At 45.6% G+C, this 138,915-nt stretch overlaps 1 protein-coding gene, 1 long non-coding RNA gene, 15 other non-coding genes and 2 pseudogenes across 17 annotated transcripts; 17 read left to right on the plus strand and 2 right to left on the minus strand.

Moving 5' to 3' along the window:
* Nucleotides 1-64,742: 64,742 nt before the first annotated feature.
* On the minus strand, nucleotides 64,743-64,881 carry LOC120973002 (small nucleolar RNA Z247). The gene has a single exon (XR_005767131.1). It is a non-coding gene; the product is annotated as a small nucleolar RNA Z247 (small nucleolar RNA).
* Nucleotides 64,882-90,231: 25,350 nt separating this feature from the next.
* LOC109774637 (uncharacterized) lies at nucleotides 90,232-93,421 on the minus strand. The gene has a single exon (XM_020333384.4). It carries the CDS (start codon nucleotides 93,112-93,114, stop codon nucleotides 90,580-90,582), a length of 2,535 nt encoding a protein of 844 aa, XP_020188973.1. The 5' UTR covers nucleotides 93,115-93,421; the 3' UTR covers nucleotides 90,232-90,579.
* Nucleotides 93,422-104,104: 10,683 nt separating this feature from the next.
* LOC141039231 (uncharacterized) lies at nucleotides 104,105-113,125 on the plus strand. Its single transcript, XR_012200157.1, has 2 exons — nucleotides 104,105-104,522; nucleotides 107,757-113,125. It is a non-coding gene; the product is annotated as an uncharacterized lncRNA (long non-coding RNA).
* LOC120973069 (small nucleolar RNA U83) lies at nucleotides 104,786-104,863 on the plus strand. Its single transcript, XR_005767191.1, has one exon. It is a non-coding gene; the product is annotated as a small nucleolar RNA U83 (small nucleolar RNA).
* On the plus strand, nucleotides 104,932-105,025 carry LOC120972984 (small nucleolar RNA snR60/Z15/Z230/Z193/J17). Its single transcript, XR_005767112.1, has one exon. It is a non-coding gene; the product is annotated as a small nucleolar RNA snR60/Z15/Z230/Z193/J17 (small nucleolar RNA).
* Nucleotides 105,726-105,812, plus strand: LOC120973091 (small nucleolar RNA U31b). Its single transcript, XR_005767211.1, has one exon. It is a non-coding gene; the product is annotated as a small nucleolar RNA U31b (small nucleolar RNA).
* Nucleotides 105,871-105,973, plus strand: LOC120973056 (small nucleolar RNA Z107/R87). Its single transcript, XR_005767179.1, has one exon. It is a non-coding gene; the product is annotated as a small nucleolar RNA Z107/R87 (small nucleolar RNA).
* On the plus strand, nucleotides 106,076-106,170 carry LOC120972936 (small nucleolar RNA R30/Z108). The gene has a single exon (XR_005767069.1). It is a non-coding gene; the product is annotated as a small nucleolar RNA R30/Z108 (small nucleolar RNA).
* LOC120973100 (small nucleolar RNA snoR31) lies at nucleotides 106,225-106,317 on the plus strand. Its single transcript, XR_005767220.1, has one exon. It is a non-coding gene; the product is annotated as a small nucleolar RNA snoR31 (small nucleolar RNA).
* LOC120973034 (small nucleolar RNA Z112) lies at nucleotides 106,501-106,682 on the plus strand. Its single transcript, XR_005767160.1, has one exon. It is a non-coding gene; the product is annotated as a small nucleolar RNA Z112 (small nucleolar RNA).
* LOC120973076 (small nucleolar RNA snoR77) lies at nucleotides 107,036-107,171 on the plus strand. The gene has a single exon (XR_005767198.1). It is a non-coding gene; the product is annotated as a small nucleolar RNA snoR77 (small nucleolar RNA).
* LOC120973052 (small nucleolar RNA R44/J54/Z268 family) lies at nucleotides 107,392-107,485 on the plus strand. The gene has a single exon (XR_005767175.1). It is a non-coding gene; the product is annotated as a small nucleolar RNA R44/J54/Z268 family (small nucleolar RNA).
* LOC120972972 (small nucleolar RNA Z159/U59) lies at nucleotides 108,091-108,186 on the plus strand. The gene has a single exon (XR_005767104.1). It is a non-coding gene; the product is annotated as a small nucleolar RNA Z159/U59 (small nucleolar RNA).
* LOC120973113 (small nucleolar RNA snoR137) lies at nucleotides 108,277-108,423 on the plus strand. Its single transcript, XR_005767231.1, has one exon. It is a non-coding gene; the product is annotated as a small nucleolar RNA snoR137 (small nucleolar RNA).
* LOC120973083 (small nucleolar RNA snoR77) lies at nucleotides 109,995-110,133 on the plus strand. Its single transcript, XR_005767204.1, has one exon. It is a non-coding gene; the product is annotated as a small nucleolar RNA snoR77 (small nucleolar RNA).
* LOC120973082 (small nucleolar RNA snoR77) lies at nucleotides 110,301-110,438 on the plus strand. The gene has a single exon (XR_005767203.1). It is a non-coding gene; the product is annotated as a small nucleolar RNA snoR77 (small nucleolar RNA).
* On the plus strand, nucleotides 110,583-110,676 carry LOC120973050 (small nucleolar RNA R44/J54/Z268 family). The gene has a single exon (XR_005767173.1). It is a non-coding gene; the product is annotated as a small nucleolar RNA R44/J54/Z268 family (small nucleolar RNA).
* On the plus strand, nucleotides 111,751-111,858 carry LOC120973037 (small nucleolar RNA Z112; annotated as a pseudogene).
* Nucleotides 111,911-112,023, plus strand: LOC120972919 (small nucleolar RNA SNORD14; annotated as a pseudogene).
* Nucleotides 113,126-138,915: the final 25,790 nt, after the last annotated feature.

The raw sequence follows: 138,915 nt of genomic DNA on the forward strand, positions 1-138,915 counted from the left end.
AGTACCAGAAATATGGTGAATGTTCAGATTACTACAGACTGTCCTGTTTAAGACAGATTCTGTTTTTGATGCATAATTTTCTTGTTTTGATGAAACTATCAATTTCTATCAGTGGATTAAGCCAGGGAAAAGTTATATTACAGTAGCTACAATGCAAAAACAAAGTATGAATTGGTTTGCAACAGTACTTAGAGTAGTTATTTGCTTTATTATACTAACGGATCTTACCGAACTTTCTCTTGAGTTTTGTGTGGATGAAGTGCTCGAAGATCGAGGATGTCACGATATGAGGATAAGGAGGAGAGGCAAGAGCTCAAGCTTGGGGATGCCCAAGGCACCCCAAGTAAATATTCAAGGAGACTCAAGCGTCTAAGCTTGGGGATGCCCCGGAAGGCATCCCATCTTTCTTCAACAAGTATCGGTATGTTTTCGGATTCGATTCGTTCATATGATACGTGCAAATCTTGGAGCGTATTTTGCATTTAGTTTTCACTTTTCTTTTATGCACCATGCTGGTATGAGATAGTCGTTGGTTGATTTATAGAATGCTCTTTGCACTTCACTCATATCTTTTGAGTATGGCTTTATAGAATGCTTCTTGTGCTTCACTTATATCATTTGAAGTTTGGATTGCCTGTTTCTCTTCACATAGAAAACCGCCATTTGTAGAATGCTCTTTTGCTTCACTTATATTTGTTAGAGCGTGGCATATCTTTTGTAGAAAGAATTAAACTCTCTTGCTTCACTTATATCTATTTAGAGAGGTGACAGGAATTGGTCATTCACATGGTTAGTCATAAAATCCTACATAAAACCTATAGATCACTGAATATGATATGTTTGATTCCTTGCAATTGTTTCGCGATATAGAGATGATAATATGTGGGAGGTACTAATAAATGTTTGTGTTTAGTAAGAATATTGGTGTTAAGGTTTGTGATTCCAGAAGCATGCATGTATAGTCTCTTATTATGCTATGAAGTTGGAGCTTTATTTATTATTGATTGTCCTCCTTATGAGTGGCGGTCGGGGACGAGCGATGGTCTTTTCCTACCAATCTATCCCCCTAGGGCATGCGTAGTAGTACTTTACTTCGAGGGCAAATAAACTTTTGCAATAATTAAGTATATGAGTTCTTTATGACTAAAGTGAGTCCATGGATTATATGCACTCTTACCATTTCGCAATTTGCTAGCCTCTACGGTACCCTGCATTGCCCTTTCTCACCTCAAGAGTTGGTGCGAACTTTGCCAGTCCATCCAAACCCCGTGATATGATACGCTCTATAACACATAAGCCTCCTTATATATTCCTCAAAACAGCCACCATACGTACCTATTATGGCATTTCCATAGCCATTCCGAGATATATTGCCATGCAACTTCCATCATCTTCATATACATGACTTGAGCATCATTGTCATATTGCTTTGCATGATCGTAAGATAGCTAGCATGATGTTTTCATGGCTTGTCCGTTTTTTGATATCTTTGCTATGCTAGATCATTGCACATCCTGGTACACTGCCAGAGGCATTCATATAGAATCATACTTTGTTTTAGACATTGAGTTCTAATATTGAGTTGTAAGTAAATAAAAGTGTGATGATCATCATTGTTAGAGCATTGCCCCAGTGAGGAAAGGATGATGAAGGCTATGATTCCCCCACGAGTCGGGATGAGACTCCGGACTTTAAAAAAATAAAAGAGGCCAAAGAAGCCCAAATAAAAAAAGAGGCCAAAGAAGCCCACCAAAAAAACAAAAAAATGAGAGAAAAAGAGAGAAGGGGCAATGCTACTATCCTTTTACCACACTTGTGCTTCAAATTAGCACCATGTTCTTCATATAGAGAGTCTCTTGAGTTATCACTTTCATATACTTGTGGGAATTTTCATTATAGAACTTGGCTTGTATATTTCGATGATGGGCTTCCTCAAATGCCCGAGGTCTTCATGAGCAAGCAAGTTGGATGCACACCCACTTAGTTTCCAGTTTGAGCTTTCATACACTTATAGCTCTTAGTGCATTCGTTGCATGGCAATCCCTACTCCTCACATTGATATCGATTGATGGGCATCTCCATAGCCCGTTGGTTAGCCGCATCGGTGTGAGACTTTCTTACTTTTTGTCTTCTTTATATTTACCCCTATCATCATACTCTATTCCACCTGTAGTGCATATCCATTGCTTGCGCTCATGTATTGCGTGAGGGTTGAAAAATCTGAAGCACGTTTAAAAGTATGAACCAATTGCTTGGCTTGTCATCGGGGTTGTGCATGATAAATACTTTGTGTTAAGAAGACAGAGCATGACAAGATTATATGATTTTATAGGGATAGCTTTCTTTACCATTGATATTTTTAAAGACATGATTGTTTGTTGGGATGCCTGAGTATTGATGTCTTTATGTCAAATTATAGACTATTGCTTTGAATCACTTATGTCTTAATATTCATGCCATGATTAGATATATGATCAAGTTTATGATAGGTAGCATTCCACATCAAAAATTATCTTTTTTATCATTTACCTACTCGAGGACGAGCAGGAATTAAGCTTGGGGATGCTGATACATCTCCCTCGTATCTATAATTTTTGATTATTCCATGTTAATATTCTACAACTTTTACATACTTTTGGCAACTTTTTATACTGTTTTTCGGACTAACATATTGATCCAGTGCCCAGTGCCAGTTCCTGTTTGTTGCTTTTTTTTGTTTCGCAGAAAATTCATATCAAACAGAGTCCAAACGGGATAAAAACTGACAGAGATTTTTTTTGGAATATATGTGAATTTTGGGATGTGGAATCAACGCGAGACAATGCCCGAGGGGCCCACGAGGGTGAGGGGCTCACCCCAGGGGGTCAGGCGCGCCCTGGGCCCTCGTGGCCACCCCATAAGGCGGTTGGTGCCCTTCTTTCGCCGCAAGAAAGCCAATATCCGGATAAAAATCGTGTCCAAATTTCAGCCCAATCGGAGTTACGGATCTCTGGGAATATAAGAAACGGTGAAAGGGCAGAATCAGGAACGCAGAAACAGAGAGAGACAGAGAGACTGATCCAATCTCAGAGGGTCTCTCGCCCCTCCGCCGCCATGGAGGCCATGGACCAGAGGGGAAACCCTTCTCCCATCTAGGGAGAAGGTCAAGGAAGAAGAAGAAGAAGAAGGGAGGCTCTCTCCCCCTCTCTCCCGGTGGCGCCGGAACGCCGTCGGGGCCATCATCATCACCGCAATCTACACCAACACCTCCGTCATCTTCACCAACATCTTCATCACCTTCCCCGATCTATCTACAGCGGTTCACCCTCCCGCAACCCGATGTACCCTCTACTTGAACATGGTGCTTTATGCTTCGTATTATTATCCAATGATGTGTGCCATCCTATGATGTCTGAGTAGATTTTCGTTTTCCTATCGGTAATTGGTGAATTGCTATGATTGGTTTAATTTACTTGTGGTTATGTTGTTGTCCTTTGGTGCCCATTATATGAGTGCGCGCGTGGATCACACCATAGGGTTAGTTGTATGTTGATAGGACTATGTATTGGAGGGCAAGAGTGACAGAAGCTTCAACCTAGCATAGAAATTGATGCATACGGGATTGAAAGGGGACCAATATATCTTAATGCTATGGTTGCATTTTTCCTTAATGAACGTTAGTAGTTGCGGATTCTTGCTAATAGTTCCAATCATAAGTGCATAGAATTCCAAGTCAGGGATGACATGCTAGCAGTGGCCTCTCCCACATAAAACTTACTATCGGTCTAGTAAAGTAGTCAATTGCTTAGGGACAATTTCGCAACTCCTACCACCACTTTTCCACACTCGCTATACTAACTTTATTGCTTCTTTACCTAAAACAGCCCCTAGTTTTTATTTATGTGCTCTTTATATTCTTGCAAACCTATCCCGTTACACCTACAAAGTACTTCTAGTTTTATACTTGTTCTAGGTAAAGCGAACGTCAAGCGTGCGTAGAGTTGTATCATTGGTCGATAGAACTTGAGGGAATATTTGTTCTACCTTTAGCTCCTCGTTGGGTTCGACACTCTTAATTATCGAAAGAGGCTACAATTAATCCCCTATACTTGTGGGTTATCATGGGCCAATCGTTGATGGCTACAAACAGCAACGCGTGCAGGTTAAATTCCTCCTATTTGTGCTCATCCCACGCACGTACACTGTTTCCATTCCACAGCTATAAAAGTTCTTCAACTAATGGCCTTAGGTACACATCAATGTCGTTGCCGGGTTGCTTAGGGCCTTGGATGAGAACTGGCATCATAATGAACTTCCGCTTCATGCACATCCAAGGAGGAAGGTTATGCATACATAGAGTCACGGGCCAGGTGTTGTGATTGCTGCTCTGCTCCCCGAAAGGATTAATGCCATCCGCGCTTAAAACAAACCATACGTTCCTTGGGTCACCTGCAAACTCAGCCCGGTAATTTCTCTCAATTTTTCTCCACTGCGACCCGTCAGCGTGTGCTCTCAACTTCCCGTCTTTCTTACGTTCCTCTCTGTGCCATCGCATCAACTTGGCATGCTCTTCGTTTCTGAACAGATGTTTCAACCGTGGTATTATAGGAGCATACCACATCACCTTCGCAGGAACCCTCTTCCTGGGGGGCTCGCCGTCAACATCACCAGGGTCATCTCGTCTGATCTTATACCGCAATGCACCGCATACCGGGCATGCGTTCAAATCCTCGTACGCACCGCGGTAGAGGATGCAGTCATTAGGGCATGCATGTATCTTCTGCACCTCCAATCCAAGAGGGCATACGACCTTCTTTGCTGCGTACGTACTGCCGGGCAATTTGTTATCCTTTGGAAGCTTCTTCTTCAATATTTTCAGTAGCTTCTCAAATCCTTTGTCAGGCACAGCATTCTCTGCCTTCCACTACAGCAATTCCAATACAGTACCGAGCTTTGTATTGCCATCTTTGCAATTGGGGTACAACCCTTTTATGTGATCCTCTAACATGCGATCGAACTTCAGCTTCTCCTTTTGACTTTCGCATTGTCTCCTTGCATCAACAATGACCCGGCGGAGATCATCATCGGGCACAATATCGTTTGGTTCCTCTTGATCTTCAGCAGCTTCCCCCTGTTGCAGCATCACCGTATTCCAGGGGCACATAGTTGTCATCGTCCTCTTCTTCTTCACTGTCTTCCATCATAACCCCTATTTCTCCGTGCCTGGTCCAAACATTATAGTGTGGCATGAAACCCTTATAAAGCATGTGGCTGTGAAGGATTTTACGGTCAGAGTAAGACTTCGTATTCCCACATATAGGGCATGGACAGCACATAAAACCATTCTGCTTGTTTGCCTCAGCCACTTTGAGAAACTTATGCACGCCCTTAACGTACTCGGAGGTGTGTCTGTCACCGTACATCCATTGCCGGTTCATCTGCGTGCATTATATATAATTAAGTGTGCCAAAAACCATTACAGAACATCATGGATAGATAAGTGACCAAATTAATAGAAGTTCATCATCACATTAAAACCAAAGTACATACATAGTTCCCATTGAACAACATATAGCTCTCCAGAGCATCTAATTAAACCATACATTGAAACTATGTAAAACATTTCAATGCAACAACAAATGCGATCATAGTCGCAACCAAGGTAACAATTGATCCAACGGCATAATGATACCAAGCCTCAGTATGAATGGCATATTTTCTAATCTTTCTAATCTTCAAGCGCATTGCATCCATCTTGATCTTGTGATCATCAACGACATCCGCAACATGCAACACCAATATCATCTTCTCCTCCTCAATTTTTTTTATTTATTCCTTCACGTAACTGTTTTCTTCTTCAACTAAATTTAGCCTCTCGACAATAGGGTCGGTTGGAATTTCCGGTTCACATACCTCCTAGATAAATAAAATCTATGTCACGTTGGTCGGCATAATTGTCATAAACAATAAATGAACCAAATAGTTATAAAAGATAATATATACCACATCCAAATCATAGACAAGACGAGGGCCGACGGGGGCGGATACCAAAACCATCGCACTATATAATAACAAGCAATAATAAAAGTAAGAAAAATTAGACAAGTGTATATCTAAATAAAGAATTTTTTTCTTTCAGAAAGAAGATAAGAATAAGAGGCTCACCACGGTGGTGCCGGCGACAAGATCGGCGCGGGTGATCGAAGGCGGTGAAGACGGGGACGGGACATGACGGACTGCTAAACCTAGACAAATCTCGAGGAAAATGGAGCTTTGAGGTCGAGCTTCGAGAGGAGAAAGCTTAACTATTGTGGCTCGGGCATTTCATCGAACACCTCATGTGCATAGGAGGTGAGCTAGAGCACCACAAAGCTCTCCCCTCGCCGGCCAGAAAAAACAGAGTAGTGTGGAGTGCTCTGCCCACCGGCGAGGGGGTATATATAGCCACCTCATTGGTCCCGGTTCGTGGCTGGAACCGGGACTAAAGGCCCCCCTTCTGTCCCGGTTCTAGCCATGAACCGGGACCAATGGCTGTGGGCCAGGAGCGAGGACCATTGGTCCCGGTTCGTGCCTGGAACCGGGACAAATGGGTCCATCCGAACCGGGAAAATTCCCCACGAGACCCGGCCGGCCCCCTGGGCGCACGAACCGGGACGTATGCCCCCATGGGTCCTGGTTCGTGACTGAACCGGGACTAATGGGCTGGCCAGGCCCCAAGCAAAGACTTGTTTTCTACTAGTGATAGCTTGTGATGTAGCTCCCCGTTTATTTTGATATGTTCCTAGAGAAAAATAAGTTGAAAGATGATAGTAGCAATGATGCGGACTGGGTCTGTGATCTTAGGATTATTCTCATTGCTGCACAGAAGAATTATGTCCTTGATGCACCGCTAGGTGACGGACCTATTGCAGGAGCAGATGCAGACGTTATGAATGTTTGGCAAACTCGGTATGATGACTACTTGATAGTTTAGTGCGCCATGCTTTACGGCTTAGAACCGGGACTTCAAAAACGTTTTGAAATGCTACGGAGTATATAAGATGTTCCAAGAGCTGAAATTGGTGTTTCAGACTCATGCCCGAGTCGAGAGGTATGAGACCTCTGACAAGTACTTTGCCTACAAGATGGAGGAGAATAGCTCAACTAGTGAGCATGTGCTCAGAATGTCTGGGTACTACAATCGCTTGTATCAAGTGGGAGTTTATCTTCCAGATAAGATAGTGATTCACAGAGTTCTCTAGTCACTATCACCAAGTTACTAGAACTTCGTGATGAACTATAATATGCAAGGGATAACGTAAACGATTCCCGAGCTCTTCGTGATGCTGAAATCGGCGAAGGTAGAAATTGATAACCCACAAGTATAGGGGATCGCAACAGTCTTCGAGGGTAGAGTATTCAACCCAAATTTATAGATTCGGCACAAGGGGAGCCAAAGAATATTTGAAGGTATTAGCAGCTGAGTTGTCAATTCAACCACACCTGGAGATTAATTATCTACAGCAGAGTGATCAGTAGCAAAGTAATATGATAGTTTTGATAGTAGCAGTGCTACCACATGGAATAAAACATATAACCAATCGGTGGCGTAATAAGCACCAGGATTTTCTTAGTTCTCATGACATTCGTTTGAGGACAATAACGATGGAAGGATACACATCCAACCAGGCAAACAGAAGCTTTGTCACATTCTTCCTGTTGAATGCGAGGTTACTATTGTCCATGAGGCTTAAGTTTTACCGCATGAGATTTCTCACGGACGGACACGTTGGACAGCAAAAAAGAAGTTTCAGGTGGACAAATCGGCTTCTAAATGTGCTCGGCTTCTATTTACAACAAGTTGTAGTCATCCTGAAATAATTTTTTTTGCACAGGATGTTGATTTTATGGATCAGACCGATCCATTTGTTTGTGACTGCGAAAAAGAGTGGTTGGGTTAGATGTTACTGCCATGTTCAATCTGGGTTTTGTCTAAAAATTTGATGAACAATTAATCCTTGGGCTTTTTGTACCGTTTGTAAGCTTGAGTTGCATGTTGTTACCCTCGTACTCCCCTCCACCTGCCACTACACTGTCGCATCTTCCACGACTGTTGTTCGTTCCCGTCCGAGGCCTCGCCGTCGTTCTCCGCCTTGGTTCGCTCGCTGTGCCCACCGCCGTCTGGCATTGTCAACATGGTCAACAACCTCCCCGCAAAAAAACATGGTCAACAACCAAGAGGAATTAGGAGATGACTGTACGTGGAGAGGCTGACAGTAGGGACCCACCAGGGCCATTGCATTACGCAAGCAGGTGCCTCGTTATTACAAGCCAAAAAATTACTTCCTCCTAATTCCTCACTGCTAGAAAATCACTTAAATGTCTTAAAAGGTCAAATGACCCCTGAAATTTTCCAAAATTTGACATGACTGTTGTATTAGTACTACAAAATTTCTCGTTCATTTAAAACGCCATCCGTTGCCACTTTACTCCAAATTCGTCTTTCACAGCTAATAAAAAATATGTACAACATCACACACAGTTGTTTTCTAGGAACCGTTTGCGATGAAAATATCTGGGTCTATTTAAGTCTCCCTCCTTAAGCTTAGCCGGCTCGTCTGCTCCAGTGCCGGCAACCCCCGAATCCACGAATCCCAATCCCCATTCCCGCACCCCCTTCTTGCAAAGATGACGCCGTGGAAACGCTTCGTGAAGGCCCGTATGATGGCCGTGTTCCCCCCCCCCCCCCCGAGCGTCGTCGCCTGCGCCGAGAGCGTCGCCGCCTACGCCGAGAGTGTTGCCGCATCCGCATTGAGCGCGGCTGCTTCCGCCGAGAGGGCATTTGCGGCAGCCGATAGGGCAGCCGCGGCAGCCCAGACGGCTGGAGCTGCTGCTGCGACGGCGGCTGCAAACGCTGAGAGCACTCGAGCTGCCGTCCGTGCCGCCGATGTCGCCCTGGCCCGGGTCGAGGCCATCGACGCCAAGTTCGAGGATGCACACGCCAAGATATTCCAGGCCACCTCGGACTCCAGCATGCAACCCACGTCTGAAAAGGCGGCGGTGGCCATGGAGCACTTGCTTGCTCATGAGGTCGCTGAGCGGGAGCTGGAGATGCAGGAGGCGGCGGAGATCGAGGAGCGTCGGGAGGAGGAGTTGCGCGTGGCCGAGGTCGAGGTAGAGAAGAGTCTGTCCGTTGAGGAATCAGCGGTGGAGTACCAACGCAAGCTCTGGCGCAGCCACTACAACGAGTACTACAACCTTGAGGGCGGTGCCGACGACGAGGACGAGGACGCGGTCGACTTCAGCAAGGGGGGCGCGGAGTCCACCAACGGCGGCATGTCACCAGGACAAGTCATCGACGTCTCATCTCACACCGGCGATGCATAGGCCGGCGCGGCGGCGGATTTGTTAAAATTACAAAACGAGCGGATAACACCAGGGACCCAGCAGCTCACCCAGTTGTTTTTTTAGTTTCAGAGACGGAGCTCAACTGCGTGCTGTGCGGGGGCTGTGGCCCGTCTAGCCCACACTTACGCTTTTATTTAAGCACATGACGAGCCCAGTTGATATCTTTTTTCTTTCTGAAAATGGCTAGCCCAGTTCTTTTTTTTGGAGAACACCAAAAGCGAGGCCTACTTGTTTTTCTCAGCCCTGCTAGGCAGTAAATCTTTCAAGACGAGGAGGGAGGGATGTAAAGTAGTAAGAAATGGGCTTCCCAGAAAATGGGCTATAAGTTGTAAGAAATGGGCTGCAAATTTTTAAACCAAAGCCAACCGGCAATTACATTAAAATATCATTTTTTCTGGATTTCTCTACTCTCTACTCTTATAAAAACCAAAGCCAACTGGCAATTACATTAAAAGATCGTCTTTTCTCCCACAAGATAAACTACTCATACAAATGCATCTTCATGTTCCGTGCAATGCACGGGGATCTTACTAGTTAAGATTTTAAATTTCATTCATTTTTTGCGGAGAATTTTTTTTTTGAATTTTATTTTGATATAATTTTTTAAAAATTATTTTTAATGCGACTCCAAATTTCGTGATTAAAAGAGTTCGGACCCTACCGAAATATGAAAAATTTCTTGCATTTTTTAGCAGTGCCCAGAATATATGATCTGTAATGCTAATAAAAAGAATATGGGCTTCAAATATCCTTAAGAATTAGCAAATGGGCTGTAAATTATTGAAAATAATGGCAAATGGGTTGTATGTTGTTTTCCACAGATTTGGAGGCTGACTTCTGGGCCTACTAGGTTGACGATGACGCTGTCTAAAAAAAATTTTGACGCGTATGCAAGGCTTTGTCAACTTAGTCAACACAGAGCAGTGACTATTGGATGTCCATCCAACGGCTTCCGTTCTTCTTCAATCTCTGATCTTCCTGCTCCAGCCGCCCAAACCAGCGCCGGCGGGACTGCCTGCTCCCTCCCCTCGTGGCTGGCTGTGCTGCCGCCAGGCTATCCCTCTACACACCCGCACATCCTGTTATTTTCCGGCGACGTCAGCCTCACCCTGCAGCCGACTAGTCAGCGCTCGTACACCCCTCAGCGTGGGCATCCGCTGCGGTGGCTTGCTGGCTCCGGGTCGTTCCCTTCCTGGGCCTCGCCCTCGTCCATCGTGTTTGTGCTCTCGGCATGGCGAGGTCAACATGGTCAACAAACAACAGCCATCGGAAGAGGCTGACAGTAGGGGTCCACATAAGGAAATGCCTCCTTATTACGCGTAAAATAATGATTCCTCCACCTGACAGCTGGGACCCATCGGAAGGGCCTCTGTATTTCTTGAAAAATACGTTCCCCCTGCTGTCAGCTCGGACCCACCAGCTATATCTTCGCACACAAGGAAGTGCCTCCTTATTATGCACAAAAAATGAATATTCCCCTGCTAGCTGGGACCCACCATTGTGGGACGCTGACTTGTGGGCCTACTAAGATGACTGGAATGGAGGGCTTTGTCAACTTAGTCAATATGAACGATTCTAGCTCCAGTGGCCGTACGATGTCCATCCAACAGCTGTAGTGCTTCTTCAACCTCTGGTCTTGTTGCTCCAGCCGCCCAAAGCAGCGCCGGTCGTGCCGCCTGCTCCTGCCTCCCATGGCCGGCTGTGCTGCCGCGGAGGCCTCACCGCCCCCTACTACTCCCACCGCTGGCCAGGCCATCCCTCCACTCACCCACACCCCCTGTTATTCTGGGGCGACGGCAGCCTCACACCGAAGCCGAACCAGTGAACCCTCGTACTCCTCTCCGCGTGGGAATCCACTGCCGCGTCTTCTCCGGCTCCGCGTCGTCCCCTTCCCAGGCCTCGCCATCGTCCACCGCCCTAGTGCTCTCGGCGCGGCATGGTCAACGTGGTCAAGGAACGACTTCCATCGGAAGAGTACTGTACGTGGAGAGGCTGACAGCTAGGTCCACGGCCGCAGCAAGCAAGTGCCTCCTTATTACGCGGAAAATAATGATACCTCCACCTGACAGCAGGGACCCATCGGACGGGCCACCGTATTTCACAAAAAAAATGTTTCCCCCCTGACTGTTGGGACCCACCAGCTACATCTTCGCACGAAAGGAAGTGCGTCCATATTACGGGCAAAAAAATGATTCGCCCCACTGACTACCGGGACCCACCAGCTACATCTTCGCACGCAAGGAAGTTCCTGACAGTCGGGACCCACTAATACATCTCCGTCGTATCTATAATTTTTTATTGTTCCATGCCAATATTATACAACTTTCATATACTTTTGGCAACTTTTTATACTATTTTTGGGACTAACATATTGATCCAGTGCCCAGTGCCAGTTCCTGTTTGTTGCATGTTTTTTGTTTCACGGAAAATCCATATCAAACGGAGTACAAACGGGATAAAAACTGACGGAGATTTTTTTTTGGAATATATGTGATTTTGGGAAGAAGAATCAACGTGATACGATGCCTGAGGGGGCCACGAGGCAGGGGGGCGCCCCAGGGGGTCAGGCGCGCCCTGGATCCTCGTGGCCACCCCGTAAGGCGGTTGGAGCCCTTCTTTCACCGCAAGAAAGCTAATTTCTGGATAGAGATCGTGTCCAAAATTCAGCCCAATCGGAGTTACGGATCTCCGGTTATAAAAGAAACGGTGAAAGGCCAGATCTGAGAACGCAGAAACGGAGAGAGACAGAGAGACAGATCCAATCTCGGAGGGGCTCTCGCCCCTCCCATGCCATGGAGGCCAAGTACCAGAGGGTAAACCCTTCTCCCATCTAGGGAGGAGGTCAAGGAGGAAGAAGAAGAAGGGGGCCCCTCTCCCCCTCTCTTCCGGTGGCGCCGGAACGCTGTCGTGGCCACCATCATCATCACCGCGATCTTCACCAACACCTCCGCCATCTTCACCAACATCTCCATCACCTTCCCCCTCTATCTACAGCGGTCCACTCTCCCGCAACCCGCTGTACCCTCTACTTGAACATGGTGCTTTATGCTTCATATTATTGTCCAATGATGTGTTGCCATCCTATGATGTCTGAGTAGATTTTCGTTGTCCTACCGGTGGTTGATGAATTGCTATGATTGATTTAATTTTCTTGTGGTTATGTTGCTGTCCTTTGGTGCCCATCATATGAGTGCGCGCGTGGATCACACCATAGGGTTAGTTGTATGTTGATAGGACTATGTATTGGAGGGCAAGAATGACAGAAGCTTCAACCTAGCATAGAAATTGATGCATACGGGATTGAAGGGGGACCAATATAACATAATGCTATGGTTGGGTTTTACCTTAATGAACGTTAGTAGTTGCGGATGCTTGCTAATAGTTCCAATCATAAGTGCATAGAATTCCAAGTCAAGGATGACATGCTAGCAGTGGCCTCTCCCACATAAAACTTGCTATCGGTCTAGTAAAGTAGTCAATTGCTTAGGGACAATTTCGCAACTCCTACCACCACTTTTCCACACTTTCTATATTTACTTTATTGTGTCTAAACAGCCCCTAGTCTTTATTTATGCACTCTTTATTATCTTGCAAACCTATCCAAAAACACCTACAAAGTACTTCTAGTTTCATACTTGTTCTAGGTAAAGCGAACGTTAAGCGTGCGTAGAGTTGTATCGGTGGTCGATAGAACTTGAGGTAATATTTGTTCTACCTTTAGCTCCTCGTTGGATTCGACACTCTTACTTATCGAAAGAGGCTACAATTGATCCCCTATACTTGTGGGTTATCAAGACCTTTTTCTGGCGCCGTTGCCGGGGAGCAATAGCGTGGGGTGAATATTCTCGTGTGTGCTTGTTTGCTTTATCACTAAGTAATTTCTATTTGCTGTTCTTAGTTGTTCTTTATCTTTAGTTATGGATATGGAACATGAAATACCAAAAAAAAATTAGGTGTACTTGCTACTCATGGAGATGGGGAACCTCCTAAAACCCTCGATCATAATTATGTGCAAAATACTTTGTACCACTTTGATAATCTTGAGAAAACCTCATTCAATTATGTAATGGGAGACACGTTGGACCAACGTGAATACTTTAGGGATTATCGCTTGACTCAAAAAGGGAAACTATTGTGGGATCAAATTTATATGTTGAAGTGGTATGCTCGGCAAGTATGCTTGAGATATGATTATACTTGTTGCTCTAGGATGAAGGCTCCACACCTTCCCTTTTCATGCAAATTTAATGATAATGAAACCTTGGCTTCTTATGCTAGAGGTATATATGATTACTATGATGTGGAGCAAATAGAAGAATTTGTTGCTTTTATGGGTGCTTATGAAATTGAATCTATGTTCAAAGAGTTTGAAAATCTTTATGATGCTGTTTATAGACCTGAAAATTTAGCTATCCTTAAATATTGCTATGCCAATTATGAATTCAATTCCAATATTGATGCATTTATTGAGAAAGTCTCCGCTGTCCAAGAAGAGACTAATATTTTGCAGGAATCTATGGAAGAAGAAATTGATGAAACTATGAGCTCATTCGATGAAAAAGATGAGGAGGAGAGCGAAGAACAAAAGGAGGAAGAGCGGATTAGCTACCCGTGCCCACCTTCTAATGAGGGTAACTCTTCAACTCATTCATTGTTTAGTTTCCCTTCGTGCTTACTGAAGGATGATTGCTATGATGATTGTTATGATCCCGTTGATTCTTTTGAAATATCCCTTTTTGATGATGCTTGCTATGCTTGTGGCCATGATGCCAATATGAATGATGCTTATGGAGATGAACTTGCTATAGTTCCTTATGTTAAAAATGAAATTGTTGCTATTGCACCCACACATGATAGTCCTATTATCTTTTTGAATTCTCCAAACTACACTATATCGGAGAAGTTTGCTCTTATTAAGGATTATATTGATGGGTTGCCTTTTACCATTGCACATGATGATTTTGATGAATATAATATGCATGTGCTTGCTGCTCCTACTTGCAATTATTATGAGAGATGAACTACATCTCCACCTCTCTATGTTTCCAACACGATAAAATTGCAAGAAACTGTTTATACTATGCATTGGCCTTTACTTTGTGTGCATGAATTGTTCTTTTATGACATGCCGATGCATAGGAAGAGAGTTAGACTTCGTCATTGCTTGATATCTGTTGCCTTGTGCTCACTACTAAATGCCAAATCATTGCTAATTAAAATTGGCTTTGATATACCTTGGGATCCGGGTGGATTCACTACTTGAGCACTATATGCCTAGCTTAATGGCTTTAAAGAAAGCGCTGCCAGGAAGACAACCCGGAAGTTTTAGAGAGTCATTTATTTCTGTCGTGTGCTTTTATATAGTTTAAAAACAAAAAAATAAAGAGGGCAACCCAAAACTTTTCAAAAAGAAAAGTGAAAGTGAGATAGATGAGCATTGTGAAAGTGGGGGACGTCCTTAAACTTTGTTCATGTCCATGGAAACTTTGTGAATCTTAATTACAGAAAATTTTCAACAAAAATAATTATCCCCGTGTACAATTCCATTGTATTATAGAAATAATGTGCCAAGGTTTGCCTTTAGGATGTTTACAATGCTTGTTGGTTTGTGCGGTGCAGGACAGAAACTTTGGCTGTAGTGCGCGATTTTACATTTTTTACTGGAACGTCAAATGGTTCTGAAACTTTTTGCACTGTCTTTCTATACAAATTGCTTATTTTTCCTAATTTTGGAAGAATTTTTGAAGTACCATAAGTATGGTTAATGTTCAGATTGTTACAGACTGTTCTGTTTTAGACAGATTCTGTTTTTGATGCATAGTTTGCTTGTTTTGATGAAACTATCGATTTATATCAGTGGATTAAGCCATAAAAAAGTTATACTACAGTAGCTATAATGCAAAAACAAAATATGAATTGGTTTGCAACAGTACTTAGAGTAGTGATTTTCTTTATTATACTAACGGATCTTACCGAGTTTTCTGTTGAAGTTTTGTGTGGATGAAGTGTTCGATGATCGAGAAGGTCTCGATGTGAGGAGAAGGAAGAGAGGCAAGAGCTCAAGCTTAGGGATGCCCAAGGCACCCCAAGTAAATATTCAAGGAGACTCAAGCGTCTAAGCTTGGGGATGCCCCGGAAGGCATCCCCTCTTTCTTCAACAAGTATCGGTATGTTTTCGGATTCGTTTCGTTCATGCGATATGTGCAATCTTGGAGCGTCTTTTGCATTTAGTTTTCATTTTCCTTTTGTGCACCATGCTGGTATGAGATAGTCCTTGGTTGATTTATAGAATGTTCATTGCAGTTCACTTATATCTTTTGAGTATGGCTTTATAGAATGCTTCATGTGCTTCACTTGTATCATTTGAAGTTTGGATTGCCTGTTTCTTTTTACATAGAAAACCGCCATTTGTAGAATGCTCTTTTGCTTCACTTAAATTTGTTAGAGCGTGGGCATATATTTTGTAGAAAGAATTAAACTCTCTTGCTTCACTTATATCTATTTAGAGAGATGACAGGAACTGGTCATTCACATGGTTAGTCATAAAATCCTACATAAAACTTGTAGATCACTGAATATGATACGTTTGATTCCTTGTAATAGTTTTGCGATATAAAGGTGGTGATATTAGAGTCGTGCTAGTTGAGTAATTGTGAAATTGAGGAATACTTGTGTTGAGGTTTGCAAGTCCCGTAGCATGCACGTATGGTGAACCGTTATGTAACGAAGTCGGAGCATGAGGTGTTCTTTCATTGCTTTCCTTGTGAGTGGCGGTCGGGGACGAGCGATGGTCTTTTCCTACCAATCTATCCCCCTAGGGGCATGCGTAGTAGTACATTGCTTCGAGGGCTAATAAACTTTTGCAATAAGTATATGAGTTCTTTATGACTAATGTGAGTCCATGGATTATACGCACTCTCACCCTTCCATCATTGCTAGCCTCTTCGGTACCGTGCATTGCCCTTTCTCACCTCAAGAGTTGGTGCAAACTTCGCTGGTGCATCCAAACCCCGTGATACGATACGCTCTATCACACATAAACCTCCTTATATCTTCCTCAAAACAGCCACCATACCTACTTATGATGGCATTTCCATAGCCATTCCGAGATATATTGCCATGCAACTTCCATCATCATCATATACATGACTTGAGCATTTATTGTCATATTGCTTTGCATGATCGTAAGATAGCTAGCATGATGCTTTCATGGCTTGTCCGTTTTTTGATGTCATTGCTACGCTAGATCATTGCACATCCCGGTACACCGCCAGAGGCATTCATATAGAGTCATATCTTTGTTCTAGTATCGAGTTGTAATATTGAGTTGTAAGTAAATAAAAGTGTGATGATCATCATTATTAGAGCATTGCCCCAGTGAGGAAAGGATGATGGAGACTATGATTCCCCCACAAGTCGGGATGAGACTTCGGACTTTAAAAATAAATAAAAGAGGCCAAAGAAGCCCAAATAAAAAAAAGAGGCCAAAGAAGCCAACCAAAACAAAAAAAAAGAGAAAAAAATAAAAAAATAAAAAAATGAGAGAAAAAGAGAGAAGGGGCAATGTTACTATCCTTTTACCACACTTGTGCTTCAGAGTAGCACCATGTTCTTCATATAGAGAGTCTCTTGAGTTATCACTTTCATATACTAGTGGGAATTTTCATTATAGAACTTGGCTTGTATATTCCGATGATGGGCTTCCTCAAATGCCCGAGGTCTTCATGAGCAAGCAAGTTGGATGCACACCCACTTAGTTTCCAGTTTGAGCTTTCATACACTTATAGCTCTTAGTGCATCCGTTGCATGGCAATCCCTACTCCTCACATTGACATCAATTGATGGGCATCTCCATAGCCCGTTGATTAGCCGCGTCAATGTGAGACTTTCTCCTTTTTTGTCTTCTCCACACAACCTCCATCATCATATGCTATTCCACCTATAGTGCTATGTCCATGGCTTGCGCTCATGTATTGCGTGAAGGTTGAAAAGGCTGAAGCGCGTTAAAAAGTATGAACCAATTGCTCGTCTTGTCATCGGGGTTGTGCATGATTTGAATGCTTTATGTGGTGAAGATGGAGCATAGCCAGACTATATGATTTTGTAGGGATGAGCTTTCTTTGGCTATGTTATTTCGATAAGACATAATTGCTTGGTTGGTATGCTTGAAGTATTATTGTTTTTATGTCAAATGATAGACTATTGCCTTGAATCACTCGTGTCTTAATATTCATGCCATGATTAGATTATGTGATCAAGATTATGCTAGGTAGCATTCCACATCAAAAATTATCTTTTTTATCATTTACCTACTCGAGGACGAGCAGGAATTAAGCTTGGGGATGCTGATACGTCTCCGTTGTATCTATAATTTTTGATTGTTCCATGCCAATATTATACAACTTTCATATACTTTTGGCAACTTTTTATACTATTTTTGGGACTAACATATTGATCCAGTGCCTAGTGTCAGTTCCTGTTTGTTGCATGTTTTTTGTTTCGCAGAAAATCCATATCAAACGGAGTCCAAACGGGATAAAAACTGACAGAGATTTTTTTTGGAATATATGTGTTTTTTTGGAAGAAGAATAGACGCGATACGATGCCCGAGGCGGCCACGAGCTAGGGGGCGCGCCCCAGGGGGTCAGGCGCGCCCTGGACCCTCATGGCCACCCCGTAAGGCGGTTGGAGCCCTTCTTTCGCCGCAAGAAAGCTAATTTCCGGATAGAGATCGTGTCCAAAATTCAGCCCAATCGGAGTAACGGATCTCCGGTTATAAAAGAAACAGTGAAAGGCCAGATCTGAGAACGTAGAAACAGAAAGATACAGAGAGACAGATCCAATCTCGGAGGGGCTCTCGCCCCTCCCATGCCATGGAGGCCAAGGACCAGAGGGGAAACCCTTCTCCCATCTAGGGAGGAGGTCAAGGAGGAAGAAGAAGAAGGGGGCCCCTCTCCCCCTCTCTTCCGGTGGCGCCGGAACGCTGCCGTGGCCACCATCATCATCACCGCGATCTTCACCAACACCTCCGTCATCTTCACCAACATCTCCATCACCTTCCCCCCTCTATCTACAGCTGTCCACTCTCCCGGAACCCGCTGTACCCTCTACTTGAACATGGTGCTTTATGCTTCATATTATTGTCCAATGATGTGTTGCCATCCTATGATGTCTGAGTAGATTTTCGTTGTCCTACCGGTGGTTGATGAATTGCTATGATTGATTTAATTTGCTTGTGGTTATGTTGATGTCCTTTGGTGCCCATCATATGAGCGTGCGCGTGGATCACACCATAGGGTTAGTTGTATGTTGATAGGACTATGTATTGGAGGGCAAGAGTGACAGAAGCTTCAACCTAGCATAGAAATTGATGCATACGGGATTGAAGGGGGACCAATATAACTTAATGCTATGGTTGGGTTTTAACTTAATGAACGTTAGTAGTTGTGGATGCTTGCTAATAGTTCCAATCATAAGTGCATAGAATTCCAAGTCAGGGATGACATGCTAGCAGTGGCCTCTCCCACATAAAACTTGCTATCGGTCTAGTAAAGTAGTCAATTGCTTAGGGACAATTTCGCAACTCCTACCACTACTTTTCTACACTCGCTATATTTACTTTATTGTGTCTAAACAGCCCCTAGACTTTATTTACGCGCTCTTTATTATCTTGCAAACCTATCCAAATACACCTACAAAGTACTTCTAGTTTCATACTTGTTCTAGGTAAAGCGAACGTTAAGCGTGCGTAGAGTTGTATCGGTGGTCGATAGAACTTGAGGGAATATTTGTTCTACCCTTAGCTCCTCGTTGGATTCGACACTCTTACTTATCGAAAGAGGCTACAATTGATCCCCTATACTTGTGGGTTATCAAGACCTTTTTCTGGCGCCGTTGCCGGGGAGCAATAGCGTGGGGTGAATATTCTCGTGTGTGCTTGTTTGCTTTATCACTAAGTAATTTTTATTTGCTGTTCTTAATGCTCCGTTGCAACACCGATGATGCTCCGGCGGCCCGACAAATGCCCATTGCAACACCGATGATGCTCTGATGGCCTCGCGGCACTCACTCCATTGCAGCACCTGCGAGGTTCCGGTGGGCCGACCATGCTGCGTTACAGCACCCACGAGGTTTCGGTGGGCCAACAATGCTCGATGCTCCGTTGCAGCATAGGTCGTCCGTTGTCCCAGCATTGCCGGACATCAACACGGCATAGCACCGAGACGACCTTGTAGCACCGTTGCTTGCTGGCCGGCTTGCAGCAACGCTGTTGAAGTGCAGTCTCCGCAACAGCATTCAGTAGACGTCCACGACCCTCACTCGGAGCACCGGCTCGCGGCGTGTCGGCGCCTGGTCTCGCAGCACCCGGCGGCCAGCTCCTAGCACTCCAATGCCGCACGAACAATGGTACAAGTAGCTGGTCGCAGCATCAACCATCGGCGCCCCAGCCGACGACGCCTTATGCGAGTAGTAGTTTAAGTGTAGCAAGCCAGCAAACACTAGCAAATCATGTGGAAAAGAAACAAAGCCAAAAGAATGACGATCGCTTTGTTGGGACCCACCACATGCAAAGACGCACCTCCTAGTTTGCGTCGTTTCACTGTTTGGCTTGTATCAGACTACTAGACCTGAACTTCCGCTTCGGCTTGATTTCTCTAATGAAAATCGAAGGGGAAACCCTCTTTTACTCAAAAAAAAACATGCAAAGACGCACAGCGTGCTCCTGCACTCTGTACCACGCACGGCTGAACGAGTTGATCTGCTAATCGGATGGCGCAGCAGGCGGTTTACGCGTCGTGAGAAATCAGTCGGGAAAAAATAAACGTTTCCCATTCTATAATCACACCGGCGCAGCAGACGTGCTGGCCATCCGAACCATTACATCATTTGGAAGTCCCTCAAGCCATATCCTGACGATGCGCCCCCAAACGATGCTAATGCGTTGGCAAGCTTATTTTATTTTAATTTTGAGGATTGGCAAGCTTATTACAAGTTCTAGGAGCAAAACAAAATGAAACAGTGGTACTAAAATTTAGACGAGCAAAGAGACGGCTATCTCTGTAGATGATTCCTTCTGGGGCTTTGTCGTAGTTCGTACTATGTACCGTCTGCACATATGTCTGTGAGTCTGTTTCCACCTGAATATTTCTCGGTTAGTTTTCTTTCTTGAAAAGCGATCTCCATAGCGCTAGCCGTCAGGGGGAGTCCATCCGTCACCGTTTCCTCCAGCGGCTCCCATCTGCCAATGAGCTCCGTCGTTGGTGGAGAGGGAAGTCGCCGGATCCATATGCATGGATCATTTTAGGCTCTCGTAGTCTAGGGTTTTAGATTGTTCATCGTCTTGACTTCGACAGTGAGGATGCCGGCGCTGAATAAAGATTTTTCATATCCTTCCCCGACGACGCAATCAGTCCTGTGATTGGGGCTAAAATTGGAAACCAGTCAGTTTAAGTAAGGATGGGTGCGTACTTGGCTGGTTGGACTATGTGGTTAATTAGATTGATTTTCTAGAATTCCTGTAGATACATTGTTCACTATACAGAGGTAAGATAGAAAGCTTTCAGATGTTGTCCAGATTGCACAGCACATGCATGGCAGCATGTATGGTCCTGCGTATAATAACTTTCTTCATGTAAGTGTATTTGATAGAGTTTATCAAAGGACATCGCTATCCTCCTCCACGAGAAAAGCTCTTGGCGCAGCCGCCGGTCCGTCCCATCTTCGATGGCCTCTAGGCCATGGAGTTGCGAGGATCTCGGCCCCCCGCTGACGGGAGGGATCCCGTTCTCGTTCTTGTTAGATTCAGCTTCTTGGTTCGGCTGTGTGGCAGCGGCGATGTCCCTTATTAGGAATAATGTCTCCCACATTCTATCCCCGTCCCGATGGTGTGTCTAGCATCGTCGGAGGGCGTGTGGAGGTTTGTCTTCGTCAGATCTTGCGGGATTCGGTCGGTGCTGGTCTTTGATGGATCTATTTGGATCCGATCTTCGTTCGTCTTCGTTTAGGTGTTTACGGGTTTGATTCTTCTGATCTACTCTACGGGTCCTATGGGGTCTTAGCACGAGGACTTCCCGACTGTATTCTACAACAAGGTTTGCCAGGCTCCAGTGAGGGAGGGGAGATGACGGCGGCGCGCCTTCGACCCGCTCCAGTGCTTGTAGTCGTTGCTAGGTGGTCCACGGACATGGTTGTAATTTTATTACCTCTATTGTTCTTTGTACTTCCATGATTGAAAATGAATAGATTGGAAGTTTCTCGCAAAAAAACTGAGCATAAAAATAAGGATGCAGCTACGCGTCTTCCAGCAGATGTATTATAAATATCCGCCGCATGGAGCACCATTGGATGAGCGCCCTGACAGCCGTCTGATCTAACCATCGCACGCGCATGACCACCTCCCTACTTCCCGCAACAGCCGCTCAGCTTCGGAAACAGAATCCCCATCCGTCGTCCTGCCACAGCTCCGCCCAGTGCGGCGGCAGTCGCCACCACCGTAAAATTGCTGCCGCCGGCATGCCGGTGAACTAGTCCTTGCCGTGCTCGCCAGAGTAGTTGCTCCTCCTCTGTATCAGCCCTGCGAGCAGCTGCTAGCTCCAATCGAGCACGCCGGTGGCGACCTCTCACGCCCGACGCTTCTTCGGTGTTTTCTGCAACCGAAGCTATGTTTCTAAAACATGGCTCATGTTGCAATGTCTGACCACTCACTCTCTAACGTCGGGCGCTCCTGCGGCGTTTTCTGCAACTGAAGCTATGTTTCTAAAACATGCCTCATGTTGCAATGTCTGACCACTCACTCTCTAACGTCGGGCGCTCCTGCGGCGCTGCAACTCGGGCTATGTTTTTGAAACAAGACCCTTGTTGCAGAAAAAAACCTTCACAACTGAAACATTTCTTTTCTTTCTGAAACAAAAGATATGTTGCAGAAATGTTTTGAAATAAGACCCCAGTTGTAGAAAAAAAACCTTCACCACCGAATCGTTTTTTCTTTCTTTCTGAAACTAGTCCTATGTTGCAGAAATCCACTGAAACAAGACCCTTATTGCAAGAAAACGACTCGTCGCACGGGACTGCCTTGTGGCCAGCGTGACTGCTTGATCAGGATTGATCTAACGGCTACGCAAGCGACGGACGGTCGCGCGCGCATCAGCCGGTTGAAGGTAAGCTTTTCCCTTATTTTTAGGGGGCTGCTACGTGTCAATCGGCGGATCTTTTTAAAAGATCCGCCGCCACGCGAGCCGTCGGATTTGACACAGATCTAGCGGGGTAACGTCTTTTCTATACTTTGCAACAAAGACCTTGTTGCAGAAAATTTTGTAAGAGAGGTTGTGTTGCGGGACTTTTGTGCAACAGAGGTTATGTTGTGGATTTTTTTTTCCCAGAGAGGTTGTGTTGCAAATGTTTTTTGCAACAAGATCTTGTTGCGGATTTTTTTTTTTTTGCAATAGAGGTTTTGTTGTGATTTTTTTGCAACAGAGGTCTTGTTGTGGATTTTTTTTTTGCCACAGAAGTCTTGTTGCACATTTGTTTTTTGCAACAACACTAATGTTGCAGAAGTGGACGGCGCCCTGCATCGTTGGTGTTGAGTAGGTCGTCTTCTTCATCACCCGGTAGCAGCAGGGGGGCGCCGCCGATTGAGGAGAGGGAGGAGGCGAGAGGGTGGGTAGTGGTGGAGGCGGCCGAAGACCGCGACGGTGGAGCACGTGCTCGCCGGCGGAGAGGATGGACGATGGAACAACGGCGGACGTGTGGATACTTGAAAGAGGGAGAGAAGAAATCGATCCATGAAGAGGAGTAGTGAGCGGTGAATTTTGTGAGGATAAGGATCCGGACATGGTAGACACAGATATTTCTGGACACTGGTGGGCTCTTACGGCCAGAACACGTGACGTGCATTAGGCAAATGATCAAATCCAATCCAACGGCCACACGCCCGATCGATGCAGTGCTGTAATCCGCTGGTTGAGGGGAATCTTTTCCCTTATAAATATGAAATTTCAGGATAATATATTGTTTTGCATCAAACTGAAACGTGAACCTTGTTCCTTTTCATGTAGGAAAGATAGAAGTCTGAAGATGAGAAGCATAATATTTTCTTTGTCGTGTTGCTCTACCTCTGTAGTGTCAGATCGTAACTTTCTCCACATATACAATTTCTCCTTATGACATGGTACAATATTGATTGCAGTAGAAGGAGAAAAGGAGTGGACTCACATTATCGAGGCGAGACATGAGAGGTCCTGGTGGCCGTGTGTGGGAATAGAGAACTTTTGGTGTTTTACGCTACTTACTTCTATGTTGATATTATTGTTTGACGATTCTGGAAGGAGAAGAAAACGGCAAAATAATCCCTCGAAATTCATAGTGTGGATGAGGGAGGCTGGAGGGTTTTGAGCCGGATGCGTCACTAACGGTGGTGGTGAGCTTAGATTGGGAGGTAGTCGTGGCTGAAGAGAGCGAGGGAGAGGAGGACGACGAAAAAGATCGGTCGAGAAAAAAAATCAACAAATGTTGCTTATGTGCATGAGGATCTAAAGATAGATGTTTCACACGATTGTGGAAGGACCACTAGCATATTTATACCCCGTGGCAACGCACAGACAATTAATTATAGGATGCAACATTTGTGAAAAATGCCAATGGAGGTTGAGCTCCTCGGAGCTCATTTTTTAAATATCATTTTCTACATCGTGAATTTCTTTGGAATGTTTTGTCAACACACTACACATTTAGACCACATATGTCAAAAATTTATAAAATTATACTTTAAAACGTGGCGTACAAAAAAGTCCTTTTAAAATGGGCAGATTATTAGTGTTGTTGGTCCAGAATATTATTATTTTTGTACAAACAAATCACAATATTTTCAAACGAATTTTCACACGTTCATGCTAAACACATATAAGTTTTCATGGAAAAAATGTGATTTTTTTAACTTTCAATATTGTTTTGAGGTTTTTTAATAAAGACCGAGCTGTGCACACGCTTCACAAATTTACGGCCCATATAGGCCACGAGCCCATTGAACAAGAATGTTTTGCAGCCTAAGGCTAGCCTGCTTAGACACTGCATGCAAAGCTCTACCTGAAAACTAGCTATGGGTGCATCGTAAGTGTAAATAGTTAAATGAGATAGAAATGCTAGTATTTGCATAGAAGATCTAGTTAGCATGTCTACCCCTCCATGACGAGAAGACCTGATGTTAGCAAGAGTGGTTGCTACACATTTAACATTTTTCAAATGCTTGATTAACAACTTTAAATACTTGTTTAACATTTTTTAATACACGGTCAACATTTTTTCTATACACATTTAACATTTTTTAAATGCTTGGTTACTTTTTTAAAAATACATGTTTAACATTTTTTCAAATGCTTGATTAACATTTTTTAAATACATGATCAACTTTTTTACACACATTGCATATTTTTTTCATAAATTTTTCATATACATGAGAAAGATTTTGTCTATACACATTTAGCATTTTTCAAACACTTGGTTAACATTTTTACAAATGTTTATGTAAAGTGATTTTAGTAATATACTACCTCCGTCCAGAATTACTTCTCGCTCAAATGGGTGCATCTAGACGTATTTCAATCCTAGGTAGATCCATTTGAGCGACAAATAATTCTGGACGAGAGTATTTATTTAGAATGTTTGAAAGTATAAAACAAAAGTAAAAAATAAAGCAAAAATGCAAAAGCAAAACGTGAAAATAATAATAATAATAATAATAATAATAATAATAATAATAATAATAATAATAATAATAATAATAATAATAACAACAAGCTTGTCTCCTCCTGGGCGCCTGGACTGGCGCATCACGTGCTCGCCTTCAGGCGAAACTTCCCTATGTCTCGCGTCAGGCGAGACATAGGGGCGCCGCCTATTTTATCTATTTCTATTGTTTTAAGATTGCGCTAGTGGACCGGTTCGTTAGATGGGACGCTTCAGGCGAGAGCTTCTTTCATCTCGGTATAAGCGACCGATAGTTCTCACGCAAATGCAACCCAACAATCCTATTTATCGCGCGGGTTGTAGAACAGCCAGCAAACACCCCCCCACACCCACCCGCCTCCGGTTAAAGCCTATCTTTATTGTTCTCTGTGTTTTTTTATTTTGGTTTTTTAGGTTTTATTTCTTCTTCTTTTTTTTCCTTTATGTCTTCTTCTTTTTTTTGCTTCCCTTTTATTTATTTTTAATTGGGACTATTTTTTGAAATTCAAGTGAAAATGGAAATTCGAGCACAACGTTGTTTTTGGATTTTGGAAATAATTTCTGAAATTCATGAGTAATTTTTTATTTTCAGGAACAGTTGGTTAAAATTCGTGAACATTTTGAAAGGTTATGAACATTTTTGAATCAACAAGAAAAAACAGAAAACCTCCGGCCCAAAGGGGAAGTAGTGGCTGCACGTTTTTCTTTCTATTCCTCGAAAAGGTTTACAACATGGTACTCCAATTGTACGGACCGTGAGCTTCCGAGTAGTTAGGCAAGGAGAACTACTAGAAATCCGCACAGTATGGTCATCCAACTACGCCATACTTGTGACTGTAAAGACAGTACTACAAACAAGTTTACAGCCCATGGCAACAGAAGCACAATGTTAAGAGAGCACATCCTTCCCCGACGGAAACACTCGTGTCTGTGTGGTCAGCACATTTGTTGGGGTTGTGTCGAATATAATATACAAGGTAGGTTACAGTTGGACTATAAGTTGTATTATGTTTACATAGGATGTGGAGTCGTGTCCTAATAGGACACTTGTATCCTAGGCCTCTCATATATAGTGGGGTAGACACACGATATAACTTACGCCAACATAATAGCACAGGCGCACAAGGGGGAGCCGGCGGCGGTGCCGGCGCCCGGGTGGCTGGGGTGCGGTATTGTGATGGTGTCACGGGGAGGAGCGCCCGTAGTCAAGCCCCGGGGATGTAGCCATATCGATGAACCTCGTTAACAGATCTCGGTGTCGTGACTCGTGTGATTGCTTGGTCCTCGGATGATCGACGGTATACCTCGAATTTATTCTAACAAGTGGTATCATGAGCTAGGTTATTTGAAGGCCACGGTTGTTGATCTAGTTATGATCAAAGGCATCGGTGTGGGCGAAGCGGTTGCGAGTTCGTTCGCAGATGCAATCGACGGCGATAACAACGGAATCCACGAGTTACAGCAGGCGTCAGATCAGCAGAAGGCGCATGTGCGCATGGCAGCAGGAGGCGAGACGTGCAGCGATCGATGGATCGGTCGGGCGAGAGTACAACACATCAGCGTGTACATGAAGCGACGAGGCAGGACGTGTAGCAAGCGAGTTTGGAGAGCAAGTAGTTAACGAGCGCTCCTTCGGGAGCTTCGCAACGATCAGCGCAACTTGGCACGCTCTCGGCCATTCGCCACATGTCGCGCTCTAGGCGCTCCCTTCGGATTTCTTTTATTTTTATTTTTCCGCACGCGTTTTCGGCTTTTTAAACGGGTTTTTTCGACGTTTTGGTTTTCCACCGGTCTTCCTTAGCTTTTCGATTAAAAAAATAAAAATAAAAATTCTGCATGAAAAAACGCGTTTTCTTTTTTTCTCGTTTTGCGAGAGTCACGGTTTTGCTTCCGCGAGAGTCACAGCCGTGCCTCTCGAAAACGAAAAAAACATGTTTTCTGTTTTTTTTTCCTTTCGCGAGAGTCACGGTTTTGCTTCCGCGAGAGGCACGCGTGTGCTTTCGCGAGGTCACGGCTGCCTCTCGGAAACGAAAAAAAATGCGTTTTCTGTTTTTTTTCGTGAGAGTCACGTTTTGCTTCCGCGAGAGGCACGGTTGTGCTTTCGCGAGAGTCACGGCCGTGCCTCTCGGAAACGGAAAAAATACGCGTTTTCTGTTTTTTTTCGCGAGAGTCACGGTTTTGCATCCACGAGAGGCACGGTTGTGCTTTCGTGAGAGTCACGGCCGTGCCTCCTCGGAAACGGAAAAAAACGTGTTTTCTCTTTTTTTCTGCGAGAATCACGGTTTTGCTTCCGCGAGAGGAACGGTTGTGATTTCGTGAGAGGCACGAGCGTGCCTCTTTCGGAAAGGAAAAACCCGTGCTCCCGTTTCGGTTTTTTCGTCCGGTTTTTTTTGTCTGGTTTTTTTCGTGCAAAAGAAGTTCGTCAAAACATATCAACATGAGATCTTGTTTTGAAGATCTCGAAGCGAGGAATCCAACGGTGAAAGCGGTTCGAGATTTGGACGCACGGTTGGAGAGATAAAACGTTTTGAATAAATTGATCTACGAAAAAAGGGAAAACTATCATGTTGCGACAAGTGGCGCGCCGCATGTGCGCCACTTATTGCAACCAGGAGAGTTGGAGTGATCTTTGCAACGAGTTCCTCAACTAATGATTTCGGCGAGTTTGTGACAAGATCGAATTGATCGGAATCGATCGATCAGCGCGCGGCTTTGCTACACACACGGAATAATACGGAGTTTTACGGGCCTGGACGCCCACCCCACCAGTTAAAATCAGGGGGGCGGTTAAGTAGGAGGAGAAGTTTACTTTTGCCAATTAAAACACGACAGGACAGGTCAGCGCGTCCGTAAAACTTGTGCGTGTGCGGCCCGTGTGTCTAGCATTTTTTATCTGCGCGTGGGGTGGGCAGGTCCAGCAGGCGAAGTGCAAACCGAAGCAAGCTGTAGGCCCAAGTTGTGGGCTGTGAGCAGTTGTGTGGTGACTGGGCGGTGCAGGCAGGCTGGCGGGCCAGGCCCAGGTGTGCCACTGCAGGGGCAAATTTGACAAATTTGACCTGTGGACAAAATCAAATCACAGAATGAACTGCCCGTGAAACTACTTCACGCGGCTGACCTTTTTGTGTGACGCCCGACACAAAGGCGCCACACTACACTGTGCAACGCCTCACAGATAGGCGCTACACGCCTGGCCAGCGTTGCACCCCAGACTGCCTAAAAATTGCTAAGTCATTGTGCAGAGCCTAAGAGCTAGGCGCTGCATTGTATAGTGTGGCGCCTAGCTCTCAGGCGCTGCACTAGTGGTTGCACTACAAAATGAAGCAACCACTAGTGCAACGCTTAGAAGCTAGGCGCTACACTGTATAGTGTGGCGCCTAGCTCTCAGGCGCTGCACACTGACTTAGTAATTTTCGGATCACACGGGTGCAACGCTGGCCATGCGTATAGCGCCTATCTGTGAGGCGTTACACAGTGTAGTGTGCCGCCTTCGTGTCGGGCGTCACACAAAAAGGTCAACCGCGTGAAATAGTTTTACGGGCAGTTCATTCTGTGATTTGATTTCGTCCACAGGTCAAATTTGCCTACTGCAGGTGCGTCGCGTACGAGGGAGCTGTCCAGGCCGTGATGTGCCTTAGTGCGTTGTGATGTGCCGAGGCAAAGTCTGAAGCACTAGAGATTTGTTTGAGATTAAAAAAAAAGAGGAAGCTACCAGGACCACGTGTGTGCATGAGAGCAGTTGGGTTGGATCAAGTTTGGTCCTTTTCTGCTAAGGTGCACGGAGAAGCTGCAACAACAAATAGAGACAAGAAAAATTGTGCGGGTCGCATGGAAGTTTTTCTGGGTCAGTTTGCTGAGAGGGCTTGGAACATGTGGACAAGCAGTGAAAGCGCGCTGACAAGCGTGTCATACGGGATCATGCATACACATCGCGTCTAAGACATGCACAAATGTGCGGGTGGACACGACGCAGGGTGGAGCATGGTTGCAGTCGGATATGTTCGGTTGGGTCGGACTGGACAGTCTGATGGATCAAGGCAAGTCGGTTGTTACAGAAGAAGGTTGTGGGATCAGCGACGATGATACAGGAGCGTGATGCTGATGGTGACCGACTTCTGGGGCATGAAAACACGTGGCGCAGGCCCGAGGGCTTGTGTGGCTTCGACAAGACTATGTCGCGGGGTTGATTCAAGACGGTGCACATGTGAGCTTGAAGTTGACGGGGAGCAAGGGTGGACTGATCATCTACCATGGAGTCATGTTAAAGGTGGAGCTGGAGTCTAAAAGACTTCACTTAGTGTTGATTAAGGGGCTACGGCGTAAGACGTCACAGAGTCGAAGCCTATTCAGTGAGAGGGAAAAAAGCGAGTGACACATAATTCGGACTGGAGCCCAGTGGTCTGATGAAAGCGTGAAACTCGTCATCGGTCGGCGATGATCAGTGGTACTCTGTATTAGGAGTTGAGTGGTGTGGGTTCGCGACCCTTGAGACTCGACCGGGACAGCAGATGCTCGATGCGGTAATAGCGGCGAGGCGTGCGGTATGCACGGGAGCATGGAGACTGGCCAGGGCTCTGGTGGTCGTAGATGTGGTGAGTCAACTGCAAATTTGACTCGGGATGACTACAAGCAATGGTGAAATTCCTTCAAGTTTCAGACAGGCGGTCAAGAAAGGAGCGGTGATGTTGAGTTTAGGTAACTCTTATGTATTACATCCAATATGTGAGTTGTTCACTTTCACGCAGGTAAGTGATCAGTGTGTGATGTCGTGGATGGATACTATATATGGAAGTTGGAGCACAAACTAGAGTAATAAGGAACTTAATTTTTCTCAAGTGTTGACTGTGGTCAAGAAAAAAAGGGACTATAAGTTGCAGGTGGAGTCATATGGAGTCTTTGGAGTAGCAGTGGTACTCATGGGATAAGCTCAAGTTCAATGTACATGGAAGTTTGACACATTGACGAATTCAAGGTGGTGGAGAATATACGCCAAGGTGAAGTGTGTGATGTCGAATATAGTGTATAAGGTAGGTTATAGTTGGACTATGAGTTATATTGTGTTTACATAGGATGTGGAGTCGTGTCCTAATAGGACACTTGTATCCTAGGCCTCTCATATATAGTAGGGGTAGACACACGATGTAACCATGCCAACATAATAGCACAGGAACGCAGGAGAAGCCGGCGGCATGTGCCGGCGTCCAGGGTGACCAGGTGCGGTATTGTAGCGGTGTCATTGGGAGGAGCGCCCATAGTCAGGCCCCGTGGATGTAGCCATATCGGTGAACCTCGTTAACAAATTTCGGTGTCGTGCTCGTGTGATTGGTTGGTCCTCGGATGATCGATGATATGTCTCGGATTTATTCTAACAACACTACTGCCTATTTTTCCAAAAAAATAAAAAAGAACTAAAGGGTAGGACAGTAAAGAGAGAACACTACTGCAAAAGAAGTTTTTTAGCCGTTTTTATTTTTTGGTAGCATTTCTAACAACGGTGTATGTTTTCCATCATGGCTAGACCTGAGGCCAAAAAGACTGGATTAGAGGGGCATCAGTAGTGGTACATTATCTCAGAAGCAGAGCTAAGCACATCCAAGCAGCCCATTTGGGAAACCGACGAGGTTAGCAGGACCCAAGCAAGCTAATCAAATCTGCAGCTGGTCAAACGTAACCTCACATGGGCGCCCCGATTATGGCCGGAAAAAGGTTAAAGAAATCACGCGCGTAGCGAATTTCCTAGTACGTACCGACAAGATGGGGATGCTTAACTAATTTGCTATCATAGTGTCAGTGACTCGGTGGCCCCGTACTCGTTCGTTTGTGTGGGAGATTAGTGTGTATAAGTACGGACTAGTGTTCTTTAGCTTTTTGGTTTTGCAGCGACAATTCTTCTCTAGCTTAAATCGAGTTATTAATTTGGATTAGAACAGGTGGGACTAATATATATGTATACTCTGTCGGGAATGATTGAGGGAGGCTCAACCAGAGCCTGCTAAAGCCATGACAAGCACGCCTAAATTCTCAAGCTCCTCTTTTATTTCGTCTTGCTTTGAAAAGTAAATTCATGTTCCTTTTCGGGATGGATTATACACGTCGGATCAGCGTGCTACGTAAGTCTATCTTTGAGAACCCAGCATCCCTGAGTGGCTGAGTCCAGGTTTTGATGGTGGTAGTATATACAATCCTAATGCGCAATCACCAGGGGTAAGTTTTGTTTGCAAAGCCTACTTACTTTGATCTACTAGGTCTATCTGATCCAGAACTTCGCTTGTAAGCGAGATGAAGGTTTGGGTTTGGATCGCTCTCCATGCTATGCCATCATGCATCCAAGATATCAAATCTCGGATGCTTCTTTTATCTATCTCCTTCATGCGTTTGCAGTGACCAGTACTAGTAGTACCACGCATGCATGCAGCTTAGGCATCTGAAATCCGCATGATTAACAACCCACGCTACCACACGCAGTAAGCATGATGACGCAGCCTTGATGATCCAGGCTTAATTAGTGGCACAAGTGAAGATTAGTCTCGAAAGCCTTTTTTCGGGTAGTCTCGAAAGCCTATAACAGAAAGATGGATCAAGTTCACGTTCTGGCCAGGCAGGCACACAGACCATGGATGCTGGCATTAGCAGCTGCTCCCAAGTTCCAATGGAATGAAATTTTGTTTGGATGGACGTGTTTGTTTGTGGAGTGGCGTCCTACTCCTTGTGCGAAACGTACGGTAGGCGGTCAAGTCCAAGTCCGACCGGATGGAGTAGATTTCTTGACGTACACTAGTGGTACGTACTACGTAGGCGGTCAAGTCCAAGTCCGACCGGAAAGAGGACCAACCGACGCCATCCAGACCAGGCTGTCTGCATGCAGCCTGCGGTGTCTGCACTCCACCTGCTCAGATCTAGCCAGCACAAATTCTCACATATTTTTTTAAAAAAAGAGCACAAACAATCACGCAGGGAAACATGGCGCGCCACGTGCACGGTGGACCGGCGCCGGAACCGGAGCCCAATCATGCACTACTCTTCGGCTTTCGCCATTGCCAACGCCCAACGACCGGTGCGTTGCAGTACTCGATCGAAAGGCTAGCTGGCTGCCGTTGTTCAAAGATGCTAGCTGCTGCAGTGAGCTATTGAGAGTGGACCATCCATCCTCCGGCGTACATCCAGCCACCAGCTCCATATCCTGCCCTAGCACATGTGCGGAGAACAAAAGCTAGCTGTTGGCGTGGTGCGTGCAAAGCGACCGCGGGTGGAGAAGCCAAAGAAAAAGAAAAGAAAAGCCCTTCCTCCTCTTCCTCACCTCACACCTCACTGGAGCTGCACCACCACCACACTGACTGGATCGCTGGAGCTGGAGCACCAGGCACGCACACACCAGCGGCTAGAGTGGAGGCAGAGCTAAAAAAGGGGGGCACTGCAGGGGACCAAAAATGACAATTGTGGTACTCTCAGTAAAAAGACAAAAACTAAAAGACAAAAACTCCTATATACAAAAAAAAATTATGTAGATCGTAGGTCGAACTGTATTCTCTTCGTAACGGATACATTCCTTGATATTTTTTCATGAAATTTCACACGGAACTAGATTGGGCACCCATGTTTAATATCCCAAAACTCCAGGGGTTTTTTTTCCTGGTTTTTTTGTCATTTGATATTCATATAGGTGGTCGAGCACCCAGGAGCTCGTGTGCATTTTCCCATATCATGCCATTAATGTGAGGTGCGGAGATCTGCTAGTTTATTATGGCTCGGACTAGTGGAATAGCCTTGCCCTGCCTGACCCCCACCACCACCATCCAATGTTTCCTCCACTGCCTTGATAGATCTTCTTGCCCTACCCCTCACGGTATCTTCCTTTTTCTCAAGACCCTCTTCCCCACATGATTGTGGATCTTCTTTCCCATCCAAGCAAACTTGAGACTAATTGATGCTATTTGGACACCCAGTGTCGTTTTAGTATAAAGTTGGGTCGTCTATTTTGGAACGGAGAAAGTACCTCATAATTCAGCCTTCATATCAACTGCAAACATTGTCAAAAAAGCATGCAGATGCATGATGCAGATTAGGAAAAACTTGTAGATGCATGATGCATGATGCAGATTAGCACCACTGCATAAACACAATCATGTTTTTAGGTAATGTGCTAGCATTTCCCATCGGGGGTAGCAGTGATCAAACGGTGCATCTGAGGGACCAAGCGCATCGAGCCAGCCCATTTGAGAAACCAACGAATCATCAGGACCCAAGCAAGCTAATCAAATCTGCAGTCAAGCAAATGATTCTGCACAAGAAGATTATGTTAGCTAGCTAGCCCTGTAACAACGGTGCAAAACTTTCCCATCATGACCAGACCCGTGACCACGACTAGGATAGGCCTAGCTAGGAGACTAATAGCATCTCCAGCCGTTGGCCCCCAGGACGGATAAAAATCGCCCCGGAGGCGAGCCGACGATACAATCGGCGCTGGGGGCGGTTTTGCGCCCGGTCATCGCCCCCAGCTCGGCACCAGGCGCCGAGATCGGCCCACTTTTCAGCCCCCTTTTGACGAATAAAGGGCCCATATGGGCGAGAATAGGCCCATATTCGGCGTGGTTCGCCGTGGCTCGGCGTTCAATTATCAACATAAATATTTTTTTATCACATATTTCATCACAGAAAAATCAAATACTTCAACAAAATAGTACAACAACAAATAGTTCAATACAAATTATATAGTTCAACAAATAAAACTCATATTTCATCACACGTCGCGCCCGGCGTCGCCCTTGAGCCTCCATAGGTGCTCCACCAGATCATGCTGCAGCTGATGATGCACCTGTGGGTCTCAGATCTCCTGACGCATACTGAGGTAGGCAGTCCAGGTTGCCGGTAGCTGATAATCAACTTCGGCTAGAGGACCCTGCCTGTAGTATGGTTCAGTGTCAAACACTGGGTCTTCTTGCTCGCTATTGATGATCATGTTGTGCAAGATGACACAGCAAGTCATGATCTCCCACATTTGATCTTTCGACCAGGTCTGAGTGGGGTACCGGACAACAGCAAATCGAGATTGGAGCACACCAAATGCCCGCTCGACATCCTTCCTGCAAGCCTCCTGAATCTTCGCAAACCAGGCGTTCTTGCCTCCTGGCACAGGGTTTGAGATCGTCTTCACAAATGTCGACCATCTCGGATAGATGCCATCAGCTAGATAGTACCCCTTGTTGTAGTGCCGCCCATTGATCTCGAAGTTCACCGGAGGAGAATGACCTTCAACAAGCTTGGCAAAGACAGGAGAGCACTGCAGCACGTTGATGTCATTGTGAGTTCCTGGCATACCAAAGAAGGAGTGCCAAATCCAGAGGTCCTGTGTGGCCACCGCCTCAAGTACCACACTGCAACCGCCTTTGGCGCCTTTGTACATCCCCTGCCAAGCAAATGGGCAATTCTTCCATTTTCAATGCATGCAGTCGATGCTTCCAAGCATCCCAGGAAATCCTCTTGCTGCATTCTATGCTAGGATCCGAGCAGTGTCTTCCGCATTGGGTGTTCTCAAGTATTGCGGTCCAAACACTGCCACCACTGCCCGACAGAACTTGTAGAAACACTCTATGCTGGTGGACTCGGCCATGCGCCCATAGTCGTCGAGTGAATCACCGGGAGCTCCGTATGCAAGCATCCTCATCGCTGTTGTGCACTTCTGGGTCGAGGTGAATTCAAGTTTGCCGGTGCAATCCATCTTGCACTTGAAGTAGTTGTCGAACTCCCGGATGGAATTCACAATCCTGAAGAAGAGCTTTCAGCTCATCCGATAACGGCGCCGAAATGTTTTGTTGCCGTGAAGTGGAGCATCGGCGAAGTAGTCGGAGTAGAGCATGCAGTAGCCTTCGAGACGATGCCGGTTCTTTGCTTTCACCCGCCCCGGCGCCGAGCCACCTCGCCGCCGCTTTTCATTGCTCGCCAGCAGCTGGGCGAGGGCGGCGAGCACCATGAGATGCTCTTCTTCCTGGACGTCGGCCTCGGCTTCCTCCTCCAGCAGCGCGGCGAGCGCTTCCTCGTCATCCTAGTCCATCGCCTAGGCAGGAAAATCGCCGAACACCTTGCGCCCGGTGGGCGTGCAACCGCCGCTAAACTGCCCCTCTGCAGCCGGAAACGCCCAGCTGCTGTTGTAGGGGCTGCCGCGCCGAACCTCTGCTATTTTTTGGGCGGGGAATGGCTATCTAGCGGTGAAGGGCGGCGGGCGGCGCTGGGATATAGCTAGTGGTGGCCGAGGACGCGGGGGGTGGGAGGCGAGTCGGGGAAGAAAATCTTGACTTTTACCTGACGGTGTGAGCCAGCCGCGCTTTTCCCTTGCGCTGGAGCCCCCGATCGCTCCCCAGTGCGCCGGGTTCGGCCTGCGGCCGCCGGGCGGAAAAAAGGGCCGAGCCGGCGCTTTTCGTCGTCCTGGAGGCGCGACTGGGGCGTTCTTTTGACGCCGGCGTTGAAAATGTGGCCTGAGGGGGCCTGTTGGGGGCGCGGCTGGAGATGCTCTAATAGCATTTCCGATCAGAGTAGTTACTGTATCATAGACCGTATCTGAGAGCAGAGCTAAGCGCATGCATCCAACCCATTTGAGAAACCAACGAGATCACCGGGACCCAAGCAAGCTAGTAATCGAATCTGCAGCTGGTCAAACTTAACCTCACATGTTTTCGCAAAAAAAAAATTAACCTCACATGGGCGCTCCAATTATGGCGGGAAAAGGCTAAACAAATGACGTCCTTGTAGCGTACCGACAAGATGGAGATGCTTAACTAATTTGCTATCATAGTGTCAGTGACTCACTGGTCCCGTACTCGTTTGTTTGTGTGGGAGATTTGTGTGGAACTGTGGATAAGTACGGATTAGACTTCTTTAGCTTTCTTCTTGTTGAGCAGGGACAATTCTTCTTTGGGTTAAACGGACTTATTAATTTGGACTAGGACAGATGGGACTAATTAGATCTATGTATACTCTGTCGGGTGAGCTAGGTTCGGCCTGCTGAAGCCACGACAAGGTCGACTAATAACAACTCAAACTCCTCTTTTACTCCCTCCATCGGGATTTATTAGGCCTAAAAGACCACTTCTCTTGGACCAAGGCACATAGTAATTTGCTCACATTAATTTTTTCATTTTTAAAAAGTAAATAATCAAGTTCCTTGTCGGGATCGATTTTACACGTAAGATAAGCGTGCCACGTAAGTCTATCTTTGAGAGCATGATATCTCGAGTCCAAGTTTTGTTGGTACGCTATTCAGGATGTCGAACTTGAATACAGTGTTGATGACTGACCACCACCTTTTACCTCAAGAGAAAGAAAAAATAAAACTACGAATAAGAGCGAGTAGGTAACCATTACCAATTGGAATGAATCTGTACCACGCATGGGCGCTGCTTATGCCTCTGAAATCCGGATGATTATCCTAGCTGTTGGCGTGGTGCGTGCAAAGTGACCAGCGTTGTAGACTTAACCTTCAAGCCTAGCCCGGAGAAGAAAAGAAAGAAAAGAAAAGCGCCTCCTCAGCTCATCTCCGGGACTGGATCAGGATACCACGCACACACACCAGCAGCAGCTAGATTGGAGGTAGTGCAGTGCAGGCGACCAAAAAGTCGAGATTGATCGATTTGAGCAGCGCGCTCCTCAGCAGTGGATGCATTTAATTAGGGTATATCAGATCCCTTAAGATGTGGTGATCTATTGGGCCGGCGTAGATTCAAACCATAGTGGAATCGCCTTAACCTGTGCCCCCCACCACCACCACCTTATGCTGCCACCCCTCACATTATCTTCCTTTTTCTCAAGACTGTGGATGTTCTTTCCATACACGCATGATTGAGATTATTTCTTCTTGTTTGGACAGCCAGTGTCGGCATTGCCAGAAACTCATAATTCAGTGCTCGTATAAGCTATACCAAACTAGCGACCTCACGGTACACTTGAGAGATCGTGATTAAAACAATCATAGGAGTACATCACAACCGCTGATACACATCGGGCAAAAAAGGCAGGCAACAGAACCAGTCAGTACCTTCTTCCTGAAGAGTAGTAGCCTTCATTCATAGCCTGACCAACTCGTGAGCAGGGGCAACAAAGAAAAAAAATACTCTCCCTCCGTTCCTAAATATAAGTCTTTCTAGATAGAGTATTTCACTAAGGACTACATACGGAGCAAAATGAGTAAATCTACACTCTAAAGTACGTCTATATACATCCGTATGTAGTTTGCATTCAAATCTTTAAAAAGACTTATATTTAAAAAGGGAGGGAGTACTCATGTAAAGCTGTTACAAACTAGTGCTAGGTTCAGTCAAAACGAGGGTGGTGCATGTTACTTTCACGGAGAGAAAGTTGACAAGAACATGCTGTCGTTCGATCAACACAAGGGTGCATGACTGCATGTTACCTCCACACATATTTAAGCTTAGAAAAAATTCAAGCTCTACTCTCTTATGTACACCACTAGGTTCAGTGCACTACACAGCCAAAAAACAAAAATAAGTTAACAAAACAAGCACCTCAGCAGCTTATTACCAGGTTTTAACAATAATAAAAACTCAATGCTAGGATGAGCGCCACACAAGCGGCACTTCCGGAAGTGCTGCTTGTGTGAACAATGTACAATTTCAGAGCACCAGAATATCCTACAATCAACCAAAACAATTGAGGTGTCAGTGTCATACACACACAAATAACCAAGGAAAAGATCATCTGGTTGCATGGTTTTTGCACCAGTCATTCAAAACCATTAACCTGATTGATTGCATATAGAACATGCTCACAAATTGCTTTCGAAGGAAAAGCGAAGGACCCAGTTTCTTGTCTTCAGGGGAAGGATAACCTTTCTTATGTGCAACATTATCAGAAAAGCATGCAGATGCAAGATGTAGATTTGGAAAAAAAAAACTTAAATATAGCGGCACTGCACAACCATAATCATGTTTTTAGGTGATGCACAAACATCATCAACAAGGGAAAAGGAAGAAATTAGCACCCCTAACAAAGCAAAGCAAACCTCTGAAGTGATCCGATATACCTCTGAAGTGATAGGCATTGGTATCTTGAGAGGAGCACAACTTACCTAGGAGTCACGGTTGTCCACAGAAGTTAGCGCCTTTTGGTCCAATCTTTACAATCATAATGTCTTACGCAGTTGATGCATGTATGTGATGGGAATTAGGACAACTGAGTTGTCTCGATAAGGCTCTGCTTGAGAGACAATGTCATGTGAGAGACAACCAACCATGAGTAGATTACCCTATCCTATAAATACGTGGCACTGACCATTTACTATCTTCTCTAGCAACCTACTCCCTCCGTCCGGTGAAGAGTGTACATCTAGAAATTTTAGGACAAATTATAGAGTTGAGTAAAAAATGCATTGGAAAGGTGCAAGCCACCATCACTCTCCTCATTAATTACCCAACCCCCAATGAGCTAAGTGCATGTAAAAGTTAAGAAGACCATGTGTAGATTGCTATTGGTTTTGATTATCGTGTGATGAGAGAGAAGTATTTTTTCCCCACTTTAAAGTGCATTGGGAAGATAGAAGTACACTCTTTTGTGTACAAAATTTGAAGCTAGATATACACTCTTCACCGGACGGAGGGAGTATAAGAGTAAACTATTTTCAAACTATGGTTCGGGCGCGAGCGTAGTTGCATGCATGACAGCATAGTGATCACCACAAAAATGTCTGAACTGTTCTATCCAAACATTTAAGAGTGATTTAGTTTTTCATGTTGGAGTTGATGACCTCAAATACTGTGATCATACGGTGTATCTAACAGTTGGAGTACATCCGAGCAAGCTAATCAAATCTGCAGTCTAACATACTGAGAGCAGAGCTAAGTACCTCACATGGGCAAAATGGAAGGTCCGGGTTTGGATCGGTCTCCATGCAGTGCTTGCCATCATCTAAGATACTATCAAATCTTGGGCTGTTTCTTTATCTCCTTCGATGTTTGCATGTCAGTGGACTTGTAACGGCGAGTAGGCAAGCATTACCCGTTGGAGCAAGTGCTAGTATATGCATGCATGCACCTTGGGCGTCTGAAATTCGCATGATTAACCTGGCTAGCAGTAGCACACGCAGCAATGATGATGATGGTCTATGCAGGGCGTGCATGCGTGCGCGCAGCCTTGTCGATCCATTCCAGGCTTTGTGGCACGAGGGAAGTTATATTGGTCTCAAAAGCCTCATGAAAAAAGGATGAATCAAATTCACATCTCGGGTACGCGGTCCACACAGACCGGGCATCATCGATCCTACTAGGACTAGCAGGCAGCCGCTGGTTGTATGTGTAAAGTTTGCGTTAAGTGAATGCTTGAGCAGGGACGCGTTGCATGTTACTTATAAGCACAAAATTACAGGATTTAGGTAGTTAGGTTGTTGTAGGATTGATCTCCAAGTCATAATCTATACAAAGGATAGAGATCAACCTAAACATATCCTAACTACCTGAGTACAAAACACACGCGCCCACACATGTATACGGTTTATACTTACACTGTATACATCCTAGGTACATACTTTAACACGCCCCCTCAATCACAACTTTATCAAGTTGAGATTGTTCTTGAACTCTTCCAACTTGCGCCATGACAAGGCTTTGGTGAAACCATCTGCAACTTGATCATTAATGGGAATAAAACGAATGTCCAATAGCTTCTTGGCTACTCTTTCACGAACAAAATGATAGTCCACTTCAATGTGTTTTGTTCTTGCATTGAACACTGGATTTGCTGACAGATAAGTAGCACCAATGTTGTCACACCATAATCGTGCAACCGAAGAATGATTTCTACCTAGTTCAGCAAGCAGGGTTTGAACCCATATCAACTCAGCCGTGGCATTTGCTAGAGCTTTGTATTCAGCCTCAGTGCTGGATCTAGACACAGTTGCTTGTTTTCGTGCACTCCAAGATATGAGGTTTGGTCCAAAGAAAACAACAAAGCCACCAGTTGACCTTCTATCATCAGGACAACCTACCCAATCTGCATCTGAAAAAGCACTTACCATAGTTGAGTTTGATCTTGTGAACTTTATGTTGGGGAACGTAGTAATTTCAAAAAAAATCCTACGAACACGCAAGATCATGGTGATGCATAGCAACGAGAGGCGAGAGTGTTGTCCACGTACCCTCGTAGACCGATAGCGGAAGCGTTAACACAACGCGGTTGATGTAGTCGTACGTCTTCACGATCCGACCGATCAAGTACCGAACGTACGGCACCTCCGAGTTCAGCACACGTTCAACTCGATGACGTCCCTCGAACTCCGATCCAGCCGAGTGTTGAGGGAGAGTTTCGTCAGCACGACGGCGTGGTGACGATGATGACGTTCTACCGACGCAGGGCTTCGCCTAAGCACCGCTACGATATTATCAAGGTGTAATATGGTGGAGGGGGGCACCGCACACGGCTAAGAGATCTCAAGGATCAATTGTTGTGTCTCTGAGGTGCCCCCTGCCCCCGTATATAAAGGAGCAAGGGGGGAGGCCGGCCGGCCCTTGTTGGCGCGCCAGGAGGAGGAGTCCTCCTCCTAGTAGGAGTAGGACTCCCCTCTTTCCTACTCCTACTAGGAGGGGGAAAGGAAGGGGGAGAGGGAGAAGGAAAGGGGGGCGCCGCCCCCCCCCCCCTCTCCTAGTCCAATTCGGACCAGAGGGGGAGGGGGCGTGCGGCCCCTCCTGGCTGCCCCTCTCTCTCTCCACTAAGGCCCATAAGGCCCATTACTTCTCCCGGGGGGTTCCGGTAACCCTCCGGCACTCCGGTTTTCTCCGAAATCACCCAGAACACTTCCGATGTCCGAATATAGTCGTCCAATATATCAATCTTTATGTCTCGACCATTTCGAGACTCCTCGTCATGTCCGTGATCACATCCGGGACTCCGAACAACCTTCGGTACATCAAAACATATAAACTCATAATATAACTGTCATCACAACGTTAAGCGTGCGGACCCTACGGGTTCGAGAACTATGTAGACATGACCGAGACACCTCTCCGGTCAATAACCAATAGCGGAACCTGGATGCTCATATTGGCTCCCACATATTCTACGAAGATCTTTATCGGTCAGACCGCATAACAACATACGTTGTTCCCTTTGTCATCGGTATGTTACTTGCCCGAGATTCGATCGTCGGTATCTCGATACCTAGTTCAATCTCGTTACCGGAAAGTCTCTTTACTCGTTCTGTAATACATCATCCCGCAACTAACTCATTAGTCACAATGCTTGCAAGGCTTATAGTGATGTGTGTTACTGAGCGAGCCCAGAGATACCTCTCCGACAATCGGAGTGACAAATCCTAATCTCGAAATACGCCAACCCAACAAGTACCTTTGGAAGCACCTGTAGAGCATCTTTATAATCACCCAGTTACGTTGTGACGTTTGGTAGCACACAAAGTGTTCCTCCGGTAAACGGGAGTTGCATAATCTCATAGTCATAGGAACATGTATAAGTCATGAAGAAAGCAATAGCAACATACTAAACGATCAAGTGCTAAGCTAACGGAATGGGTCAAGTCAATCACGTCATTCTCCTAATGAGGTGATCCCGTTAATCAAATGACAACTCATGTCTATGGCTAGGAAACACAACCATCTTTGATCAACGAGCTAGTCAAGTAGAGGCATACTAGTGACACTCTGTTTGTCTATGTATTCACACATGTATTATGTTTCCGGTTAATACAATTCTAGCATGAATAATAAACATTTATCATGATATAAGGAAATAAATAATAACTTTATTATTGCCTCTAGGGCATATTTCCTTCAGTCTCCCACTTGCACTAGAGTCAATAATCTAGATTACACAGTAATGATTCTTACACCCATGAAGTCTTGGTGCTGATCATGTTTTGCTCGTGGAAGAGGCTTAGTCAACAGGTCTGCAACATTCAGATCCGTATGTATCTTGCAAATTTCTATGTCTCCCACCTGGACTAAATCCCGGATGGAATTGAAGCGGCTTTTGATGTGCTTGGTTCTCTTGTGAAATCTGGATTCCTTTGCTAAAGCAATTGCACCAGTATTATCACAAAAGATTTTCATTGGTCCCGATGCACTAGGTATGACACCTAGATCGGATATGAACTCCTTCATCCAGACTCCTTCATTTGCTGCTTCCGAAGCAGCTATGTACTCCGCTTCACACGTAGATCCTGTTGGAAATATGCCCTAGAGGCAATAATAAATTGGTTATTATTATATTTCCTTGTTCATGATAATCGTTTATTATCCATGCTAGAATTGTATTGATAGGAAACTCAGATACATGTGTGGATACATAGACAACACCATGTCCCTAGTAAGCCTCTAGTTGACTAGCTCGTTGATCAATAGATGGTTACGGTTTCCTGACCATGGACATTGGATGTCGTTGATAACGGGATCACATCATTAGGAGAATGATGTGATGGACAAGACCCAATTCTAAGCCTAGCACAAGATCGTGTAGTTCGTTTGCTAAGAGCTTTTCTAATGTCAAGTATCATTTCCTTAGACCATGAGATTGTGCAACTCCCGGATACCGTAGGAATGCTTTGGGTGTACCAAACGTCACAACGTAACTGGGTGGCTATAAAGGTGCACTACAGGTATCTCCGAAAGTGTCTGTTGGGTTGGCACGAATCGAGACTGGGATTTGTCACTCCGTGTAAACGGAGAGGTATCTTTGGGCCCACTCGGTAGGACATCATCATAATGTGCACAATGTGACCAAGGAGTTGATCACGGGATGATGTGTTACGGAACGAGTAAAGAGACTTGCCGGTAACGAGATTGGACAAGGTATCGGGATACCGACGATCGAATCTCGGGCAAGTAACATACCGATTGACAAAGGGAATTGTATACGGGATTGATTGAATCCTCGACATCGTGGTTCATCCGATGAGATCATCGAGGAGCATGTGGGAGCCAACATGGGTATCCAGATCCCGCTGTTGGTTATTGACCGGAGAGTCGTCTCGGTCATGTCTGCGTGTCTCCCGAACCCGTAGGGTCTACACACTTAAGGTTCGGTGACGCTGGGGTTGTAGAGATATTAGTATGCGGTAACCCGAAAGTTGTTCGGAGTCCCGGATGAGATCCCGGACGTCACGAGGAGTTCCGGAATGGTCCGGAGGTAAAGATTTATATATAGGAAGTCTTATTTTGGTCGCCGGAAATGTTTCGCACTTTATCGGTATTGTACCGGGAGTGCCGAAAGGGGTCCGGGGGTCCACCAAGGGGGTCCACCAGCCCCGAGGGGCCACATGGGCTGTAGGGGTGTGCGCCTTGGCCTATATGGGCCAAGGGCACCAGCCCCAAGAGGCCCATGCGCCAAGAGATAAGGGAAAGGGAGAGTCCTAAAAGGGGAAGGCACCTCCGAGGTGCCTTGGGGAGGATGGACTCCTCCCAGGCCGCACCCTTCCTTGGAGGAAGGGCCAAGGCTGCGCCCCCCCCCCCTCTCCCTTGGCCTTATATATAGTGGGGGGAGGGAGGGCAGCAAGACCTAAGCCCTGGCGCCTCCCTCTCCCTCCCGTGACACATCTCCCTCCTCCCGCTTGCGCTTGGAGAAGCCCTGCCGGGATCCCGCTACTTCCACCACCACGCCGTCGTGCTGCTGGATCTCCATCAACCTCTCCTCCCCCCTTGCTGGATCAAGAAGGAGGAGACGTCCCCGCTCCGTACGTGTGTTGAACGCGGAGGTGCCGTCCGTTCGGCGCTAGGATCATCGGTGATTTGGATCACGACGAGTACGACTCCATCAACCCCGTTCTCTTGAACGCTTCCGCTCGCCATCTACAAGGGTATGTAGATGCACTCCCCTTCCCCTCGTTGCTAGATTCCTCCACAGATTGATCTTTGTGATGCGTAGAAAATTTTGAATTTCTGCTACGTTCCCCAACAGTGGCATCATGAGCTAGGTCTATGCGTAGTTTCTATGCACGAGTAGAACACAAAGTAGTTGTGGGCATCGATTTTGTCAATTTACTTGCCGTTACTAGTCTTATCTTGATTCGGCGGCATCGTGGGATGAAGCGGCCCGGACCGACCTTACACGTACACTTACGTGAGATAGGTTCCACCGACTGACATGCACTAGTTGCATAAGGTGGCTAGCGGGTGTCTGTCTCTCCCACTTTAGTCGGACCGGATTCGATGAAAAGGGTCCTTATGAAGGGTAAATAGAAATTGGCATATCACGTTGTGGCTTTTGCGTAGGTAAGAAACGTTCTTGCTAGAAACCCATAGCAGCCATGTAAAACATGCAACAACAATTAGAGGATGTCTAACTTGTTTTTGCAGGGTATGCTATGTGATGTGATATGGCCAAAAGGATGTGATGAATGATATATGTGATGTATGAGATTGATCATGTTCTTGTAATAGGAATCACGACTTGCATGTCGATGAGTATGACAACCGGCAGGAGCCATAGGAGTTGTCTTGATTTATTGTATGACCTGCGTGTCAATGGAAACGCCATGTAATTACTTTACTTTATTGCTAACCGTTAGCCATAGTAGTAGAAGTAATAGTTGGCGAGACAACTTCATGAAGACACAATGATGGAGATCATGATGATGGAGATCATAGTGTCATGCCGGTGACGAAGGTGATCATGTCGCGCCTCGAAGATGGAGATCAGAGGCGCAAGATGATATTGGCCATATCACGTCACTTTATGATTTGCATGTGATGTTTATCATGTTTACATCTTATTTGCTTAGAATGACGGTAGCATAAATAAGATGATCCCTCACTAAAATTTCAAGAGACGTGTTCCCCCTAACTGTGCACCGTTGCGAAGGTTCGTTGTTTCGAAGCACCACGTGATGATCGGGTGTGATAGATTCTAACGTTCGAATACAACGGGTGTTGACGAGCCTAGCATGTACAGACATGGCCTCGGAACACATGCGAAACACTTAGGTTGACTTGACGAGCCTAGCATGTACAGACATGGCCTCGGAACACAAGAGATCGAAAGGTCGAACATGAGTCGTATAGTAGATGCGATCAACATGGAGATGTTCACCGATGATGACTAGTCCGTCTCACGTGATGATCGGACACGGCCTAGTTTGACTCGGATCATGTATCACTTAGATGACTAGAGGGATGTCTATCTGAGTGGGAGTTCATTAATCAGATGAACTTAATTATCATGAACATAGTCAAAAGGTCTTTGCAAATTATGTCATAGCTTACGCTTTAGTTCTACTGTTTAAGATATGTTCCTAGAGAAAATTTAGTTGAAAGTTGGTAGTAGCAATTATGCGGACTGGGTCCGTGAACTGAGGATTGTCCTCATTGCTGCACAGAAGGCTTATGTCCTTAATGCACCGCTCGGTGTGCTGAACCTCGAGCGTCGTCTGTAGATGTTACGAAACATCTGACATACACGTTTTGATGACTACGTGATAGTTCAGTGCGTAATGCTAACGGTTTAGAATTGTGGCACCAAAGACGTTTTGAAACGTCGCAGAACATGTGAGATGTTCCGAAGACTGAAATTGGGATTTCAGACTAATGCCCACGTCAAGAGGTATGAGACCTCTGACAAGTTTCTTAAGCCTGCATACTAAGGGAGAAAAGCTCAATCGTTGAGCATGTGCTCAGATTGTCTGAGTACCACAATCGCTTGAATCGAGTGGGAGTTAATCTTCCAGATGAGATAGTGATGGTTCTCCATAGTCACTGCCACCAAGCTATTAGAGCTTCGTGATGAACTATAACATATCAGGGATAGACATGATGATCCTTGAGCAACTCGCGATGTTTGACACCGCAAAAGTAGAAATCAAGAAGGAGCATCAATTGTTGATGGTTAGTAAAACCACTAGTTTCTAGAAGGGCAAGGGCAAAAGGGATACTTCATGAAACAGCAAATCATTTGCTGCTCTAGTGAAGAATCCCAAGGTTGAACCCAAACCCGAGACTAAGTGCTTCTGTAATGAGGGGAACGGCCACTGAAGCAGAACTACCCTAGATACTTGGTAGATGAGAAGGCAGGCAAGGTCGACAGAAGTATATTGGATATACATTATATGAATGTGTACTTTACTAGTACTCCTAGCAGCACCAGGGTATTAGATACCGGTTCGGTTGCTAAGTGTTAGTAACTCGAAATAAAAGCTGCGGAATAAACGGAGACTAGCTAAAGGTGAGATGACGATATGTGTTGGAAGTGTTTCCAAGGTTGATGTGATCAAGCATCGCATGCTCCCTCTACCATCGAGATTGGTGTTAAACCTAAATAATTGTTATTTGGTGTTTGCGTTGAGCATAAACATGATTGGATTATGTTTATCGCAATACGGTTATTCGTTTAAGGAGAATAATGGTTACTCTGTTTATTCGAATAATACCTTCAATGGTCTTGCACCTAAAATGAATCTCGATCGCAGTAATACACATGTTCGTGCCAAAAGATATAAAATAGTAATGATAGTACCACATACTTGTGGCACTGCCATTTGAGTCATATTGGTATAGAACGCATGAAGAAGCTCCATGTAGATGGATCTTTGGACTCACTCGTTTTTGAAAAGATTGAGACATGCGAACCATGTCTATTGGTATATATGCATGAAGAAACTCCATGCAGATGGATCGTTTGGACTCACTTGATTTTGAATCACTTGAGACATGCAAATCATACCACATGGGCAAGATGACTGAAAGGCCTCGTTTTCAGTAAGATGGAACAAGAGAGCAACTTGGTTGAAGTAACACATTTGATGTGTGCAGTCCAATGAGTGCTGAGGCACGCAGTGGATATCACTATGTTCTTACTTCACAGATGATTTGAGTAGATGCTGGGTGTATTTACTTGATGAAACACAAGTCTGAATTATTGAAAGGTTCAAGTAATTTCAGAGTGAAGTTGAAGATCGTCGTGACAAGAGGATAAAATGTCTGTGATATAATCATAGAGATGAGTATCTGAGTTAAGAGTTTGGCACACGATTAAGACATTGTGAAAAGTGTTTCACAATTAATACCGCCTGGAACACCACAATACGATGGTGTGTCTGAACATCATAACTGCACCCTATTGGATATGGTGCATACCATGATGTCTCTTATCGAATTACCACTACCGTTTATGGGTTAGGCATTAGAGACAACCGCATTCACTTTAAATAGGGCACCACGCAATTCCGTTGAGACGACACCGTTTAGAAAAACCTAAGTTGTCGTTTCTTAAAAGTTTGGGGCTGCGATGCTTATGTGAAAAAGTTTCAGGCTAATAAGCTCGAACCCAAAGCAGATAAATGCATCTTCATAGAATACCCAAAACAGTTGGGTATACCTCCTATTTCAGATCTGGAAGCAAAAGTAATTGCTTCTAGAAACGAGTCCTTTCTCGAGGAAAAGTTTCTCTCGAAAGAATTGAGTGGGAGGATGGTGGAGACTTGATAAGGTTATTGAACCGTCACTTCAACTAGTGTGTAGCAGGGCACAGGAAGTTGTTCCTGTGGCACCTACACCAATTGAAGTGGAAGCTTATGATAGTGCTCATGAAACTTCGGATCAAGTCACTACCAAACCTCGTAGGACGACGAGGATGCGTACTACTTCAGAGTAGTACGTGATCCTGTCTTGGAAGTCATGTTGCTAGACAACAATGAACCTACGAGCTATGGAGAAGCAATGGTGGGCCCGGATTCCGACGAATGGCTCGAGGCCATGAAATCCGAGAGAGGATCCATGTATAAAAGCAAAGTATAGACTTTGGAAGAAATACTTGATAGTCGTAAGGCTGTTGGGTGTAAATGGATCTTTAAGAAGAAGACGGACATGGACGGTAATGTTACCGTCTATGAAGCTCGACTTGTGGCAAAGAGTATTTTCACAAGTTCAAGGAGTTGACTATGATGAGATTTTCTCATCCGTAGCGATGCTTAAGTCTGTCGGAATCATGTTAGCATTAGCTGCATTTATGAGATCTGGCATATGGATGTCAAAACAAGTTTCCTTACCAGTTTTCGTAAGGAAAGGTTGTATGTGATACAATCAGAAAGGTTTTGTCGATCCTAAGGATGCTAAAAGGTATGCTAGCTCCAGCGATCCATCCATGGATTAGAGCAAGCATCTCGGAGTCAGAATATACGCTTTGATGGAGTGATCAAAGTTTTTGGGTTTATACAAAGTTTGTTAGAAACTTGTATTTACAATAAAGTGAGTGGGAGCGCTACAACATTTCTGACAAGTATATGTGATTGACATATTGTTGATCCGAAATGATGTAAAATTTCTGGAAAGCATAAAGGGTTGTTTGAAAGGATTTTTTCAAAGGAAGACCTGGATAAAGCTGCTTACATATTGGGCATCAAGATTGGTTATTATTATATTTCCTTGTTCATGATAATCGTTTATTATCCATGCTAGAATTGTATTGATAGGAAACTCAGATACATGTGTGGATACATAGACAACACCATGTCCCTAGTAAGCCTCTAGTTGACTAGCTCGTTGATCAATAGATGGTTACGATTTCCTGACCATGGACATTGGATGTCGTTGATAACGGGATCACATCATTAGGAGAATGATGTGATGGACAAGACCCAATTCTAAGCCTAGCACAAGATCGTGTAGTTCGTTTGCTAAGAGCTTTTCTAATGTCAAGTATCATTTCCTTAGACCATGAGATTGTGCAACTCCCGGATACCGTAGGAATGCTTTGGGTGTACCAAACGTCACAACGTAACTGGGTGGCTATAAAGGTGCACTACAGGTATCTCCGAAAGTGTCTGTTGGGTTGGCACGAATCGAGACTGGGATTTGTCACTCCGTGTAAACGGAGAGGTATCTTTGGGCCCACTCGGTAGGACATCATCATAATGTGCACAATGTGACCAAGGAGTTGATCACGGGATGATGTGTTACGGAACGAGTAAAGAGACTTGCCGGTAACGAGATTGGACAAGGTATCGGGATACCGACGATCGAATCTCGGGCAAGTAACATACCGATTGACAAAGGGAATTGTATACGGGATTGATTGAATCCTCGACATCGTGGTTCATCCGATGAGATCATCGAGGAGCATGTGGGAGCCAACATGGGTATCCAGATCCCGCTGTTGGTTATTGACCGGAGAGTCGTCTCGGTCATGTCTGCGTGTCTCCCGAACCCGTAGGGTCTACACACTTAAGGTTCGGTGACGCTAGGGTTGTAGAGATATTAGTATGCGGTAACCCGAAAGTTGTTCGGAGTCCCGGATGAGATCCCGGACGTCACGAGGAGTTCTGGAATGGTCCGGAGGTAAAGATTTATATATAGGAAGTCTTATTTTGGTCGCCGGAAATGTTTCGCACTTTATCGGTATTGTACCGGGAGTGCCGAAAGGGGTCCGGGGGTCCACCAAGGGGGTCCACAAGCCCCGAGGGGCCACATGGGATGTAGGGGTGTGCGCCTTGGCCTATGTGGGCCAAGGGCACCAGCCCCAAGAGGCCCATGCGCCAAGAGATAAGGGAAAGGGAGAGTCCTAAAAGGGGAAGGCGCCTCCGAGGTGCCTTGGGGAGGATGGACTCCTCCCTGGCCGCACCCTTCCTTGGAGGAAGGGCCAAGGCTGCGCCCCCCCTCTCCCTTGGCCTTATATATAGTGGGGGGAGGGAGGGCAGCAATACCTAAGCCCTGGCGCCTCCCTCTCCCTCCCGTGACACATCTCCCTCCTCCCGCTTGCGCTTGGAGAAGCCCTGCCGGGATCCCGCTACTTCCACCACCACGCCGTCGTGCTGCTGGATCTCCATCAACCTCTCCTCTCCCCTTGCTGGATCAAGAAGGAGGAGACGTCCCCGCTCCGTACGTGTGTTGAACGCGGAGATGCCGTCCGTTCGGCGCTAGGATCATCGGTGATTTGGATCACGACGAGTACGACTCCATCAACCCCGTTCTCTTGAACGCTTCCGCTCGCCATCTACAAGGGTATGTAGATGCACTCCCCTTCCCCTCGTTGCTAGATTACTCCACAGATTGATCTTGGTGATGCGTAGAAAATTTTGAATTTCTGCTACGTTCCCCAACAGATCCCGCCACGACACTTTGCTTAGAACTGCACCAACTGACAGCTCCACCGTTCAATGTAAATACGTATCCGGTTTGCGATTTAGAATCGTCCGGATCAGTATCAAAGCTTGCATCAACGTAACCATTTACGATGAGCTCTTTGTCACCTCCATAAACGAGAAACATATCCTTTGTCCTTTTCAGGTATTTCAGGATGTTCTTGACCGCTGTCCAGTGATCCACTCCTGGATTACTTTGGTACCTCCTTGCTAAACTTATAGCAAGGCACACATCAAGTCTGGTACACAGCATTGCATACATGATCGAGCCTATGGCTGAAGCATACGGAACATCTTTCATCTTCTCTCTATCTTCTGCAGTGGTCGGGCATTGAGTCTTACTCAATCTCACACCTTGTAATACAGGCAAGAACCCTTTCTTTGCTTGATCCATTTTGAACTTCTTCAAAACTTTTTCAAGGTATGTGCTTTGTGAAAGTCCAATCAAGCGTCTTGATCTATCTCTATAGATCTTGATGCCCAATATATATGCAGCTTCACCGAGGTCTTTCATTGAAAAACTCTTATTCAAGTATTCCTTTATGCTATCCATAAATTCTATATCATTTCCAATCAACAATATGTCATCCACATATAATATCAGAAATGCTACTGAGCTCCCACTCACTTTCTTGTAAATACAGGCTTCTCCAAAAGTCTGTATAGAACCAAATGCTTTGATCACACTATCAAAGCGTTTATTCCAACTCCGAGAGGCTTGCACCAGTCCATAAATGGATCGCTGGAGCTTGCACACTTTGTTAGCTCCCTTTGGATCGACAAAACCTTCCGGTTGCATCATATACAACTCTTCTTCCAGAAATCCATTCAGGAATGCAGTTTTGACATCCATTTGCCAAATTTCATAATCATAAAATGCGGCAATTGCTAACATGATTCGGACAGACTTAAGCATCGCTACGGGTGAGAAGGTCTCATCGTAGTCAATCCCTTGAACTTGTCGAAAACCTTTCGCAACAAGTCGAGCTTTATAGACAGTAACATTACCGTCAGCGTCAGTCTTCTTCTTGAAGATCCATTTATTTTCAATGGCTTGCCGATCATCGGGCAAGTCAACCAAAGTCCATACTTTGTTCTCATACATGGATCCCATCTCGGATTTCATGGCCTCAAGCCATTTTGCGGAATCTGGGCTCACCGTCGCTTCTTCATAGTTCGTAGGTTCGTCATGGTCTAGTAACATAACCTCCAGAACAGGATTACCGTACCACTCTGGTGCGGATCTTAATCTAGTTGACCTACGAGGTTCAGTAATAACTTGATCTGAAGTTTCATGATCATTATCATTAACTTCCTCACTAATTGGTGTAGGTGTCGCAGAAACTGTTTTTTGTGATGATCTACTTTCCAATAAGGGAGCAGGTACAGTTACCTCATCAAGTTCTACTTTCCTCCCACTCACTTCTTTCGAGAGAAACTCCTTCTCTAGAAAGGATCCATTCTTAGCAACGAATGTCTTGCCTTCGGATCTGTGATAGAAGGTGTACCCAACAGTCTCCTTTGGGTATCTTATAAAGACACATTTCTCCAATTTAGGTTCGAGCTTATCAGGTTGAAGTTTCTTCACATAAGCATCGCAACCCCAAACTTTAAGAAACGACAACTTTGGTTTCTTGCCAAACCATAGTTCATAAGGTGTCGTTTCAACGGATTTTGATGGTGCCCTATTTAGAGTGAATGCAGCCGTCTCTAAAGCATAACCCCAAAACGATAGCGGCAAATCAGTAAGAGACATCATAGATCGCACCATATCTAGTAAAGTACGATTACGACGTTCGGACACACCATTACGTTGTGGTGTTCCGGGTGGCGTGAGTTGCGAAACTATTCCGCATTGTTTCAAATGTAGGCCAAACTCGTAACTCAAATATTCTCCTCCACGATCTGATCGTAGAAACTTTATTTTCTTGTTACGATGATTTTCAACTTCGCTCTGAAATTCTTTGAACGTTTCAAATGTTTCAGACTTATGTTTCATTAAGTAGATATACCCATATCTGCTCAAATCATCTGTGAAGGTGAGAAAATAACGATATCCGCCACGAGCCTCAATATTCATCGGACCACATACATCTGTATGTATGATTTCCAACAAATCTGTTGCTCTCTCCATAGTTCCGGAGAACGGTGTTTTAGTCATCTTGCCCATGAGGCACGGTTCGCAAGTACCAAGTGATTCATAATCAAGTGATTCCAAAAGTCCATCATTATGGAGTTTCTTCATGCGCTTTACACCCATATGACCTAAACGGCAGTGCCACAAATAAGTTGCACTATCATTATCAACTCTGCATCTTTTGGCTTTGACATTATGAATATGTGTGTCACTACTACCGAGATTCATTATAAATAGACCACTCTTCAAGGGTGCATGACCATAAAAGATATTACTCATATAAATAGAACAACCATTATTCTCTGATTTAAATGAATAACCGTCTCGCATTAAACAAGATCCAGATATAATGTTCATGCTCAACGCTGGCACCAAATAACAATTATTTAGGTCTAATACTAATCCCGAAGGTAGATGTAGAGGTAGCGTGCCGACGGCGATCACATCGACTTTGGAACCGTTTCCCACGCGCATCGTCACCTCGTCCTTGACCAGTGTTCGCTTAATCCGTAGCCCCTGTTTTGAGTTGCAAATATTAGCAACAGAACCAGTATCAAATACCCAGGTGCTACTGCGAGCATTAGTAAGGTACACATCAATAACATGTATATCACATATACCTTTGTTCACCTTGCCATCCTTCTTATCCGCCAAATACTTGGGGCAGTTCCGCTTCCAGTGACCAGTCTGCTTGCAGTAGAAGCACTTAGTCTCAGGCTTAGGTCTAGACTTGGGTTTCTTCTCCTGAACAGCAACTTGCTTGCTGTTCTTCTTGAAGTTCCCCTTCTTCTTCCCTTTACCCTTTTTCTTGAAACTAGTGGTCTTATTGACCATCAACACTTGATGCTCCTTTTTGATTTCTACCTCCGCTGCTTTTAGCATTGCGAAGAGCTCGGGAATTCTCTTATTCATCCCTTGCATGTTATAGTTCATCACGAAGCTCTTGTAGCTTGGTGGCAGTGATTGAAGAATTCTGTCAATGACGCTATCATCTGGAAGATTAACTCCCAGTTGAATCAAGTGATTATTATACCCAGACATTTTGAGTATATGCTCACTGACAGAACTATTCTCTTCCATCTTGCAGCTGTAGAACTTATTGGAGACTTCATATCTCTCAATCCGGGCATTTGCTTGAAATATTAACTTCAACTCCTGGAACATCTCATATGCTCCATGACGTTCAAAACGTCGTTGAAGACCCGGTTCTAAGCCGTAAAGCATGGCACACTGAAGTATCGAGTAGTCATCAGCTTTGCTCTGCCAGACGTTCATAACTTCTGGTGTTGCTCTTGCAGCAAGCCTGGCACCTAGCGGTGCTTCCAGGACGTAATTCTTCTATGCAGCAATGAGGATAATCCTCAAGTTACGGACCCAGTCCGTGTAATTGCTACCATCATCTTTCAACTTTGCTTTCTCAAGGAACGCATTAAAATTCAACGGAACAACAGCACGGGCCATTTATCTACAATTAACATAGTCAAGCAAGATACTATCAGGTACTAAGTTCATGATAAATTTAAGTTTTATTAATCATATTACTTAAGAACTCCCACTTAGATAGACATCCCTCTAATCATCTAAGTGATTACGTGATCCAAATCAACTAAACCATAACCGATCATCACGTGAAATGGAGTAGTTTTCAATGGTGAACATCACTATGTTGATCATATCTACTATATGATTCACGCTCGACCTTTCGGTCTCAGTGTTCCGAGGCCATATCTGCATATGCTCGGCTCGTCAAGTTTAACCTGAGTATTCCGCGTGTGCAACTGTTTTGCACCCGTTGTATTTGAACGTAGAACCTATCACACCCAATCATCACGTGGTGTCTCAGCACGAAGAACTTTTGCAACGGTGCATACTCAGGGAGAACACTTTTATCTTGAAATTTTAGTGAGAGATCATCTTATAATGCTACCGTCAATCAAAGCAAAATAAGATGCATAAAAGATAAACATCACATGCAATCAATATAAGTGATATGATATGGCCATCATCATCTTGTGCTTGTGATCTCCATCTCCGAAGCACCGTCATGATCACCATCGTCACCGGCGCGACACCTTGATCTCCATCGTAGCATCGTTGTCGTCTCGCCAACTATTGCTTTTACGACTATCGCTACCGCTTAGTGATAAAGTAAAACAATTACATGGCGATTGCATTTCATACAATAAAGCGACAACCATATGGCTCCTGCCAGTTGCCGATAACTCGGTTACAAAACATGATCATCTCATACAATAAAATATAGCATCATGTCTTGACCATATCACATCACAACATGCCCTGCAAAAACAAGTTAGACGTCCTCTACTTTGTTGTTGCAAGTTTTACGTGGCTGCTACGGGCTTAGCAAGAACCGTTCTTACCTACACATCAAAACCACAACGATAGTTTGTCAAGTTGGTGCTGTTTTAACCTTCGCAAGGACCGGGCGTAGCCACACTCGGTTCAACTAAAGTGAGAGAGACAGACACCCGTCAGTCACCTTTAAGCAACGAGTGCTCCCAACGGTGAAACCAGTCTCGCGTAAGCGTACGCGTAATGTCGGTCCGGGCCGCTTCATCTCACAATACCGCTGAACCAAAATATGACATGCTGGTAAGCAGTATGACTTATATCGCCCACAACTCACTTGTGTTCTACTCGTGCATATAACATCAACGCATAAAACCAGGCTCGGATGCCACTGTTGGGGAACGTAGTAATTTCAAAAAAATTCCTACGAACACGCAGGATCATGGTGATGCATAGCAACGAGAGGGGAGAGTGTTGTCCACGTACCCTCGTAGACCGATAGCGGAAGCGTTAACACAACACGGTTGATGTAGTCGTACGTCTTCACGATCCGACCGATCAAGTACCGAACGTATGGCACCTCCGAGTTCAGCACACGTTCAGCTCGATGACGTCCCTCGAACTCCGATCCAGCCGAGTGTTGAGGGAGAGTTTCGTCAGCACGACGGCGTGGTGACGATGATGACGTTCTACGGACACAGGGCTTCGCCTAAGCACCGCTACGATATTATCGAGGTGTAATATGGTGGAGGGGGGCACCGCACACGGCTAAGAGATCTCAAGGATCAATTGTTGTGTCTCTGGGGTGCCCCCCTGCCCCCGTATATAAAGGAGCAAGGGGGGAGGCCAGCCGGCCCTTGTTGGCGCGCCAGGAGGAGGAGTCCTCCTCCTAGTAGGAGTAGGACTCCCCTCTTTCCTACTCCTACTAGGAGGGGGAAAGGAAGGGGGAGAGGGAGAAGGAAAGGGGGGCGCCGCCCCCCCTCTCCTAGTCCAATTCGGACCAGAGGGGGAGGGGCGCGCGGCCCCTCCTGGCTGCCCCTCTCTCTCTCCACTAAGGCCCATAAGGCCCATTACTTCTCCCGGGGGGGTTCCGGTAACCCTCTGGCACTCCGGTTTTCTCCGAAATCACCCAGAACACTTCCGATGTCCGAATATAGTCGTCCAATATATCAATCTTTATGTCTCGACCATTTCGAGACTCCTCGTCATGTCCGTGATCACATCCGGGACTCCGAACAACCTTCGGTACATCAAAACATATAAATTCATAATATAACTGTCATCGTAACGTTAAGCGTGCGGACCCTACGGGTTCGAGAACTATGTAGACATGACCGAGACACCTCTCCGGTCAATAACCAATAGCGGAACCTGGATGCTCATATTGGCTCCCACATATTCTACGAAGATCTTTATCGGTCAGACCGCATAACAACATACGTTGGTCCCTTTGTCATCGGTATGTGACTTGCCCGAGATTCGATCGTCGGTATCTCGATACCTAGTTCAATCTCGTTACCGGCAAGTCTCTTTACTCGTTCCATAATACATCATCCCGCAACTAACTCATTAGTCACAATGCTTGCAAGGCTTATAGTGATGTGTATTACTGAGTGGGCCCAGAGATACCTCTCCGACAATCGGAGTGACAAATCCTAATCTCGAAATACGCCAACCCAACAAGTACCTTTGGAAGCACCTGTAGAGCACCTTTATAATCACCCAGTTACGTTGTGACGTTTGGTAGCACACAAAGTGTTCCTCCGGTAAACGGGAGTTGCATAATCTCATAGTCATAGGAACATGTATAAGTCATGAAGAAAGCAATAGCAACATACTAAACGATCGAGTGCTAAGCTAACGGAATGGGTCAAGTCAATCACGTCATTCTCCTAATGAGGTGATCCCGTTAATCAAATGACAACTCATGTCTATGGCTAGGAAACACAACCATCTTTGATCAACGAGCTAGTCAAGTAGAGGCATACTAGTGACACTCTGTTTGTCTATGTATTCACACATGTATTATGTTTCCGGTTAATACAATTCTAGCATGAATAATAAACATTTATCATGATATAAGGAAATAAATAATAACTTTATTATTGCCTCTAGGGCATATTTCCTTCACTTTAATCCTTTACTCATAGTACCTCTAAGATATCTCAAAATCCTCTTCACTTCAGTCCAATGCTGAAGAGTAGGAGCATGCAAGAATTGGCACACCTTGTTGACAGGAAAACATATGTCAGGCCTTGTAAGTGTCAAGTACTGTAAAGCACCTACCACACTTCTGTAGTTTGTAGCTGCCTCGGCTCCCAAGGACTCCGCTTCTTCCTTGGAAAGTTTTTCAGTAGTTGAAAGTGGCATATTTGAAATTTTACAATTCATCATACCTGACCTTTTTAATATATCTGACACATATTTTTCTTGAGTTAAGACTATCCCATCAGTTACCTTTTTCACTTCTATTCCCAAGAAATAGTGCAAGGTCTTTTAGAGCAAAGTCTCTCTTAAGATCCTCCAACAATGCACTGATTGCATCTTGTGATGAGCTGGCCACAATAATATCATCAACATATACCAACATAAAGATGATTATTTTTTCCTTCTTATAGAAGAAAAGTGACGTGTCAGCCTTTGAAGGTCGAAAACCAAGCCTCTGAAGTTTATCACTTAACCTAGAATACCATGCTCTAGGTACTTGTTTTAGACCATATAATGCCTTGTCAAGTTTGCACACATAATTATACTTGTCTTTTACCTCATACCCAGGTGGCTGTCTCATGTAGACTTCCTCCTCTAGAACGCCATGAAGAACGCATTCTGCACATCCAATTGACGAAGGCTCCAACCATTTGATACTGCAATAGAGAGAACAAGTCTGATAGTAGCTGCTTTAACAACTGGACTAAACGTGTCCTCATAATCAATGCCGTATCGTTGCTTAAAGCCCTTTGCTACTAATCTAGCCTTGTATCTGTCTATTTCTCTACTAGCCTTTCTTTTGACTCGATAAACCCATTTACAATCAATTATATTTCTGCCTCTTGCTGGAGCAACTAAGTGCCATGTTTTGTTTCTAATAAGAGCATTATATTCTTCATCCATAGCATTTTTCCAATTTTTATCCTCAAAAGTCTCAGTCAAATTCCCTGGCTCACCTGTAACAGCTAGACCACCAAAACGCATATTAGTATACCTGACCGTGCCATCTGTCCAAACCTTTGGCTTCAAAACCCCATGTTGTGATCTGGTTCTTATCGGCACAGACACTGTGATGAGGACATGACTACCTTGGATACGACCAAAAATATTGCATACATGCATATTTGTCAGGTGATTTCTAGTGCAAACTATTCAATAATCTATTTATGTTATCCAGAACAAAAATACTTCACACACTTTTGTGTTTTGTCTAATTGCAGGTGTATGGGACATTTGTACAATCCACATATGAAGATAGGGCAAAAGGAGAAGTTTAGGTTCTGTTCAAAAAGTCCTCTCACGTCACTTTTGGGCCAAGAGAAGATAGAGTCCAAGTCTCTCACGTTCTGGATTCAGATTCGGACTGCACAGACATACCTGACTCAAAACGCCAACAACTTTTTCATACGGACTCCGAATTGGGTGATTCTTTTTTTGTTGGAAACTAGATTTCGTGCTCTTTCCAACCCAATTGGATTCACCTTTAAATTCGTCCGGAGCATTGAGTTATGGTCGAAACAATCTGACGTTGCACCAGAATCCGAGTCAAACTACAAGTACAAAGGTGTTGCATCACCTCCACTTGGGCCCATGAGCCTTATACGACCTAGGGTTGGTTTTAGGCTGCCTTGGGACGTCCTCCCACCTCCTTGGCCGCCACCCCTTGCTCCTATATAAGTAGATCCATCTAGTAGCTTTTTCCTTGGGATTTGTTTAGTTAAAAGTTAGCCATTGCAACTTCGTGTACTTCGTTTGTGTCCAACGACCAGACCAAGACCGCTTACGGATCCCCACCACTATCAATACTTCATATATATTCGCAATATTCAGATTGCATTATCATATTCTTGCTCGTTCTTCGATTGCTTGCAGGAATAGACCTTCGTGGTCAGGCTGATCGTGCTTCCGGCATCGTCAGTAACCTCAAGAGATTGGTTTAGCGATTGATAAGGCGCAACGTCGTGCACGTTTATAGTCGGATCGTCAAAGTCGTCTCCACCAAATCGATAGTTATCATCTCATCGAAAGATCGGGACACCTTTGCCTCTATCAAGTGGTATCAGATTTCCAGGTTGCTCAGTGAGATTTTACAGTTTTTCGTAGTTTAGATCGAATCTGTTCTTCATACCTACAGTCCACCAAAAAGCCACAAAAAAAATTCCACCATCCAAAGTGTGGTAGGTTGTTCACATTAGTCACGTCGCCGCTGCATCATTATCCCTTCTGCTGTCCACCACACCATCCATGAAATTCCACCATGTGCTACCCATAGTTCATTGTCACAATCATAGTTGAGGCCGTTCACATCTTCGCTTGATCCAATCTGCATCTTATCTAGTTTGTCTTGGAAAGAGGGAGAGAAAAAAAAAGACAGAGAAAAAAAAGAGAGAAAAAAAAAGAAAAAGAAGTCAGAAAAAAAAGAGAAAGAAAACAAGTGTGAGGAAAAAAAGAGAGAAGAAAAAAAACAAAATTCGGATCTATCTAGACTCAATCTCGTAGTTGAATTCGGATTGGAATCTGTTTTGTGCACTGTTAGTAAAACAGGCATACCTTCCTCATACGAAGTCCGTTTTGACTCCGCGAGTACTCAAATGAAAGCTAGCGACGAGCCGCAACTAAATAGTTGCAGAGACTAGTTCAATATTTGACACCTCAAAATCGTCTTCTAAATAGGTCTTTTTGCCCTCCGAAGTTCGCGGACACAGCTTATTCCAGTTTTTCAAGCCAGTTTCAGAATTCTTTCACTCCTCATATCAACTTGGAATTGAGTGATTCTTTTTGCATTGGAAAGCTTGAGTTAGTAGCATTCTTTGAAAAAAATTATCAGAAAATTGGCACAAACTTTTCAAGAGGAAAGTTGGAGAGAGTTGTTGTATATCCTGCTTGGCAGTTGTTTTTCATCATTATCTTTACTGCCGTTGTGATCTTCACTTATATCTTGCTATCCAGAGCTACTTAGTATCCTTCATTGATGCTAGTTGTGCTACGCCGTGACCTCATTAGTGTTCTAGGCTCGCGTCTCTAGTCCGGTCTAGCCTAGGACCAGCACAGTACCGTCGTTGAGCGTTTATTCAACATTGCATCTCTGAATTGATTATTGCTAATATTTTGCTACCATATATAGCCAACCCAGCTCCACATATTTCTACACCGTGTATACGTACGTTCCCCTGGCAATCGCTTTACTCAATCTTTGGAGTTATTTGACACCGCTGGTTGCCTGTCACCACCTGCTGCTTGGTAAGAACTTGTAAGATATTGATATTTGCTTTACTGTGAGCGCTTTACCACCACATCCTAGTAGTTCATAGGAACATTATTCTTGAATTTTGTTTCTTGTTTCTACTAATCATGACAGGATCTAGAGTCAATTCATGGGGTTTGTCGATCGTGGGAGATGTGCCATCACCTATGCAAATACCACAACCGTCACGAGAGGTGCACAAACATCCAAATGCACATGATCAGGTTAATGTTTCTATACCACCATTTAATGGCCGTTTTAGACCTGCTTTATATATTGAATGGGAGTTTGACCTAAATAATATATTTGCTTCCAATAATTTTGATGTACGTAAAAAAGTTAAGGTTGCGGTTGGTTCTTTCACTGGTTATGCTGTAGTTTGGTGGAGTGAATATTGTCGGTTACACCCTAATGATATACCTACTACTTGGGATGATTTGAAACTTGCCATGCGACATACATTCGTTCCCGCTTATTATACTCGTGACATGATTACAAAGTTGCAACATTTAAAACAAGGTAGTGACACCGTAACGAAATATTATGATACTTTACAAACTACCTTGCTGCATTCCTCTTTAGAAGAAAGTGAAGAAGATTTTATGGATAGATTTTGGGGAGGATTAAATCGTGACATTCAGGAGATACTAATACATGAAGAGTGTTATCCTATGGACCATTTGTTTCATCTTGCTTGCAAAGCGGAACAGGAAATAAAACGACGTGTTGCGCACAAGGAGAACAAGCGCAAGATGCACATTCCAAGAGTTGATACGGTTGTCCCTTCAACTACTAAGCATACTATGACAACCACATCCGTTGTTGTGAGGACTACATCACCTCCACCATGTGACACATCATCACCGAGAGTGCCTACCTCATCTGAGTTGATCATAAGAGGTAATGACAAAGGTACTAATCTTCCACTTCCACATGAGTATGATGAATGTCTTGTCAATTTAAGTGCACCATGCGGTGAGCTACCCACTACTTTGATCACACCAGCTACCTTAGAGGACTATGTTGATGATTTGACTTTGCCATGTGATCAAACAATTTTGAGTGAGCCCATTGAATTAACTATCGATGCAAAAGAATCAAGTGAATCAGGGAATAAATCAGATTTGGATCAAATATGTTTGAAAATAATTGTGCCAATGTTTAATCATTTTGATATGACCTCTAATCTTGGTGATGGTTCATCAATGTTGGGATGGTTTAATGATGAATATTGTCAATCTTTTCATATGAATAAGAGCTTCACTTATATGTGCAAACTGAGTTGCAATACTTTCATGCCTTCTACTTCTTGTGATAATATTTTGGCTTTATATTTTATTAACAATGAAAGTTACTCATGTATACATGTGTCATATGTGCAAAATCCACGGGAAGTAAAAATGGATGACATATACATATACAACATGTACACCTTGTCTCTTTTGTTAGCCACATTTCAGATTAAGCAACGCCGAGGACGGCTTTGTTTTCAAGAAGGGGAGGATGATGAGGACATGACTACCTTGGATACGACCAAAAATATTGCATACATGCATATTTGTCAGGTGATTTCTAGTGCAAACTATTCAATAATCTATTTATGTTATCCAGAACAAAAATACTTCACACACTTTTGTGTTTTGTCTAATTGCAGGTGTATGGGACATTTGTACAATCCACATATGAAGATAAGGCAAAAGGAGAAGTTTAGGTTCTGTTCAAAAAGTCCTCTCACGTTACTTTTGGGCCAAGAGAAAATAGAGTCCAAGTCTCTCACGTTCTGGATTCAGATTCGGACTGCACAGACATACCTGACTCAAAACGCCAACAACTTTTTCATACGGACTCCGAATTGGGTGATTATTTTTTTGTTGGAAACTAGATTTCGTGCTCTTTCCAACCCAATTGGATTCACCTTTAAATTCGTCCGGAGCATTGAGTTATGGTCGAAACAATCTGACGTTGCACCAGAATCCGAGTCAAACTACAAGTCCAAAGGTGTTGCATCACCTCCACTTGGGCCCATGAGCCTTGTACGACCTAGGGTTGGTTTTAGGCTGCCTTGGGACGTCCTCCCACCTCCTTGGCCGCCACCCCTTGCTCCTATATAAGTAGATCCATCTAGTAGCTTTTTCCTTGGGATTTGTTTAGTTAAAAGTTAGCCATTGCAACTTCGTGTACTTCGTTTGTGTCCAACGACCCCCGCTTACGGATCCCCACCACTATCAATACTTCATATATATTCGCAATATTCAGATTGCATTATCATATTCTTGCTCGTTCTTCGATTGCTTGCAGGAATAGACCTTCGTGGTCAGGCTGATCGTGCTTCCGGCATCGTCAGTAACCTCAGGAGATTGGTTTAGCGATTGATAAGGCGCAACATCGTGCACGTTTGTAGTCGGATCGTCAAAGTCGTCTCCACCAAATCGATAGTTATCATCTCATCGAAAGATCGGGACACCTTTGCCTCTATCACACTGCAGCAGAGGGCCGCTGCACAGAAGATCCAGCGGGATCCGGCGCGGCAGACAATCCAGCGGCACCTGAACCGAGGTTGATTTCCTCGGAGCCGGAGCCAGTTGCTCGTTGGGCCACTTGGCGAGGCCCAGGGGAATCGCCAGACGACGCGGAGAGGCTCCTGGCCTGGCGCGTGAGTGCGGCTGGCCCACCTGCACCGCTGGGCCCGCCGTGTGTTGTCGTTGCCTCGCCCGCTGGGCCGTGGGGGGACGCGTGGTCGTCCGCTGCTGGCCCGCCTGACCCCGAGGCGGGTGCGCTGCCACTTCCTGGCGTGGCAGGCGAGGGCGAATCCTCACCGGGATCGCCGCTGTCAGCTCCTGGCGCAACACCTGGATCAGCCTCGTGCTCCGCGCTTGTCCTTTGCTGCTGCATAAAATCACAGTGCACAACCGAATTTCCTCCAAAATTTATAGCAGAATTTTCATGAGAATTACCCAAGTGATCATTAGCTATATGTTCGTCCCCATGATCAAGAGGTAAAGAGGAGGAATTTTCAGAGAGGAGAAGGACTTCGGATCTGATGAGTGCACCGGCATTGGGATTTAACTTGGCAAAGGGAAACACCGTTTCATCGAACACAACGTCACGAGAAATATAAACACGTCCAGCAGTTATGTCTAGACACTTGGAACCTTTGTGAAGGTTACTGTAGCCAAGGAATACGCATTGTTTGGAGCGGAATTCAAGCTTGCGAGCATTGAAAGGGCGGAGGTTGGGCCAACATGCGCACCCAAAGGTACGAAAGGCATGATAGTTAGGTGTCTCATGGAATAATTTTTCTAGTGGAGTTTCAAGATTGATCACCTTACTTGGCGTACGATTGATCAAGTACGTGGCAGCTATGAATGCCTCATCCCAAAATTTGAGGGGCATAGACGCATGAGCTAACAATGAGAGGCCAACCTCGACAATGTGACGATGCTTTCTTTCGGCGGAGCCGTTCTGCTGATGAGCATGCGGGCAGGAAACATGATGTGTGATGCCAACTTGGCGAAAAAAGGAATTTAACCTTTCATACTCACCACCCCAGTCGGTTTGCATGGTGATGATTTTTTGATCAAAAAGTCTTTCTACAAGTGCTTGGAACTCATGAAACACTTTAAAGACTTCTGACCTATGTTTAAGAAGAAATATCCACATAAATTTACTGAAATCATCAATAAAGCTCACATAATAATTCTTTTTATTGATTGAATCACGGGCAGGCCCCCATAGATCAGAATAAATAAGCTCTAAAGGAGCACTCGAAGAACTACTAGATTGTGGATAGGGAAGTTGGTGACTTTTGCCTTGTTGGCATGCATCACACACCCCCTCTTTATTCAACTCATGAACTGAAAAGGGAATTTTGTTCTTGCTAAGAACATGATGAACAATTTTCAAAGACGGATGACCTAATCGATCGTGCCACCTCGACGGAGAAATCTTGGTGGCGCCAAAAGCATGCATGCCCGGGCCTAAAGAAGCTGATGATAGGGGGTAGAGGCCGGCTCTACACCTGCCGTGGAGGAGGGTGCTCCTCGTTGCCTTGTCCTTAATGAAGAAGAAACGAGGGTGAGTTTCAAGAAACACATGATTATCTTGAGATAGACGATGAGCAGAAACAAGATTTTTTGTGGCTTTAGGTGAATAAAGGACATCTTTTAGATGAAGATTACGAGTGGGAGTACAAACATATGCTTGACCAATATGAGTAATTTTCATACCTGCTCCGTTGGGCATGTTCACTTGATCATGGCCGTTGTACCTCTCCCTCATGGTGAGCTTGTCGAGCTCTCCGCTGATGTGATCTGTGGCGCCTGTGTTGACGTACCAGTTGGTGTCGACGCCGTAGGAGGAGTTGGACACGGCGCTCGCGCTTTTCTCCTTGGTGAACGCGATGTCGAAGCGCCTGTAGCACTCGATGGCAGTGTGGTTGGGCTTTTTGCAGATCTGGCAAAACACCTCAGGGAGCTCATCTCGTCCCCCGCCTCCTTGGCCACGCCCACCGTGGCCGTTTCCGCGGCCGCCATTGCCTCCATTGCCACGGCCACCACCGTGGCCACGGCCGCCACCGTTCTTGCCGCGGCCTCCACCGCGAGGGAAGCCACCGCGACCGCCACGGGAAGCGGCGTTCGCGGAAGAGTGGGACGACGAGTTGCCACCCTCGAACATGGCGAGGCGGCTCTCGAAGCTGATGAGTTGGGCGTAGAACTCGTTGGGCTTGATGGGGACGGTTCTGGCGCAGATGGAGGAGACGAACGACATGTAGTCGAAATCCAAGCCAGCAAGGATATACGACACCATATCATCGTCCGTGAGCGGCTTGCCGATGGCAGCCATCTCATCGCCGAGGGCCTTCATGCGGCCAAGATACTCAGCAATGGTGGAGTTCCCCTTCTTGGTGGTGGAGAGGGCGATCCTCGTATTGACGATGGTCACCTGCGTCTGGGAGATGAAGATCTCTGTGATTGCAGTCCATGCTGCTGACGCCGTGGTGCACGTTGCGATCTGAACCATCACAGGGGGTGAGATGGAATTGAAAAGAAAGCTCAGAACCTGAGAGTCTCGGGCCCTGTCGATCTCATATGCCGGGTTCGGCACGTCGGTGACCTTGCCGTCTTTGTCAGACAGCTTGGCCGCCGGTACCTCCCTCTCTGGATCGAGGTAGGTGACCAGCTGAGCGCCACGGATCGTGGCCATAGCCTGCGCGCGCCAGACGTGCATGACTCCGTGGCATAGGCTGTGGTGGAGCTTGAGGACGACATGGCGGCGCAAGGGGATCGGCGGCGCAGGGGATATGCTTTAGAGGAGAATGGCTCTGATACCATGTAAAGTTTGCGTTAAGCGTATGCTTCAGCAGGGACGCGTTGCATGTTACTTATAGGCACAAAGATTACAGGGTTTAGGTAGTTAGGTTGTTGTAGGATTGATCTCCAAGTCATAATCTATACAAAGGATAGAGATCAACCTAAACATATCCTAACTACCTGAGTACAAAACACACGCGCCCACACATGTATACGGTTTATACTTACACCGTATACATCCTACGGTACATACTTTAACAGTATGCATGGTACCAAGACAAATTGCAATGGAATGCAACTTTGTCTGGACGAGTTGGTGCAAAGTTCCGCGCCTTCTCTCATGCAATGGTGCTAGTGGTGCCAAGTTCCTAAGGCCGTGTTTGGTTGCCTGGGCAGCTTTTGCCCTGCACCGCACGGGAGATACTGGGTGAGCGTAGCCTGGATGAGCCGATGCACGGACAACTGAGATGAGTGTTTGGTGAATTTGTATGATATGGTGTATGAGCTACATGTTCTTCCAAATTGGGCTGGAATCGGTGAGGAACATGGAGCACGCGCCAGCACGGAGAAGTACGGGGAAGTTGGCGTCAAGGAGTTGGGAGCTTCGAGGTGGGAGTGAGGGCCGGCGGCGGACGCTGTGGAAGGGGAGCTCACCTCACCACGTGTGGCGGCGGCGAGGAAGATGGGGATCTTGAAGGTGGGCGTGAGGGCCGGTGGCGGAGGATGGGGAGGTGGGCGTGAGGGTCGGTGGCGGAGGATGTGGAGGTGGGCGGGGAGCGGCAGCGGCGCCACGGGCAGAAGCACGGACGGGATGTGCAGCGTGGTGAGGAGCGCGCTCGTGCGGCCGGAGAGCAGCGCGGATGCCGAGGACAGGCGTCAGACGGGGCGCGGTTGGCTTCGGAGGGTGCAGAGGAGGGCGGCGGCGGCGCTTGATGGAAGGCGAACAGAGATGGCAGCGGTGCTTGACGAGATGCTCTGGCGGAGCGGCGGCGGCGCTTGGTCTGGACGTGAGATGGAAGGAGGGAGATGGGGAAAAGCCAACGACCGAGCCTGCACGCGAGAAACGCGAGAAACGCGCGTTTCCGCTCAGCCAGGTTGCGAGGCCGTTTTTGCGTCGGGTCAGGCCCAGTTAAGCATGCAGGGTACCAAACATCCGGTATTTGCACGGCGGATGCGAGCCAGATGCCATACGAGAAACCAAACACGCCCTAACAAACTTGGATTTGCATCTGGCTGGGCCAGGTCCTAGTCATTAGTTAGAAAGCGTTTGCTTGCTTGGTTGTGTGTTGCGTGTGTACGTGGTTGCGCGAGTGAGCGCGAGACGTAGGAGCCAACACCTATCGTAGCGACAAAAAGGCCGCCGCCAGGAGTGAGTGCGAAAATGTCTGTTTGGTTCTATGCCTAATCATGCCACACTTTGCCATATAATATTGTCACACTTGCCTAAGGTTAGTTCTTTAAAATGAGGAGCTATTTGGTTTGCGACTAATTTTGTCAAAGGTTGCCGCACCTAAGGTTAAGGCAAGTTTAACCAACTTAGGTGAGTGTTTGGTTCAAGCCGCACCTTAGGCAAGCTACACTAGGGCCCCGCATGGCATACACATAAAAAGTGTGGCAGGATTCCCTTAGGCTTGCCAACTTGTAGCTCTTATTTTGATTAACTAACCTTAGGCAAGCTCGGCAAAAATGTGTGGCAATGCAAGGCCTAGAACCAAACAGCCCCTGAGAGCCACAAGTTGGCAAGCCTAAGGAAATCTTGCCACACTTTTTGAGTGTATGTGATGTGGGACCCTAGTGTGGCTTGCCTAAGGTATGGCTTGAACCAAACACTCACCCAAGTTGGTCAAACTTGCCTAAACGTTAGGTGTGGCAACCCTAGGCAAACTTTAGTCTCAAACTTTAGGTGTTGGCCCTGCCACGAGCCCGTTCCACCCAACCACCGGTGCATTTTCATGTGCACTCGAAAGGCTGCAGCTCGCTAGGTGCCGTTGTTGAAAGATGCTAGCTAGCTGCAGCGCGTGAAACCGTGAGAGTGGACCATACATCCTACTACAGCGTCAGCGTAGAGTATATCCGGCTCCAGCGGCAGGCAGCACATGCACACCTACCTCCTCATCAGTCCTGTGATCATCGCTGGGACTGGATAACTGGAGCTGGAGCACCACCACAGTCCACACACACCAGCGGCAGCTAGAGTGGAGGTAGAGCTACAAAAGGGGGCACTGCAGGGGACCAGAAAGTTTTTTTGAGAGAGATCGATTTGGGCAGCAGGGGAAAGCGCTTTGATGCAGCATTTACATTTAGTACTACGTAGCGTAGGGCATAGGATTGCCATTAAGGTGCGATGTGGTGATCTGTCTGTTTGTTCATCTAGCTAGACTCAGACTAGTGGAATCAATCTCCTTGCCCTGTCCCGGTGTCCCACCACCACCATCCAATGTTTCTTCCACTCCACTACCTGGATGGATCTTCTGGCCCTGCCCCTCACAATATCTATCTTCCTTTTTCTTAAGACTGGAGATGGCCTTTCTATGCACACGCATGATTGATTGAGATTATCATCTCTTCTTGTTTGGGCACTCAGCCAGTGTCGTTCATGCCAGCCAGCACCTCATAATTCAGTGCTCATACAAGCTCTACCAAGCTAGCTACCTACCTCATAGTACACTAGTACACTTGAGAGATCTTGATTGATGCTACAATCATACTCCAATTACAACCGCTGATGGATACACATTGTGAAAAACGGCAGGGAACAGAACCGATCGGGCCAGGGCAACAAAGAAGGGCAAAACATAGCTCATGTTAAGCTGCTAGTCCAAACTACTAGGCCCAGTCAACACGAGGGGATGCATGTTACTTCTACCCAGAGCAACGCGCGTTGGTAACAACATGTTGTTCGGTCAACAACACGAGGGTGCATGTTACTTCCACACATTTTTAAGCCGAGAACAAACTGAAGCTCTACTCTCTTACGTACGTACATCACTTGGTTAAGTGCACTACACAGCCAAGAAACACAACAACAACAGAATCTCAGCAGCATATTACCAGGTTTTAACAAGAACAAAAACTCAATGCCAGGACGAGAGCCACACAGGCGGCGTATCCCATTCATCTAATAGCCCTTTTTTTTTGGAAACGCAGGCAAAAGCTTTGCCTCATCTCATTAATTAAGAAGTAAGACATAGTTTTAAAGGTTATAGGACCACCCAGGTCCGAGAAAAAACTGGGATCACTCTTCTGGAATTTAGTTTCCCAACAATCTAGCCCCGGCGGTAACCCAAGTCTTCACCTCATACTTAATCGTCGCGACCACCCTAGAAGGAAGTGATGCTTTGGAGCGGAAGACCCTAGCGTTCCTTTCGTTCCAAATTTCCTAGCATATGAGCATCTGCACAGAGTTGTTGGCCTTCCTGGAGTTCCTTTGCATGCCATCATTTGAGGTCTACCATTGCTTGATAGTCTGGAGATTACTCCAGCACAGAGTCGCCCATTGTATTCCTAACCAGTCGAAGACCATGTTCCAAACTCTAAGAGTGTAAGGACATTTGAACATGAGATGAGCAGTAGATTCCGGTTCCCTTTTGCAGAGTTGGCAAAGACCGCAGTTTAGCCATCCTCTGCGAAGCAATCTGTGTGCCGTCCGTAATCTATCTTGAAGAATGAGCCAAGAAAAGAAGAATGAGCCAAGAATAGCCCATATAGTTGCTAGGTTTATGGGATCAACAAGCAAGCAAGCTCACGTGTACAATGTATGATTTCAGAGCACTAGAAAATCCTACGTACAACCAACCAAAACAATTGAGGTGTCACTGTCACACAGATAGACACAAACAACCAAGGAAAAATCCTCCCTCTGATTGCATGGCTTTAATTTGCACCAGGCATTGAAAAATCCTCCCTCTGATTGCATAGACAATATGCTCCCAGATTGCTTTTGGAAGGAAAAGAGAAGCGTCCAGTCTCTTCTCTTCAAGGCTAGCATAACCTTTTTATATGTAAACATTATGGAAAAAGCATGCAGATGCAGGATGTAGACTGGGAGAAACTGTAGATAGCACCACTGCACAACCACAATCATGTTTGTAGGTACTGTGCAATTCACCACTCAAAAACATTTTAAACAGAAGAAATATATATTTAGGTGGGGAGCCTTTCCTCACTGTGACCATTTCAAAAAATTGGATGAGAAGGTTAGTTAGGCAGGAGAAACCCGTAGCTCAACAGGAGCTATAACTGTGCTTGAGATCGTCAAGGTCGCACAGCAGTTGATGGTAATCCACTAATTTCGATACTAAGCCTGTGCTTTTGCTCGCGGACTATTTTCTTTATCCGGAATTAACTCTCGCTGAAATGAATGTATCTAGACGTGCGCCGTATATACTTCTGAGTGTAAGACAAGATTTTTTAGCTAGCTAGCGTTTCTAACTACGTATCACCATGTCCAGACCTGTAACTGGAAAACCTACGATAGGACTAGGAGTGGCTAGCATTTCCCATCGGGGGGCAGTAGTGAACTAGTGACCAAACCGTGTATCCGAGAGCAGAGTAAGCGCATCGAGCCAGCCCATTTTGAAAACCAACGAATCATCAGGACCCAAGCAAGCTAAACAAATATGCAGTCAAACTAATGATTCTGCACAAGAAGATTATACTCCATCATGACCAGCATTTCCCGTCAGAGTAGTTACTAGTACGTATCATAGAGGAGGGCATCTGAGAGCAGAGCCGAGCGCATACTTTGGACTTCTTCTCTGGGTGGTCCCGTACTCGTTTGTTTGTGTGGGAGGTTAGTGTGGATGAGTAAGGATTAGTCTTCTTTAGCTTTTTTTTGTTTATTAGTAGGGACAATTCTTCTCTGGGTTAAATCGACTTGTTAATTTGGACAAGGGCAGATGGGACTAGTTAATCTATGTATGTACACTCTGTCGGGAATGATTGAGTTTAAGCCTGCTAAAGCCACGACAAGCTCGAGTAATAACCATTGCCACCTGGAATTGTTCTATTGTACTACTAGTACGTACCATGCATGGATTAGGCATCTGACATCTACATGATTAACCCAGCTACAACACGCAGTAATCATGATGATGATGCTCTGTGCGTGCGTGCAGGTTGATCCATCGAGGCTCACGTAGTGGCACGGGTGAAGATATATTGGTCTCAAAAGCCTCAAAATGATGAATCAAATTTCACATCTTTGGTAGTACGTGGTCAAGACAGACAGACCGACGATCCTAGCTACAGTAGCACGTGATGCTAAATTTGCAATGGAACGCAACTTTGTGTGGACGAGTTGGTGCTAATTTCCTCACCTTCTCTCGTGCAATCCACCCTAGCTAGCCATTACAGAGCGGGGATGCAGAGAGTTATTTAGCATTTTGTTTTGCAGCGACAATTCTTCTTTGTATTAAATTGACGAAGTTATTAATTTGGACTAGGACAGATGGGACTAATAAGAGATCTATGCTCTGTCAGGAATGATTAAGGTTAGGATTGTTAAATCCATGATAAGCTCGGCTAAACACTCAAGCTCCTCTTTTATTACCTTGCAAAAAAAAAGCCCCTCTTTTATTTCAACCTTTTCAAACTGTTTTTTTTAGAACAAAAAACTTGTGCCAACATAACAGATGTGAAGAAGAAGAAGGAAAGGCCTTGGACATGTAATGGATCCAGAAGCATGATCTCTCTGCATCCCCCTGAACAAAACCTCCCACATCAAGCTTGATGGATTCCCCCTCTGAAACAAGAAGTTTTGGTCCGAAGTTTAGCTGGTATGTTAATTCGCAAACACCGAGGGAAAGTTTTATTTGCAAAGACTGCTTCCTTTGAGAAAATATCTGATCCACAAGTTGTTGGGACGTTGGCCGCTCGTTTTGCATGCGAGCGCTGTGTAGGCTGGCTATTTTAGAGTCATCTTTGCTTCTGATTATCTGAACTTTGTAAGCAAAATTGAAGGCCCAGGTTCATCCAAGAATACTATCAAATCTTGGGTCGTTTCTCTATCTCTTTCGGGTGTTTGCATGTTAGTGGATCTTGTAACAGCGAGTAGGCAAAGCATTACACGTTGGAGCAAAGTGCTAGTACTCTCTACATTCTCTTATACAAGGTCACCATGAAAAATACATTTTGCATCTATAGAAGGCCAATAACAGTAATCGAGGCAACATTTAATGATGCTTTCTCGTAGTAGCAACTTGTTTAAACTTGCATGCATGTAGTCAATGACATTGTGCTAGTACTTCCTTCTCATTTCTCTCTTGCATGCATGCGGGCATATTAATAATCCCGATTAACGAGAAGAAAGTTGACTTGCATTAAATTTTGCCTTGGTACCGCATGATTAGCCGGGCTAGCAGTAGCACACGCAGCAATGATGATGGTGGTGTATTCAGGGCGTGCATGCGATGCGCGCAGCCTTGTCGATCCATTCCAGGCTTTGTGGGACGAGTGATGTTATATTGGTCTCAAAAGCCTCATGAAAAAAAGGATGAATCAAATTCACATCTTGGGTACGTGGTCCGGATAGAGAGAGCATCATCGATCCTAGCAGCACTAGCAGGCAGCTGCAGGTGCTATCAAACAAATTTCAATGAAATGCAACTTTGTGTGGACGCTCGTTTCAAAAAAAAAAACTTTGTCTGGACGAGTTGGTGCCAAGCTCCGCACCTTGTCTCAGGCAATGTGCGCCCTACGTTCATTGGTGACGAACAGACTTGGCTTTTGCTGTAGTCATTAGTTAGAGAGCGTTTGCTTGCTTGGTCGTGTGTTGCGTGTCTACGTGGTGGTTGTGCGAGTGCGAGTGCGAGTGCGAGGCGTTGGAGCCAACACGTACCGTCGCGACAAAAAGGCCGCCGCCGAGAGAGACGCGAGTAGATGTCGACGTCTCTCGCACCAACCAACGTCACTCACTTGCTATCCTTTTGATTTCTTTACGTACAACCACTTTGTACTCGTACGTAGGCGCAGGTGGTCAAGTCCAAGCCCGACCGGAAAGTGCTGTGGTGTGCATGCTGCCGTTGCGAAATCTTGACCAGCCGACGCCGTCCCGTTCCGACCAGGCTGTCTGTGCCTGCAGTCTGCACTGCACCCGCCCAGATCTACGTCTACAGGCAGCACAAATTCTCACGTATCTTAGAAAAAGGAGCACGAAGAATCACGCGTTGAGGGAAGAGTGTGGTGGACCGGCGCCCAACCATGCATGCACACCTCCTCTTCAGCCCTGGGATCATCGCTGGGACTGGATCACTGGAGCTAGAGCTGGAGCACCACCACAGTGCACACACACACAAAAGGGGGCACTGCAGGGCCGAAGATTTGATAGTGTCTTGGATGATGGCCGGCACTTATATTTACTGCCCAAATCCACTCTACTTATACATGGATGGCACTTATATTTACTGCCCAAATAAGCGCCATCCACTGCAGGGCCTAGCCATCAATGTATCCAAACACTAGATTAGACCTAGCTACAATGTATTACACCAATATGTGGTGTTTTCTGCAACAAACCCGTATAGTAGGTGTTTTGTGCAACACTGGCCCCAATAAGTGGTGGTTTGTGAAATTCCCTCAGGTGCGGTGTGGTGATCTGTTTGTTCATCTAGCTAGAGTCCAACTAGTAGAATCAATCGCCTTGCCCTGTCCCCTGACCACCACCACCATCCAATGCTGCCTCCACTCCACTCCACTCCACTAACCTGGATACATCTTCTTTCCCTGCCCCTCACAATATATATCTTCCTTTTTCTTAAGCCTGAAGATGCTCTTTCTATCCATGCATGATTGAGATTATCATCTCTTCTTTGTTTGGACATCCAGTGTCGTTCATGCAAACACCTCATGATTCAGTGCTCATACAAGCTCTACCAAGCTAGCTTTTCTTTTTAAATGGAAGAGGACCCCCGGCCTCTGCATCTGGACGATGCATGCAGCCACTTTATTAATTATTCACACAAGACCTTATAAAGTCATACAACAGTAAGACTGAAGCCCTGAAGAAATCCTCATAGTACACTTCACTGGAGAAATCCTGATTGATTGATTCTACAGTCATACTCCAATTACAAGCGCTGATACACATTGTGAAAAGGGCAGGCAACAGAACCAATCATGAACCAATCGAGCCAAGGCACGAAAGAACAAAATTGCTCATGTTAAGCTGCCACAAACTACTAGGTTCAGCCAACACGAGGGCACACGTTAATTCCACACAAGTTTTTCAGCTGAGAACAAACTGAAGCTCTACTCTCTTATGTACTACTCCCTCCGTCCGGAAATACTTGTTAAAAAATGAATACAAATTGATGTATTTTAAAACTAAAATACATCTAGATTCTTCCATTTCTCGGACAAATATTTCCGGATGGATACATCTAGATTCATCCATTTCTGGGACAAGTATTTCCGGACGGAGGGAGTACATCACTTGGTTCAGTGCACACTAGAGCCAAGAAACTCAACCAGAACAACAGCAGCTTACTACGAGGTGTTAACAAACACGATGCCAGGATGAGTGCCACGCAAGCGGCACTTCCCCTTCATTCAATGGCCCACTCTCTCCTCTAATCAGCAACGAAGATCCGGTGAACAATGTATAATTTCAGAGCACCAGAAAAACCTTGGATAAAAGCCGGCGCGCGGCCACTCCAAATCCACCACGTCGAGTGGCTCCAGGGGGCGCACTCGAGGTGGCGATTCCGTCCTGTAGAAAGGATTGCATCCGAAATAGCAACCATTGCACGCGCGGACATGTGCCATGGATGAGCTGCGCGCAGCCGCTGCCATTGGGGTGCACCCTTGGTAGGTAATCGTCGGGCCGGATCGGGTCATAAAAAACCAACGTCCTGGCAGTGGCGGCAGCGCCGAGGGAAGAAACGAGGAGGCGGCCGCTGGAGGGGATCGGAGTCACCGCCCGTGCCATCCATCCGTCTGGAGTACTGCAGTTGTGAGAGATGGCCCGGGGCGTAGCCCGGCCTTAGCTACGCCACCAGACCTGTGAGTCTGTGACTGAAAAACCTACGATAGGATTTGGAGTGGCTAGCATTTCCCATCGGGATAGTAGTGATCAAACGGTGTACTATCTGATAGCAGAGCTAAGCGCATGGAGCCAGCCCATTTGGAAAACCAACGAATCACCAGGACCCAAGCAAGCTAATGAAATCTGCAGTCAGCTAATGATTCTGCACAAGAAGATTATATTAGCTACCTAGCCCGGTAACAACAGTGCAAAACCTTCCCATCATGACCAGGCCTGTGACTACGACTAGGATAGGAGTAGCATTTCCCGTCAGAGTGGTTACTATCATAAAGGAGGGCATCCGAGAGCAGAGCTAAGCGCATACATCCAACCCATTTGGGGAACCAACGAGATCAGCAGGACCCAAGCAAGCTAATCAAATCTGCAGCAGCTGGTCAAACGTAAACTCACATGGGCGCCCCGATTATGGCGGGGAAAGGCTAAAGAAATGACGTCCGCGTAGCGTACCGACAAGATGGAGATGCTTAACTAATTTGCCATCATAGTGTCAGTGACTCAGTGGTCCTATACTCGTTTGTTTGTGAGGATAAGTACGGATTAGGGTTCTTTATAGCTTTTTTTTTGTTTATTAGCAGGGACAATTCTTCTTTGGGTGAAATCGAGTTATTTGTTTGGACTAGGACAGATGAGACTAATTAATCTATGTATGTATACTCTGTCGGGAATGATTGAGTTTAAGCCTGCTAAAGCCACGACAAGCTCGACTAATAACCATTACCATCTGGAATTAATCTACTTCCTCCGTTACTAAATATATGATCTTTTATTAGAGATTCTAATATAGACTGCATACGGATGCATATAGATACTCCCTAGTGTCAAAAAACGTCTTATATTATGAGGCGGAGGGAGTATATTTTAGAGTGTAGATACTCATTTTGCTTCATATATATTCACATTAGAATCTGTAAAAGGTCTTAATTTAAAAACGGAGTGAGTATTGTACTGCTAGTATACCATGCATGGATTGGGCATGTGAAATTCCACATGATTAAATCAGTTAGTTGGAACACGCGGTACTCATGATGATGATGGCCCATGCGTGCGTGCAGGTGCCAATCAGAAGGTCCCGACTCCTCCCGTGTCGCCCCTGCGCGGCGACCGGGGGGAACCCTAGCGCCGCCGCGTCCTCGTCCCTTCCCTGACCTTTCCTCCTCGCCGCCGCCGGGCAAAGCCCGGTCGGCGCCGGCGGCGGCGGGATCTCTTCTCCCACGACTCATTGGATCTGGCGCGGGCGGATCGCGGCGGTTGTTGGCGGCGCGCTGGAGGCGGGGCGCGCCGGCGCGGGCTTGAGGGCGACGACAGGGCTCACGCTTGCGGTTTCTCCTGGTGTGCGTGGGAGTCCGCTCAGGGCGTGCGGCGGCGGCCCTCGGCAAGCGGTGGCGGGCGCTGGGCTCTCGGCGGCGCTCCGACGTGTGCAGACGGTGGTGGTTCCTGTGCGCGGTCGGCCGCTCCGTCTCTGACCCGGACGGCGCCGGGGATGGCGGCGGCCCGGCATGGCCGGCGATCTGGATGCGGTGGTGCCGGCGGCTCGCTGATCTGCCGGTGCTCCAGGGTTCTGCCTGACGGTGCTGGTGGTGACGGCGGCCCGTGCACGAGAGTTGGATCCCTTCGAACTGATCTGGGTGAAAACTTGCCTTTGGCGTCTGCTAAGGCCGGCGGTGGCGGCGCTATCTGCATCGTTCCCTTCTTGAAGGCATCGCCGTGGAGAAGTTCAAGGCCACTCTCTGCTATCTCCGGGGGAAACCCTAGATCGGATGATCGGATGACGTCGGCGCTCTGGTGTCGTTCCTCCCTTGGGGCGTCATTCTTGGGGTACACACGTGATCGAGGGACCAGAGGACGGATTCTTTGGTGGAGCGGTGATTCATCCTACACACTGGTGGCGACGGATCTTGACGGCGTGGCGCAGTGCAGATTCCGAGTTCGCTGTGGGAGGATGGACTCGCGTAGGAGGACGATGCTGTCGGGCGTCGTGGTGGCGTCGATGGCAGAGAGACCTGGCACGGTACATGCAACAGTACAACTCTGAAGATGGATTGGTGGTAGGTGCCTGCGGCGGCCTCATACCCGGCAAGCGTCCTGGTTGAGGAGTGCGCCGGACTGGTAGGTGCTCCATACCCGGCAGACGTCCTGGTTGGGACCTCAGGTCTTAGATGTTTAGGTTTGGTTGCCGATGTCTGTTTGGTATTAGGCCCAGACTATCTGGGCCCCTTCATCAATTGGATAGGTGTAGCGACAGTTGTTGCTTAGACGGTGGCTTTAGTCTTGCTGTTGTATGGCTTTGTAAGGTCTTGTGAAAATAATTAATAAAATGACCCTATGCATCGCCCAAATGCAGAGGCCGAGGGTCATCTTCCTTTTCTATAAAAAAAATGCGTGCGTGCAGGTTGATCCATCGAGGCTTACGTAGTGGCACGGGTGAAGATATATTGGTCTCAAAAGCCTCAAAAGGATGAATCGAATTTCACATCTTTGGTAGTACGTGGTCAAGACAGACAGACCGTCGATCCTAGCTACAGTAGCATGTGATGCCGAATTTGCAATGGAATGCGACTTTGTGTGGACGAGTTGATGGTTAGTTCCGCACCTTCTCTCGTGCAATCCACCCTAGCCATTATAGAGCGGGCTTGTTTGCTTGTTTGTTTGTGGAGTGTCGTCGTGCTCGTGCGTTCGGGCCAACACAACACGTCTCGTACGGGCTGCGCTGTACCGTGCAAAGTACTCCGACCGGAAGGAGACGGCCGGGCGAAGCCTTGACCAACCGACGCCATCCTGACCGACCAGGCTGCCTGTATGCAGTCTGCAGCACTGCACCCGCTCAGATCTACTATAGGCAGCACGAATTCTCACATTATCTTAGAAAAAAAGAATCACGCACAGAGAGACTACAGGGTGGCGCCACGCCACTCGTAGACGGCAGACCGGCGCCGGAACCGGAGCCCGATCAATCATGCGCGTTCGCCGTTGGCGACACAGACACACGCGGTGGCCACGAGCACAACCTCCCAACTACCGGTGCATTTTCGTCTGCAGTGCAGTGCACTCGAAAGGCGGGGACGAGCTTAGGTGCTGTTCAAAGATGCTAGCTGCAGCGCGAGAGAAAGGGTGCGGTGGCCAGTGGACCATCCGTCATCCAGCGTCTATCCTGCCCCAGCACATGTGCGAACCCAAAGCTAGCTGTTGGCCTGTTTTTCTTTTTCTTTTTTGAAAACAAAATTCCAGCTTTATTCATTTGTAATAATTAGTATATTGTTTGTGAGAAGCATTACAATTTCGTTTAAAGGCTCCTCAAACCAATCAGAAATCAAAGAAAACATGGCTAACCTAGCAAGCTCACGAGCTACTTTATTTGCTTCCCTATTACAGTGCTCAAATCTAATAGTAACAAAATCACAGGCTTAATGAAAATAGTCTTCGAAGATTGCTACCGCCGACTGCCCTCCATCATTCATAGACTCAATCGCCTCCATGTTATCCGAATTTACGACAATGCGGTTGCATCCCACCCTTTGCGCCAAGGTTAGACCAAATTTGAGAGCAGTAGCCTCCGCCATCAGCACATCCGCGCAAAAATCTATTCTCTCATTCCCTCCGGCAATAAATCTACCTCTGTCATCTCTGAGGACTGCTCCCATTGTACCCCTGAGAAGGCCGTGATCAAAAGAAGCATCAAGGTTGAGTTTAACAAAACCTCTTACAGAGCAAGACCCGTTGAGTGCAAAGCGACCGCGCCGGAGAAAAGAAAAAGGAAAAAAAATGTCTCCTTCTGAGACCAACTCCAACGCAGTACACCATCTCGTCCGCATGTGTCCATTTTGACTCAAACGGACACATGTCACGGCCCAACGTACGACCACATATGTAGATGTTGTCCGTTTCGCGTCCGGCCCGCCGCATTTCCACACCAAAATTGCTCCTGGTTTGCGTCCAGACGCGCGCACTCGCTTCTCGTCCGCCCCGGGGACGCGTGGGGGGCGTCCACCTACCTCCACCACCCAAATTAACCGTGCGCGCGCGGTGGGCCCCGTCTGTCAGCAACCCAGCTGCCCCGGTCGTCGTCCTTCTTAATGTGGAAGTCGTGGACCGGCTAGTCCACAACTTCCACTTCCAAGCCCGTCTATCTTCTCGAGCCCCGACACGAGCTCGCAAACCCTAGCCGCCCACACATTCCTCTCATCCACCTCCTGGGCGGCGCCATGTGGCGGCATTGGATCATCAAGGGGAAGCACGACCATGAGACCGGCTCCTCCTCCGGTCGCTGCTGCTCCACCAGCTCCGCGGCGCCCGCATTTGCCATCCCGGAGCTGGACGTGCCCGTCAAGGAGGAGGTGGTTGAGGAGCCGCCCGCGTGGAACCCGCGGTTGGTGGGCCAGAGGTGGAGCTGGTCGTCCACGGCGTCGAAGATGGCCGACGCGGTGGGCGTCGGGCCATGGTCACCCATGCCTCCACGGTAACCAGAGCAGGTTTCGTCGCCACTGGAGGAGGTGTTGCAGGCGCCTCCGGCCTAGCAGCCACTGCAGGGGCCACCGTGTTGGAAATATGCCCTAGAGGCAATAATAAATGGTTATTATTGTATTTCTTTGTTCATGGTAATTGTCTATTATTCATGCTATAATTGTATTGTCCGGAAATCGTAATACATGTGTGAATACATAGACCACAACGTGTCCCTACTAAGCCTCTAGTTGACTAGCTCGTTGATCAACAGATAGTCATGGTTTCCTGACTATGGACATTGGATGTCATTGATAACGAGATCACATCATTAGGAGAATGATGTGATGGACAAGACCCAATCGTAAGCATAGCATAAAAGATCGTGTAGTTTCGTTTGCTAGAGCTTTTCCAATGTCAAGTATCTTTTCCTTAGACCATGAGATCCTGCAACTCCCGGATACCGTAGGAGTGCTTTGGGTGTGCCAAACGTCACAACGTAACTGGGTGACTATAAAGGTGCACTACGGGTACCTCCGAAAGTGTCTGTTGGGTTGGCACGGATCGAGACTGGGATTTGTCACTCCGTGTGACGGAGAGGTATCTCTGGGCCCACTCGGTAATGCATCATCATAATGAGCTCAATGTGACTAAGGCGTCAGTCACGGGATCATGCATTGCGGTACGAGTAAAGAGACTTGCCGGTAACAAGATTGAACAAGGTATTGGGATACCGACGATCGAATCTCGGGCAAGTAACATACCGATTGACAAAGGGAATTGCATACGGGATTGATTGAATCCTCGACACCGTGGTTCATCCGATGAGATCATCGTGGAACATGTGGGAGCCAACATGGGTATCCAGATCCCGCTGTTGGTTATTGACCGGAGAGGCGTCTCGGTCATGTCTGCATGTCTCCCGAACCCGTAGGGTCTACACACTTAAGGTTCGGTGACGCTAGGGTTGTAGAGATATATGTATGCGGAAACCCGAAAGTTTTTCGGAGTCCCGGATGAGATCCTGGACGTCACGAGAGGTTCCGGAATGGTCCGGAGGTGAAGAATTATATATAGGAAGTCAAGTTTCGGCCACCGGGAAAGTTTCGGGGGTTACCGGTATTGTACCGGGACCACCGGAAGGGTCCCGGGGGTCCACCGGGTGGGGCCACCTATCCCGGAGGGCCCCGTGGGCTGAAAGCGGAAGGGAACCAGCCCTTAGTGGGCTGGGGCGCCCCCCTTGGGCCTCCCCCCATGCGCCTAAGGTTGGGAACCCTAGGGGGGGAGCTTCCCCCTTGCCTTGGGGGGCAAGGCAACCCCTTCCCCCCTTTGGCCGCCCCCCCCCCCCCCCCCCCGCCCCATGAGATCTCATCTCTAGGGCCGGCGCCCCCCCCCCCCCAGGGGGCCTATATAAAGGGGGGGAGGGAGGGCAGCAACCTACAGCCTTGGGCGCCTCCCTCCTCCCCTGCAACACCTCTCTCTCTCTCTCTCGCAGAAGCTCGGCGAAGCCCTGCCGGAGACCCGCTACATCCGCCACCACGCCGTCGTGCTGCTGGATCTCCATCAACCTCTCCTTCCCCTTGCTGGATCAAGAAGGAGGAGACGTCGCTGCACCGTACGTGTGTTGAACGCGGAGGTGCCGTCCGTTCGGCACTCGGTCATCGGTGATTTGGATCACGGCGAGTACGACTCCGTCATCCACGTTCATTGGAACGCTTACGCTCGCGATCTACAAGGGTATGTAGATGCACTCCTTTCCCCTCGTTGCTATTAGACTCCATAGATGCATCTTGGTGAGCGTAGGAAAATTTTAAATTATGCTACGATTCCCAACAGTGGCATCATGAGTCAGGCCTATGCGTAGTTACTATGCACGAGTAGAACACAAAGTAGTTGTGGGCGTTGAGTTTGCCAATTCTTCTTGCCGCTACTAGTCTTTTCTTGTTTCGGCGGCATTGTAGGATGAAGCGGCCCGGACCGACCTTACACGTACACTTACGTGAGACAGGTTCCACCGACTGACATGCACTAGATGCATAAGGTGGCTAGCGGGTGTCTGTCTCTCCTACTTTAGTCGGAACGGATTCGATGAAAAGGGTCCTTATGAAGGGTAAATAGAAATTGGCAAATCACGTTGTGGTCATACGTAGGTAAGAAAACGTTCTTGCTAGAAACCTACAAACCACGTAAAAACTTGCAACAACAATTAGAGGACGTCTAACTTGTTTTTGCAGCAAGTGCTATGTGATGTGATATGGCCAAAAGATGTGATGAATGATATATGTGATGTATGAGATTGATCATATTCTTGTAATAGGAATCACGACTTGCATGTCGATGAGTATGACAACCGGCAGGAGCCATAGGAGTTGTCTTTATTATTTTGCATGACCTGCGTGTCATTGAATAACGCCATGTAAATTACTTTAGTTTGTTGCTAAACGCGTTAGCCATAGAAGTAGAAGTAATCGTTGGCGTGACGACTTCATGAAGACACAATGATGGAGATCATGATGATGGAGATCATGGTGTCATGCCGGTGACGAAGATGATCATGGTGCCCCGAAGATGGAGATCAAAGGAGCATGATGATATTGGCCATATCATGTCACTATTTGATTGCATGTGATGTTTATCATGTTTTTGCATCTTATTTGCTTAGAACGACGGTAGTAAGTAAGATGATCCCTTATAATAATTTCAAGAAAGTGTTCACCCTAACTGTGCATCGTTGCGAAGGTTCGTTGTTTCGAAGCACCACGTGATGATCGGGTGTGATAGATTCTAACGTTCGAATACAACGGGTGTTGACGAGCCTAGCATGTACAGACATGGCCTCAGAACACACGCAATACACTTAGGTTGACTTGACGAGCCTAGCATGTACAGACATGGCCTCGAAACACGGAGGACCGAAAGGTCGAGCATGAGTCGTATAGAAGATACGATCAACATGGAGATGTTCACCGATCTTGACTAGTCCGTCTCACGTGATGATCGGACACGGCCTAGTTAAACTCGGATCATGTTTCACTTAGATGACGAGAGGGATGTCTATCTGAGTGGGAGTTCATTAAATAATTTGATTAGATGAACTTAATTATCATGAACTTAGTCTAAAATCTTTACACTATGTATTGTAGATCAAATGGCCAACGTTGTCCTCAATTTCAACGCGTTCCTAGAGAAAACCAAGCTGAAAGATGATGGCAGCAACTATACGGACTGGGTCCGGAACCTGAGGCTCGTCCTCATAGTAGCCAAGAAAGATTATGTCTTAGAAGCACCGCTAGGTGAAGCACCAATCCCACAGAACCAAGACGTTATGAACGCTTGGCAATCACGTGCTGATGATTACTCCCTCGTTCAGTGCGGCATGCTTTACAGCTTAGAACCGGGTCTCCAAAAGCGTTTTGAGAAACATGGAGCATATGAGATGTTCGAGGAGCTGAAATTAGTTTTCCAAGCTCATGCCCGGGTCGAGAGATATGATGTCTCCGACAAGTTCTTCAGCTGTAAAATGGAGGAGAACAGTTCTGTTAGTGAGCACATACTCAGAATGTCTGGGTTGCACAACCGCTTGTCTCAGCTAGGAGTTAATCTCCCGGATGACGCGGTCATTGACAGAATCCTCCAGTCGCTTCCACCAAGCTACAAGAGCTTTGTGATGAACTACAATATGCAGGGGATGGAAAAGACCATTCCTGAGGTATATTCAATGCTGAAATCAGCGGAAGGGGAGATCAGAAAAGAACATCAAGTGTTGATGGTGAATAAAACCACTAAGTTCAAGAAGGGCAAGGGTAAGAAGAACTTCAAGAAGGACGGCAAGGGAGTTGCCGCGCCCGGTAAACCAGTTACTGGGAAGAAGTCAAAGAATGGACCCAAGCCCGAGACTGAGTGCTTTTATTGCAAGGGAAGTGGTCACTGGAAGCGGAACTGCCCCAAATACTTAGCGGACAAGTAGAAGGCCGGCAACACCAAAGGTATATGTGATATACAAGTTATTGATGTGTACCTTACCAGTACTCGTAGTAGCTCCTGGGTATTTGATACCGGTGCGGTTGCTCATATTTGTAACTCAAAACAGGAACTACGGAATAAACGGAGACTGGCGAAGGACGAGGTGACGATGCGCGTCGGGAATGGTTCCAAGGTCGATGTGATCGCCGTCGGCACGCTACCTCTGCATCTACCCACGGGATTAGTTTTAAACCTCAATAATTGTTATTTAGTGCCATCTTTGAGCATGAACATTGTATCTGGATCTCGTTTAATTCGAGATGGCTACTCATTTAAATCCGAGAATAATGGTTGTTCTATTTATTTGAGAGATATGTTTTATGGTCATGCCCCGCTGGTCAATGGTTTATTCTTGATGAATCTCGAACATGATGTTACATATGTTCATAGTGTGAATACCAAAAGATGTAAAGTTGATAACGATAGTCCCACATACTTGTGGCACTGCCGCCTTGGTCACATTGGTGTCAAGCGCATGAAGAAACTCCATGCAGATGGACTTTTGGAGTCTCTTGATTACGAATCATTTGACACGTGCGAACCATGCCTCATGGGTAAGATGACCAAGACTCCGTTCTCCGGAACAATGGAGCGAGCAACCAACTTATTGGAAATCATACATACCGATGTGTGGGGTCCAATGAATGTTGAGGCTCGCGGAGGATATCATTATGTTCTCACTCTCACTGATGATTTAAGTAGATATGGGTATGTCTACCTAATGAAACACAAGTCTGAAACCTTTGAAAAGTTCAAGGAATTTCAGAGTGAAGTTGAGAATCAACGTGACAGGAAAATAAAATTCTTACGATCAGATCGTGGTGGAGAATATTTAAGTCACGAATTTGGTACACACTTAAGGAAATGTGGAATCGTTTCACAACTCACGCCGCCTGGAACACCTCAGCGAAACGGTGTGTCCGAACGTCGTAATCGCACTCTATTGGATATGGTGAGATCTATGATGTCTCTTACAGATTTACCGCTCTTATTTTGGGGCTATGCTTTAGGGACTGCCGCATTCACTTTAAATAGGGCTCCGTCGAAATCCGTTGAGACGACACCGTATGAATTATGGTTTGGGAAGAAACCTAAGCTGTCGTTTCTAAAAGTTTGGGGATGCGATGCTTATGTCAAGAAACTTCAACCTGAAAAGCTCGAACCCAAGTCGGAAAAATGCGTCTTCATAGGATACCCTAAGGAAACTATTGGGTATACCTTCTACCTCAGATCCGAAGGCAAGATCTTCGTTGCAAAGAACGGGTCCTTTCTGGAGCAGGAGTTTCTCTCGAAAGAATTGAGTGGGAGGAAAGTGGAACTTGATGAGGTGATAGTCACCCCTTCCGAACCGGAAAGTAGCGCAGCGCGGGAAAATGTTCCTGTGGTGCCTACACCGACTGGGGAGGAAGTTAATGATGATGATCATGAAGCTTCGAATCAAGTTACTGAACTTCGTAGGTCCACAAGGACACGTTCCGGACCAGAGTGGTACGGTAACCCTGTCCTGGAAATCATGTTGTTAGACAACGGTGAACCTTCGAACTATGAAGAAGCGATAGCGGGCCCGGGTTCCGACAAATGGCTAGAAGCCATGAAATCCGAGATAGAATCCATGTATGAAAACAAAGTATGGACTTTGACTGACTTGCCCAATGAGCGGCGAGCCATAGAAAACAAATGGATCTTTAAGAAGAAGACGGACGCGGATGGTAATGTGACCATCTACAAAGCTCGACTTGTCGCTAAGGGTTATCGACAAGTTCAAGGGGTTGACTACGATGAGACTTTCTCACCCGTAGCGAAGCTGAAGTCCGTCCGAATCATGTTAGCAATTGCCGCATACTATGATTATGAAATATGGCAGATGGACGTCAAAACGGCATTCCTTAATGGCTTCCTTAAGGAAGAGTTGTATATGATGCAGCCGAAAGGTTTTGTCGATCCTAAGAATGCTAACAAAGTATGCAAGCTCCAGCGCTCAATCTATGGGCTGGTGCAAGCATCTCGGAGTTGGAACATTCGCTTTGATGAGATGATCAAAGCGTTTGGGTTTACACAGACTTATGGAGAAGCCTGTGTTTACAAGAAAGTGAGTGGGAGCTCTGTAGCATTTCTCATATTATATGTGGATGACATACTATTGATGGGAAATGATATAGAATTCTTGGAAAGTATAAAGGCCTATTTGAATAAGTGTTTTTCAATGAAGGACCTTGGAGAAGCTGCTTATATATTAGGCATCAAGATCTATAGAGATAGATCAAGACGCCTCATTGGTCTTTCACAGAGTACATACCTTGACAAGATATTGAAGAAGTTCAGTATGGATCAGTCCAAGAAGGGGTTCTTGCCTGTATTGCAAGGTGTGCAATTGAGCACGGCTCAATGCCCGACCACGGCAGAAGATAGAGAAAAGATGACTGTCATCCCCTATGCCTCGGCCATAGGGTCTATTATGTATGCCATGCTGTGTACCAGACCTGATGTAAACCTTGCCGTAAGTTTGGTAGGAAGGTACCAAAGTAATCCCGGCATGGAACACTGGACAGCGGTCAAGAATATCCTGAAGTACCTGAAAAGGACTAAGGATATGTTTCTCGTTTATGGAGGTGACGAAGAGCTCGTCGTAAAGGGTTACGTCGACGCTAGCTTCGACACAGATCTGGATGACTCGAAGTCACAGACCGGATACGTGTATATTTTGAATGGAGGAGCAGTAAGCTGGTGCAGTTGCAAGCAAAGCGTTGTGGCGGGATCTACATGTGAAGCGGAGTACATGGCAGCCTCGGAGGCAGCACAGGAAGCAGTCTGGATGAAGGAGTTCATTACCGACCTAGGGGTGATTCCCAATGCGTCGGGCCCGATGACTCTCTTCTGTGACAACACTGGAGCTATTGCCCTTGCGAAGGAGCCCAGGTTTCACAGGAAGACCAGGCATATCAAGCGTCGCTTCAACTCCATTCGTGAAAGTGTTCAAAATGGAGGCATAGATATTTGTAAAGTACATACGGACCAGAATGTAGCAGATCCGTTGACTAAACCTCTCCCTAGAGCAAAACATGATCAACACCAGGACGCAATGGGTGTACGATTCATCACAATGTAACTAGATTATTGACTCTAGTGCAAGTGGGAGACTATTGGAAATATGCCCTAGAGGCAATAATAAATGGTTATTATTGTATTTCTTTGTTCATGGTAATTGTCTATTATTCATGCTATAATTGTATTGTCCGGAAATCGTAATACATGTGTGAATACATAGACCACAACGTGTCCCTAGTAAGCCTCTAGTTGACTAGCTCGTTGATCAACAGATAGTCATGGTTTCCTGACTATGGACATTGGATGTCATTGATAACGAGATCACATCATTAGGAGAATGATGTGATGGACAAGACCCAATCGTAAGCATAGCATAAAAGATCGTGTAGTTTCGTTTGCTAGAGCTTTTCCAATGTCAAGTATCTTTTCCTTAGACCATGAGATCGTGCAACTCCCGGATACCGTAGGAGTGCTTTGGGTGTGCCAAACGTCACAACGTAACTGGGTGACTATAAAGGTGCACTACGGGTACCTCTGAAAGTGTCTGTTGGGTTGGCACGGATCGAGACTGGGATTTGTCACTCCGTGTGACGGAGAGGTATCTCTGGGCCCACTCGGTAATGCATCATCATAATGAGCTCAATGTGACTAAGGTGTCAGTCACGAGATCATGCATTGCGGTACGAGTAAAGAGACTTGCCGGTAACGAGATTGAACAAGGTATTGGGATACCGACGATCGAATCTCGGGCAAGTAACATACCGATTGACAAAGGGAATTGCATACGGGATTGAGTGAATCCTCGACACCGTAGTTCATCCGATGAGATCATCGTGGAACATGTGGGAGCCAACATGGGTATCCAGATCCCGCTGTTGGTTATTGACCGGAGAGGCGTCTCGGTCATGTCTGCATGTCTCCCGAACCCGTAGGGTCTACACACTTAAGGTTCGGTGACGCTAGGGTTGTAGAGATATATGTATGTGGAAACCGGAAAGTTTTTCGGAGTCCCGGATGAGATCCCGGACGTCACGAGAGGCTCCGGAATGGTCCGGAGGTGAAGAATTATATATAGGAAGTCAAGTTTCGGCCACCGGGAAAGTTTCGGGGGTTACCGGTATTGTACCGGGACCACCGGAAGGGTCCCGGGGGTCCACCGGGTGGGGCCACCTATCCCGGAGGGCCCCGTGGGCTGAAAGCGGAAGGGAACCAGCCCTTAGTGGGCTGGGGCGCCCCCCTTGGGCCTCCCCCCATGCGCCTAAGGTTGGGAACCCTAGGGGGAGCTTCCCCCTTGCCTTGGGGGGCAAGGCAACCCCTTCCCCCCTTTGGCCGCCCCCCCCCCCCATGAGATCTCATCTCTAGGGCCGGCGCCCCCCCCCCCAGGGGGCCTATATAAAGGGGGGGAGGGAGGGCAGCAACCTACAGCCTTGGGCGCCTCCCTCCTCCCCTGCAACACCTCTCTCTCTCTCGCAGAAGCTCGGCGAAGCCCTGCCGGAGACCCGCTACATCCACCACCACGCCGTCGTGCTGCTGGATCTCCATCAACCTCTCCTTCCCCTTGCTGGATCAAGAAGGAGGAGACGTCGCTGCACCGTACGTGTGTTGAACGCGGAGGTGCCGTCCGTTCGGCACTCGGTCATCGGTGATTTGGATCACGGCGAGTACGACTCCGTCATCCACGTTCATTGGAACGATTCCGCTCGCGATCTACAAGGGTATGTAGATGCACTCATTTCCCCTCGTTGCTAGTAGACTCCATAGATGCATCTTGGTGAGCGTAGGAAAATTTTAAATTATGCTACGATTCCCAACACACCGGCCCACCTGTTGTTATTGTCTTATTATCACATTTTCATTACTATGAGCATTCTCATCACTTTGAGCATTTTTAGGATTACATAGCCCAAGCGAGGTACCAACAAATGTCAAGGTCGAAAGGAAAATCGTTTGGCCTCCAACATTATTGGAATTTGTTGGAAGGCCAGAAGCAGCGAAAGTTAAGGAATGATGACGACAATCCAAAAACTGGGAATTGCAACAATTCCTCTCCGGTGATAGAGGACCGTGAAGAAGAAGAATGTGATGGAGAGGAAAGGGAAAGGGTGCCTAGAAGTCCTACTCCGACGTCTAGCGTAGATCGTCCCGACATAAGGAAGAAAAGAAAAGAGATTCTCAAGAGAGAAGGTGAGGTGGGGGTGATGAAAAGAAAAGATCGGTGAGTTGATGAACACAAGAAAAGTGCACGCCGAGCCGAGAATAGTTGGTAAGAAAAGCTAGCGATGGAGGAGAAGAACATCCAAGATAAGACGGTTATATGTGATGCTATGCAAGATAGAACTAACGATGTCGGCCCGACATAGAACTAACGATGTCGGAAAGAGATGGAGGTGCGTAGGCTCGAAAATTTAGAAGCGTCGGGCGACAACTGAACAGGTATTGAAGGACAATTGGTTGACAAGTTGGATTCAAACATGACGGATCTAGTGGCGTGGTAATTTTGGGGAAGACATGAATGATGATCATACGTTTCAGTAACCTCGGAGAAGGAGATGGTGCACACATTGAAGGAGAGGGGACGATGCACACACGCTAACGTGTTATTTGTAATGTGTTAAGTGCTTTGTGTTTTCAAGTAACTTGTTAAAAGTTATGTGCATGTTTGGTTGATATGCTAAACGTTTGAATACTAAGCCAATCAAAGCGCTGAATGAGAGAAATGAAAGATAATCAAAGCGCTAAATGAATCAACATGATTAACCTAGCTAGGAGCACACCCGCAAACAAACAAAAAATCCTACTATCTGGGAGCAGCTCACACAAAGATGATGATGATGCTGATGATGATGGTCCCTGTACGCGCGTGCGAACGTGGCAGGTTGATGGATGGAGGCTTATTCCTGGTACTAGGAGCAAATATTGCTCTCAAAAGCCTCATGACGAAAGGATGATCGAGTCACATCTTGGGTACGTAGGTGGTCAAGTCCAAGTCGGACCGGAAAGAGGCATGGTAAAAACATTGACCAACCGCCGACGCCATCGCATTCCGTCCGACTAGGCTCACCGATTCGCGCCCCAGCACATGTGCGTGCAAAGCGACCGCGCCCGCCCGCCCGGAGTGAAGAAAACTACTCGAAAAGAAGAATGCCTCCTCCCTCCCCCTTCTTCAGTCCTCAGATCATCACTCTCTACGCACACAGCAACGTTGCAGCTAGAGTGGAGGTAGAGCCACAAAAGGGGGCAGTACAGTGCAGGGGACCAAAAAGTTGAGATCGATCGATTTGGGCGTCCTCGGCAGTGCAGCACAGCCATTACCAAGTCACCAAGAAAAAAAAATATAGCCATTAAGGTGCGGTCTGGTGGTCTGTTTGTTGTAGACTGAGACTAGTGGAATCGCCTCGCCCTGTCCCCCCACACCACCACCACCATCCACTGCCTGGACCTGGACGGATCTTGCCCTGGCCTTCACAATATCTCCCTTTTTCTTAAGACTGCTGCTACTCTCATCTCCACATGATTGATTCTGCACGCTCTCTCTGTCCATCCATCCACGCAAGCTTCAGATCCATTCCAGTAGTAGCTGTTTGAACACCAGTGCACCACTTCATGCCAAGCACCTCACAATTCAGCCTTCATACCAACTAAGCTACTTCTATCGACAGCCTGACTGAAACAATCGTGCAACCATTCATAAATTGAAAAGATCATCATCATCAGCAGCAGCAGCAGCAGCAGACCCAATCCACTCGAGGCAATTTCTTTACTCAGCTTAACTTTACTAGTGCAAACTGTTCTATTATGGACAGCAAGCTGGTGACAACATGCTGTTGTTCGGTCAACACGAGGACGCATGTTATTTAGCTGGCAACACACTGAAACCTCTACTCTCTTGTATGTACTGTACACCACTTGGTTCAGTGCACTACACAGCCAAAAACCTCAACATCCACAGCAACTGCGGCTTATTACCAGGTTCCAACAACAGCAAAAGGCATCAATAGTCGGCACTTCCCCTTCATCTAATAGCAATGTATAATTTCAGAGCACTTGAAAAACCCTACGTCGTACAACCAACAAAACAATTGAGCTGTCACTGTCACACAGGCACAGATCCTCCTCCGGTTTCATGGTTTTTGCACCAGTCATTGAAAACCATTAACCTGAATGATTGCATCTCCACAATCTGCCTCCCAGATTGGTTTTGCAAGGAAAAGAGAAGGATTTCCATTTCTTGTCTTAAAGGACAGGATAACCTTCTTATCTTATATGCAAACATTATCAGAAAAGCATGCAGATGCAAGATGTAGATTGGCACAACACTTAAAGCACAATCATGTTTTTAGGTAATGTGCAAACATCATCCATCGTAACAGGAAAAGGGAACTAGCACACCGAACAGAGCAAATCAAAGCAAACCTCAGAGATTTTTACACATACTCCTCCCTAATCTATTCTCATCTCATGTAACTTGCTCAATATCCCTTGTCCTTCTCCACATCTCACATAACTAACAGCACGTACGTACCAAGCATGGAAAAACAAGCTCACTACAATTACACAACAACAAAGCTCACTACAGTTATTACAGAACATGGCTCATAAAAACGTGGGGTGGTCACTAACTAGCTAGCTAATTAAACCAGGGCGTACCAGCGTGCTTGTCCGGGATCAGAAGCCGATCCCGGTGGCGTTGAGGGGCCGGTGCCGGTCCTCCTTCCAGAAGCACGTGTCGGGCGCCAGCCGAGCGGACGACCGCAAAGGCTCCGACTTGCAGCGCTTCAGGACGAGCGGCGCGTACGCCGCCACCACGCCGGCGGCGACCTTTGGCAGCTCTAGCTTGAGCTTCTGCTCCCCTGCTGGCTTCGTTGGTGGCTTCGGGGCAGCCTGCGGTGGCATACACGCGGGGTTCGCCGGTGCTGGCACTACAGCGCTCTCTTCTGTATCCTTTGCGACGCTGGTGTCCGGAGCATTGCTTGAATCATCCTTCATCTCCTCCGGGGCAGCAGCAGCATTTTGTTGGCGACGATTCTGGCCCTGGTGAGACTTCCAGTGGACGAAATCGGTGCTGCACACCCATGTCTCCTTGGAGACCTCCATGGAGAGCTTGGGCTCGCACATCATCATAAGGAGGCAATCCGGCAGCTCGCCGCTCTTCTTCCTCTGTTCCTGCTTCACCACAACACATTTTTCCTCATCGACTCCGGTCTCAACCTTCTGAACTTCTGTGTGAATTTCAGCACATTGTGTTGTTGCTCCTTCTTCCTCACCATCAACATTTGTGGCCTCTTCCTTTCCATCCTCAGTGCACTCTTGGGCTTCCTCCACGCTGTTTGGTGCAGCAACAAGAACAGGGCAGTCCTTCTCCGACTCGGCCTCGGACGAATTTTTCTTCCCCTTCCTGGATGCCATCAAAACCTTAGGCTCCGCGACGAGGTGCTCCTGCTCAATGGTGAAGCTCCACCTCCGGCCATCCCTGTCGATGGAGAAGCTTGCCCTCCTCGAATCCTTCAAGCTCGAGAAGCTCGACCGCCGCGCCTCCATTTCGGCCGAGAAGCTGTGCCGCCTGTCGACACGATCACTGCTCGAGGAGGCCTTGCTGCTCGTAGAAACACGCCTCCTGGTGCTGCCCAACCGCCGCAATTTGCGGTCCTCCTTCAGTGCTGTGGATGGGGAGCAGCTGCTGACTGACCTCCTGCCCTTCACCTCGTCCTCCATTCTTGGGGCATCAGCATCCTCCTTGGTGTCTGCCACAGCCTCCACCATTGCCGGTGCTTGGCTCTCACTCTTGGCAGCTTCAACCTCCAAGCCTACGTCCTTGCGAACAATCTGAGCCTCCACAGGCTCGTCCTTCTCCTCTGCATCTCCTCTGCAGCCTCCATCATTCGCTTCTTCCCCAATATCTCCATGCTTGGAGCTCTCATCTTCAGACACCACTTGACCGGCATCCCCTGCCTCGCCGCCGTCGTCTTCAAAGCCGCCGCGCTCGCGGCATACCTCACCGTCGGCGGAAACAGCTGAATTCCGAGCTTCCACTGCACATTCCTTCTCCACATTGGCCTCGCCTTCTTCCTCCTCTTCTTTCTCGACGCCGCCGCCGCCCCCTTCATTGTCGACCTGGCCGACACTGGCAGTGGCCGCCGCAGGGGAACCCCAGAAGCGCGTGGCGAGCTCCGCCATGCGCACGGGGTCGGATCTGCAGCGCATCAGCAGGAGAGCGTTCCTAGGCGGGATGCAGACGCTGACCCTCCCCTCCTCCTCCTTGCCTCCAACCAGCAAGATCTCATCTTCCTTCTCCACCTCCACCGCGCCGACGACGACGCGGGTCTCGTCCTCCTCCTCTTCTTCGTCGTCCTCCACGTCCCAGCCCTGCATCACGAGCCCCACCTGCGACTCCCGGGCCTCGTCCGCGGGCCCGACGGCGGAGCCCTTCCCGACGTCGTCCTCCTCCTCCTGGATCGCCAGGAGGCACCGGGCCACGGCGGCGCCGCAGAGCCAGCTCCCGCCGGCCGGGGCGCGGCGGCGCTTCTTGTCTCCCGCGGCACCGGACCGCGGCGCGCCCCCACGGTCCCGGGACGGCGAGCAGAGGGAGCGGCCGCCGCAGGAGCCGAAGGTCTTGAGCGCCTCGCAGATGTTGACCGGGATCTGGTAGACCCAGCCCTGGTTCTTGGCCCCGGGGTGGAGGCCGCCGGCGCCGTCCCGGTCGTCCGCCCCGCGGCGGAAGCTGGCCTCGGACCCGGACAGGCCGCCGCCGACGCCGCGCCTGGAGCGCGAGCGCAGCGCGGCGGCGGAGGAGGAGGCGTGCTTGGGCTTGCGCTTGCCGCCCTTGACCCGGACCTGGCCGATGCAGGTGACCTTGGGCGAGGAGGGCTCGGCGGGCTCCATCCCGCCCCGCCCGCGCCGGCCCCCCGACGCCGTCCCCGGCGGGAACATGGGCGACTGGCCGCCCTTGAGGCTCCCGCTGTTCCTCAGCCGCCTGCTCAGCGACGGGCGCAGCAGCGCGGCCGGCGCCGCGTCGGCAGCACCAGCACCACCAGAGCCGTTCCCTCCTCCTGCTGCGGGGCCGGCTCCGCCGCGGCCGGGGCTGAATGGCTTGGAGGATGAGGAGGGTCGCAGCCCTGAGGCGGAGGGGCGGGAGGTGAAGCAGATGAAGAGCTCGGTGCCGCCGCCGCCGCCAGCGCGGTCCAAGTGCTTCTTGCGGCGCATGAGGCGCGCGAGGGGGCAGCACAAGCAAGCAGAGGGAGATGCGCTCGCTGAGCCTGTGACCTCGCCTTGTTTTTTTCCTCCTCCTCCTCCTCGAATTTATTATTCCAATTGTTTATGGTGAGGATTGGGGAGTGAGGTGAGGCCGTGGTCTTGCAGACAGTGGGGAGCTCACTTGGAAATAAGTGAGCTGCCGCAGTAGGGTTTGGGAGTGAGCTCTGCTCTGCTCGAGCTGGTTGCACTTGCCTCGTTAACCGTGGTGCTTAGCCGCTGCAGCAATCAACCATCATGGCTGTAATCTGCCTCGCTCGAGGAGGAGGATGATGATGGAGTGGAGTAATGGAGGATCAGGGAGGGGGACAGGGACGTGTAGGGTTTGCTTGAGCTGGCGGTAGGTGGGAGGGGGCAGCGAGCTCCACCACCGTGGAGGGGTCCATTTTGCGGCTGTTCCGGCGAGCGGTGGCTGGCTGGCTGGCCCGGTGCGCATGTGCGTACACCAGGATATGTGTGTATGTACGTATCGGCAAACATACGTACGTACTTGCGAGTTTTTAAGAAGCTACGAAAAACACATGACGGTGGTTGGGACGATGCCGTTTTCGGCTCTCCCGATCATGTGATCTGCTGTATCCTTTTCTTCAGGGGCCTCTTTGATCTGTGGGATCTTCAAACCATAAGAACATAGGAATGCAATTGCATGTGCAAAACGAAGCATTTCTGAAAACAAGGCAATCTGCATAATTGTGTGTTTTATTCGCGACAAGAGAGAAGACATAGGAATCCGAAGAGATTTTTTTTTCAAGGAGGATTTACCCCGGTCTCTGAATCGAGTGATGCATACAACCATCTTAATTGCATTATTCAACAAGGATCTTACAAAATATATACATAGATCAATCCAAAATCACCGTTTAGACAAAAAAAAACTATCACCCTACTTACAAGATTGATGATGTGCCCTGACCGCGCGCCACGCGCACCAAGAAATTTGGTGGCCTCACCAAGCCGCCCGCCGGCTAGCCGGGACCACCAACCGATCTAGCAGACCCTCAGCGTGCACTGCATGCGCATGCCATAGAATCTGTCACCGCCTTCTGCTGCGGTCCCATCTTCAGGAGCAATCAATGCACTTATCTTGCCAGACACTTATACCGTCGACGCCACCACAACGCCTGCCTCCTTTGCGCATCCATCGAACGGTATCCAACGTTGAGCCCCCTGCACCTTGCCGCCAAGACTCGTCGTTGTCGATACTTTAGATGGCACGCTGCTCCACCTTGGTCATCGCACGAGAAGCATACGAAGACCTGCGCCCAGCCACCAAGCCAAACACTTATCCCTCCAGCCGGTGTAAAACCCCAAAGATGATGCCCCCATGAGGGTGGCGACGCAGGAAGCTCGCCATAATCCGATCCCAAAAACCCTAATCTGGGGTTTCCCCAGGTGTACACAGGGAACGTGAATCGCCCCACAACGCCTCCAACGAGGTAACAACACCCGCGGGCGCCACCGTTGACGGTTCTGGCCGAGACCGAGCCAAGCTTTCGCTGGCAAATTTGCGCCCATCCCCAGTTGGACCACCAGATTGACCTCCTCCTCATCCAGCCCGCCCATGGGTGACGTCTGCCGTCGGGAAACCGCACCACCGCCCGGAACCGCAATCCCGCCTGGGTGAGTCATCGACGACGGAGGGGGCATCATCGCTGCACCGCCGACGCTGGACGACGCACACGTCCAGAACACCCGCGCGGATCTCCATCGGAATTGCATCTCGGAGCCGTGGAGGAGGAAGGCCCCGCCGCCGCCCCATCATCCCCCGCTTGGGCTTTGTCCCACGGAGCTCCGTCAATGGTGATGAGAGGGGCGGGCGGCGGCGGTTCAAAGCCCTAGAGCAGAGAGGGAATCCAAAAAAGATGCATTCGAATTATGATTGGGACACATGCAAAGGTGATATCAGATTGAAACTCTTATGGTCTTTGCGTTGCTTTTTCTATATTATAGAAATATAAGAAAGAGGTTTGAGTGGAATTTAAAATTCCTTTCTTTTCCCTATGAAACTCAAACTAAAGGGAAAAAATTCCTGAACTTTGAATCAAATAAATGAAGCGCGTTATCATAGGAAAAATCATTCTCCTTCCTATGAATGAAAGAGGCCCTAGAAAATCTGCATAGAAAGCTCAGAAGACTTTTGAGAAGTACGAAAAGAATCGATCCATTACAACAAGGCATACAAGGACCGTTGGTGTGGTTCGTCGACCGCCCCTCCTCAAGTAAATTGCAAAAACCACTACAATTGGGGGCCCTAATTCACAAAACCTAGGGTCCCCAATTGTAGTGGTTTAACTAGGGTCCCCAATTGTAGTGGTTTTTGCAATTTACTCCTCCTCCTCCCCGTCGATGTGTTGATCCGTCGCCATTCCGATAGCGAAGGGAGGACACGTAAAATGGTACCCGTAGCAGCTTTGATTCTAAAATAAATCAGCAGATGCGTGCTAATAAATCCTGGATTTTGGAATCCGTACGCAAACGGCCTCACTGTTTTGTTTTGGGGTGGCTGTTGCTTCAAGGCGTGACCGTGACACCCACCGGTGGTGGTCCTAATTAACTAGCCAGGCTCACTGCTGGTGCATATGCCATGATCTTTGGTCCACCCCCATCAGCTAGCCTTGCCAAAGCTAATGAGGGATGGGGATCGTGCATTGCTACTTTGCCACATTGGGTTCCTTGCTCATGCAGTAAAAGCAAGCAAGGGTTCAAGCCTAGAATTCTAGGGCTGCTTCCTGAGGTAGTATTTTTCATAAATATGAATGTATTTGATTCACTCTTACTCGACATCAACAAGGAAACAAATCATTCAAGGATCCAATGTCTTGCGAGGTGTTTTATTCATACGTATTTATAGGTAGGGCGACCAATTCCATTGTTGACAACCAGAAGCGTGCACGCACCGGGCCGGACCTTCTTCGGGGACGGTGGCAGCGGCCCGTCGGAGGTGATCGCCGGAGAAATCATCGTCACATGCACACATCAACCAAGCCTGATGCCACAAATTGGTAAACGGGCACGAAGTGGTAATGATAAACGGTAAAGGAAAAAAGAAGAACCACATTGCAGCCTTCAACTTGCCATTCGGTTTAAAATTCAACCCTCAACTTCAAAACCGATTCTCCCTCAAACAAACAAACAAAAAATAAACTTGCAACTCTGTTTAGGAATCTACCCCCGCTCGGTTTTTACTGGTTTGACCGTGCTGACCTGTTTTGACTGCGTTACTGCTGATTGGGCAACGCCGTGTCAGCTTTGACCTCTCATGGATGTTGTGGGTCACACGGATTTCGATTTTTTACGCTTGGTGGGTGCACGTAATCTGTTTCTCTGTTACTCCATTAGTTCCTCAATATTTGTGTTTTTAGATATTTCAAATGGACTATTACTTACGGATGTGTATAGACATAATTTAGAGTGTAGATTCACTTATTTTGCTTCATATGTAGTCACTTGTTGAAATTTCTAGAAAGTCAAATATTTAGGAACGGAGGGAGTACGTTTTAACCCTGTCGCATTTGTGCCTGAAACTCTCGTGTTCTCCTCGCTTCCTGCTGCTGGCAAGTGGCTAGCGACTTCGAAATGCTGGGGAGGACTACAGTCACGATAAGAGGCGAGTGCCACTGAAGGCTCTGCGTGCAGATGCGCACTTAATAGTATTTACCACTGCTCCTGTACTTATTGGCGTACTCTCTCCGGTACTCCTATCTTCAACCCAACTTTTGGTGCGCAAGATCTCGGTGTCGACGACGACTTGGAGATGGACATGGAGGCAGTGCCGTAAGATTCAGATATGCCGTGGCGTGCTCAGAATCGCGCCATCTTCAGAAGCTCTGCAGCAGAGTCATGTAATGTTTGGCGCGAAAACGGCCCAATTGCGCGGCAAACCGAAGACACGCACCCGCGCTTTCCAAAACAGCCATGAGCCTCCTCCCGCCACACAGCCAGCGAGCCAACGCTGCCCGCTTGCCTCCACCCATTCGCCATGGCCAGCGCGCCCACTGCAAGCGAGCACGCGCCGCCTGCGTCTGCCACCGCTCCCGTCCCCGTTCCAGTCCGGCCGGTCGACCTCCCCCCACCGGTGGTACCCGCCAGCACCGCCGCGCCGGTGGACGGCAGCCGTCTGTCCGAGCAGGACGAAGCGGTGGTCCTCCAGTCCCTCCGGGCCCACCTCTGGAGCCACGGCGACCTCCCCCGCGGCGCCGACCTCGTCGACATCTTCTTCGGCCGGCTCAGCAGGGCGGACTACAGCCTCTGGGACATCGAGGCCAAGATCCGGGCCCTGCGGCGCCGGTTCCGGGAGGCCGACGCCGCGCTCTGCACCGGCACCGGCTGCCCGGCCCCCGGGCACGGCCTCCGGATGTACGCGCTCTCGCTCGAGGTCTGGGGCGCCACGCCCGCCGTCGTTGCCCCGCCCCGGCGCGACCCGGTGCCCGACAAGGACGCGGCGTCCACGGCGGTGACGGCGGTGGGGAACAGGATGCCTGTAACGCCGGTGCCGCGCGCTGCCCCTGCCCCTGCTCCTGCTAAGAAGAGGCGCTGCGAGGAGTACCCCGCGCTGGCGAGGGAGGCGGAGAGGCTGACGAGGGAGGCCCTGGAGCGCATCGACGACGTGACGGCGTGGTCGCTGGAGATGGGGGCGAGCAAGAAGGAGCAGCGGCGTCTGCGGAGGATGAGGAAACAGTACCGGCAACAACAGCCAGCCGGCGGCGTGCCCGGCGGTGGGCGCGCCGAGGGCGGGAGCAAGGAGCTGGCTAGCCTGATCGTGAAGCTTCTTAGAGGCAACCATGGCCCCTCAGCTGGGAACCAGAGGAGATGAAGTTTCATCTCTGAACTCCCTTGCCGAATGCCAGTTCTGCAGCCTGAATGTGATATGCTGCAGTGTGTTCTAGCTAGATAGAGTAGGTGCAGTTTGTGCAAGCATCCTTCAGTATGGAGATGTTTATTGTCATCATGTTCATTGTGATCAATCAGGTGATTGGACCTGAGTTTCCTTGGCTATCTCAAAGCTAACGGAATGCATCTAGTCTACTTCTGCTTCTGTTTGAAGGGTCGACCTTGAACTGAATCTGAAGCAGAGGAGAGTGGTTTCTTATGGATCGAGAGAGTAGAGGTTGATCCTACTACCCGGTGTGCTTACAATTTACAAACATACTATCAGTGAGATGTCATGGATCTAGAAGACAGAGGATGATAGATTCTTGTCGATCTAGACAGTGGGGAATGGTATAATACTGCTATGATGGCTGGTCTGTTAATAAACATGGTGGCATTCAGGTGTCAGGTTGCGGCGACAAACAAAATCAGGCAAGTCAGGTCTCAACCATGGCATGTGACCAAGGTTTAATAAGACACTAACAGCACTTGGCCTGACATTCTACCGATTGTATTACTCTGTGTATGGCAAGACCCAAGAATGAACTCCTATACTCTAAAAGGATCCCATTCAAATATACCTCTCTTCGGTTTATAATTTTTTTTGAGGGAAATCTTCGGTTTATAATTGACTGACAGATCAAATTGCAGGTTATTCTCGCGGCGTTGAATCCGGGCAACGGGCAATGCTATGAGCACGGCAACATCAAATTTATGCTGACAAGAGAACCAAAATATTGTAGCGTTCAAGCACTTTTTCAAGAGTCACCAAATCAATCAAATTCATTCGGCAAGTATCGACGCAAGATGGAGACTGCAGACTGAAAACATCACCGAAATTTGCACAACATAAATAACCCTATACAGTTGCAACTAGGGCGAAACCGAGCATGTGAACCATGGTAATCTGAAGCATTTGTTGACAGGGCTTAAGAAACAGATGTTAAAGCATACACAATGTCACATTTGTTGGCTCTGTGCACGAACCTGGCGAGAAGGGGAATGCAACACAGATCAAGGACACAAAATGTCTGTTGTGCAGGAGAGCTGAGAAGGCGGTGCGCATCAACTTATCTGTGAAAGAAGTTTGGCGAGAAGTTGAGCTGGAAGCAGTCAGATTAAAACTAAAACTGGAGTAGATTGACACAATGCATGAAATGCAATAATGGAGTGCTTGCGTGTACTCTCTGAGTAGCAGCGCATACAGATTCTTACGTTCTGGTTGCAATGGTGGGTGGCATGTCTGAGGTAATCTGAGAGAGGTCAGCTACCATTCCAATTACAGCTTCAGAGCTGGCCGGATGCACCAGGTGCTACATCGTGGCCTTGATGTGCAGAGAGCAGATTCTTCGATGTATTTTTTTTTGAAACTGAGACCGTAGAACAATAGTTCTACGGTAATTTCATTAAATAAAAAGTATTTACAAAGTCATAAAAAAAATACAACTTCATCCCACTCCTGCTCTAGGGAAAGTACACATTGTCAATTAAAGGATCTGTTCAGTCCAAATTCGTAGAATCTCAGCTTTGCTCTGTTTAGACCTGAGTTGAGCTGCCCATAAGCCTTCTTTAAGATAGTGCTTCCAGGAGTTGATGTGTGGTGCTGCTGATCTGAAAATCTTGTCATTTCGGACTGACCATATCCCCCAACAACTCATAAGTACTATATCTTGAGCAATCTCCTGAGGCAGTTGGCTGGTGATCATCAGTATTTCATCATAGGTGGAAATACCTCTGTGCCTGTTGGGTGTAAGGAAATCCCAGCACCGAAGAGCAAAAGGGCAATTCCAGAATAGGTGGGACAGTGTTTCTCAGTATGCTCTGAACATAAAGCACAGTTGTAGTCCTGAATGGTCATATTTTTTCTATGGAGAAGGTTTCGGGTGTTGAGTCTATCATATAGCAGTAGCCAGTAGAAAATCTTGTGCCTCAGCCTGCAAGTGGTGCTCCACAGGTCTTTGAAAATTTTGTGCGCAGAATTGGAACCCTTGAGCTGCTTGTACATCTTCCTGGAAGAGTATTGTGGTGAGGACCATGCATAGTGCCATTGATCTTTATCTTCAGAAACTGTTCTGCTGCAGAGCATGTCTTGAACCATATTAAATTGAGAATAGGCCTGTTCAGACAAAGGTCGATGAAAAAGAAGGCTGATATCATCTTGACTCTGCATATTCTCAAGAGTGGTGTTCTTGTCTATTGTAAAGGAGTGGAGTTCTGGGAATCTGTTTTGCATAGTCTGTCCAGTCCAGTTGTCTGACCAGAAAAGTGTGGTGTCACCTCTAAATGCTTTGCATTTAGCATGAGTCTTGAAGGTGGGGAGTAGTTTCAGCAATGCTTTCCACCAAAATGATCCAACCATCCTATCACCTGGCACTGAATCTTGATAATAGGATTCCCAAATGACATTCACCCATGGAGTATCTTCTTTATTCATGAACTTATGCAGGTGCTTCATGAGGAGGGACTGATTGTGGGTGGTGATGTCAAGGACACCAAGACCACCTAACTTTTTGGGTTTACATACTTTCTCCCAAGAGATAAGGGCAGGGCCACTGTCTTGGGTGCCATACTTTCTCCAAAAACATTGCTTCAGGTATATGTTAATCCGTTTGACCACTGATTTGGGTAGCATGAGTGTACACATGAAGAAAGTTGGCATATTGGAGAAAACTGATTTCAGTAGAGTGAGCTTGTCTCCAAAAGAGAGCATGGTGGAACAACTTAGCAGTCTGTTTTCAATCCTTGTCAACATGGGGACAAAGTCTTCAATTCTTGGCTTTGAGATGCAGAGAGGCAGTCCTAAGTATGTATGAGGAAATGTCCCAATCTTGCAACCCAATAACTGAGAGAGAGTATGCATCTTATCTGTAGGGGTGTTGATAGGGATCATGATGGATTTGGAGTAGTTCACTTTTAGACCAGTGTAAGTTTCATAGTGCAGGAGCAGGTTTTGAATCTGGCTTAACTGCCTAGCATCAGCCTTTGCTACCAATAATAGTATCATCAGCATATTGAAGTATAGGGTAGTCTTGACCAGATTGTTGTTGCAGAGGAGATTCCAGAAGAGAGTGATTCATGGCCTCATTGAAAATGGATTGAAGTAGATCTGAAGCTAGCACAAATATCAAAGGTGAAAGAGGATCACCCTGTCTGACTCCCTTCTTACATAAGAATTGTTTCCCAGGAACCCCATTTAGGAGGACTGAAGAGTAGCATGTGCCATAAATCATTTTAATCCAATTGATCCATCTAGAGCCAAAACCTTTAGCATGCAGAATATCAACAATGGTGTCATGATTGATCATATCAAAGGCCTTCTCAAAGTCAAGTTTCAAAAGGATTATCTCTTGTTTAGATTGGTGGCATTGATAGATATACTCATAAGTCCAAGCCAAGCAATCCTGAATACACCTGTTATTAAGGAAGCCATATTGGTTTTTATGGACCATACTCAAAATCACTTTCTGAAGTCTGTTAGCAAGGAGTTTGGTGATTATCTTGAGTGTGCAGTTGAGGAGTGAAATAGGTTTGAATTCTGCTGGTAAGGAGGCAGAGTCTTTCTTTGGTATCAATGTAATGAAGGAGTAGTCAATACTCTGAAGATTAACTGTACCATTGTGAAAGTCTTCAAGCAATTTATAGAAATCCTCTTTAATGATCCCCAGCAAGCTTTCAAAAAAGCAGGGTTAAAACCATCAGGTCCAGGTGCTTTATCAGCTGGCATGTTCAGATTCTATGATGTATGTTCTAGTCATTGAGGACTTGGAGTTTAAACTCAAAATGTGGTTTCCCAAATATGATGTCATCGCTCTGCGAACACTATGACGCATGAACTAGCAAAAGTACGGTTTTCTATGTTTGCCAACTAATAAAATTTGTTGGAACTCTGATGTACCGCCGAAGAAGAAGAAGCCTGGTACATTTTTTTTCTAGGTGTCTTTTATACGGTTGACACGACTGCAGTTCCTATTGTAGCTGAATCAAATATTTTGGTGGAATCATAAATGCAATGTCGCTGTTGATAGAGCACAACTTTTGTTCTTTGTGGTTGCTTTCAAGTGAATGCGTTACACAATGTTGGAATTTGAATTATGTCGGAGTCCACCTATATTTCCCGGTTGTTTACTCCCGGATCGGGGCGTCACTGGCTGCCATTTGACGCTTCTGGCTCTCTGCCCTGCCTTCGCGATTTTGAAAAAAATGTTCACAAATTTGAAAATGTTCAAGGATTTGCAAATTGTTGAAGAATTTTAAAAAGTTTTAAAAAAAGTTTACGAATTTGAAAATTACTGGTGAATGTTTTTCTAAATTCATGAAGTTGAAGAAAAACCTTTGTTGGAAAAAGTTTCCTGAATTTGTAAAAATTGCACGCACTGGACAAACATTCATGAATTTTTTAAAAGTTCACGAATTTGAAAAAACACATATTTGAAAAAAATGTTGACAAAATAAAAATGAAAATATGAAAACAGAAAAAGAAGATAAATAAAAAAGGAAAAGAAAAAACTGAAAGAAGAAACCAGAAAAAAAGACTTGAAGCATCTAGCAGCTTTCCAAAACTGGAATGCACCAGCGGCTCGCGAAACCTGGCACGCCCGCTGCGTACTCTAGTACATCTGGCGATTTTCAGAACACAACAGGATTTCTGAAATTTGCCATATGACCCTTCTTAAAATTGTCATATCAGATGAAGAAAATGCCATGGTAGAATTTGCTGTTACTTAAAGCCATGGAACAAATCAAACTAACTATTTCAGAAAAAAATGCCACGTTTTTTTGCAAATAATACGGCAAAACAATGTATAACAGAAAATAAGATACACATGGCAAGAACAACTAGTTTTGGTGGGTTTTGATAGCAACAATTATTCGAATACATATGAATAAAAAAATGAACAATAAAAAATTTTATTCGAAAACATATGACAAAAACACAACGAATAAGTTACGGTCATGGCAACATATCTATAAAACTGTATAGAAGTTCATATGATTTTGGTTGCCATGGCAACATATGGTTTTTAGTAGCCATGCATTTATTGATAAAGTTACACAAAGAATTAAAAAGTGATACTCTAATTACAAAATTTTGTTGTGCCTATACTGGGCCAAGACACGCCAATTTTGAAGAAAATGAATGGAGAAAAAGAAGCGGTTGAGCAGGATGCTACCCGCAAGGAATGGATCAAAACGCCATGCCTTGTGCAGTGTGTCGCCGTGGTGGTCGAGCTCCAGCTAAGGTCTCGGTCATCGTCGTTGTCGTCCTCCGACTCGTTCTACCCAGCGAGGTGAGCACCTTCGAGGCTGTTGCAGTCGTGCTTAATGCCAGATCCGACGGGAGGTGGAGGCGAGCTCGCGGTCATCACCACTACGTCATGGAGTGGCAGATGCATGGCGGTGGGTTGCGGCGTCACCTCGATGAGATCCAGCATCGGACGGACGGCGTATGGGGATGCGGAGAGGCCGCCACGCCCGATAGGGATTGCAGTAGAAAGCCAGTGTGGGCCCCTGTCGCGTTAGGAGCCTTCACGTGGTGAGGACAAAGACGAACAACGGCGAGATTGGACTGCCTATGGCCTTGAAGCTCGACGATCCAGAGGACCACCGCGTCTGTCCTCGAGCCGCAACGCTCACCTCAAACCTGCGACTGCAGGGTGTGCCGCCGCTGTGGCTGGATTCGGCATCCTTCCCCCCTCGTTGCCTGTCGGCGGCCTATGTATCGGTGGACGGAAATGGATTTGACAAGAACGTAGAGTGAGGGGAAGAGTGGTAGATAGGAGTTGGAGGTGGATGGAGGCGATTGAGATGAGTGTGTGTGTGGGGGGGGTGGTATCAGTCCCTGCCCGTTCAATTCATTCGCGTGATCCGTCGCAGTAGCGATTGATTTTTTTCGGCTGACGTGGCGACCACAGTTGTTCTAAGATTCGTGCTAATTGATCCAATGATACAAACAACGTTCGGGGTGAATCTGTTAAAATATGACGTCAGATATTTATCAATTCCGTTCTTTTTTCATCTCCTTGTGAATTGTGTTGATACATACACACATACATTTTTTTTAAAATAGTTTTTTTCCTTTTTTGAGAATTAATAAATATAGTTTTTTTTGAGTTGAAATTAATAAATATAGTTTTTCCGGGGGTTCGTAAACAAAGCAACAAGGGCCGAAGGAGAACCGGCCGATGGGATGGGTTCCTCGGCCCGTTAGTTCTGGCCCTACGGGCCGAGCGGATTACTCCGAACGCATCCAACGGCACGAATCGGCCGGGCGCCCCCTGTAAGCAATCTGCCCTAACGGGAGCCCCTCTATATTAACCACAGCCTTTCTTCCCCACGCCGCCACCTCCAATCTCAGCAAACAGGTTCTTTTTCTCCCATCTTCATCCTGCAGATCTCGACCTCGACCTCGATCTCGATCTGTCTTGCTTCGGAACCTCTTTTCCGTTCGTTCTTCCCCGGGGGATTTCTTTTCCCATCTGGGTTTGAGCACGGTGGGGATCGATATTCAGTCTCGTTCGTCGTTACTGTCATCTTCTTGTTCCTCTCTTCTGGATTAGAAATACCTTTCTCCAACTGCATGGTTCTCCTGATTTGTTCTTGTTTTTTAGTTTGTTTTCGGTGGCCAAGGATTAAAATAAATTATAGACAAGCATATGTCCGAATTCTCTTCATGTGGAACGATCTAATCTTCTCTATGAGGCCAGCGATCTTGCTCGTTTTTTGATCTGCAGTTTTATTAGATGCGTTCCGTGGTTGCCGATGATGATTAGTGTGAACCTTTCTCAATGAAATCACTAATGATTACATAACCTACTGCCTTCCTTCTGAGGCACCACGAATCGTCGATTCCTTGTGTCTTTGTATGTATTTTTTTTGTTGTCTCTTGAATTATTGGTTTGCCATGGTCGGATGATGATCACAAGTGCATAGTTCATATGATCAAATCGTGATTACTTGAACAAAAATAGTCTTTCGCTCCTATCTGACGGCCGTGCAACCTTCCCTTTCTCAGGAGAATCAAACAATTTGTGTGTTATTTCCCTTGTTATGTTTTGCAACTTACTGTCTGAATTTGTTGTAGAGGACGGTCAAGATTGATATTTGGTCTCGTGCATAATTAGCAGGTCAAAATCTGATTAATTTTGTACTAGTATAACTTGCCTGAGTTAGGCTGTGCATAGTCACAGATGACGAAACTGTGATTACACTGACGAACTTTAGCTTTCCTGTTTAATTTCAGTTAAAATTTCATACGAGAAACCGTACCTACTCAGTAAAGCTACTTCGATTTAAGGAATAATTTTGGAGAATGTTTTATTTGCTTGAATTTGGAGCAGTGACTAGACATTCACTCAATATCATCTTTCTGGTTTGAAATCGCTATGTTCTTACCTAGCTTCGTGTAATATGTTCAGAACTGTAATGTTAATGCCAGTGATTCCTGGAAAGCCATTCTACTACACATTAGGCAGAACTTCTCACATAGTAGTTCATGAACTTATTGGGATGACACATCTCAAGAAAAAGAGACTTGTTGGAATAATAGAGGAATGAGAGAATTAAGAGTAATAAATGGAATTTTATATTTTTGGGGATCTTTGATTAGGCAGCACTAGCATAGTTAGCTGTTTTTGAATTGGTAGACCATCTACAACAGATACTTTGATGTTTGCAATGGTTCTCCAAACCAGTTTGAGGATGATGATTTCATATTTGTCGCCCCAGTCTTAGGATCCGCCTAGGTGGATCTGTGCTGATTGACATATTACTGAATCTGACTCAGCAAATGAAATTTTGAACAATTGGTTCGATTCTCTTTTCTACTTATTTTCCTTGGGTGATGGCAGTGACGATTTGCAAAATTCAAGCTCAACAGACCAAATCACAGGTTTTCTCCCAGGAGTTGATTTGTATGCCGATTATCCCGCTGAACCGAGCCATCTGACACTTGAGTTTTTAAAACTGCTGTTCATTGTTCTTATCTCTGGATCCTTCATTTCCATGCTTCTTTTCGTGTTTATTTATTTTTGCTTGTATTGGAGGACGTAATTGCAATGAGGATAACAAGCTCCCTTTTCTGAAAGCATTGACGACATCGCTGTAGAATCGAACCAATTAAATATTGCCACCACTGAGCAACTCTGTATCTTTGTACAATCTTTGTTGCTTCTTCTTACATCTACAAGATCTGTTTGGATCGTGAGGAAGTATTGATGCATAATCCAACACTTGATCCGAGGGCAGCTTGAGCAGCCCATATGATGTCATCTTTGCAACTGAATCCATCAGAGTACAGTGTTATTTTTTCTGAAACGTTGAAGCAATCTTCAGACACCTTCTGACACGGTGCTTAATTTTCTGTGAATGAGAAGTCATCTATATTCTGATGATACATCTTGTTTTCATCAGTTTTTACAATCTTGTCTTCCAAGTTAGATCTATAATGCAATCGAAGCCCATGATGATTAGCTTTATGTTGGAATTACCGTCAGACCATAGGAAGTGCCATATGACACTGTAAACAACAGCTGCTTCTCAACACTGCAAGTGTCCTCCTTCGAGCATAGCCTTTGTGGTTTTCTTTCCGTGTTAATTTCGTTTTCTTTCGGTGAAGATCCCAGCAGAGAGGTGTTGAATCTCCCTTGTTGAGGCCTCTCTAACAAATTTTTAATCTTAGCACAGTGACGAGACGCCGTGGATTTTGTGGATGTGTGATATTCCTGGTTCTTCACATCTGTTGCCATGGATACAACTTTATCATACTATAGTATCTAAACTTCTGTTTTCCATCCGAGGGACCTATGGATGGACAGCCCTTCCCTTGCTGTGTCTACCAAGTTTGCCTTCGGACACTATAAAGCAAATTGTTCTTCAATCATCTTGCTTCAAACTCTTTATTTTTTGTGAGGTGGAAACGTTTGCTGACATTTGATTTATGGATAAGCCAATGAATTTTTGTTTCTAATTTTCAGTCTTGCAAATCAGACCCAACGAGCGACGATTCAGGCAGCCCTTTTGTCCATTACAATGGCAATGGAGGTGTTGCGTTGCTCGGAGATTAAATCTTCTGCTCTTCAGATTAGCTGAGTGGGAGGCTCTGCTTCCCTCCTTGAAGCTTGTCTAGTAGTCTTAAGAACATCTAATAGTCCTCATTACAAACTTTGTAGAACATTGTAGTTCTTTGACGAGCGATGATTCAGGCAGCCTCTTTATCGTTACAGTGGCATTGGAGGGGGAGGCTCCTGCTTCCCTCCCTGAAGCTGGTCTAGTAGTCTTAAGAACATTATTATAAGTATGTTTCTCATACCCGATTTGATTTTGACCTTTTTTGTTTGTGAAATGGTAATTCAATAATTGGTGAAAACAAATGATGATAGCAAGACAGGGACATCAGAACCCTGAATTTCTGGGTTATGACAGATTACGTCAATAATGGTAATCTCTCTGATGTTTTCAGTTCCCAAGTTAAATTGATCTGTTTTTTCCTTTTCAATCAGTCTTCTTTGGAATATGGTTCTCTTTCTCTAGCAATTCAGATCTTGGATGGCAATGCTCAGCTCATGGTCGGCCTCATCGTGCATACAGCTAGATAGATCCAACGATATATAAAGCAGTTACGCAATTGGCAACTGAAGCTTAATAACATTTTCATGAAAGTGAACAGAGATTTTTTATCTAAAAACAATGAACATACTGACCCGGATCTACATTTATTCATAGGATAGGAAAAATGGTGAACTGCGAATGAACATGAAACTAACCCAAAGGCTTACAGATGGCCCTACAATGGCAATGCTCAATTTGATGTTCTTGGTTGATCAGAGTTTGGTCAGTTCAGTACGCGAAACAAATCACTGCATGGTGGCTACAGAGCTTCAACATTAGCATACAGCTAAAATTGATCCAAAGACGACTTCTGTTTACATCATTTGAAGCTTAGCAAAACTTGTGGAATTTTAAGTGTCGGCCTTGTCTGAAAAAAATACCAATCTGTTGATGTATCTGTGCAAATGTTCTGAGGGACAATTTCCTTTTGAGATTTTGATCTAATCCTTAAAGCTGTCCGATGATGATCAAACAAAATACTTTCGTTCTTCTGATGTGCTATCTCATGGCGCGGTGCGGAAGCAATTTAGAGACCTGAACTGGGGAAATGATTGATTAGTTCTTGCCATCTGCAAGTTTTGCTATTTTTTTCATGTTTTTTCTGCTTGTAGTTTGCAATGGAAAATTGTTTTTGTGTTTGTTGCTTCACAACTGGAAGGATGGCCTGTTGATAACAGTTTGGACATCCCGTAGAGGGAAAGCATAGATGAATGGAAACACCGGCCAGTATTAAACAGCATGACGCTCTGTCAAACCGCGTCATGTTACCTGTCTTCTGGCACATTTCTAACATAGTACATATTTTTATTTCTCGAGATTTTAATTCCTGATTCTGTAGCTCGTTAATTTGGCGGAAGAAAGCCAGCATTGCACGTGCTTTGGAGGATTAAACTTGCAGAAAGCTCGATCAGTTTTGTTCGGTGATGATCAAACTAAATACTTTTGTTCTTCTAAAGTTCTGATGCGCTATCTCATAGCTCGGTGCAGAAGAACACCTATGTTTATCAACCGCATTATGCCTACCACAGAGCATCATTGCCAAAACAAACGAATGAGCATATTATGCATTCTTATTGACAAAGCAATTTACATGATTTTAGCAGAGTCCACTGTACTTGATCTTTGAGTGACCAAACAACTGACAAATCTTTTTTGAGAAAACCCTTATCTTGAGAGATAGTAGTCGTGGCCCCAGCTCATTATGAGACTTTCCTTTGTGGGCGGTCGTGATATGAACATCTCTTTTGTATCTGAGCCCACCCAACATTTTTCTTATGCTTCATTACAGTTTGGTACAGCCTATGAAGGCTCTTCTAGTTTTTGGGAAAATAAACAGCTAGACTGTAACTGCTACAGTGATGATATAATCCTTGTCTCCCTTTTCTAACATCCTCAGTTGTAATAACTGAATGAGCAATGATGCAGGCAGCCTCTTTGTCCGATTACATTGGCAATGGAGGTGTTGAGTTGCTTAATTTGATATTTTTTTGGTTGCTCATTGTTTGGTCAGATCAATATGCGAAGCAAATCAGCTGCAACATTAAGCATACAGCAAGATTGATCCAAAGATGCATCTGTTTACATCATTTGCAACTGAAGCTTAGCAACACTTGTGCAATTTTAAGTTTCAACCTTGTCTGGAAAAATACCATTCTGTTGATACATCTGTGCACATGTTTTGAGGGACTATTTCTTTTCGAGATCTTTTTTGTACTGGATCTAATGCTTAAAGCTGTCTCATGGCTTGGTGTGGAAGCTATTTGGAGACCTGAACTGAGGAAAAACTGTATGTAAAAACAGTTATTGTTAAAATTGCATATTTTTTATCGTAGTGTTGCAAATCGAAATGATTTTTCTTTCTTGTTGTACTTTTTTTGCGGTATTTTTTCTTGGCATACACTCCTTCACATCTGGAAGAATGCCCTGATGTATACAGTATTTTTTTAAACTGCACACATTGTACTGTCGAATGCTAGCGGTCAAATCTAAAATCTTCTGATCTTCAGATTAGCTGAGGTGGAGGCTTTGCTTCCCTCACTGACGCTCGTCTTAAGAACATTTTCTATCTGTTTCGAACACAATCTGGTTTCTTTTACAATGTCTTAAGGATGATCGACCTGTTTCTTACAAATTTGGTTTCCTTTGTGTTTTGGTTGCGGGTTGCCTACCCAAGGGACCTATGGATGGACAGCCCTGCCCGTGTGAATGTTCATCAATCATCTTGCTATGGAACTCAGTTTTTTCTTGTGATAATAACGTTTGCTGACATTTGATTTAAGTTTGGTTAAATAAAATATCTCCTGTACTATGTTTTTTCAGTCTTAAAATCATGAAAATTATGGAACAAGCTATGATTCAGGCAGCCCCTTTGTCTGATTTCAGTGGAATGGAGGTGTTGCGTTGATTAGAGATTAAATCTTCTGCTCTTCAGATTAGCTGAGGGGCAGGCTCTGGCTTCCCTCTCTGAAGCTTGTCTAGTAGTCTCTTAAGAACATTATCTATCTGTTTCAATTCAATTTGCTATTCTTTTGTTTGACGTTTTTGACATATCAATCAGTGCTTGGTTAGCTGAGTACGTGAAATGAGTCACAAGTTTGCTGGTTCTTTTGCATCTTCTTTTGTGAAAATTCACCTAGAAAACTTGATGGAACGAGCAACGATTCAGGCAGCCCTTTTTTCTGATTACAATGGCAATGGAGGTGTTGCATTGCTCGGAGAGTGAATCTTCTGCTCTTCAGATTAGCCGAGGTGGATGTTCCGGCTTCCCTCCGTGAAGCTAGTCTAGTAATCTTAAGAACATTATTATCAGTATATGTTTCTCATACCCAATTTGATATTGTATTTTGACATTTTCTTTGTAGAATTAAAGAACCACATGATTTGGTTTCTCTAGTTTCCTCTTTCTTTGCTTTGCTGGCAGTAAATTTCTTGTTTGGGGATCAACGGAAGCAAATGATGATAGCAAGACAGGGACATCAGAACCCTGAATTTCAGGTTAATGACAGACTACGTCTATAATGGGAATCTCTCTGATGTTTCTGATTTTCCCCAAGATAAATTGATCTGTTTTTATGTCTATTCTTTTTATTTTTTTATTTTTTCTCCTTCTCATTCTTCTTCAGAATCCAGATCTCTTTATTGTTTGTTAACTTTTGGCTATTCGGATCTTGGATGCGAATACTTCAAGCAGATCATGGTCACAAGATTGTTACATCATTGGCAACTGAAGCTTAACAACACATGAATAAGATCAAATATTTTGTATTGGAAAAACAGTGAACATGATCTTTAGCTGACTCAAGGCTACTTTTATTCATAGGAATAGGAAACATGGCGGATTGCCATACCTTGCCCATTTGAATCCTATGGATGCAAAACAAAAGGAATTGATCCAAGTGTTTGTTTGATGGAAGCATAGGAATTTTTCACACATCTTTCCAAGAGCTTGCAACTATAAAAATACTATGAATCACACAAGGCCTTATAAACATGACATTTGACTGAACATGATTAGACATTTTGACTGAAAAAACAACCTCATGATCTTAAACTGACTTGAAATGAACACGATCTTTAACTGACTGAACAATTGAAAGCAAATGCATCATAGTGGCACAGCTATTTATTTATTTTCATATATTTATAATTGTTCATTACAAACTATGAATAAATCCTCTGCTCTTCAGATGAGCTGAGGGGGAGGCTCTGCTTCACAACTGGAAAAACGGCCTGTTGTTAACAGTTTGGTCATCCTGAATAGATGAATGGAAACACCAGTCTGCATTAAACAGCATGGCGCTTTATCAAACTGTGCCTTGTTACCTGTCTTCTAGCACATTTTGTAGCATTAGACAATGTGCATATTTCTTTTCTTGAGACTTTATTTTTATTTGTGATTTTGTTGTTTGTTCCTGCATTAGCATGGCGCTTTATCAAACTTCGCCTTGTTACCTGTCTTCTAGCACATTTTGTAGCATTAGACAATGTGCATATTTCTTTTCTTGAGATTTTATTTTTATTTGTGATTTTGTTTGTTCCTGCATTCATTTGGTGTACGAGACATAATTTTGATTTCTTGATGTTTTGTTCAGTAAAAATTCAATTCTGGTGGTGTTTCACTTCTTTTAGTTTCTGTTCTGAGATTGTGTTTGGTCTGGGCTGGAATCTCCATTTGCAGCTAGTTTGGTTCAGCTGTGTGCGTGATTTTAAGAGGGTCTCCGAGGGACTCTCTTTAATCTTGTTAGCTTCATATTTGGCCGGTCCAGAGTGCCTATTATTGTGATGAATTTTTTGTTACGAGTAGTTAATCAGTTGCCGCCTAAGAGCTTTCGCCCTGCCAGGCTTGAGAGCTAATGCTGCTAATTCCTTCCTTGGATGTCTGAGCCTTGTGAAATCCCCAATTTATCTTTATTTCTATTTTACTTTGTTCTCTTCATTTCCTGATCTAATTATTCCGCCTTCTCTTCTTTGATGCTTTAATCTTGTTATAAATGTTGTTGTGTTTTGTTGGTTTCACTTGAGGAGCACTGCCCGATGTCCGCCCACCATTCTCTCGTTGGATCCGAGTTTACAACGCTCCCAAGACGTATTCTTGTAGCGCTTGCATAAATATGTCTAGATGGATCTTGGGTTACGCTTGCCCCCAAATTCCAGTTTAATCTCTACATCTTTTTTTTCATGTATTATAATTCTAGTTATTGTGGGATTGATTATTTAGCAATTTGAACCTTTGTTGGTGCGGTGATTATAAAACATTCCTCGTGCTGACGGGAAATCCCAACTACCAACAAACAATATATCTTCTGGTTTCATTTGATTCTTAATTTTGTTTTATGTTTATTTCCCCTGACTTTTTTTTTTTTTTTTCTGTTTGGACTTGAGAGCAAACGTTTATCTGTATCTTTCGAACTTGAAGTGTGAAGCTAATATTTGTTTGACTTGAGGTGTGGTAAGTTATCTATTCGTATTGCTGGTGGTGGCGATTGTACAGTGATTGTAAAACATTCCTATACACCCATAGATTCCTTGTTTAGTCTGTTTATCTGGTTTAATCTGTTTTTCTGGTTTCATCTTTATTTCTGTTTGAAAACATGAATTTCCATTTACAAGATAAACTCAGCTTTGACGCCAGTCACCAGTTCAGACTGTGGAGCACCTGAAGTCCGGCCATGTCTTTAGTTCATGGGCCGCCGAATTACAAGACCTTGGACAGCACTCACGAACTATCCAGCTCCTTTCGAGTGTGGGCATTTCCTTAGTTTCAAAGCATCCGGTTCTATGAAGCAGTTGAATCGAGCTCCGCATCCATAAAATGTAATTCATGTTGAAATAGAGATGTAGAGGTTCAATATGGCTCACATGAAAAATAGAGATCAGGAAAATAGAGGGAGTTTCTGGTTGGTGCTTGTTTAGTGATCGACACTGGCGATCAATTGCTTATAAATATCACTACTTATAGAGGGTTCTACATTGTGCCCTCCTCTCTGTTTGTCGGTATTGAAGACACGGTTTATCATTTGACAAATTTTTATCTGCCACAACTAAGTAATATATGGAAAGTGACAGCGATGGGTCATTTTACAACGGCAAACTGCTTTAGAGCACAAAAAAGAACCGCAGAAAATATGAATAGTGTTTGAGATCAAAATGAAACCTTTGTTTATTGATCCGTTGAGATTACAATATATATGCGCTGGAGAGGCGCAACGATCCTGGAGAGACGCGATGATCCAGAGGGGTTCCAAGCAGAGAGGAGAGAGGCGGTGGTTGCACCGGCTGTTCGGGCAAGGGGAGATTTTCTTCTAATTACATAATTAATTTTAACACACCTCCTAATCTAGGCTTGGCCATGTAGAATCGATGAGAACCTGAAATATATACTCACAAAGAGAGAGAGAGTGTAATGTGTTAACTCAAGAAGAGACTCCTCCTGATGCTTGCAAGTTCCTAAGTCGTCGCATATCAATTTCATGAACATATTTCTAGAATGTACAATTGGTAGACTTCGTAAATAAATCAGCAAGGTTGCTGCATGATTTGACTTGCAAGATGTTTATTTCCCCGCTTTGCTGAAGATCACGAGAAAAAACCACTTAGGAGAAATATGCTTAGTGATATTACTTTTGATATCCTGTTTGCATATGTGCAACAGGCGCATTATCTTCATAGATAATGATGGATGATTCTATCAAACCAATTCCACATGACATCTTCACATGGACCCACCATCCACCGCCGATCTCTCCTCTTTTACTTTCTTTGTTCTTCCAGAGAAAAATAGAGAGGGAAGAGAAAGAGTAGCAGGCCGCCATAGATCTGTCCCTCGCTGCGCTCTTATGGGCGATGGGAGTGTCTCGAACACGTTATCGCGCACGCCAGAACTACCAGAGAGCAAAAACAACAGAGAAACGAGAGGAAAGGAGGAGCAACTCGCCGACGGTGAGATGACAGGCCTCGTCTCCTTATTCCTCCGTCTGATCCGCAAAGGATGATCGTTGCTACCGTCGTCGCTTCCATGGAGTGGGTGGACTCCGGCGTTTCCGTCGCCAGATGCAGGCTATCCGTCGCGCTGTTGGACGCGGCCACCATGGCGCTGGTAGAGGCGTGTGTGGGGGTCACCACGCCCCTGGACACGGCCATTGCGCCGCCGAACGCGCCCACCGCGGTCACTGCGCCCTGGCTATGCACCCATGGGGTTCGACCCCTGGCTGGTGGCCGGCCCGAGTGACCCAATGGTGCACGGGGCTGCTGCCGCGCCTGCTCCGCCCCCCGGATCTCCGCCTCCACCCCTCCTCCACCGGCGGAGGGGCTCGCGTCGTCGATGCCTACGCTTGAAGCCGCGGCCGCTGGCCCGAGTCGCGGCCCGCCTGGCTACGCTCCGGTGCCCATGCGCTCCACGGTGAATGTGGAGGAGGCCCTCGCCTTCATCTCTACGCCAACTAGCGCCTCCGGCGTCGTCCGCCTCGGAGCCGGGATGGAGGGCGTCGACACCACCGCCCCGCCTCAGCAGGATATGACCGCGGGCTCGAGCAGCCTCGCGGAACGGCGCTTCGTTGCTGCCATCGACCGCCGCCCCGGTTCGTGGCTCCGGCTAGCCTCAGCCTCGCCAGCGCCGCGCCACAGGGAGCTCCTCACGACCCCATCATCGTCGCCTCTTCTTCGGATAAGGATGGCTCCTCGGTGCTGCGCCGGTGACCACCGGAGTCGCGAGGGGCTGCGACGGCCACTCCAACCGCCGGCGCTGTCGTGTAGGAAGTGGGGATCGAGCAGGAGAAAATTGACTATTTATTATTAAGTTTGTCAGACTTTGATTATAACTACAAAGTTCATTTTTTCTTGACAAAACATGGCTAGGACTAGTTTGTGAGAGAAGATTAGTGCTAGGGAAAAAGAAGAAGATCCCACACGTCCCCTCGTATACATGTACAAGTACAAGGTTGGTGATCGGCCCATAACTATCGACAAGGCTAGATTTGCTATTTCTTTAGAGATTGGCCGTCATGTGTGGTTTGGCACCCCACATGATTCTGTAATTATCCCCCCATGAACATCATGAATTAATAAAGGTGGGGATCTTTACCTTAAAAAAAAAATCTATACCTAGCCGTCACAACTCATCAGGCAGCGCCGCCGCCTCCTCGACCCTAGGCAACGAAGTCATCGCCCGGTGCGCCGGCCGCCGGCAAGTCAGGTCCCCAGCAGATCCTAATGTTCAGGCGAACATCCGGCTAGCCGCTCACAATTCTTCTACGCTGTTTCTAATATCTCCATGTAAGTACTCAATCGTACTTGGCAGTATATGCCGCTATCCGCTCACAAGTCCGTCTAGTACTTAGTATGCTAATCTCTCCATGTACTTTGTAGTACTCGTAATCACAAGTCCGGCTAAGCCGCTCACAAATACGTAGCAGTATGCTACTCCCTCTGTCTCATAATATAAGAATGTTTTTGGCACTACGTTTTTGGCACTACACTAGTGTCAGAAACGTTCTTATCTTATGGGACGGAGGGAGTAGCATGATGATCTAATCTGCTTAGAGTATTTTGCTATAGTCTTGATGCAACGTGTAGTCCATATCTAGGAATCTAATTTGGTCAGAATATTTTACTATTGTTTGGATGCAACGTAGTTGATAGCAGTTTATTCGTCCAGCAAGTAATTAATTGAAGGATTTGGATTCATACAACTTCGTCTGTACGCATGCATGCATCATGGTCATGGAACTAATTATTGCTTGCTGTCATCGGTAGCTCGTTAATAAGGAGGCTAGCTCGTTTGATTATTTTGTGTATTCTGTACAATGCAAATCGCTGCTCATGATCGAGACATATATAACATGCTTCTTCCTTGAAATTGCAACAGATTGAGGACTAGGAGAGTTAAGATGGAACCAATTAATAGGTAACGCCACCTTTTTGTCCCTCTACAATTTTATTCCTTATGCTATTGATTCCACATTATATGTAAGTACCACCTGATTGCGACCTTTATATTTTTCCTTGTCGTGTATGGCTAACAGTGATGTACAAGCTGGTAGTACTTCGGCCGCGGTGCCGATGACCTTCGGCGGGGTTGATTGGTCAACTCTTGTGATACAGGATGAAACAGATGATTCTGTTGTTCATGTGGAGGAGGACAAGATGTATGATTTGCTTGGTCTGAAAAAGGAGGATGAGAGTGTCAGAGTATTGCGCCAGGCTGATAATGATGCTAATGCCGCTCATGTTGATGCTGATATCAAGAATGTTGATGCCAAAGACATTGATGGTGCAGCTTTACCCGTTGATGATGGCACATCCGAGGAGCAGTTCACTGTCTTTGATAGGGATAATCCAAAGATGGTTGTGGGAGACACTTTTCCTTCAATGGATTCCTTTAGAATGTCACTCAAACATTATGCTATTAAGAAAGAGTTTGACATTAAGATTAATATTTCTCAGCCCAAAAAATATATGGCTGTTTGTAAGGGTTCTGAAGATGGAAATTGTCCTTGGAAGATTACAGCTAAAAAGAAGCAAGAGGGGAAAACGGTGGTGGTACGTACTTGTATTCATCCGTTGCTACTTTTGTTGTTCATTCTTTGTATAAAAACATTCCTATTTCTGTTGTCCAATATTTGTATAAAGTTGCTTTTATGTTTGTCCATTCTTTGTATAAATTTTAGTCACCTAGACGAATTAAAATCTCTTGTCAAAAACTATACATGCAGGTGACTGAGTTGGAAGACAAGCATATGTGTGCCTCTACTAGCAGGAAGAAAACAAGTACGGCGTCTCAAAGTTGGGTGGCTGAAAGAGCAGCAATAATCATGAAGAAGGATCCAGATATAAGTGCTATTTCCCTACAGAAGAAGCTTCAGAGCGACTATAATGTCACAATTTCATATGACACCGTGTTTAAAGGTCGACAACGAGCTATTGTTGATCTATATGGGAGCTGGGAAGAGAGCTTTCGATCACTTTATTACTTCAAAGCTGAAATTGAGTTGAGATCACCGGCAAGTATTGTAGAGATCGCCACGAAGTATAGACTCGACTCGACAAATAAACCAATTATGGACGGTAATATGCTTTTTGACAAGTTGTTCATTGCATTTAAGCCTTGCATAAATGGATTTTTGAATGAGTGCAGACCATACATAAGTATAGACTCTACTCATTTGAATGGCAAGTGGAACGGGCACCTCGCTGCCGTTACAGCTTTAGATGGATATAATTGGATGTTTCCTGTAGCTTTTGGGTTTTTCGATGTTGAAACAGAACTAAACTGGACTTGGTTCATGACACAACTAAATAAGGCAATAGGTGATCTTCCAGTGCTGGCTGTATGCACAGATGCTTGCAAGGGGTTAGAAAATGCAGTGAAGACTGTTTTTCCTAATGCCGAGCAAAGAGAGTGTTTTAGGCACCTTATGGGGAATGCGGTTAAGAAATTCCGTGGTGAAAACTTTTCCCGCATGTGGCCTGCTGCTATGACATACAAGAAGTTGACATATGATTATCATATGAAGCTTGTAATAACCGAAGAGCCTAAGGTGTTGGACTACCTACAACAGTATCACAATTTGTTATGGATGAGGTACATTTGCTACTATTAGCAATTATTTATTTATTTTGAACACAATTTATTTTTCTTGTCATTTGGTCTCATCATTCAATCTCTTATTCTCTTATTTTAGGTGCATGTTCAACACGGATATCAAGGTGGACTACATACACAATAATCTTGCAGAATGTTTTAATAGTTGGGTTAGGAAATGAAGGATTTGCCTATCGTCCAACTTTGTGACAAGCTGAGAGAGATGGTTATGGAGCTTTTTAGGAAGAGGAGAAGGATTGGAAAATGCTTACAAGGTAAAATTCTGCCAGCCATCATGCAAGAACTGAACGATAGGACTAGAGGATTAGGCCATCTACAGCCACATGCATCAAGTGATATGAGTGCCGAGGTCACTGATACAGAGAAAGATCACACTAAAAGGCATGTAGTCAAGGCACTTGCACATGAATGTACTTGCATGGAGTGGCAACATACCGGAAAGCCATGTCCACATGCATTAGTTGTTCTAACTGCACTGCAGAATGTCAAATTGGAGGACTTTGTGGACAGTTGCTACTCTGTTGAAAAATTCAGGGCTGCATATCAAGGGGAAATAGAACCACTCACAGACAAGACTCAGTGGCCTATAGTGGATCCAGGTTTTGTTCTCCTAGCACCACTGCCGAAAGCAGGTGCGGGAAGGCATAGGAAACTAAGGATAAAGGGTGCTCTTGAGGGGGGTTCAGGTAATAAACCTAAGGTAGGTGGAAAAAACACATGCAAAAAATGCCATGAACTTGGGCACAGGGAAGTTGGGTGTCCTTACAATGGGCCGAAGAAAAGGTACAGTCACTTATCCAACTTTTGCAAAATATGTATGTTCTTTCAACCCTGTGCAAATAAGTGTGCGCTTTTTAGTGCTAGGAAAAGTAGGAGAAATGAGGCTCCATGGGAAGCTGCAAGTAGTCCTCGAGCTGTGACAAGGAGGTAAATAACTTGCTTGCTTTCTTATTTACAATATTTTATGTTGCTTTCTTATGATATAGTTTCTTTTCCTAGTCAAACTGCATTATCTCCTGGGCCAGTTACAAGGAGCCAAACTGGAATGTCCCCTGTCCCCTGCGAAGACTCCATCCAAATATCCTGCAAATTCAATGAAGAATCCTTCCAAAAAGCTCACACCGAAGAGGAGGAAGCTCGATCTGTGATATTTGTTTAGTCACTAGAGAGAGTCATTTGCGATGCAGTCATTTGCAAGTTCTGTGCTATCAAGTTCGTGACGTTTGAAGTTATTTTTTCAATAATTTTATGAGATGTGAACTCACCTCGATAAGTAGATGGTCAAGCATAAACTACTTATTATGTCTTTTCCTCATGCAACATTCTGCCGGATGGCACTTTTATCTGATATATCTTGTTATTTTGAGATACTCATCATTTGTTGAAATCATTATTGTGTGTGTTTTCATATATCTATCGTACGCCAACTGCCAGATAACTTGGCAAATCTAGATGCTGCTGTGTACGCATTGTTGGCCTCGCACGAACTGATCTAGAGGCCAGCGATCAGTTCGATCTTTTGTTTCCCTACTATAGTCGTAGCATGTCAATTGTCAAAAGTAAAAAAAAAAAATGAAAATCGTTGCACGTAAAATAGGATCGTAGCATCTAGCACTGGGCACCACGCTTTTTTTTTTTGGTCTTGGAACGATGGATCAGTATACGACATGCGTGTAGCTATCAATGTAGCGATCGATGTGTATACGACCTGTGTACACGTGGGATCTTTTTCATTTTCCCTTAGCACTAATCATCTCTTACGCTCTAGTCCCTGGTTAACGTTTTGTCAAGAAAAAATGAACTTTGTAGTTATAATCAAATTCCAACGAACTTAATAATAAATAGTCAATTCTCTCATCGAGCAGGCGGTGCAGGCTTCGGGTCTCCGAGCCTTATCCGTAACCGCCGCTCCTCCTTCTTATGCGGTGAGGCTGCGGGTGGGCCGACCCCAAGGTAGTGGAGGCCCAGGCCCAGGCGCCTGGCGTGACCTCCACCCGCCTCCTCTGGGCTGGATTCATTGATTTTTTTCTTTTCTCTGTTTTATTAATAGTAATACTAATTATTGTATTTGTTTAGTTTTTAGACTCTATTTAGTACTGTTTAGTACCTAGATTGACTGCTACTTACATTTTAGTCATGTTCCAGATTTATTCTACATTAGGACTTGTGTAATTATTAGTAGGTGTGTTTATATTACGCAATGGATTGATAATATAAATAAAGTACCGGATTTCATCTGGGAACGACATGTTCCATGTGTTTACCACATATCAAATTCTCTTTGAACATGTCTTTGCGGTTGAGATTGTTTTCTCCCGCATATCAAACTTGCAAATTTTTTAATGTTTCTCCCTCATTATATTTGGAATCACAAGGTAATGAGTTGGATCTACTGCTCATATGCAGAGTATCCCCTCTTACTATGACGTCTACGTTTTTGTCAGTCTCGACAAGCGATTACCTCCAACGTGTATTTCCTTATTAAATTGTAACATACACAAGGTAATAGAAACATGCACATCTACTGACATTGTCAGATTATGCAGCCTATTACTGTGAGATCTATGTGATCTTCAATGTGTTATGTTCACACAACTGAGGTTGAGAAATTTTTCAAGTTATTCACTTGAGGATCAAATCTTTGCATTCTTATTACATAACCATGATGCTCTTTAATTTACCGTCAGTACATTGATTATCTTTGGTTCACCCATGTAGGTCGAGATGACCGCCAAAGAGTTTGAGTAGCTTGCCCTCAATGGCCACAATTACCCTACATGGGCCATGGACATCAAGATCAGTCTTGCGTCTCATGGGATAGCGCGTGCAATCCAGGCCCCCGAGACTCCTCTCCCGGACAGAGCCACGCCGCTGATAGAACAACAGAACTATGCTGCTTTATTCATCATAAGGCACCATATTCATCCAGATCTCAAGTCTGGGTATTTACAGGAGGAATCTCCTAGTACTTTGTTTCTGGCCCTCAAAACGAGGTATGAACAGCAGAAGGCAGTAGTCTTGCCAGAAGCACTCCATGATTGGACTCATCTCCGTCTTCAGGATTTCAAGTCCATTAGTGAGTACAATCATGCGGTTCATAAGATCTGTTCCAAACTACGCTTTTGTGAGAAGGAACCTACTTATGCGGAGAAGATAGAGAAGACTTTGTCTACTATGCTTCCATCAGATCGGATCCTCCAACAACAATACCGTGCTTGTAACTATACTGTCTATTCCGAGCTTATTCACATGTTACTTCAGGCTGAAAAACATGATGAGATACTCGCTAAGAATGGCTCTCAGCGCCCAGTTGGGGCACAACCTTTACCTGAAGTTCATCTAAATGTCGCGGATAGACAAAAGTTTAATGGTACCTTTCGGGATAAACAATCCAATTTCGAGCATAGGCGAAAGCGTAACGGAAACAGGAGATCCAGAAACCTAGGCAAGGGAAAAGACACTTCAAAGCCCAGGTTTGATAAATCTAAGCTTTGCAACAAGTGTGGATGCTACACGCATCCTACTGACAAGTGTCAAATGCCCAAACATCTGGTTATGCTGTACCAGCAATCTCAGGGACGCAGAGCACCTCAAGGGAAAAGGTTTGAAGCCAACTTCAACCTTCATCTGCATAGCGCCAATGGAGCTGGTTGTTCGCACGATGTTCCTCCTGGACGGAGCAACGCCATGATTCCCCTTCCACCTGAGGATCCTGCTGACACGGAGAACATGTTGCTGGAGTACACCTCAAACGATGTGTTTGGCGACTTTGACTAGTCCCTCAATCTCCTTAGTGATCTACTTAATTATGTCCATTTGTGATGGTTGTAATAAGAACATAAGTTTGTTGTTGTTATATTTATATTATATTGTATCATCACATTTGATATAATAAGATTGTATTCTATGTATTAACATGAGGTTTTCTTATTTAAAAATCTTTGTTTTATATAGTTCTCTACGGGGACAATCCGATGGAAGAGGAATTATGCCTTGTGGACAGTGGTACCACAAACTCCATACCGAGGGAGATGAAATATTTCCAAACTCTGAAAAAGTTGAATGGAGATATTTTAACTATCGCTGGACATGATACGGTGATTGTTGGCACTGGATGTGCCATATTTACCCTCCCAAGTGGTACACAAGTGACAACTGAGGATGCTTTATTGTATCCCGATTCTTCACGTACCCTGGTCAGTTACCGAGATATCCGTAAAAATGGTTTTCACATTGAAACCCATGAAAACAACAAAGAGGAGTATCTACTCTTTACCAAAGATCACAGATATGGCAAAAAGGTACATGAGAAAGTTCCTTCTCTACCGTCTGGTTTGAACTATACGTACATCAAACCCGTAGAACATGTTTCATACAAAGTAATTTTTCAGAATGTTAACGCATTCCAAACCTGGCATGATCGCCTGGGCCATCCCGAAATTGGGATGATGATAAAAAATACTAGCAATTCCATTGGTCATAATTTTCTTGAGTCAAAATTTCCTCAATCTTCAGACTTTGTGTGCACATCTTGTGCCACGGGAAAGCTAATTTGGAGGCCCTCGCACCACAAAATACAAGTTGAACCACTTCAGTTTCTTGAACGTATTTGAAAGATCGTGGATGTCGCCTAGAGGGGGGGTGAATAGGCGCTTTAAAATAATTACGGTTTAGGCTTAAACAAATGCGGAATAAAACTAGCGGTTAATTTGTCAAGCACAAAACCTAAAACAACTAGGCTCTCCTATGTGCACCAACAACCTATGCTAAGCAAGATAAACAACTAAGTGATAGCAAAATATATAACATGAAACACTATGGCTATCACAAAGTAAAGTGCATAAGTAAAGGGCTCAGGTAAGAGATAACCGAGGCATGCGGAGACGATGATGTTGTTGGGTAACGTAGTAATTTCAAAAAAATTCCTACGCACACACAAGATCATGGTGATGCATAGCAACGAGAGGGGAGAGTGTTGTCTACGTACCCTCATAGACCGTAAGCGGAAGCGTTATATCAACGCGGTTGATGTAGTCGTACGTCTTCACGATCCGACCGATCCAAGTACCGAAAGCACGACACCTCTGAGTTCTGCACACGTTCAGCTCGGTGACGTCCTCGCCTTCTCGATCCAGCAAGAGGGGCGAAGTAGTAGATGAGTTCCGGCAGCACGACGGCGTGGTGACGGTGTTGGTGAAGAACAATCTTCGCAGGGCTTCGCCTAAGCACTACGAAAACTATGACGGAGGATAAACTAGAGGAGACGGGGTTGCCGGCACACGGCTTGGTGTTTCTTGATGTGTCTTGGGTGCTAGCCCTACCCCTCTATTTATATGTTGAGCCTTGGGGTCGAAACTTGGAGTAAAAGCCTCCACAAAGTCGGTTTCACCCGAAAGGCAAGAGTCCTTCTCGGACTCTAGGGCCAGACGCCAGGGTTCCCGACGTCTGGACCCAGACGCCAGGGACCCTGGCGTCTGGCCCCTGGACTCCGGAAAACTTCCTTTAGCGCTTTCCAAAAACCTCGTGGGCTTTCCCCTTTGGCCCGGATAAAGTGTTCTCGTGCCCAAACATTTCGGGAAACATCCGGAGCCCCTTCCGATGGATTCCGGAGATCAAACACTACTATCCACATATCAATCTTTACTTCCGGACCATTCCGGAGTTCCTCGTCATATCCGTGATCTCATCCAAAACTCCGAACAACATTCGGTCACCAACATACATAACTCATAGTACTATATCGTCAACAAACGTTAAGCGTGCGGACCCTACAGGTTCGAGAACTATGTAGACATGACCGAGACACCTCTCTGGTCAATAACCAATAGCGGGACCTGGATGCCCATATTGGCTCCTACATATTCTACGAAGATATTTATCGGTCAGACCGCATAACAACATACATTGTTCCCTTTGTCATCAATATGTTACTTGCCCGAGATTCGATCGTCGGTATCTCAATACCTAGTTCAATCTCGTTACCGGCAAGTCTCTTTACTCTTTCCATAATACATCATCCCGCAACTAACTCATTAGTTGCAATGCTTGCAAGGCTTATAGTGATATGCATTACCGAGTGGGCCCAGAGATACCTCTCCGACAATCGGAGTGATAAATCCTGATCTCGAAATACGCCAACCCAACAAGTACCTTTGGAGACACCTGCAGAGCACCTTTATAATCACCCAGTTACGTTGTGACGTTTGGTAGCACACAAAGTGTTCCTCCGGTAAACGGGAGTTGCATAATCTCATAGTCATAGGAACATGTATAAGTCATGAAGAAAGCAATAGCAGAATACTAAACGATCGAGTGCTAAGCTAACGGAATGGGTCAAGTCAATCACATCATTCTCCTAATGATGTGATCCCGTTAATCAAATGACAACTCATGTCTATGGTTAGGAAACATAACCATCTTTAATTAACGAGCTAGTCAAGTAGAGGCATACTAGTGACACTCTGTTTGTCTATGTATTCACACATGTATCATGTTTCCGGTTAATACAATTCTAGCATGAATAATAAACATTTATCATGATATAAGGAAATAAATAATAACTTTATTATTGCCTCCAGGGCATATTTCCTTCAGTCTCCCACTTGCACTAGAGTCAATAATCTAGTTCACATCACCATGTGATTTAATACCAATAGTTCACATCACCATGTGATTAACACCCATAGTTCACATCGTCATGTGACCAACACCCAAAGGGTTTACTAGAGTCAATAATCTAGTTCACATCGCTATGTGATTAACACCCAAAGAGTACTAAGGCGTGATCATGTTTTGCTTGTGAGAGAAGTTTAGTCAACGGGTCTGCCACATTCAGATCCGTATGTATTTTGCAAATTTCTATGTTAACAATGCTCTGCACGGAGCTACTCTAGCTAATTGCTCCCACTTTCAATATGTATCCAGATTGAGACTTAGAGTCATCTGGATCAGTCTCAAAATTTGCATCGACGTAACCCTTTACGACGAACCTTTTTGTCACCTCCATAATCGAGAAACATATCCTTATTCCACTAAGGATAATTTTGACCGCTGTCCAGTGGTCTACTCCTAGATCACTATTGTACTCCCTTGCAAAACTCAGTGTAGGGTATACAATAGATCTGGTACATAGCATGGCATACTTTATAGAACCTATGGCTGAGGCATAGGGAATGACTTTCATTCTCTTTCTATCTTCTGCCGTGGTCGGGCTTTGAGTCTTACTCAATTTCACACCTTGTAACACAGGCAAGAAACTCTTTCTTTGACTGTTCCATTTTGAACTACTTCAAAATCTTGTCAAGGTATGTACTCATTGAAAAAACTTATCAAGCGTCTTGATCTATCTCTATAGATCTTGATGCTCAATATGTAAGCAGCTTCACCGAGGTCTTTCTTTAAAAAACTCCTTTCAAACACTCCTTTATGCTTTGCAGAATAATTCTACACTATTTCCGATCAACAATATGTCATTCACATATACTTATCAGAAATGCTGTAGTGCTCCCACTCACTTTCTTGTAAATACAGGCTTCACCGCAAGTCTGTATAAAACTATATGCTTTGATCAACTTATCAAAGCGTATATTCCAACTCTGAGATGCTTGCACCAGTCCATAGATGGATCGCTGGAGCTTGCATATTTTTGTTAGCACCTTTATGATTGACAAAACCTTCTGGTTGCATCATATACAACTCTTCTTTAATAAATCCATTAAGGAATGCAGTTTTGTTTATCCATTTGCCAGATTTCATAAAATGCGGCAATTGCTAACATGATTCGGACAGACTTAAGCATAGATATGAGTGAGAAACTCTCATCGTAGTCAACACCTTGAACTTGTCGAAAACCTTTTGCGACAATTCTAGCTTTGTAGATAGTAACACTACTATCAGCGTCCATCTTCCTCTTGAAGATCCATTTATTTTCTATGGCTTGCCGATCATCGGGCAAGTCAAACAAAGTCCACACTTTGTTCTCATACATGGATCTCATCTCAGATTTCATGGCCTCAAGCCATTTCGTGGAATCTGGGCTCATCATCGCTTTCTCATAGTTCGTAGGTTCATCATGGTCTAGTAACATAACCTCCAGAACAGGATTACCGTACCACTCTGGTGCAGATCTTACTCTGGTTGACCTACGAGGTTCGGTATTAACTTGATCTGAAGTTTCATGATCATTATCATTAGCTTCCTCACTAATTGGTGTAGGTGTCACAGGAACCGGTTTCGGTGATGAACTAATTTCCAATAAGGGAGCAGGTACAGTTACCTCATCAAGTTCTACTTTCCTCCCACTCACTTCTTTCGAGAGAAACTCCTTCTCTAGAAAGGATCCATTCTTAGCAACGAATTTGCCTTCGGATCTGTGATAGAAGATATACCCAATAGTCTCCTTTGGGTATCCTATGAAGACGCATTTCTCCGATTTGGGTTCAAGCTTATCATGTTGAAACTTTTTCACATAAGCATCGCAACCCCAAACTTTAAGAAACGACAACTTTGGTTTCTTGCCAAACCACAGTTCATAAGGTGTCATCTCAACGGATTTAGATGGTGCCCTTTTTAACGTGAATGCAGTTGTCTCTAATGCATAACCCCAAAACGATAGTGGTAGATTGGTAAGAAACATCATAGATCGCACCATATCTAATAAAGTACGGTTATGACGTCCGGACACACCATTACACTGTGGTGTTCTAGGTGGCATGAGTAGTGAAACTATTTCACATTGTTTTAACTGAAGGCCAAACTCGTAGCTCAAATATTTTACCTCTGCGATCATATCATAGAAACTTTTATTTTCTTGTTACGATGATTCTCCACTTTACTCTGAAATTCTCTGAACTTTTCAAATGTTTCAGACTTGTTTTTCATCAAGTAGATATACCCATATCCGCTCAAATCATCTGTGAAGGTCAGAAAATAACGATACTTGCCGGCGAGCCTTAACACTCATCGGACCGCATACATCAGTATGTATTATTTCCAATAAGTCAGTTGCTCGCTCCATTGTTCCGGAGAACGGAGTCTTAGTCATCTTGCCCATGAGGGATGGTTCACAAGCATCAAGTGATTCATAATCAAGTGATTCCAAAAGCCCATCAGCATGGAGTTTCTTCATGCGTTTTACACCAATATGACCTAAACGGCAGTGCCACAAATAAGTTGCACTATCATTATTAACTTTGCATCTTTTTGGCTTCAATATTATGAATATATGTATCACTACGATCGAGATCCAACAAACCATTTTCGTTGGTGTGTATGACCATAGAAGGTTCTATTCATGTAAACAGAACAACAATTGTTCTCTAACTTAAATGAATAACCGTATTGCAATAAACATGATCAAATCATATTTATGCTCAACGCAAACACCAAATAACACTTATTTTGGTTCAACACTAATCCCGAAAGTATAGGGAGTGTGCGATGATGATCATATCAATCTTGGAACCACTTCCAACACACATCGTCACTTCACCCTTAACTAGTCTCTGTTCATTCTGTAACTCGTGTTTCGAGTTACTAATTTTTAGCAACCGAACAAGTATCAAATACCCAGGGGCTACTATAAACACTAGTAAGGTACACATCAATAACATGTATATCAAATATAGCTTGTTCACTTTGCCATCCTTCTTATCCGCCAAATACTTGGGGTGGTTCCGCTTCTAGTGACCAGTCCCTTTGCAGTAGAAGCACTTAGTCTCAGGCTTAGGTCCAGACTTGGGCTTCTTCACTTGAGCAGCAACTTGCTTGCCGTTCTTCTTGAAGTCCCCCTTCTTCCCTTTGTCCTTTGTCTTGAAACTAGTGGTCTTGTCAACCATCAACACTTGATGTTTTTCTTGATTTCTACCTTCGCCGATTTTAGCATCGCGAAGAGCTTGGGAATTGTTTTCGTCATCCCTTGCATATTATAGTTCATCACGAAGTTCTACTAACTTGGTGATGGTGACTAGAGAATTCTGTCAATCACTATTTTATCTTGAAGATTAACTCCCACTTGATTCAAGCGATTGTCGTACCCAGACAATCTGAGCACATGCTCACTGCTTGAGCTATTCTCCTCCATCTTTTAGCTATAGAACTTGTTGGAGACTTCATATCTCTCAACTCGGGTATTTGCTTGAAATATTAACTTCAACTCCTGGAACATCTCATATGGTCCATGATGTTCAAAACGTCTTTGAAGTCCCGATTCTAAGCCGTTAAGCATGGTGCACTAAACTATCAAGTAGTCATCATATTGAGCTAGCCAAACGTTCATAACGTCTGCATCTGCTCCTGCAATAGGTCTGTCACCTAGCGGTGCATCAAGGCCATAATTCTTCTGTGCAGCAATGAGGATAATTCTCATATCACGGATCCAATCCGCATCATTGCTACTAACATCTTTCAACTCAGTTTACTCTAGGAACATATCAAATTAAAACAGGGGAGCTAAACGCGAGCTATTGATCTACAACATAGATATGCTAATACTACGAGGACTAAGTTCATGATAAATTAAAGTTCAATTAATCATATTAGTTAAGAACTCCCACTTAGATAGACATCCCTCTAATCCTCTAAGTGATCACGTGATCCATATCAACTAAACCATGTCCGATCATCACGTGAGATGGAGTAGTTTCAATGGTGAACATCACTATGTTGATCATATCTACTATATGATTCACGCTCGACCTTTCAGTCTCAGTGTTCCGAGGCCATATCTGTTATATGCTAGGCTCGTCAAGTTTAACCTGAGTATTCCGCGTGTGCAACTGTTTTGCACCCGTTGTATTTGAACGTAGAGCCTATCACACCCGATCATCACGTGGTGTCTCAGCACGAAGAACTTTCGCAACGGTGCATACTCAGGGAGAACACTTATACCTTGATAATTTAGTGAGAGATCCTCTTATAATGCTACTGTCGATCTAAGCAGAATAAGATGCATAAAAGATAAACATCACATGCAATCAATATAAGTGATATGATATGGCCATCATCATCTTGTGCTTGTGATCTCCATCTCCGAAGCACCGTCATGATCACCATCGTCACCGGCGCGACACCTTGATCTCCATCATAGCATCGTTTTCGTCTCGCCAACTTATGCTTCTACGACTATCGCTACCGCTTAGTGATAAAGTAAAGCATTACAGGGCGGTTGCATTGCATACAATAAAGCGACAACCATATGGCTCCTGCCAGTTGCCGATAACTCGGTTACAAAACATGATCATCTCATACAATAAAATTTAGCATCATGCCTTGACCATATCACATCACAACATGCCCTGCAAAAACAAGTTAGACGTCCTCTACTTTGTTGTTGCAAGTTTTACGTGGCTGCTACGGGCTGAGCAATAACCGTTCTTACCTACGCATCAAAACCACAACGATAGTTTGTCAAGTTAGTGTTGTTTTAACCTTCTCAAGGACCGGGCGTCGCCACACTCGGTTCAACTAAAGTTGGAGAAACTGACACCCACTAGTCACCTGTGTGCATAGCACGGCGGTAAAACCAGTCTCACGTAAGCGTACGCGTAATGTCGGTCCGGGCCGCTTCATCCAACAATACCGCCGAACCAAAGTATGACATTCTGGTAAGCAGTATGACTTATATCGCCTACAACTCACTTGTGTTCTACTCGTGCATATACCATCTACGCATAAAACTAGGCTCGGATGCCACTGTTGGGTAACGTAGTAATTTCAAAAAAATTCCTACGCACATGCAAGATCATGGTGATGCATAGCAACGAGAGGGGAGAGTGTTGTCTACGTACCCTCGTAGACCGTAAGCGGAAGCGTTATATCAACACGGTTGATGTAGTCGTACGTCTTCACGATCCGACCGATCCAAGTACCGAAAGCACGGCACGTCTGAGTTCTGCACACGTTCGGCTCGGTGACGTCCTCGCCTTCTCGATCCAGCAAGAGGGGCAAAGTAGTAGATGAGTTCCGGCAACACGACGGCGTAGTGACGGTGTTGGTGTAGAACAATCTTCGCAGGGCTTCGCCTAAGCACTACGAAAACTATGACGGAGGATAAACTAGAGGAGACGGGGTTGCCGGTACATGGCTTGGTGTTTCTTGATGTGTCTTGGGTGCTAGCCCTACCCCTCTATTTATATGTTGAGCCTTGGGGTCGAAACTTGGAGTAAAAGCCTCCACAAAGTCGGTTTCACCCGAAAGGCAAGAGTCCTTCTCGGACTCCAGGGCCAGACGCCAGGGTTCCCGGCGTCTGGACCCAGACGCCAGGGACCCTGGCGTCTGGCCCCTGGACTCCGCAAAACTTCCTTTAGCGCTTTCCAAAAACCTCGTGGGCTTTCCCCTTTGGCCCAGATAAAGTGTTCTCGTGCCCAAACATTTCGGGAAACATCCGGAGCCCCTTCCGATGGATTCCGGAGATCAAACACTACTATCCACATATCAATCTTTACTTCCGGACCATTCCGGAGTTCCTCGTCATATCCGTGATCTCATCCAAAACTCCGAACAACATTCGGTCACCAACATACATAACTCATAGTACTATATCGTCAACAAACGTTAAGCGTGCGGACCCTATGGGTTCGAGAACTATGTAGACATGACCGAGACACCTCTCTAGTCAATAACCAATAGCGGGACCTGGATGCCCATATTGGCTCCTACATATTCTACGAAGATCTTTATCGGTCAGACCGCATAACAACATACGTTGTTCCCTTTGTCATCGGTATGTTACTTGCCCGAGATTCAATCGTCGGTATCTCAATACCTAGTTCAATCTCGTTACCGGCAAGTCTCTTTACTCGTTCCATAATACATCATCCCGCAACTAACTCATTAGTTGCAATGCTTGCAAGGCTTATAGTGATGTGCATTACCGAGTGGGCCCAGAGATACCTCTCCGACAATCGGAGTGACAAATCCTAATATCGAAATACGCCAACCCAACAAGTACCTTTGGAGACACCTGTAGAGCACCTTTATAATCACCCAGTTACGTTGTGACGTTTGGTAGCACACAAAGTGTTCCTCCGGTAAACGGGAGTTGCATAATCTCATAGTCATAGGAACATGTATAAGTCATGAAGAAAGCAATAGCAGAATACTAAACGATCGAGTGCTAAGCTAACGGAATGGGTCAAATCAATCACATCATTCTCCTAATGATGTGATCCCGTTAATCAAATGACAACTCATGTCTATGGTTAGGAAACATAACCATCTTTAATTAATGAGCTAGTCAAGTAGAGGCATACTAGTGACACTCTGTTTGTCTATGTATTCACACATGTATTATGTTTCCGGTTAATACAATTCTAGCATGAATAATAAACATTTATCATGATATAAGGAAATAAATAATAACTTTATTATTGCCTCTAGGGCATATTTCCTTCAGATGTATCCCGAAGTTCACACCCTTGCAGATGGTAATCTCCGTTTGGAGCGGTGTGGAGGCACAATGCTCCCCAAGAAGCCACTAGGGCCACCGTAATCTCCTCACACCCTCGCACAATGCAAGATGCCATGATTCCACTAAGGGACCCTTGAGGGCGGTCACCGAACCCGTAAAATTGGCAACCCTTTAGGGTGGTCACCAAACACTTACACTTTGGAAACCCTTGGGGGCGGTCACCGGTACCCGTCAAGTTGCTCGGGGCGATCTCCACAACCTAATTGGAGACTGTTGACCCACAAGAATAGGGGATTAATACGTCTCCAACGTATCTATAATTTTTGATTGCTCCATGCTATATTATCTACTGTTTTGGACAATATTGGGCTTTATTATCCACTTTTATATTATTTTTGGGACTAACCTATTAACCAGAGGCCCAGCCCAGAATTGCTGTTTTTTGCCTATTTCAGAGTTACGCAGAAAAAGAATATCAAACAGAGTCCAAACGGAATGAAACCTTCGGGAGCGTGATTTTTGGAACGAACATGATCCAGGAGACTTGGACCCTACGTAAGAGAAGCTTCCAGGAAGCCACGAGGTAGGGGGGCGCGCCCACCCCCTAGGGCGCGCCCTCCACCCTCGTGGGCCCCATGTTGCTCCACCGACGTAAGCAATTTGCTAGATTTCTGTTGAGTTTTGTGTTGTGAAGTTTTCAAGTTTTGGGTGAATTTTTTTGATGGATTATGGAACAAGGAGTGGCAAGAGCCTAAGCTTGGGGATGCCCATGGAACCCCTAAGATAATCTAAGGACACCATAAAGCCAAAGCTTGGGGATGCCCCAGAAGGCATCCCCTCTTTCGTCTACTTCCATCGGTAACTTTACTTGGAGCTATATTTTTATTCACCACATGATATGTGTTTTGCTTGGAGCGTCTTGTATGATTTGAGTCTTTTCTTTTTAGTTTACCACAATCATCCTTGCTGTACACACCTTTTGAGAGAGCCATACATGATTTGGAATTTGTTAGAATACTCTATGTGCTTCACTTATATCTTTTGAGTTATATAGTTTTGCTCTAGTACTTCACTTATATCTTTTAGAGCACGGTGGTGGATTTGTTTTATAGAAACTATTGACCTCTCATGCTTCACTTAGATTATTTTGAGAGTCTTAAATAGCATGGTAATTTGCTTAAATAATCCTAATATGCTAGGTATTCAAGATTAGTAAAAAACTTTCTTATGAGTGTGTTGAATACTAAGAGAAGTTTGATGCTTGATGATTGTTTTGAGATATGGAGGTAATAATATCAAAGTCGTGCTAGTTGAGTAGTTGTGAATTTGAGAAATTCTTGTGTTGAAGTTTGCAAGTCCCGTAGCATGCACGTATGGTAAACGTTATGCAACAAATTTGAAACATGAGGTGTTCTTTGATTGTCCTCCTTATGAGTGGCGGTCGCGGACGAGCGATGGTCTTTTCCTACCAATCTATCCCCCTAGGAGCATGCACGTAATGCTTGGTTTTGATGACTTGTAGATTTTTGCAATAAGCATGTGAGTTCTTTATGACTAATGTTGAGTCCATGGATTATACGCACTCTCACCCTTCCATCATTGCTAGCCTCTTCGGTACCGTGCATTGCCCTTTCTCACATTGAGAGTTGGTGCAAACTTCGCCGGTGCATCCAAACCCCGTGATATGATACGCTCTTTCACACATAAACCTCCTTATATCTTCCTCAAAATAGCCACCATACCTACCTATTATGGCATTTCCATAGCCATTCCGAGATATATTGCCATGCAACTTTCCACCATTCCGTTAATCATGACACGTTCATCATTGTCATATTGCTTAGCATGATCATGTAGTTGACATAGTATTTGTGGCAAAGCCACCGTTCATAATTCTTTCATACATGTCACTCTTGATTCATTGCATATCCCGGTACACCGCCGGAGGCATTCATATAGAGTCATACTTTGTTCTAGTATCGAGTTGTAATCATTGAGTTGTAAATAAATAGAAGTGTGATGATCATCATTTAATAGAGCATTGTCCCAATAAAAAAAAGGCCAAAAAAAGAAATAAAAAGGGGCAATGCTACTATCCTTTTTCCACACTTGTGCTTCGAAGTAGCACCATAATCTTCATGATAGAGAGTCTCTTGTTTTGTCACTTTCATATACTAGTGGGAATTTTTCATTATAGAACTTGGCTTGTATATTCCAACAATGGGCCTCCTCAAGTGCCCTAGGTCTTCGTGAGCAAGCAAGTTGGATGCACACCCACTTAGTTTCTTTTGTTGAGCTTTCATACATTTATAGCTCTAGTGCATCCGTTGCATGGCAATCCCTACTCCTTGCATTAACATCAATCGATGGGCATCTCCATAGCTCATTGATTAGCCTTGTTGATGTGAGACTTTCTCCTTTTTTGTCTTCTCCACATAACCCCCATCATTATACTCTATTCCACCCATAGTGCTATGTCCATGGTTCACGCTCATGTATTGCGTGAAGGTTTATAAAGTTTGAGATTACTAAAGTATGAAACAATTGCTTGGCTTGTCATCGGGGTTGTGCATGATGAGAGCATTCTTGTGTGACGAAAATGGAGCATGACTAAACTATATGATTTTGTAGGGATGAACTTTCTTTGGCCATGTTATTTTGAGAGGACATAATTGCTTAGTTAGTATGCTTGAAGTATTATTATTTTTATGTCAATATGAACTTTTATCTTGAATCTTTCGGATCTGAATATTCATACCACAATTAAGAAGAATTACATTGAAATTATGCCAAATAGCACTCCGCATCAAAAATTCTGTTTTTATCATTTACCTACTCGAGGACGAGCAGGAATTAAGCTTGAGGATGCTTGATACGTCTCCAACGTATCTATAATTTTTGATTGCTCCATGCTATATTATCTACTGTTTTGGACAATATTGGGCTTTATTATCCACTTTTATATTATTTTTGGGACTAACCTATTAACCGGAGGCCCAGCCCAGAATTGTTGTTTTTTGCCTATTTCAGAGTTTCGCAGAAAAAGAATATCAAACGGAGTCCAAGCGGAATGAAACCTTCGGGAGCGTGATTTTTGGAACGAACATGATCCAGGAGACTTGGTCCCTACGTAAGAGAAGCTTCCAGGAAGCCACGAGGTAGGGGGGCGCGCCCACCCCCAGGGCGCGCCCTCCACCCTCGTGGGCCCCATGTTGCTCCACCGACGTACTTCTTCCTCCTATATATACCTACGTACCCCCAAACGACCAGATACGGAGCCAAAAACCTAATTCCACCGCCGCAACCTTCTGTACCCACGAGATCCCATCTTGGGGCCTGTTCCGGAGCTCCGCCGGAGGGGGCATCCATCACGGAGGGCTTTTACATCATCACCATAGCCTCTCCGATGAAGTGTGAGTAGTTTACCTCAGACCTTCGGGGTCCATAGTTAGTAGCTAGATGGCTTCTTCTCTCTTTTTGGATCTCAATACAATGTTCTCCCCCTCTCTCGTGGAGATCTATTCGATGTAATCTTATTTTTTGCGGTGTGTTTGTTGAGACCGATGAATTGTGGGTTTATGATCAAGATTATCTATGAACAATTTTTGAATCTTCTCTGAATTCTTTTATGTATGATTGGTTATCTTTGCAAGTCTCTCCGAATTATCAGTTTGGTTTGGCCTACTAGATTGATCTTTCTTGCAATGGGAGAAGTGCTTAGCTTTGGGTTCAACCTTGCGGTGTCCTTTCCCAGTGACAGTAGGGGCAGCAAGGCATGTATTGTATTGTTGCCATCGAGGATAACAAGATGTTTTTTTATCATATTGCATGAATTTATCCATCTACATCATGTCATCTTGCTTAAGGCGTTACTCTGTTTTCATGAACTTAATACTATAGTTGCATGCTGGATAGCGGTCGATGAGTGGAGTAATAGTAGTAGATGCAGGCAGGAGTTGGTCTACTTGTCTCGGACGTGATGCCTATATACATGATCATACCTAGATATTCTCATAACTATGCTCAATTCTGTCAATTGCTCAACAGTAATTCGTCCCACCGTAAAATACTTATGCTCTTGAGAGAAGCCACTAGTGAAACCTATGGCCCCCGGGTCTATCTTCATCATATTAATCTGCCAACACTTTGTTATTGCCTTTGCTTTTTTACTTTGCTTTTATTTTACTTTGCATCTTTATCACAAAAATACCAAAAAAATTATCCTATCATATCTATCAGATCTCACTCTCGTAAGTGACCGTGAAGGGATTGACAACCCCTTATCGCGTTGGTTGCGAGGATTTATTTGTATTGTGCAGGTGCGAGGGACTCGCACGTAGCCTCCTACTAGATTGATACCTTGGTTCTCAAAAACTGAGGGAAATACTTACACTACTTTGCTGCATCACCCTTTCCTCTTCAAGGGAAAACCAACGCAGTGCTCAAGAGGTAGCAGGGATCAATTGTAGCTCTTTTTGATAAGTAAGCGTGTCGAACCCAACGAGGAGCAGAAGGAAATGACAAGTAGTTTTCAGTAAGGTAATGTCTGCAAGTGCTGAAATTGTAAGTAGCATAGCAGTTTGATAGCAAGATAATTTGTAACGAGCAAGTAATAATGATAGTAGTAACAAGAGTGCAGCAAGATAGCCCAATCCTTTTGAGCCAAAGGACAGGCCAAAACGGTCTCTTATGATAAGCAAAGCGTTCTTGAGGGTACACGGGAATTTCATCTAGTCACTTTCATCATGTTGGTTTGATTTGTGTTCGCCACTTTGATAATTTGATATGTGGGTGGACCGGTGCTTAGGTGTTGTTCTTACTTGAACAAACCTCCTACTTATGATTAACCCTCCCGCAAGCATCCGCAACTACAAGAAAAGTATTAAGAATAAATTCTAACCATAGCATTAAACTCTAGGATCCAATCGGTCCCTTACGGAACAACGCATAAACTGGGGTTTAAGTTTCTGTCACTCTCGCAACCCACCATCTAATTGCTACTCCACAATGCAGTCCCTTAGGCCCAAAATATGGTGAAGTGTCATGTAGTCGACGTTCACATGACACCACTAAGGGAATCACAACATACATACTATCAAAATATCGAACACATATCAAATTCACATGATTACTTGCAACATGATTTCTCCCGTGACCTCAAGAACAAAAGTAACTACTCACAAATGATAAACATGCTCATGATCAGAGGAGTATTAAATAGCATAATGGATCTGAACATATAATCTTCCACCAAATAAACCATATAGTAATCAACTACAAGATGTAATCAACACTACTAGTCACCCACAAGCACCAATCTATAGTTCCGGTAACAAGATTGAATACAAGAGATGAACTAGGGTTTGAGATGAGATGGCGCTGTTGAAGATGTTGATGGAGATTGCCCTCCCCAAGATGGGAGAGTTGTTGGTGATGATGATGATGACGATGATTTGCCCCTTCGGGAGGGAAGTTCCCCCGGCGGAATCGCTCCGCCGGAGGGCAAAACTGCTCCTGCCCAAGTTCTGCCTCGAGACGGCGGTGCTCCGTCCCGAAAGCCTTCTCCTTATTTTTTTCTAGGTCAAAATGACTTATATACCAGAAGATGGGCACCGGAGGTGGGCTGAGGAGGGCACCACTACAGGAAACAGCTACTTTGCCGTCTGCCACGGCGGACGGCAAAGGCTCGAAAGGCGGACGGCAAAGCCTCGGATCTGCCACTTTGTCACCATGTAATTCATCAAACTTTTTCCACGCAACACCATCCGATGTGTGTACAATCATCAGATTCCCATCTGCATCTAGTTCGGTTCTTTTGCCCGTTTTGTGCCATGTCATCTGTCTGGCCGTCTCTTCGACCATGAAAAGACGTTGAAGTCTTGGTACGATTGGCATATACCGAAGAACACTAACGGGGATTTTGGTCTGTGTCTTCTCACCCATACCGTTGTCTACCACAACATACCTGGAAGACTTGCAAATGGGACAATAGTTCAAGTCCGCATAGTCAAGCCTAAACAAGACACATCCTTTCTCACAGGCATGTATCTTATCATAGGGCATCTTCAGTGCACGGAGGATTTTGTCCGACTGGTACAGGTTTGCAGGCATTACATGGCCTTTGGGTAGAAAGCGTCCAAATACTGTCATCATTGCATCGTAGCATTCTCTGCCCAAGTTGAACTGAGCCTTCAGAGCCATTACTTGTGAGATGGCATCCAACTGATAAAGCCCAGTGTGCTCATGGAGCGGACGTTTTGAAGACTCCAACATTTCATTGAAGGCCTTTGCAGATTCCTCCATCTCCTCGTCCGAATCCCGAGCATCATCAAAGTCTTTTGCACCATGTTTTCCATCCCGGTACCATGCTCGTCGGTGCGACGACGATCCACCTCAGCTCGGTCACGTTGGGCAGACTCACCATGAAATGTCCACACCGTATAATCGGGCGTAAAACCACTCTTCTGCAGGTGTTTGCCCATTTCAGCCTCTGTCCTCTTTTCCCAATTGCCGCACCGTAAACAGGGGCACCAGGTTTTCCTCTGGCCATTTGCAAATGCGGCTCGCACAAACCCCTTGGTTTTTGTGAACCATTCAGTGCTCCATTTGTTCTGACCAGTGTGACCGGTGTACATCCACGCACGATCACTCATCTTGACTTTCAGAGCTACTAGACACACAACAAATATATATATATATATATATATATATATATAATTCAGCATGTATGTATTCATCAGTTGATCTACTTTGTCAATTTAATTACGTCCATGCAACCTACACTCTAATAGGTAATGACAGGTCCTAATCCCACCCGAGTATGTTTAGATTGGGTTCATTTTCCCATGCTATGCCCCGGATCCTACGCAAAATTTCGGCAGCACCTCCCTGCTGTTCTCCTGATACACGTCTCTGCAATAAACAGAGAGGATGTGTACCCGGAGAACAACAGGGGAGGCACTGACGAAATTTATGCGTCGGATCTGGAGCAAAGCATATGGGAAAACGAACCCAATGTAAACATACTCGGGCTGTCCATGGATAGCGTTGGACAATTCGAAAGAATCAAGGTTATAAATATGCAAATGCATGCATATTTATAACTATGACGCTTTCGAACGGGAGACACATATTGGTTACGCATACTGATGATTCAAGACACATATATATCTAGCTATCAAGTTTCATCGGAATAGATCAAATAATTAATGGGGGAGGAGGACATGTCATTTGTGCTCACCCACGAACGAAGGGGCAGAGCTCGTCAAACGCACGGCGAGGTCGTCGAACACCAAACCTCGCAGCGATGAAACAACTGCACATTTAAAACTACCCGATCAACACAATTATATATGATGTTTTTCATAAAAAAAATCGAAAGATATATGACCTAACTAATAATTCACAAATATATGACCCCGTCGGCTTCTAGAAGGCCAAAGAACACCTTTTCGGGAGGTGTCGGGGGTCGGGGTGTCGTGTCGGTCTCGGGGTGCCGTGTCGGGGTCGGGGTCTCGGGGTCGGGGTGTCGGGTCGGGGTCGGGGTGCCGTGTCGGTGTCGGGGTCGGGGTGTCGGGTCAGGCTCGGGGTCGGGGTGTCGGGGTCGGGGTGTCGGGGTGTCGGGGGTGTCGTGTCGGGGGTCGGGGTGTCGTGTCGGTCTCGGGGTGCCGTGTCGGGGTCGGGGTGTCGTGTCGGTCTCGGGGTGCCGTGTCGGGGTCGGGGTCTCGGGGTCGGGGTGTCGGGTCGGGGTGCCGGGTCGGGGTCGGGGTGC

Source organism: Aegilops tauschii, chromosome 1 (assembly GCF_002575655.3).
Source record: "Aegilops tauschii subsp. strangulata cultivar AL8/78 chromosome 1, Aet v6.0, whole genome shotgun sequence".
Taxonomy (NCBI): Eukaryota; Viridiplantae; Streptophyta; class Magnoliopsida; order Poales; family Poaceae; genus Aegilops; species Aegilops tauschii.

Bases quoted from the DNA above. Each gene is read 5' to 3' on its own strand.
- LOC109774637 (XM_020333384.4), bottom strand. From the start codon at position 93,114: ATGCGCCGCAAGAAGCACTTGGACCGCGCTGGCGGCGGCGGCGGCACC.